The sequence below is a fragment of the Phyllostomus hastatus genome, unplaced genomic scaffold (assembly GCF_019186645.2).
Source record: "Phyllostomus hastatus isolate PE091 unplaced genomic scaffold, TTU_PhHast_1.1 phas_contig_40, whole genome shotgun sequence".
Taxonomy (NCBI): Eukaryota; Metazoa; Chordata; class Mammalia; order Chiroptera; family Phyllostomidae; genus Phyllostomus; species Phyllostomus hastatus.
Window position 1 is genome coordinate 16,650,216 of NW_025333872.1, and position 144,179 is coordinate 16,794,394.

The 144,179-nt window shown below is 36.0% G+C and overlaps 2 pseudogenes; one reads left to right on the forward strand and one right to left on the reverse strand.

Annotated features, from left to right (window-relative positions):
- Positions 1–22,928: 22,928 nt before the first annotated feature.
- LOC123821467 lies at positions 22,929–23,390 on the reverse strand (annotated as a pseudogene).
- Positions 23,391–33,637: 10,247 nt separating this feature from the next.
- On the forward strand, positions 33,638–77,575 carry LOC123821468 (annotated as a pseudogene).
- The last annotated feature ends 66,604 nt before the right edge of the window (positions 77,576–144,179 follow it).

Sequence of the window (144,179 nt, forward strand, 5' to 3'; positions counted from 1 at the left end):
AAGATCAGCTCTGCACACCAATAGCTTTCTCAAAGAGGCCTGCTCATTTCAGGATGTAAAAGTTTGCACTGCGCATTTTTTAGTGTTATTAATAACAGGGATTTTTTTATTTATCTAGAAATTTGATACATGACTAATGTCTATATTTAATGAAGCAGATGACTGTTGCACTAAAATATGGTTTCAAGAAAGGGAATGGTAGTGTCACGAGATTTATTAGACCTTCCAAAATACCAGCTATCCTCCACCCTAAAGTTATGAGCATTTGTGGCTAAATTACGTGAAAGTTAAGTGTATCATAGCAATGTGGGGTATGCAAACAGAACCCTTGTCTAAATACCACCTTATAGGAAATTTCACTTGCAACCTGGCTTTGAGAGGTACAGAAAATGGGGCTTCCTGCTGACAAAATGATATATCAAGGCAGCTTTTTAAGCTAAAGTTAAAATATACAAATATTTTTCTGATTATTTGTCTCAGTCAAACTATCTCTTCTCCCTATAAGTATTCAGCCAGAGGCTTGAGGGTTACTTACAATGGCTGCTGGAGACAAGGTTTCCACATTGGCTAAGAGACTAGAATTCATGACCATTAATGTTCCCCTGATATGTAGAGTGTATGACCAGTATGGTATATTTCAGGGTAGGTAGTCTTTGCCCTCTAGTTCAATCACCAATGCATAATTTTAAGATATTTTTGCCAAAAATTAAAAAGAAATAAAAAATGTTAACAAATGTATATTTGTATCTTTACACAATGTAGGCAGATGCAATATAACAATCACATTGCTAAAAATTTTTGTGATTGGCTATTGGTAATTCTTTTTCATAAAGAAAAAAAGAATAAAACTTAATATTTTTCTTCTCTTAGTAAGACCCATCCGTCTTCTTCTTTTTCTCTTTTTTTATGCCTGTGTGTGTGTGTGTGTGTGTGTGTGTGTGTGTGTGTATAATTTGTAAGTGTTTGAGGACATTTGCTGTAATAGCCAGAGACTTTTATGTCATCTTCTCTTTTGTGGTCAGTATGTGCTGCTCAGAAAATAGTTATGGTCAGCTTGTCAGAGGGAACAGTTTGATGACTCCAGCTGAGAGGAGGCTGGGCTAAGGCAGAGAGAGGGTCATAAACTTGAGTGTAAATCAGAATTGCCTGGGATGCTTGTTAAACTACCGCCTGCTGAGCCCACTCCCAGGAGTTTCTGATCCAGTAGTTCATCCTAAGCAGTTTCCAAGTGATGCTGATGCTGCTTGTCCAGGAGGTGCTCTGATGATTATTAGGGTAAGAACTTTTATTTCACAGTATTTATTGTCTTAATCTAGCCTTGACCCATAGCTGTGGGGCAAGTGGACTCTCCAGGTTCTCTTAATATAGCAATACATTTAAAGTACTTACCTCTTTCCTTAATCTCACATACATTTACGTTAAGTGCAGGTCATGTCTTTATTTTTTATTGTGAAGCATCAATGCCAAACACATTCTATGTTAGAGGGGACTGTGTAGGTGGGTGAGAAGCAGAGAAATATAACTGGCGTCCTGTACTTTCCTTCACTGATTCAGTTGCAGGTCGTAGAGAGTTACCATTTCATCAATAGCGAGTGTTTTTCTACATGAAGATATTTTTTCCTTCAAAGTAATGTTGCCTTGGGGATTTGAAGGTCTACTGAGTTCCGAATATATTACTTGACCTGGATACATAACTGAATATTTTATTTTGTCATGTGTCTATTCAGTGCCTCCGGTAATTCGAGTTCCACCTGTGCTGACTACAAAGGTGGCCTATAAAAAGCACTGCAGCTAATCCCCAGGTCGTCAGTCATCCCTTTAATTCTGGCCTTTGTCATACCAGTTTTAAATCTTCTTCACTGGCATGAGGGCCCCTGTGTTCTTTTGCTTCTCGCTTGTATTCTGACTTAGCAACTCACCTCTGTGATTTGAGGCTTCTGTTGTACTGTCTACGTGGCTTTGGCATTCATGGTCCCCTTGAAGGGTCCTTGCCCTGAATCCTGTATCAATCCCATTTCACCTCTGTGTCTGCTCAGGTCTCAGCACTCCACCCTAAGTGTCTCATAGGTCTCCAAACAACTATTTCTCTGTATGTTTGGATAGAGCTTGCTAATTTGATTTTATATATGTAAATATACAAATTTCCATTCATGAGGAGAGATGTGTTACCTACTATTTAGGAGAACAATATTATAATATCTAACGTTATATTATTGAATTTAGTATTCATATTCATTTCAAGATTATTTAAACTATATATATATATATATAGTTTATATATAGTTACCACATTTTTAGTTTTAAATGACAAAACACGCAGCCCAAACTAGCTTAAAGAAAATTAGTTTTATGGCTCGCATAGAGGAATAAATGGAAAGGAAGACTGGCTTTTGGTGTAGGTTAAGGCAAAGTTTCAAGTTGTGATGCCTAAGTCTAGTTGCTCACTTTCAGTTGCATTTCTTCTGAGTTGGTTCCTTTCTTGAAAAGACTCTGCCTTATTGCAGCAAGTCTAATCATACAAACTCACACTTCCATGTCTAATGGAAAGAGAGAGCATCCTTTTTCTCAGTTTGCCATAATCCCTGAGATCTGCTCTGTCATGTACCCCCACTGGAACCAATCACTATCTCCATTATGGGCCACAGAATGAGTCCATGCCAGGAGCTGAGCCAGGAAGAGTCCCATTCGGTGGAATACTTGATGAGCTGGTTGCTGAATAATGAATCTCACACAAAACATACAGGTGCCCCTCTTGTGTATACTAATCAGAAGATGACTGATGGCTTGACAATAACCTCCCTCCCTCCCTCCTTCTCTTGATCCTTAATTTTTACCCTTTCAGACCACAAGTCACCAATATTTCTGATGCCTTTTTTTCAGTTGAATCCAAAAAAAAGTTCTTTGTTGCCATCAAGATTTATGAAGTATATAATGTTGAGAGATCAAGTTTTCACAGAACAGAAATTTTTGGTTATTTATTTTCTGTGATAGTTACTTAAAATCTGATAGGGACTAGAGTTTAAATGCAAGAATTTTGGGAGTATATAAAATAATTATAATTACATCAATGGCAGTTTAAAGAAACACTTTATTATTGGCTTCAGTAGAATATTATATGAGCTATAGTCCCTCACGCTAAAAATGTATATAAGGGAAGATCAATGAAATTAAATAATCAGAAGTGATAACAGATTCATTTGCAAAAATGACATTGTTCTATGGGCAGTCTTTCATCTTTTTATTGAGATATAATTGACATATTACATTGTGTTAATCTCAGGTTTTTCAGTGTATTGATGTGATACACTTATATGTTTCAATATGATTACTACCATAGCATTATGTAACACTTCCATCACATCATATAATTCTCTTTTTTATGAGAATATTTAAGATGTCATCTCTTAGCAACTTTGAAGCATATTATACAGTAGTGTGGTACATAATCACCATGCTGTGCACCAGGTCTAGAGAACTTCCTCATCTTCAAACTTCCAGTTGTGCTCTTCAATGTAAATCTTCCCAATGACGCCCCCCGCCTGGCACAGCCACCACCAGCCCCTGGTAACCACATTCTACTCTGTTTCTATGAATTTGGCTTTTTTAGATTCCAAATATAAGTGATTATCATATAATATTTGTTACATTCTTACGTCTTAAGAGATCTTTCACATGCCTGCACAGAGGCATCAGTGTGGTTCACCTAAAAATAAAATCAGATTGTTGATTCAACAGAAACTCCCCCAACTCATTTCCCATCTCACTCAGAATAAATCCCAATTTTTACTGGCCCTGCTACTTCTCCAGCTGAAGCTTCTACCTCCTTCCTGTTTACTCTCTCACTCTTCAAAAACTGCACCAGGTGGCTTGCAGCACCTACCAGCATCATTCCCACCTGGCACATGGGTCGTGCTATGCCATGCGGCTTGCACATGCCCTACCACTTGCCCCCCTTAAATAACTGCTTGGCTTGTTCGCTGATGTTCTCCCTCACTGCACGAGTCTCTGCTGTAGTTTCATTTCCTCTGAGTCACCTTCCATGTCCACTCTACTTAGTGTGCCTTGCCAAACTCATGACTCTTCATCCTTGAAGTCTACTTCCTCCCACACCTCCACTGACATTACAATCTATTATTTTTCCTTTACTAATTGCTCTCTCATTAGACTGTCAGCTCCAGAGAAGCAAAGGCTTAGACAGGTGTTTTGGTGCTATACACTAAGCTAGCAGAATAGTGCCTTACCTATAGTTGCATAAATTGGTGAATCAGCTTTGTTTTTTTATCTTAATTTTCAGGGTTTTCAAAGTAATATTTTACCACAAGGTGACAATTTGTGAACATCTTAAACAGTGAAAGAGTTCCACAATTTCTGGTCATGTAGGTTTCCTAGGAGACTGATATTTTCTTTAGCAACCTGGTTGAATCACAGTTTGAGCCTCTGCTGTCATTTTGACATCTAGACCTGGGAAATACTTATTTTCTCTTTAAGTGTTTGGTAGTCAAGTTCTTCTTTACAGCAAGGAACAGAGAAATGCTAATACTAATAAACCCTGATGCATTATGGCTATGATTTAATTTTCACTTGACCCCATTTATCATGTTGCTTCGGTGAGATATTTTGTTGCTAATTATGGATTTCAGTACAAAGCTCTTCAACTCCCCCTGTGTGGGCTGTAGGAGACTGGGATTGAAACTCTTGCATAAAACGTTTTAGGTGTTTATCCCTCATAATCTATGTAAAGAACACTGGGTGTTCTAAATCAATTAATATACCAACTGCATTTTTTTCCCAATGGGGAGTTTGAGTGAGAGATGGCTACAGGTGGGAATTTCTTCAATGAAAGTTCTAGATTTGAACCCATACAGGTAAGTATTCATTGTTTGTATAATATTTGAGGATTTGCCAGTATTATAAAATTAGAATAAAAAATTATCATGGATCCGAGAAGAGTAACTCTGACTGATACAAATTTTTATTGTGTCATACGAGTGAGACAGAAGCATGGGACTGGGGCAGACATGGAGCAGGGGTGTCCAACCCACAGCCTGTGGGCCCCATGTGGCCCAGGCTGGCTATGAATGTGGCCCAACACCAAGTCATAAATTTACTTAAAACCTTTCCTTTGCTCATCAGTTTTTGTTAGTGTTTGTGTATTCATGTGTGGCCCAAGACAACTCTTCCTCTTCCAGGGTGGGCCAGAGTTGCCAAAATATTGGACACCCCTGGATAGGGAGTAGAGGGGGCTAAGCTTGTTGAAAGTGCAGATTTGAGAAATTAAATGGAGGTTTAGCTGCCTTTCAGACTTGAAAAACTTTTAGATAGTTTTTCTAACCCTGTAGATGACCTAAATTCTTAAGGAAACATACATTTCATAAAATCAGGCAACCATTTGTCTTAAGTCTGCATCTTTGCAAAACTAATTCATAACAGATTGGAAAAAAAGCTTCAGGCAAAGTCCTGTAAGACACATTCTGGAGCTCTTACACAACAAGTCTCTGAGGGCAAGGGTTTTGCTGCTTTGTTCAGCATTGTACCCAGTCCCTAAAATGGCACACAGTATATACTCAATAAATACAGGCTGGAAGAAAGAAAACTTGCAGTTAGTTGTTCTTATGAAAAAGTATATAATAATAAATAAATCACAAGAATATATTCTGCTTCACATACAACTGTTAGCCGACTTTTGCCCACCCTGTGTTTGTTGAATAAGGTGGTAGGAGGCAATGACTTCCCCTCCCTAGGGAAGCCACAGAGTGGGGTGATAGTCTGTCTACACCTGACATCGAGGACATGAGCAGGTGACCTAGGTACAGCCAGAGAACACTCTTGTCAGGGAGTTTGTAACTGGAGCAAAAGATGTAAGTTTAGATGTTACTTACAGTAGTGGCATCGAATATCTGAAGTGGCGGTTTCAAGTCTCTGCTGTTGCAAAGCTCTGCAGCATCATGGGGCAGGACCAGAAGGTGAGTCTTCACTAACCCTGCCCTTGGCCCTGGGCTGTGGTTCTCCTGCATAACCTGTCTTTGGGGTCTGACACTTGCCTAAATCCTTTATATATTTTTTAACTTTTCTATTGGGTCTTTGTACTAGTATTATTACTTTAGTGAATAAGTAAGCCAGAGTTGGTTTCTGTTGCCTGCATCCAAGAATCTTCACTGATATCAAATAGGAGATAAGAGATGAGTAGAAAAGAGAGTTAGGATTAGGGGATTAATAGGTAGCATGTACTTTTTAATGGATTTTGGGGATCAGAGGGGGCATCTCAAATAAAATTAATATAATTATGACTTGCCATTCTTTTGCACAATAAAAATTGCTGAGACACATGGCATTTATTTCCCTGTTTGGGTGTCCTTTTGAATTTAGGGCTTTTCACAGATTCCACTCATTTTATTTAGTTTTAATTATTTTTTATCATTGAAGGTCAATATCTGAAAGAGTGATGTGGCTCCTTTTCTCTTTCAGCTGTACCTTTGAGACCTTTGAAAATATTTTTGCTTTTTTCTCAAGATAATCCTGGCCCATCTTGAGTTTTCCCTTCTGTGCAACATGGAATCAGCCTCTCTCTTTGTTCTCTCTTATTTAGCGGTGTTAGGGGTGCAAATAAGATTGTCAGTCATACTGCTCATGGGCAATGCGACACTGCATCCCCTGCTCTCTGAAAGTTTGCCTTTCTCCACTTTGCTTACATGAAAGACCTTCATTAGGAGTGCTGCAGCTTTTTTCCTAAAAGTGAAAATCCTCTTTGGGTTTCTTCGGTTAGCAAACACAGGCACTAATGTAGGTCTTTTGTAAAAGTGAAGAGGCTTACCTGAAACTTTCAGAAAGTGGGGGACACACCTTGCTTTACACTTTCAGTTATTGAAAGGTTTCAGAGAAACACTGTACTTTGGGATAGCGGGGGAAACTTGCACTTTCATGAGCGAGCTGCAAAAGGATGTCTTTTAAAAATCATAAGCTCACAATATTTCCAATTTTATAGTGACCTTCCTACATCCCTCTTTCTTTGTTGTAAGAAAACAGTTTTCTATTTGCTTTCTTCCCAAGATACCTATTAAAGTATTTCCTTACCCAAACTGTAATTATATTTCCTTCTTATAATCCTTATATATGTACACTTCACTCTCATTTTTTAAATATACTTTATGGTATTACTACAGCAAGCCCATCTTTTATAATTTTGAGTTTTTTTTACTATGTTCCACTTTTAGATACCTTTATTAAATAATCAAGATATTTCAATGTTATAACATATGAAAGTATAATAATTGTTAATTTTCCCCAAAATTCCATGTGTACTGATGCATTTGTTCTACAAATTTGTTTTCCAAATGGAATGATATATCTTGTATACAACATATATTTTAAAGAGCAAAGTGCTTTCATTATCTGTATATTATTTTTGACTGAATAGCTGTGCATTTTGTTAAACTAGATTTCGTGTAGTATTAGCAGTACATTTTACTCCATGAGTGAATGAAGAAAACTGGTACACTCTACACTCTAATTTACCAGAAACTTGGAACAATTTGGGATTGAAATTGTATCATTAGTTTGGCTTCATCACAAACACGTTTTAGACATGAAAGAACACAGCTCCCTGAGAGTAATAACAAGTCCGTGACATCCCTATCAGCTGTGCAGACAAGCACAATTCTGGCTAAGTGTACTCTCCAGACTACTTGGAAGCACAGAGGGTATAATATTAAAAACTGGGAAGAAACACAACAGCTCAGAATTATATGGATGTTGAAAATAATGAATAGAATAAGAAAGTAGCATGATGCTGAGTTTAATTTATAAATAAATCTTAAAGCATTATTTTGGAGGACAAATGACTGGTTTGCAAATTCATCAACAGTGGTTATATCTGATTACTGGTATTTCCTAGAGTTGTATTATTGTCCCTATTTTACTTTTAGTTTAAATGTCTTTTTGGAACTAAAAACCTAGATGAAGAAAGTCTTGAGGTTGGTCTTTATTTTCTTCACTGAAAAGTATATTTAATTTGAATTTTATTTTGCTTTCAGGTAAATTTTATTACACCCTGTACCTGAGAAAAACAACTTTATATTCCCTCTTTTTTTTTAAATAGTAAGATATATTGCTGGGGAGAATACCATACCATCCAAACTTCACTTATGATATAGAAAATGAATGCTAGCACCACTGACCTGAAAGTGTTGTAAAGAGAATTTCTGCAACTGAAGAGAGAAACCAGCAGCTTCATACCTCTTCCTGTCCTAACAGTCTGAGACATGGAGAAGCCTTTTTAGAGTAAGTACAATATATATTCCATAAAACAAATATTGAATATTAGAGTTTGCTGTGTCAACATTTTAATGAGTTTTCTGGTATAGTCACTTGTGCCTATAAAAATTACATTCTTGTTTACTTTTTTCTTCTCCATAGCTATTCTCTAAGAACTAATACACTATGAGAATGAGCTGTTTGTTTTTTGATCAATTTACATCACATAAAAAGCCATCCTGTTTCTTAGGAACAGAAAGAATCTAGCTTTCCTCTTGGTTAAGGGTTTAAAAAAACCTTTTTGCCTGACCAGAGTGCTGAGACGGGGTGGGGTTACTCCCCAGTCCTTCATGGCTCCTCTTGCCTCATGGTGACCGGGTCCTTTGCAGAGCTATTTGTAAAAGGAAGTCAGGGCTCTTCCCTATACGTTCAGAAGGGGCTATGCTTTCTTAGACTATCTAAGCCAATGTGCAGCATCCATGACTTTCTAAGAAGTTTTAGGCAAGGAGGGAGAGAAGGGTACATATTCGAATTGTTAGTAATTTTTAGTTAGCTGAGAAAATTGGTTCCAATGTTCAGACTCAGCTGAGTAGGAAGTAAGGCAGTGTCCCAAATGTTAGCATGTCTCAGATCACCTGGAAGGCTGTTAAAATGAAGATGTCTGGCCAACCCTAAAATTTCTGACTCACTATGTCTAAGGAATTCTGTTTCTTACAAATACTTTATGCTTCTGGTCTGGGGACCACATTTTGGGAACCACTGCATTAAAAAATAGGAACTCTATAAATTCACTAAATTGTGGGTTCCAAAAAGCAGTGATTTTTTCTCTTATCATTTCTCATCTCACTGAATGCAATATATTGAACAGAAATTATCAATAAATATTTATTAAATATTTAATTGGGGTGTTATGTGGATAGATCCCAGATTCATATCAAATTTCAATTTCTCTCATTTTCCTCTATTATGTTAACCTGTTTTATTTTTTCCATAGTATTTATCAATATCTAAAATTATCTTGATTAGGTGCCTACCTTTTGTTATCTGTCCCTCCCTCAAACATTTGTATTAGTATTTAAAATCTGCATCCATCTTGTTCAGTGTCGTCTTCCAGTGCTGAGCAGTAGATTGTAAATACATAATTGGAAGAATAGATGAATGGAATAAGGAATTGTTGTAAAATCTACCTCTAATGTCAAAAGTATCAGTCTGAAAATTTGCAGCTCATGGTTTTTTTTTTTCCTTACTCAAAGTTAAGTCAGTCTTAAGAACTAATACACTATGAGAATGAGCTACATGAGCTAGAATACACTATGAGAAAATTGAAAAGTAAGTAAATGGCTTAACTATGTTTAAAAGTATGTAAAGGAAAGTACCTCTGGGAAATACTTATTATAGGTACTTCCATATTGCCACCGCCACCCTTGCTTTAAAGAAACTTTCTGTGCATTAATGCCCTTTCTTTCCTTGCTTTCCCACCCCACCCTTAATAATCCCATGCTGTTTCTTTATTCGCACTGAAATATAAAGCACCTGAGTGCCCCTGATGTGTTAACATCTCTAAGAAATACATGAATTTTAAAATCAAAGTTTATTAATTCCCATTATAAAGTTAATACATGTTCATTTTGAAAAAAATTGTAAGAAATTAGAATAAAAGGAAAACAAAAGCACTTCTTTTTTACAGCCAAAGATGACTACCATTAACACTGTGGTTTGTTTTCTCTCAGTCTCTTGCTGTGTATTTTTCTACCTAATTATGATCCAATTTTATATACGTATAAAATTATGTCATATATAAGGACTGCCAGCTGACTGGACACTATTAGTCACAGAATATAAAAATTCAGAAACATGTAAAGAGGAAAACCATGCCTAATCTTGTTATTCAGTAGTAACACTAACATTTTGGTTAATTTCTTTATAGCCTTTTTGTCTTTGCATGTATTTAACATAGCTGATATCATTTTCCATTCAGTATTGTTAATGAAGGAACATTCATATTCAGATACTTACCAGGTCACATAAAGAAAGGCTGGCTGATGACAGATAACATCTGGCACAGAATCCTTTATTAGTCTCCCAAAATTGAAATAAAAAAAAACAAACAACCCAGTGTTTGAGGTCACTCAATGATAATAAAAATTATTACTTAGGATTTTAGGTAATGAAAATTGCCATCCTAGAGCTCTAGGAACTCTGCTCCTGTGGAGGGGGAGGGAGATGGATTTGACTCCATTGCTCACCCAGCACAGTCCCACTGGCAGCATACTTCCGCATTCAAAACTGAATGAAGCCAATTACTGTTTTAATTGGTTATTATGATAGGCAAGATATTTCATTTGAAATCTAACTCATGTGGAATGAGATACATAATTCCTGGTATGCAAAAGGGTTTGTAGGAAAAGATAAGATGTAATATAAGTGCTCTGAACCATGCATATTTTATTTTGTTAAGTCCATAAAATGCAGCTAACAACATGTAGTTCAACTGAGCTTACGAAGTTAAAAAAAAAACTATTTATTTTTGGTTCCTGATTTTTTATTTACTCCTTATTTTTATAGTATTATTTTATTTTAATCCAAAGAGAGCTGATGATAACCTTCTTAAGCTGTACCATATCTGAGAATGTCTTTTAGCAGTATTCTATATGAAAGAAAATGAAGCTGGTTACAAACTTGAAATAACAGCCACCCCTTTCCATAATTCTGCTGCCCTTGGATTTCCTCCTATTTATTCTTGCAGGCAAAAATCTGAGGAAAGCATGTCTTTTTTCTTTATTGGCAACATTTTCAAAAATTTGTTCTGAATGTATCAAAAATTTTTCTTACATACTTGTATACTTTAAATCAGAACATTCAGATCATTTTTTCAGCCCTGAAAAGTTTTTAAATTATATATTGATGTTCTAATTGTCCTGGCTTCTTACTGAGTACTACCCATTCTGTAGAAGATGATGCTGTAGGTGTTGGAGATGTCACAGTGTGGGAGAGAGAAAGATCCCTCGTGGGTCTTACATTCATTCTATCAAAAAGAGATGGGCAATAAACAAGGAGATAAAACCCAGGGTAAGTTGATAGAAAATACTGATGAGAGATGAGGGAGAAGGTGGCCACTTTTAGAGTCATGAGAAAAATTCTCTTTAAAAAGGTAACATTTGGATAGAAGCATGAGGAAGCATGAGGAAGAATGAGGTGGACTGTTTGAAAGAATGAAAGACATCCAGAAGGTCTCAGGCACAGTGAGGGTGGTGTAATGTGGTTGGAGTTTATGTCTGAGAGGTGGGATGGCCCAGATCATAAAGAATATAATGGGACCTAGAGAGTTTGACATGGAAAGCCACTGAAGGGTTTTACAAAGTAGAAAGATGTGAAGTGATTCAGTCTACATTTTCTAAATATCTAACTTTGTTACTATGTCATAAATGAGTACAAAGAGGCAAGAATAAGAACAGGAAATCTAGTTAGGAGTCCTATGCAGTAGGTCAGGGATTAGTGGTGGTGGATTGAATCAGAGTAACAGTAAGAAAGAGGATAGTATATTCATTTGGGATATATTTTGGAGGTAGAGCTAACATGACTTGCTGATGTATTGACTGTGGGGGTTGAGTAAAAAAAAGTTAAGAATTGCTACTTGTTTGTTCATTTTTCCAAAGGATGAATAATGGAAACCAGAGGAGGAGAAAGGAGTATTTATTGTGATTTTGAATTTGGGGTAGTTGTCACTGTTAGAAAATCAAGGGTATGACCCATGTGGAATTTTAAGAAATCAATGATCATTGGAGCTTGGAAGGTCAATGAAATTGAAGGTCAAAAGAAATTATCTAAATACTTAAAAATTTTTTAAAATTATATTTTGTTGATTATGCTATTACACTTATTCCCATTTTTCCCCCATTGGCCCCCTCCATGCATCAGCCCCCACTCCCTCAGGTAATCCCCACACCATTGTTCATGTTCATGGGTCATACATATAGGTTCTTTGGCGACTTCAGTTTCTATAACTATACTTTACATTCCCATGGCTATTCTGTAACTACCTACCTATTTGTGCATCTTAATCCACTTACCTCTTCACCCATTTCCCCACACCCACCCTCCCATCTGGCAACCTTTATCATAAATAAGTCCCTTTACCATTTCATATAATAATTGTTTGGTGATGATGAACTCCTTTAATTTTTTCTTGTCTGAGAAGCTCTTTATTGTCCTTCAAATCTAAATGAGAGCTTTGTTGGGCAGAGCAATCTTGGCTGTAGAGCCCTGCTTTTCATCACTTTGAATATTTCTTGCCAGTCCTTTTTGGCCTACAAAGTTTCTTTTGAGAAATCAGCTGACAGTCTTATGGAAATTCCCCTGTAAGTAGATAACTGCTTTTCTCTTGCTGCTTTTAAGATTCTTTCTTTAACCTTTGGCACTTGTAATTATGATGTGTCTTGGGTTGGGCCTCTTTGCATCCATCTTATTTGGGACTCTCTGTCCTTCCTGGACTTGCATGTCCATTTCCTTTTCCAAATTAGGGAAGTTTTATTTCATTACTTTTTTTTTCAAATAGATTTCCAATTTCTTGCTCTTTCTCTTCTCCTTCTGGCACCTGTATGATGTGAATTTTGGACTTCTTAAAGTTGTCCTAGGGGCAGCTTAAACTATCCTCATTTTTTAAAAATTATTTTTTCTTCTTGTTTTTCTGATTGGTTGTTTTTGCTTCCTTATGTTCCAAAACATTAATTTTATTCTTGACTTTATTTGCTCTACTGTTATTTCCTTTTAAATTGTTCTTTATTTCAATTAGTGTATCCTTTGTTTCTGACTGGATATTTTTATGCTGCTGAGGTCCTCACTAAGTTCCTTGAGCATCCTTATAACCAGTGTTTGGAACTCTACATCTGATAGATTGCTTATTCACATTTTGTTTAGTTCTTTTTCTGGTGTTTTGATCTCTCCTTTGGGCATGTTTCTTTGCCTCCTCATTTTGGCATTCTCTCTGTATTTGTTTCTATGTGTTAGGTAGAGCTGCTATGACTCCCAGAATGGTCTAATGTAGTAGGTGTCCTGTAGAGTCTAGTGAGAGAGCCTCCCCATCACCCAAGCAGGGTAGTTGAGATGAGCACGTTATGTGGGCTGAGTATATTCTCCTCTTGTATTTGATCCTTGATTGCTGTTTGTAGATTAATGGGAGGGATTTACCCAGGCCAGTCAGCTTCAAGGAATGGCTGGGACCATTGACCATGAACCTCTGCACTCTGTGGAAGATCAGTTGTGTGGGAGCAGGATGGTGGTACTCCAACATGGTCTGTAACTGTCCAGTGGGTGTGCTGGATCTGGGGTTTCCCGGGTGGTGCAAGCCAAGGTCAGTCCCCACCTGTGTTTTGCCCAGGGCCAACTTGCCTGAGCTATAAAGCAGTCTGAGATGACTGCTACTTGTGCTGCCTTGGAGATTCCCAGGTGAAGCCAAGCTGTGAATCTAGGCTGGCTGCTGCTAGTGCTGGGCCCAGGGCCACTTAGCAAGAGGTTTGGGGGCTGGGGACTCACTGAGGCTGGTTATTGCTTGTTTAAAATGATTTAGGAATTTGTGAAGTATGAGCCAAGACCAGCCATTCATATAGAAACACAGCTTTGGTGGTCCTGTAAGTTGGATGGGTCAGAGTCTCTGGGGATCTCCAAGGTGGAGCAAACAGTGTTAACCAGGTTGATGGAGTCTCAGATATGGCAGCAACCTATAGGCTCTGTGGTGGGAGAGTTCAGAAATGGGACAGAGACCTCTACCCATCTTTCTGTCTGAGAGAAAGCTGTCCCCCAGCTCTCACCCTGATGCCAGATACTTCAGTTTCTCCCTGTATGCTACTGATGCCTTCAAGCTACTCCCTGACTGCTGAAGCTCAGAGGAAGTGAATCTGAGTAAGTCTGTATGTGGGTTCCTTAAGAGGAGCTACTTGGAACTCCAGAAGTTCCTTCCACCAACCCAATCCCTGCTGGTTTTTGCAGTAAGAAGTTATGGGTACTTATCTCTCTGTCACTGGAACCCTGGGCTGGAGTTGTCGTGTGGGGCTGGGATTCCTCAGTCCCAAGATATCCCTCTCAAATTGTTATCCACCACACATGCACATGAAACTAGACTGTTCTGCATCACCTTCCCACCTACCAATCTGGATGGATATGGTTTCTTTCTTTAATTCCATAGTTGTCAGACTTCCACTCAGCTCAATTTCTGATAGTTCTAAGTTATGGTTGTTCTATATTTTAGGTGAAATTTTGATCTTGTGCAAGGAGTTGAGCTGTGTTTACCTATGCTGACATCTTGACTGGAAGTCAGGCACATGCCCCAAATGACTTTCGATACCTTCAAGAATAATTGCATAAAGTAAGCATAGGAAAGATAGTCAATAATACTATAATAACTATGTATGATGCCAGTTGGTACTGAAAATATCAGGGGGATCACTTTATAAAGTATATGATTGTCTACACATTGCAATATACCTGTAACTAATACAAAATAATATTGAATGTAAATTGTAATTTAAAAAATTATAAAAGAAGATGAAATGAAGTATTTCCCATGATAGATGAAAAAAGATTAATTTCAGAAATACCAGTAGAGAAGGAGACACTGCCTTGTATAAAAATACATAGATGGCACATAAGGAAGGGTAGTAAGTGGCAGAGTTGCAGAACACAGTTTACAGTGTGGATAAGGTTTGTGAAAGAAAAAGGCCTAAAAGTGATTTAGAAATGGTGATGTGGAACAATGAGAAACTTGGTTTATCTCCATGAATTGGGATACTTGGTATAGGGAATATAAAGCAAGCTCAAAGGGGGCTTGACTTTGGGTGGTGAACTCAATGCAATATACAGATGATGTATTACAGAATTGTACAGTTAAAGCCTATACAATAATTTTATTAACCAATGTCACTCTGATAAACGTAATCAATTTTTTAAAAGTGGGCTTGATATGAGGGAATTGTAAGTTAGATGTCCTCTTTGGGAAAATTTCAGTAAGGACTACATATAGGGAAGATTCTGGTAACTGTCAGCAAATCCCAGAGGGCAGAGGGGAAGATTCGAGAGCACTTGGCCTTGAACCAGTGTTTTCTACCTTACATAAATATCATCTTTTTCTGTGTTCATCATTTTGTGCTTTTGACTCCCACATTAAATATTAAAATTCTTTTATCACCAATTCTGCTTTTTATTCCTTGTAATGTATATTTGAATTATCTTGTTGCAGTTTTTCATTCCTTGACACCTTCTCTCTTTAACTCATCCTGCTTTTTCCTTGTTCTGACATTTTCACTTCTTAAGGATTTTTCTTTTGCCAATAAATAATGTCTTCTGGAATCTACTGAAATTGCCCAGTGTTTTTCTATACTTGGATTCTTTCAGAAGGTCATTTTCAGAGGTGTACTTCTCTGTAGTTTCAGAATGATGCTTCCCTGCCCCCCTTAATTTTGTGATTTTATTCCACAACTATGGAATTATTAATCAGGTTTTTCTTCTTGCTCAGTATTATTTTCCAATAACCCCTAGGTCAGGAAAACATAATAAGCTAAGTTGCACTCTAATGGGGCATTGGATGGGCCCTTGTGCCAAAGGTGACCCCACCCAGGGAACAGAGAGCTGGCAAGGCCCCAAGAGCTCTGCCCAATTTGTATAAATTTATCAAGTTATACATACTGTCTTGATTTTGGACCAGGGAATAGAGGGTGCTGACAAGTCTGCTGGGTAAGACTTGGCTAGTTAGTGAGAAGAAAGTGGATTACAAAAAGAGACACTGCAGGAGATGAAAAGAAGTCATATATTCCCAGTCTGCCTCGTTTACCAAGGCTTGCTTGTTTCATTCAACTCATAATTGCATTAAATACTTATTTTTAGGTAATCTGACTTGTATGAGTTCTCATACTTACAGATTAAGGCTGGGCTGACATATATATAGTTTCTAATAATTGCATCCTCTTTGCAGAATTCTAGTCCCACAAAATGTGGGACGGGGTGCCATTCGTGGTACCTTTGTGTGTAAAAGCTGCAAGCTAGGCAGCTTGCTGCCTCCATGGCCATTATTACAATGGATATAAGGGTAATAAAAATTGAGAAATCTTGAGTTTAAAAACTGCTTTTTAAACTTATCCTATTTTTTTTTGCCCTGGCTGTTGTAGCTCAGTAGATTGATTGCTGGCTTGCGAACTGAAGGGCCGCCGGTTCAATTCCATTTCAGGGCACATGCCTGTGTTACTGGCCATTTCCCCAGTGGGGGCACATGAGAGGCAACTACACATTAATGTTTCTCTCCTTCTCTCCTTCATCTTCTCCTCCCTCTAAAAATAAATAAATAAAATCTTTTAAAAAATTAACCTGTTTTTTTTAGTCCCTCAAGCACAGTATCTTGTATTTTATTTCATTACTTCTTTTGAGCAATGTTTAATATGTATGGTAGTTACTTATAACCTATATACTTAGTAAATTGCTGACTCAGTTAATTTCCTATGTCAAAAAAACATTTGGCATCTGGATTAACATGGGTTCTTCACTTATTCTCATTTCCTGGAAACATGCTACACTAGGATAAAGGGAATAAGTATATGAATGACTTCAAGTTTCAGAATGCCCTGCATTTAGGAACTTTTTCTACCAAGTCTACCTTGTGTTTTAGGAACTGTGATTCCCATTAAGCAATGTTCCAATTCCAATCTACTTCCCACCAAGTTCAGCCTCCTTGTTTCGTGGGTTTGCTTCCCCCACCCCCAAGCATTTCTGTCTCAGTGTTTCCGGATGGGAAGATTGTTGGTAGTATGAGTATAAAGAAGGGACAAGCCCACTGTTGCCTTAAACACGTAGCCATGAGGTGAAACAATGGCTGCCTTTTCTTTTGTTTAGCTATATGAGAGTCCAAAAAAGAGAAGCAGACAGGATTGTTCAAAATATTTAAAGCAATAGATTTACTGACATCATAAAATGGGTTATTCCACTCATTGGCATTTCCAGTCAGGTCCATTAACTTTAAAATTAGTGTAAATTTTGCCATGATTCTGTGAATGAATGGATGATCAGCCCTATTTTATGTGGGGGTCTGCTTTCAGACTGCATGTGTGTGATTTTCTAAGTATTTTAGGGAGACATTAGCAGGCCTGAGACATAACTGCTTGTCAATATCAAATTGGAATTTTCATCAAGGACCTACTTTTCAATGGCATCAGCATTTTAATTAAAAAAATTGAGACTTACTATGAAATTTTACACATAAGAAAATGGATGGAAAATTGTAAATATGGGGTAGGGTGGTCTCAAGAGACCTGAAAATGTAGCCTATGTGTTGTTACATACATACATTCATTATGTCCCCTCCTATAAATATGTGAGGGGATCCCCAAAATGGAATTCTCTTCTGGAGGGCTGGTCCCTTGTTATACAGGTTTTACCCATTAGGTCTGTGTTCTAGGAACCCATCTGTATCAGTGTACTAGTTGGTGTTGTTGTGAGAGGCTGAGTTTGATTTCAGTGAATTTTTCTTTAGAGACTCTTATAACATGTTTGCCCATTTCACGATGATGATTTATAAGTGCACCTGCCTACACTCTGCTGAGTGTATAGCAGTTTTTGACCAAAAGCAGCATGATCCCCATGGCCCACCCTTCCTCTTCACCTGATCTTACCCCAAATGATGTTTTATTTTTGTTTCCCTGGATAAAAAAAGTCTTCAAAAGGAAATGTATTGCCAATGTAAAAGAGGGGAAAAGAGAAAATGATAGAAACACTAAAGTCATCAAACTCAGTGAGTTCAGAAACTGTTTTGAGCAGTGGAAAAAAGTCTCAATAGGCATATTGCATTGAATGGAGAGTACTTTGAAGATGACTGAAGTTTAAACATGTAAGAATAATGCACAATTTTTTATAAATAAATTTTGGGTTTTTGTCTCCCCTTGAAAATATTATATGGTTATGTATATATAAGATATATGAGGGTATGCATGTTTGCATAAATTAAGTATTTAAAAAAGTATTTTTCTACAGTCAGAAACAAATAAAAATTATTATTAAAACTAGATGATCAAGAAATAAAACCCAAATTGGTAGTGGATATTAAGTGATGAAAAAACTGAATGATTAAAAAAGCTGAGATAAGAAATAGCACAAAATTCAGTGAAAAAGGAGAAGGAGAAAAATAACAATCAACAAAATAGTTTCTCTATGTCATATTAAGCAACATATTTTCCTGTTTTGTAATTTAAAACTAAACTTACTAATAATATTTTGATTGGTATATAAAACTAATCAATTGTTTGGGCAATATATACAAACAAGTTATTCCTCAAGTAATCTTAGGAAAAGAAGCCTTGTGGGGAATTGAAAGGGAGTAACAAGTTACTTATATACCAGCAAAGAACATAATGAGTTTTTTAGTTTTGCATATTTAAGTGAGAATATTCTTGAAGTTTCCATTTTGTAAATCTAGTTAAAATGTCAATGACTTATCAAAACAAGCCAACCAACAAACCAAATATGTATTTTTTATCTAATTAAATTTTGGAATCATTGCACTTTGCAATTTGTTTTTAAGACTTTTATCCACTAGGATTTTTTGAGAATTAGTGAGAGAAAGCTGTGACAACCTTTTAGTGGCTATTATTAACAATAATGGAAACCATGTTGGGGTGTGCCCCTGGTTTCCTCTGAGTTCTCTAGGGATTAAAAGGAGAGCTGGGTAGAGTGGAGGGAAATGGTGATAAATTTGCTTTCAAATTGCACATGCTCAGGAAAATAAAACTTTTATTTACCCTAAACTCATGTGGCAGGGTGCCATCTTCCCTTCTCCTTCTCTCTCTACCTCACTCCAGTCTGAGGTTGAATTCAAGTGGAGGAAATGAGCTTTTCCTCTTTTCCAAAGCAAAAAATTAATACTACCATAGGTTGCCTAGTCGATTCCAATTAAATGAGGCATTTCTATGGATGATTAGAAGGTATTTCTGTGGAATGTAGAGGGTATAGGAAAGGGCAAGATTTTCAGAACTATTTTAAAAATATATACTTTCTTTGCCCAATGATGTACTGTTTACCATTTATATGAGAAGCCATTTCCTTAGACAGAATATCTGGATCCCACTTAAAAGTAATGAAGAGATCATAAATGTAAAGATTATGGAATAATTCATATAATAACCTACTTACCTCTTATTAACTTTTACTTAGTGTTTCAATATTCAGTATGGAAATTATTTAATGTTTAAAATATGATAGACCATGGGACATCATAGGACATGGTAATGGTTTTGTGGAAATTGGACAATTAGTTCCATTAGTTCTGCATGTGAGCTATTAGAACACACTTATCATCAAGATATACATGGAGTGCAATGAATACCATGCAGTTCTCTTACAACTCACATGTCAGCTGAAGAATTTTCCCAGTAATGCCAACATTTTTGTTACTCAAAGCTTCTACAGAAATAAATATTAAACTAAAAAAAATCAATAATACCTATTGTGTGTCATGCACTATTCTAAGTAATATATACAAATAAAATCTTTTAAAAAATCAATCCAAAGATGCATGTACTCTTATATTCTAATGTGGAAGGCAGAATTATAAGATGTTGCTATAATTCCCTTCACCTGGTATCCATGTCTTTGGGTATCCCCCTCTCATTGAGTATAGGTGGAAACCTGTGGCTTGCTTCTAACCAATGAATATGGCAAAGGTGAAGGGATTTTGTAGGTAACATTAAGGTACCTAATCAGCTGACAAATAATTAATCACAAGGGGGAATATCCTACATAGGCCTGACATTATCAGCTGAACCCTTTGAAAAAGGGCCCATGCCCTTCCAGAGAGAAGAGACTGGAAGCAGAGACACTCTCCTGTTTGCGTTGAAGCTGCAGGCCATTTGTGACCCCTGAGGAGAGAGGCAGTCCTCAGGGCTGAGAGTTTCCATTCCACGTCTGTGAGAAACTGAATCTGCCAACAACTTGAAAGAACTTTGGAGAGGACTCCCAACTCTGGAAGAGGGTGGAACCTGATCAACATCACTAGGTCCATGGTAACTGGATACATAGCAATCAATATCGATACATCCCATTTTGCAGGTAAGGAAACTAAAGAAATAACTTGCACTCTATTGTAGCTAGTTCTATGAGAAACCACGAGTCAATCCCAGGCAGACAGAATTCAGAGCTCCATGGATAACCACTTTGGTACAATTTTTAAAGCTTGGTTGAAGACTCTCAGGTGACTTGAGCATAATATATCAAACACAGTATTGAATATATGATGACCATTAAAAACTGTCTAGTAAAACCTTCCCAGCAAAACCAAATTATTCTGAGAAGGAGTGGATTCATTTTCTAAATATTGATTGGAGCAATAAAGATTTTTTTATTGCAAACTATTGTGATTTAAAACAGAATATTCTACACATTATAGATTGCTAATTAAATTATATTAACACTTCAAAATGTTTTTCATTTCTACATGCCAAATCTATTTTGATAAAATTAAAACTATTGCCTAATTTATGTAATGAAAAGAAAATCTAATTTTTCTTTTTTTTTAAGATTTTATTTACTTATTTTTAGAGAGGGAAGGGAAAGAGAGAGAGAGAGAGAGAGAGAGAGAGAGGAAGAGAGAGGGAGAGAGAGAGAGACATCAATGTGCAGTTGCTGGGGGTTATGGCCTGCAACCCAGGAATGTACCCTGGCTGGGAATCGAACCTGGGACACTTTGGTTCCCAGTCCACGCTCAATCCACTGAGCTACGCCAGCCAGGGCTGAAAATCTAATTTTTCAAAGAAGATATTTATGGTAGAATCTATGGTATTAAGTGGATAAAGTGATTTATTTGGATATGTAAAAGTTAACTACCACAGAAATATTTTTAAATAGTATCATTTTCAAAAGTAACTTGAGTTTCACATGGCTTATCCCTGACACTTCGGAATCCTTCATATTTAAATATTGAAAGACCTATTTTTAAATCCTTTGGCATGTAACTGAAATTCTTAGATAACTAAATTAAATGGTCTATTATAAACTGATAGGCTGTGAACAATTTTACTTCAACTATAAATTGCTTTCTTGTGAGTTAATGTCTAAATAATGTTTTTATGTTAAGCCATTAATTAAAACAAGCTGTTTTGATTTATATGTGACAATTATGGTTAGTGAATCTTATTGGGAAAAAAATTATGTTTCAAGGACTGGACTTTAGCATTAGGATGGTTACAGTGATAAGCCATTAGCATGGCAAAATAACATCAACTCTGCTACAGATGGTTTAATGTAATGCACATTTGTTTAAAGTTATGCTCCATTTATGGTTAACTGCTGGTTTAATACACTTTTGATAGCCCCTGACCTCAGTCCCTGTTGCAGTACAATACTAATTAAGCACTTGTGGAGTTTCTCCTTACCTATACAAATGAAGTGGCCACTGTAAAGTCACAAAGTAAACTGTGCTAATAAACTGACCCAAGCACAGAGGCAACCCTGTACAATACTGTAGGGACACAATTAGATGCTCCTCAGATGCCAGTGGAGGAGGTAATTTGGTGATTAAGAGTCTTAATATCCTACTTATCACATCAATAGCAAGTCCTTCTTGAATATTCCTCCTCTGCATAGCATTATATTGGCTTTTCTTTGAATAGTCTCATTGGATAGGTAGAAACTGCAAAAATTAGTATTTTAATTAGTTGATAGCCTGAAGATTCTACCACAAGTAAACAAAATTAAAGTTATTCTAGTGAATTCTAAAATATTAAGGATGGTTAGCATTAAAGGTTTTCACTCACCATCACTTCTCCTCAACTTTCCCTTTCCCCCTTACCCTCTCACTGATCTGTCTCCAACCTCTAGTGTTCTTTTGTTGCCATGGCCCAAGGTTAGAAACATGTACCAAATAAAGAAATAAATCTTGAGGTTAAATAAATGGTGAAGAGTTTTCTCCAGGAAACCATTTGAGGGCACCACAGAGGCCTGTTGACATGCTGACCATGAGGGGATTTTCCAATGAATAGTTGTGTGCAGGCACATAGCACGTACAATGGGCTATTTCTTTTTGACTTGCATGTTCAATTGTGGCAAATCACAGGCTGCTGAAATCTTTGACCCATGTTGTCTCCTTATCTGTGAAACAGAGTAATTACCTTGACTTCTTTTTCTGAATTATTTTTAATGTCTTGGAGATGCTGCTGTGGACACTAGCCAGGTCTTTCTCATACAATACTTCCAAGTCAATCAGTATTTTACTCCAATGAAAAAGTGACATAATATCATTATAAAATAAAGTGAAGCTCCTTTGTAAAGCCAAATACAGAGTTAAAGTAAGATTATGCAAAAGTGGTTTCTAGTCCTCAATGAAGTTTTTAGTACAATTGTGTTGTTAAATGAGGCTGCTCTTAGCCTAGAACAGAAACAGTTTGCATAAATTCTAGATCAGCATAGTTCCTCATATGACATTTCCTCTTTTTTTTTTGGAAAAGAAATATCCTAGAGATTTCAGGGGGAGTCACCATAATTCTCACTATTACCTCTAAAGTAGAATTAACTTAATAAGACCTTTATGCTAAATAAACACACCTTATTGTATTTGCCTATAGATTTCCATGTTTCTCCTATTATTCATTATTGTCATAAAATTAACACAAGGCTCAATGTTCCATGCCAAGTTGTCATCAAAGATTGCCTCTCTATGAAGTCTGCCTCCTTGACAAATTTGCCTTACTTTTGCCACAATAATATCTTTCAAAGTGGCTGGCCATAAAACCTCCAGCACCACATTCATCTGAAGGATGCTTCCAACGAAGGCAAACAATTTTGCCATTCTCATCTGCTTCGTAGTGTTTCAAGACATCCAACTTAACCTTTGTTCTCTTATCAACAATCTTCTTGGTCATGCTGTAAGACTCTTGCCTTTTCTTAGCACCACTGCAAAGTCTCAGCACAAGATGAGGAGAGGACACCTTTCAAATGTTGCAGTCAGACAAAGGATGTCCAACTTCCAGTTGCTTGGCAGTAAAGATCAATCTTTGCTGATCAGGAGGAACTCCTTCCTTATCCTGGACCTTGGCTGTTACATTTTCTATTGTACCCGAGGGCTCAGCCTTGAGAATGAGGGTCTTTCCTGCAAGGGTTTTCATGAAAATCTGCATCTTGGTGGTGATTGTACTGCAGATGGCAGATTGGAAAGGTCTTACAGTGATTTTTAAAACACTGATTAGTGACAAGTAAGTGTCATTGAGTATAGCATGGTGACTATAGTTTACAATATTCTATATTTGCTAAGTTGCTAAGATAGTAAACATTAAAAGTTTTCATCACAAGAAAAATTTATAACTATGTGAAGATGGATTGTGGTAATCATTTAGTAATATATGCATGTATCAGTATCAATATATGAATATGTTATACACCTAAAACTAATACAATTTTATATGTCAATTAAGTTTTGATAAAAAATGTAATTTGTTATGCACTATTCTGAATATCATATATACATTCATTTAAATGTCACAATATTTCTATTAGGTGAGTACTGTTATCTGATTTACATATGAGAAAAGTATATCAGACAGAGTTTAAGATCATATGGGAGGTGGTGGATCAGAGATTTGAACTTGATTACTAACTTCAGAGTTCTCACTTTTAGCTACTAGATTATGGCTATGAATTGAATTATGTCCCCCTACAATTCATGTTGAAACCCTAATCACCAAAGGACTGTATTTAGAGATAGGACTTTTAGGAGGTAATTAAGGGTTAAATGAGGTCATAATCTAATAGTATTGGTGGCTTTATGAGAAGAGGGGGAGGGATCTCTTACTCTCCACAAGCACAGGACCATAAGGCAGAGAACTGAACCATGTTGGAACCCTGATCCCAAATTCCAGGCTCCAGACCTGTGAGAAAATTGATTTGTACTGTCTGTGGGATTTGGTTATAGTTAGCCTAATCAGACTAAAACAATTATTTTTTTCCTAAAATGTGGACTGTAATTTAATATATGTTTCAACATTGTATTTTTTTGTAACCTTCTTAAATGGTATTAGTTTCTTTCTAGTTTATATATGTGGCTTCAATTAAGTAAAGCAAAAGGCATGTGACACTCTTATTTCTGAAACAAGTGTGCCAACGTCGCTGGTTTCCTCAGCTTCTCAGGGTGCAGGAGCACCTGAGAAATGAAGATATTAGAAATCATGTTAACCTGGTACTTCCAAAAAAAGTGATACTAATATTATTAGATTCATTTTCTTTCTGTCACATTGCTTTACTATCAATTTTGTTTCCATTTCTGCTGTAATTTAAATCACTGTCTTTTACACAGAAATATTTGGTCATTCAAATGGATTTTTGAAATTCAAAGTGATGCCTTGGTTTAGGCGAGTTTATTCAGATTATTCAAAACTCTAAGTGCTCTTTAGGTTATTCAAATGGGGAGAAATTTCAAGAAAAAACAGAACCTGCTAATGAAATAGAATGTCAAGTAATTAATAAATAGATGTCCTACATTAACTGGGTTGAAAGATGAGGATCTGGCAGATCCTCTGGCAGATGAGGATCTTGCATTTAAATTCACTTTGTAATAATTAAAAATTTTAATTTTGAGGTCAGGCAGACATCTCAGAACTGCATACTGTCAGTCTATCAATAGTTTTTGATATTTTACATTTGACAGTGTTACATCAACCTTTCCATTATACTTCCTGAAGAATAATGTATGCATTTGTGTCCTTATAGAAGTACTATGATTTTTCAATTTTGTATATTTTTTGAATTTCTAGGTTTGCTATATTACCAATTCTTATAACGCCCCCAAAACTGTAAGATTAAGGGGTCCTTTTTATTTTTTTGTCAATTTCCCATATGAGGAAAGGCCATTCCTGGGTTCATTATATTGCTGACAGTGACACACTATTGCTCCAGACTGCACTCAGATATCAGGGAGGGGTGGTGAGATAGAAGAAGTGAGCTAAGGAAACCCTTAATTTTGAGCTCCATTTGGAATTAGTTTACCAGGCAGATTGTGGAGACAAAGTACTCATCAGTTTAATGCCTACTTTTACTGAGAGTGTGTTCTGTTCCATGTCGAGTAATTAATCATGGCTCAAAAAGTCAATTTAGAAATTTGAGATTAGTTAGAGTTTTCTTCCCATTTTTTCACGTACTGTGCTCGTGAACCATTAAAAAGTAATGGCTCAGGAGGCATTGAAAATAATAATCCTGAAATGCTGTACCACACGTTTAACCAAAGTACATTCATTCTTGCCCATTTATCCATGTGTTAATTCAGTACATAGTTGGTGAGTGCTTCTTAGGTGTGGGATACTATTCTTGGAACTTCCCTCATGCTCTTTGTAATGTGTGGGGAGGCAGAAATTTTGCAAGGTTAAAAATAAACAACTAAGAATCTGAAGTATGTAAATGCTGAGAAGGATAAGTAGTATTTTAGAGCAAATCAAGTGGGGACCTACTTCAGGTTGTTTATTAGAAAAAATTTTTTATGAGGTGGCAATTAATACTCCATTATTAATATTCATTAATAAAATAGGCAAAAGGTTGAAATATGGCCCTTAGACTCTCTATGTATATGGAGAAAGAATTTGTTAGTGGAAATGAAAAAAAAAATGGAGTTTGTGACCTAATAGTGAAACAGTGACATGATTCATAGTGGAGTCCTAAGGCAGCCATAACTGCGTTGAGAGAAAGACATGTGGGGCAAGAAATCAAATGAAAAAAAATACACTTGTGAATCATGTTTTTAAAAAAATATTTTCACGGTACCTACTGGTACCAGAAACTGGGATAAAATTGAGCAAACCTATAATTTTTTTAGAGAATTGGTTTGCTGAAAGAAAAAAATTATAAACCCAAGGAAAAGAAAAACTTTAACTATTCTGAAATCAAAAAGCACTTCAAGCCCACCAGTTTTGCATGAGCAAGAGTCATGCTGTGAAAGTTTTAGAAGTCCCAAAATACTACATCTCCAACAATCACTGCAGTTGTGGTCAAGGAGGAAAATAAAAAAGAAACTTCTAGAAGGTGGAGCCCAGAGTCACAGAGAACAGAGAGAATAGATTTCTAATTCAGATCATTTGCACAGTTGATTTATAATTGTTATGTTTCTTTCTATTTTAGTGTGGACTTTCACTGAAAATATTTTGTCCCTGTTATTCTATAGCATATGAGGGTTGATATCCTCATATAAGGAAAGAACAGAGAAAACTTGATTATTCATTCATTCATTCATTCAAAAACAGCTATAAACAAATATTGAACTCCAGTTGGTAGAATGGAGTAGGATTGATAATTCTGGAACTATTTTGTATATATTTTAGGATTGAGGAATTAATTAGGTATATTGTGGTCAGTGTTGGCAAAAAGATCTTTAGAGGTGAGAGAGAGAGGGAGAGAGAATAAACCCTATGATAGCAGATTAAAACTGGAAATATCAAAATCTACTCACTTTTTAAATAGACAAATAAATGTAACAGTAGGTAAGGGTGGGTGTTTGTATCCTGTATATGTGTGTACATATGCATGTGTTTTCTAGTTGCTTTGCTGAGAGGATCAGAAACAATGAGCACATATCACCTAGACCTCAGACCTTGGCTTCTAAACATCTTTTCCATTAAGAAAGAAGTAGGTCTCTTCAGAGAAATGTCTGATTCCAGTGCTGGATAATAGAACATTCATGATGAGTCTGGAATATTTAATTTGCAGAATATAATGAAATGATTAAAGAATAAGACATGTCAAAATAATTCTGGATCTGGTTTCAAGGCATTCCCACATCTGGGATATGAGCATCAAAATAAATAATGATACAACATATAACACAAAAAATAAAACAAGGATCCATGAACTCACACCCACAGGAAGGGAAGAAGGGAGGAAAGAATAGTGAGTGGAAAAGGGGGAAAGGAAGGGAAAATCCCTTTCTTACAGCAGAGTACCAAATAATAACTATGAAAGAAATGATGGAATTTAAAATTACCATTTAGCGAACATCATAGCAATAATCTATTCAGGCAAAAATCATCAAGGAATGGCAAAACTAAGTTGAAACTTTGTGGAAAAAACAGGTATTTACATGATCACAAAGTATCTTCCCACAAGACATGTACTGGTTACAAAAGGAAAATTGGCACCATTGCAGTGGAAACACCCAGCACACAGCACCTTAACCGAGTAATCAAAAGCATAATCACCAGATACAGAAGCATTCAGCATCACGTGTTTCTTGAAAGAATTCACTGGGAACATAAGATCACTTCAGTAGGGCACCTGCCAAATACGTGACTCTCTCCTCATGAGGAGACATCAGGCAGACTCAAGTTGAAGTACATTCTTCAAAATTATTGGCACACATCTTGAAACACACTAACTGTCTGAGGAACTGTTTGAGATGAATACAGGAGACTAAAGAAACATGACAACTGAATGCAAGATGTGACATGGGATTTTCTTTAGCTCTAAAGAATATTATTGGGACAACTAGCAAAATCTGAAATAAAGCTTGCAGGGTGGAGCATAGTGTTGTATCAGTAATATTATTCTGATTTTGAAAATCATAAATTGTGTAAGAGGACATCCTGTTGTTAGGAACTATATGGGGAGGCATTAAAGAATAAAGAGGCAAGATGACTGAAATATCTTCAAATAGTTCAGGAAAAATATGTATGGATAGAGAAAGGAGAATAAAACACATGGTAAAATGTTTATTTTACCATTTTAAAAACCTGAATAAAGGGCATGAAGGAACTTTCCATATTATTCTTGCAATGTTTCTGTAAATCTGATATACATATAAAAAAAAGAGAGAGAGAAAAAGGAGAGGGAGCAGAGTCCACTAAACAGCTCTCCCCTGAAGGTCAACAGCCTGCCTACTAGAGGGTTGGAAATTGGAATGTTTTTTAACATATTAGTCTTGACAATATAATTTCTGAGTCAATGTTTACAACTTAAAATGACCATAAGATTTTCTATTACCTCGGAGTCACCAGAAAAGTCATAGATACTGTCAAAGTATATTTTTTTTCCTACAGCAGAGAAAACTGTCTCCACTGATTAAATTTTAAATAGATGGTCAAAGACAAAAATTAAACTGCATTTTTATCACCGAAAATCAGTAAAAGAGAATATTAATACCATGTATATGTCATTTCCAAGTTAAGTTACTAGATTCATATCAGATTTGAAACACTCTCTAAATCTATGTACAAGTTGTTCAAAAAATAGCTACTACTTTAAATTAACAGTTATCCATGTAGTTTATATTTATACCAATAAATATCAATTCATTACTTTTTTACATGGAAAAACCAAATCCATACTGTGGAAATTTGGTACCTTATTAAAATCAAGGCATACAACCATGAAGGCTGGATCTTTTAAGGAAGGTGCTCATTCAAATATATATAACCATGTATTTTACTACTTTAAGCTGTACCTAATAGTTCTCACTTCCATAGGAGGTTCAACAAACAAACAATAACTACAACAACAACAACAAAAAACAAATCCTCCATCTTAAAGAATTACTAAACTCTCCCTGAAAAAAAGCAATTTCAAAAGTAACACAGGCAAAATTTTGTTTTTTTTTCAAGAATGAGTGGGTGAAGCTTCATGTTCAATCAAATCTCTTTTGTTCTTGTTCTGGGAGTTGGTTTTGTTCCATTTCTGTGTTCTATTTTGAATATGATAATCCACATCCCAGTTGAAGTGGTGCACTTTTAATCTGTTTACACTCTGGTTTATTTAAATACAATTCTGAAGCTGGGAAAGAAGTTTGAGACGTGCAGGTTTCTTTAAGTAAAAAGGGATTATTTTGGACATTGTTTATCTAAATGTAAAAACCTGGCCTGGCTGTTGTGGCTTAGTGGATTGAGTGCTGGCATGTGAACCTAAAGGTTGCCGGTTTGATTCCCCATCCAGGCACATGCCTGTCCCTCCTTTTTTCTCTTCCTCTCCCTCTCTCTAAAAATAAATAAATAAAATATTTAAAAAAACAGACCCATGTTTCATTTAATTACAGCATTAGCCATCTGTCCATGTCTTGGATCAAAGCATTCATTTTCATGTTAGATAAAAAATCTCAATCAGTCAGTTTGCATTCTAATTTGCTTGATTCTTTTAAAGACAGACAATTGGCACATCTGAAACATTTAAAATTTGTACAGAAAAATTAAAGCTAGCCCACAGATCATTTTACATATATTGTGCTCTTATTTATACTACTTTGAGGAATGTCCTTTTTAAAGAAATCATCTGAAAAACAGGATAAGGAGTAAAAAAATCTGGTTCAATATTTATAATAAAATCTGTTTAAAATTAAAAATACATTCTACAACTCAAATCTTTTTAGTTTGACTAGGCTTTTCTTGACAAGGTTAAATCATATCCTAATAATGAGGTCAAACCCTGTTACCTATTAATGCATGATATATTTGCAACAGGAAAAGCAAAAAAAATAATACTATTTAAAAATATATTTGGAATGACTTAATTTCAACAGAAAAAAGAAAAACATTTTTATTGTGTTAACATTAGTCTCTAATATTACATGAGTTTCAGATGTGCAGCACTGTAAGTCAGTATGTGTATATATTGCATTGTGCTCACCTCCAGAAGTCTGGTTTCTGTCTGTGAACACACAGTGGAGTCCCCTTACTCGTTTCGCCCTCCTTCATCCCTCTTTCCCCTCTGGTAAGTTTCCATCTGTAGTCTGTGTCTATGAGTTTTTTTGTTTTGTTTTGTTTTGTTTTTAATATTCCATGAGTGAAATCATATGCTATTTCCTTTTTCTGTCTGATGATTTCACTTAGCATAAGATCCTCAAAGTTTATCCTTGTTGTCACAAATGGTGGGATTTCATTCAGTTTTATGGTGGAGGAATATTCCATTGTATTTACGCACCACATCTTCTTTATCCATTTATCCACTGATAAACACTTAGGTTGTTTTCATTTCTTATTTTAAATAATGCTGTGGTTGACATAGGAGTGCATATATCTTTTTGAATTAGAGTTTTCATATATTTCAGGTAAATACCCAGAAGTGGAATAGCTGGGTCATACATATAGCAGTTCTTTTCTTAATTTCTTGAAGACTGTCCATACTGTTTTCCATAGTAGCTGCACTCATACACATTCCCACCAGCAGTGCATGAGGGTTCCTTTTAATCCCACAACCTCTTTAACACTTGCCATTTTTTGTCTTTTTGATGATTGCTGCCATTCTAACAGGTAATGGGTATGATATAACATCTTACTGTAATTTGTATTTGCATTTCCCTAATAATTAATGATGTCAAACATCTGTGCCTGTCTTCTTTGAAAATATGTCCATTCAAATACTCTGCCCATTTTTAATTATATTGTTTGTTTTTATTGTTACAATGTATGAGTTCTTTATGTATTTTATGTATTAACCTCTTATTGGATGTATAATTGCAAATATCTTTTCCCACTTAGTAGGTTGCCTTTCTCTTTTGTTGGTAGGTACCTTTGCTATTCAGAAGCTTTTCAGTTTGATGTAGTCTCATTTGTTTATTTTTGCTTTTGTTTCCCTCACTATTAATGTCAAATTCACAAAAACATCCCTAAGACCCTTACCAAGGAACAGATGCCCCTATTTTTTCTGTGTATTTTATGGTTTTAGGTCTCACATTCTAGTATTTAATCCATTTTGAGTTAATTTTTCTGTATGGTGTAAGATAGAGGTCTAGTTTCATTACTTTGCAGATGGCTGCCCAGTATCTACCAACACCATATTTTAAATTTTTTAATTAAAATATTTAATAGTTTATTTTTATTCTATTTTCCATTCCCACTTATACCCCTTATATCCTCTTCACTTCCCCAACCTCCTTCCCCCCTGTAATCACCATATTGTTGTCCATATTTATGAGTCCTTTTTCATTTTGCTCAATTCCACCACTCCCAAACCTCCCCTTCAGATCTGTCAGCCTGCTCTCTATCAATGAGCCTGTCTCTATTTTGCTTGTTTGTTCAGTTTGTTCATTAGATTCCATGTAAGTGAAATCATATAGTATTTTTCTTTCTCTGACTGATTCACACTAATTCGAAATATAAGCACCCCTATGTTCATTGCAGTGTTATTATAATAACCAAGATTTGGAAGCAGCCTGAGTGTCCACCAGCAGATGAGTGGATAAAACAGCTATGGAACATTTACACAATGGAATACTACTCAGCCATTAAAGTAATAAAAAAATAAATAAATAAAAATAAAGAAGAAAAATTTACTGTTTGTGACAGCATGGAAAGACCTGGGAAACATGCTAACAAATAAGCCAACATTATTTGTAGGAGAGACTTTCCATTGTCTGTTCTTGGCAGGAGCCAAGTTGTAAATTAGTTTAGTTGTCCATATATGTGTGGGTTTACTTCCTGACTCTTCATTCTGTTTCATTGATCTGTGTGCCTGCTTTTCTCCTAATACCAAACTGTAGTTGTTATTATAGCTTTGTATTATAGTTGAAATCAGGGATTTTTAATCCCTCTATTTTATTCTTTTTTTCTCAAAATTACTTTGGCCATTGAAGGCTTTTTAAGACTTCTATACAAATTTTAGGATTTTTTGGTTCTATTTTTATGAAGAATATCATTAGGATTTTGATGGGAATTACATTGAATCTATAGATTGCTTTAGGTGACATGAACATTCTAACAATGCTAATTCTTTCAGTCTATAAGCATGGAATAGTTTTTCACTTTTGTGTGTCTTTAATTTCTTTTTAACAATGCTTTAGTTTTCAGTATGCAGGTCTTTCACCTTCTTGTTTAAATTTATTCCTAGTTTTTTATTTTGCTTTATTTGAAAGTGTAAAAAGGATTGTTTTCTTAATTTAGCTTTCTGATTTTGTTGTTAGTGCATAGAAACACAACAAACTACTATATAATGACTTTGTACCCTGCAACTTTATTGTATTTGTTTATTACTTTTAATATTTTTTTGTGGAATATTAAGGGGGTAAGCATTCTTAAGGAATAAACATGTCACTTTTCCCCAAAATGGTTTGTGTATTTAGCAATGGAATTCTTTTTCTAATCAAAATACTCCATGGAATTTATGAATAATAGAGACCATATAGCTAGTATAGTTTCACTTTATGCAGTCAAATTTCAAATAGTTATTTCTAAAGCCAGTCAGTGAAAATGATAATAAAGGCCTTTGGATATGCTGAAAACTTTGTAAGTAGGATTTTGGATGAGTATGCATTCATTGTTATACCATCTTGAACTTCTAATTTGTTTTGTGATTATTGTTATTCTGCTTGTAAAACATAATTTGTCTTATAATTCAGTTAAGATGAGGTGGTAATAGGTAATTATGAATAAACATATAGTGATTTGGGCAAGGCAGTGAACACCTGAATCCTACTGGGGAATAGCACAATCTATCTAAATATTGCCAAGAAAAATATATCCTCAGCTGTCAGTAATTAAGTATTAAATACATACATACATAAATAAGACAAAGGAATATTTATTACTAGGTGGTGTTTTATTCTTTATCCTCAGAGGAGATCTCTAATGAGCTTGGCTGGATGCTAATGAATGCCTTTGTTTAGTTTGACTTTCACTCCCACTCCACACCTAAACTGAAATTGCTTTCCATGCAATAACTGTTATGCCTTTCTGCTTTTGGAACACTACACTCTGACTCTTTCATCTCTACCCACTCCTGCAGTACCTTGCTTGTTCTCACTTTTTCCGATTCCTCCTTCTCTACCCAATTTCTGAATGTTTGTGTTTTCCACTTTTGGAAGGGCAATGTCCTGATATTTTTTAATTTAAAGTCATGCTTTTATATAAGATGACACCCTTATCCAGTTATCTGATATTAAGCACCACCTCCGTGCCCACAACTTTTACACTTTTATCTCCCTATCCTACAACCTCCTAATCTAGTTCTGTGCCAAAGAGGCCACTTCAGTCCCAAATGTCAAAAAGGAACTTGACATTTTTCCTCCTCCATACTGTTCTCCACCATCCTGGTTTTTCTGTCTCTTTACATGACTCAACAGTCCAGCTCACAACAAGCACAAACATAGGAGTTCCTATGTATTTTTTTTTGCAGATCCCCTAGTGACAGTATGACTATAAAGTCCTCCAATTCTATACCAAAGTATATCTCATGTCTATCTTTATCTCTCCTGACACTATGCTAGTCTAAACTTCCTCCCTTCTGAACTACCATAGTTGCTTCCTGACTCATTCTTGACTTACCTGCTATAAAGGGATGGTCAAACATACCTGGGCCAGCTCAAGGTCATAAAGAGCAGGGCAGAGGAGGGGCTACTGGAACCTGGTGTGAGCAATGACTGTAGGACACTCCTGCCCCCCTTAGTAGCTGAGGCCTTTGGTAGAGGAACATGGAGGTTTCTAAACCTCAGGTCAGCAGGTATGTATCGGGAGGACAAATTTCCCCCAGTTTCTCTCCTTCCATCCTTTGAATTCTGCCATTGGCCAAATCTAATGGAAGTCAGAAGCCTAGAGTGTCTGATTATACTGCTTATAAAGATCAGCTTCCCAGAATAGACAAAGGAAGAAAGTGAATAGGGAGTGCCAGAAAATGTTCCACACATTCCACCATGATCTTTTTTCCACACAGTAAAGTGATCTTTCAATATTACCATTTTATACCTTGTAAATCAGATATGTAAAACACCCACTGCAGCTACAATGAAATTCAAACTTCTCACCATGCCGCCTTCTGCTTATCTTTTCATTTAACCCCCACATCAGTCTCTCTGTCTTCTCCCTCCCTCTTCATCTCTACCTTCCTATCTCTCCCTGTCTCCATTCCAGCTTCACTGTGCCCTGTGCTGATTAAACAGGCTGTACCTCCTCTATTCAGCATTCTCTTTATCTTTTGGCAAACCACAAAAAAGGGAAAAATTAGTCAATATCTAGTGCAACCAAATGGCTATTAACTTCTATGAAGAACAACAAACAAAGAAAAGTGGAAAGGGACAGAGGTATATTATTATTTTGTATATTTTATATATTTTGAGAGCAGTTCTTGAGAAAGTCTCTAATAAGATAATGTGTAAGCAGAGACCTGGAAGGAAGTTTTAGAGGGAAACATTCAGGTACTGTCATTGAATAGCCATGAAGGCACAGGAAACAAGCATAAAATCTTTGAGGTGAGAATAGGTTGGTTATGTTTAGAAAATAAAGGGTCAGTAGGGGAGAGCCAAAGACAAGTCAGAGAGGTAACCAGGGCCATACCAAATAGGGCTTTGTAGGACATTGCCAAAGTGATGGTTCTTATTGTAAATAAAAACTTGCCCAAATCTCCTATTTTATCAGGGGAGTTATATGACCTGATTTAAATTTCAAGCAGATTACTCTCACAGCTATTCTCACAGCCTAGGAATAGGCTACAGGAAGACGAAGATGGAAGCTGTGTAGGTACGCAGGTGCTTACTGAGCAGGTGCTTACTGCTATGCCCAGGTTAGGATGATGGTGGATCAGACAAGAGACGGCATGAAAAGTATTTGGATTTTTGATATTTTGAAGGAAAAGCAGGCAGGATTTTCTGATGGATTGTATATGGAATAGAAGAAAAACAAAGATGTCAAGAATTGTTTCAATGCTTTAGTACTGGATTACAAACTATATTTTGTTATATACACTCTTTTATAATTTTCAATTTGTTTCACGTGAACAGATTTTTATCTACAATGCCATAGCCAGCATCATGAAATAGAGGAGTTAGTGGGGTTGCCCTCGGTTGTCTATCAAAGCATCTAGTACCTGGTAGGTGCTCTGTAATTATTTTCTAAATGGGTGAATGTGTTTCATTCTTTCTTTCTAATGTCAGTCTTGTTGATGTACTAGTCATGAGCTATCTCTCAGATTATGAACCAACAAAGAAACAAACATAATTTCCATTTGTAATATAAGTAAGATATTGCAATTATCAGCTTTCTCAGGATTTGGGAATTGTCTGGTAGAGGAAACTGAAAGCTCTCCAAGTCTGACTTTTTCTTTCTCCTATAGCATCCAGCCAAGTACCAGGCTCAGAAAAAAGACTCAGTTATTGTTTAGTTTCACTTTGAATGAAATAGTTAATATTTAGAAGTTTTAAAATGCTTTTTACATATTTTCCAGTGAGTTCCTTTGAAATACATTTTTGGCTTCTTTCTAGGTCTCTACCTGTGCCTCATACCTGATATTTAAGTGTGAAAGGTACAACTGATAATTTATGTCACCTTGTTCTGGTTATATAAAATTGGCAATGTCAGTGGATGCAGTTGTAATAGATGAAGAAAAGTGTACTTATAAAAAATCACATAGGTACACTATATAATTTTTGAAGAGCAAAATATTCTAGCAGTTTTGATCTTAGAAAATCCTTATAGCCTTTAGTGAAATACATGTAGGTATGGAAGCATATTTTGATGCTTTCCCATAGCTATATAAGGTTGTTTAAAAATGTACTTTCTACCAGGTGTTATTGTGTATAAAAAACGTTTTAACAATTTAAAAATTCTGATCCATCTTTTCTAAAACTTTAAAAGTCATTTTATAGTTTTATAAAAAAATGACTTTCAGTTTTATAAAACTACTTATAGTTTAAAAATGACTTATAGTTTAATAACAGTCATTTTAAAATGACATATAAAACTATATGTCGTTTTAAAAACTGTTGGGTTATCCAAAACGTTTGTTTAGTTTTTCCCGTGAGTAACACTTAGTTGTCTTTAACTTCATTCAAAACAATTTTGTTACATTGTATTGTGATAGATATCATATCACTGTGCATTAAAAATAAAACATCAAAATTGGCAAATTTATGTATAGCTACTTTAATATTGAAGATGAAAGAAAATACAAGACATGTTCAGCATATTATGCCTTATTACTTCAAGAAAGGTAAACACGCAACTGAAATGTAAAAAAAAATTTGTGCAGTGTTTAGAGAAGGTGCTATGACTGATTGAACATGTCAAAAATGGTTTGTGACGTTTCATGCTGGAGGTTTCTGGCTGGACGATGCTCTATAGTGGGGTAGACCAGTTGAAGGTGATAGTGATCAAATCAAAATATTAACTGAGAACAATGATCATACCACAGGGGCAAGTCAGCATACTCAAAATACCCAAATCAATGAAGTTATTGGTAAAAATGAAAAATGGGCCTTATTTCACAGAAAAAAACTAAACAGGCTTTTTGACCAACCCAATATATGAAGTTATATATAGATTATTATATATACATGTAAACCACACTATACATATGTACATCTGGTGGGGCAAAAGTAGCTTTACAGTGGTTCATATGGAAAATAATAATTCATAAATGATATACAGGAATAAACTCTGTGTTTTGTATAATCACAGCTATAAACCTATTTTTGCCTCACCTTGTATAATAAAATAAAGGAATATTGTGGACATGATAGTTTATGTATATAGTTATTTTAATAAATTATGTAGATGACACCTCAATTTTTTTATAATATAAAACTATTCAAAAAATGAGTTTGAATTTATTACTGAAAAATAGAAACTAATAATTGATAGTACACTTTTCTTACTCAAAATAATCTACAATCACATAAGACCCTTGTTATTAAACTTTCATAGTGGAATCTTTAATTATATTTAAGAGGAATATTAATTGTTTTTAATCATATCTCTTCACTATTTTATGAGCTATTTTTTTGATATAATTAAAAACTAACTTTTGAAATTGTCAATATATAATATGTATAATATTTTTCCTTTTTTAAAATGTATTTTTCTTTATGCCACTTATTGTTTCAATGTCATATGGATCTGAGGGGAATGTATTTAGTTGAATTCACTGTTTACTATTGATGAAAGGCCTGAGACTTAGTGAAGTTACAAGTTGACTTCAAAATTTTTATCTTGTAGAGATGCTGATGATTTTTGCATGGTAGAATAAAAATACCTCAAAAGTTATAGTTATAGCCCTTTTAAATTTAACTAGTTTTGTATCTAAATCAGCAATCCTATCGTAATATTACAGATTAATATTAAGCTTCTCAAATGATCTTTGAATCAGTTGTGTGTGTGTGTGTGTGTGTGTCTGTGTGTGTGTTACAATAAAACTTTATTTACAAAGGCAAGCAGTGGGCTGGATTGGCTTCTGGCCTGTGGTTTGCCAACCCTTGCTGCACAGCATTTCACTGTAGCACAAAATTTTCAGCAACCTTGTAAAAATATTTAACTCCCTCTTGTCTAGATTTTCTCCCTAGTTAGCAGGCAGCTAGAGTGCTTTTTCTTCCTCCCAGACTTAGGAGCTCAGAGCTGGCTTTTGTTCAGAGGGAAGAACTAGGTAGCTCTGGATCATCCCTGAGGTTTAGACATCCAATCTCCAGAGCTCCTTGATCTTGACATCTGTGTGTGTCTGCTCTTCTCTCCCCACTTCAGAAATATTGAAAGCAGTGAGACTTGTCCTAAAGCTTGGAAAGATCTTTAAATCAATTTAACATCTTACTGTGTCTTCATTAAATGAGTTAAATAAATATTTGACATGTTTATTGTGTGTACACATAAAACTCATGATCTTACTGATTTAAAATTATTCTGTGACAGTATAAAGAGAATTGCAAACTGAATAATATAAAGAAGCTGTGTTAGTATATTATGTATAATCTCAGAACATAAAGATAACCATGTTATTTTTTAATTATGATTTCTTTTCCTTTTTTCCTTGTGCTTTCTGTAAGGGGTTAAAAAGTATCCTACCAATTCATGTCTACCTCTACCTCAAATCTTGGAATGTGACCTTATTTGAAAATATGGTCTTTGAAAATGTGATTAGGTAAGAATCTTTTTTTTAAGTTCATCTTTAGAATTTATTAAGAATTTATCTAGGTTACTTTCATCTTATACTGTTCTTTTTAATTTTTAAATTACAGTTGACATTCAATAGTTAAGGAACTTGAGATGAGATTGTCTTGGATTTAGTCTGGACCCTAACTCCGGTGACTGGTTCTTTATAAGAAGAGATGAAGACACAAAGATAGGGAAGGAAGTCATGGGAACATGGAGCCAGAGAGTGGAGCTCTGATGCTACAAGCCAACAAAGCCAGAAGCCACAGGTTGCTGAAGAGGCAAAGAAACCTCCTGAACCTTCAGATGGAGTTTGGCTTTGCCAACACCTTGATTTTGAATTTCTGGCCTCCAGAACTGTGAGAAAATGCATTTGTTTTTTCCAAACAAACCAGTTGTGGTAATTTGTTATGGCAGCTTTAGGAAACTGTTACTTTTCATTTTGATTATTTTCCCTCTTATGTGTATTTCACATAAAAGAAGGGAAAATAGTAAACAATCCTATATATCTCAGAATAGTCACTTTTCACATTGAAAAATCACTGCCTATTTTACTCAAATAACATTTGACATAGCAAAGTTGTAAATCATAGCATAGTTGTAAATCACATGTAATTATGAGTTTTCTTTTGTAAAAAAATAAATAATGAGTTTTTCCCAGTAGTATTAAAAACTGTTGTGCTTACTATTGTCCATACATATAAACTAATCCCTCCTGTATGGGTACTTTATTTAAATCTTTCCCTATTTTTCTTGGAAATTAAGGTATTTTAGTTACTTGCTCTCCCAATGTAATGTTGTGTACATTGACCTTTGACTGCCTGTTTCTTCAAAGAGATGTTTAGAGAAATGAAAAATACCCAGTGAAAAATTAAGAACATTTTTTGAAGCTTCTTGACTCATGATGAAAAATTGTTTCTCCATGTATATCCAAGAACATTCAATATTAGCATTTTAATTGCCAATTTATTTTATGAAAGAAAAAATTGTGTTTTTAATATGCATTTTAAAATTATGTGCAAATTTTAATCATTTAAAACCATTTATTAACCATTTGTATAAGCTATTTTAAAAATTGATCTGCGTGTCCTCTGCCCAGTTATGATTTGGGGTTTGTATTTGTTTGCCCGGGCTGCCCTAACACAATATCATGAACTGGGAGGCTTAAACAAGAAGACAGAAACAAGGCTGAAATTATTGACTCAGTTCTAGAGGCTAGAATCCCAATATCAAGTTGTTTGCAGGTTGGTGCCTTCTGAGAATCCTGAGGGAAAATCTGTTCCATGCCCCTTGCTAGCTTCTGCTGGTTGGCTGGCAACCTTTGCTCTCCCTTGGCTGGGAGACACATACCCCATCTGTGCCTGCATGTTCAGAGGGCATGTTGCTTGTAGGCATGTGTATCTCTGTGTCCAAATTTCCCCTTTTTATAAAGATTCTGGTGTATTGGATTAGGCCACACTGCAATAAACTTGTTTAACTTAACTACCTCTGTAAAGGCCACAAATAAGGTCACATTTTGAGTTAATAGTGGTTAGGGCTTCAACATACCTTTTTTTCAGGGGGACATAATTCAGCTCAGAACAGTCTTAATGTTTTTCAGTTCAACAAACTAACTTCTTCCTAAGACCCTTCTCATTCAACTGAGAGCATTCTAAACAAAGAAGGTTTCACAGTAATTTACATGTTCTTTCTTAGGCCTGATCACCCTGGGGAATCCGCACTTCTCAGTACAGAGCTGCACCACCCTGTCATTGTTTCAGGCTTAGGTGGAGCAAGGGAACTAAGGCAACTGGGAAACAAGGAGGTTTTTTCCTAGACGATGAAATCTCAGGCTATGTCAAAGCCAAGGAGCGAGGGTCCATCACCCCCTTTTGCTGCAGCCCCCCAAGTCCTTCTTTTGGGGGGCCTCCCCAAGTGATTGTGCCTGTCTTAGGTCGTTCCCCCCATGGGGAATCTTACCCGTCTTTGGCTAACCGACCAAGCTTTTTGGGGTTCAGTCATGAATAAAGCAGCAGAAGCAGCATTCCTGCCAGGAAGATAAGCTTTTGTCTCCTTGCTGGCTTACAGTTCCAAGGGTGTTCCCTTAGCCTTAGCCTAGGTGGGGGTTTCAGCTTCTGATACCAGTCAGGGCGGTTCCCAACAAAATATAAACAAGAATAATGAATTTAGTGGTCAGATTATGCCACATCTGTCAGAAAAGCCATTAGCAAACATAAAATAAAATATAAAATATAAAATAAATTCATATAGCATAGATTTCTTCCAGTTACTAAAGGGAAAAGATACAAATGCAAATAAGATGTCAGAATGGATATTCATTCTATTTTTTGCTTAGTCACCGTTAAAAACAGAATCCCAACCTTGAAGAGAACCTTCTGTTCTTGCAGCAGGAGTGCTGCACCAGCCTGAAGTCACTTCCTGTGGTGGATCCAGCTCTCTGCCCTTCCTCCTGTCTTTCCCTCATGAAAGGGTGACTCAGTAGAAAGCCCTTAAGGAGGAGTAAAGGTGACCAAATGGAAGACAGTTTGGTACTTATAACTTGTTAGAATTTTTTCTTTCCCATTTTCATATCCAATTAGCTTTGAAAGAGGCTTTCTGAAATTATTTTTCTTCTCTTTCATCTACTCCTGTGAAGTGAGGGGGACGAAAAGACTGGGAAAATCTAGTAATATCTGTTTTGTTTTTTTTGTTTCTCTGTGTCTATGACCTTTTTCTTAATCTACATGAGATCCATTATTTTTCATGACTGGTGGATTGGGGGTAGATTAGGATTTATCACAGCAAAAATGAAAAGAAGAAAGACATTGTTTATATTTGGCTTCAGACATCCAAAGTAGGATTTTCAAAATTTTAGTGAGAAAGTAGGCTTGAATTCCATGCTGTAAGTATATGACTTTATTTTCTATGGAAGCAAGAAATAGACCTAGAATATAGGAGTTTATGTAAGGAAGGTGTTATGGTCAGAGACAAAATATAATCATGGTCTAACTGGATCAAGAAAATGGAAATTAGGTTAAATGTTTGGATTATCATAATTTTGTTAAGTTACGAGGGAGGACTCCCCCCTAAAAAAAAAACAACAACCCAGAATTATCTTCTGGAGGGAGGACTCCTTGTATTATAGGCTTCTTCTGATTAGCTGAATGTTCTAGGAACTCATCTGTGTCAGTGTACCAGCTGGCGTTGTGAGAGGCTGCATTCAGCTTCAGTAATTTTTTTTTTAAGATTCTTTCAGTGCATTTGCCTATTTCATGGTGGGTGATTTACGAGCGCACCTGCCCACACTGCACTGAATGTTCAGCAGTTTGACCAAAAAAATGACCAAAAAATGGCATGACCGCCATCTCCCACCCTCCCTATTCATCCAATCTCACCCTGAGCGATTTTTTTTGGTTCCCGCGGATGAAAGAAAAATTCCTCAAAAGGAAATGTTTTGTGGATGTGGAAGAGGTGAAACAAAAAATGGCAGAAGCATTAAAAGGCATCAAAATCAACAAATTCAAAAACTGTTTTTTGAGCAGTGGAAAAGAGTCTTGATAGGTGTATTGCATCAATACTCACTTATGTAGAGTACTTTGAAGGTAACTGAAGTTTAAACATGTAAAAATAAATACACAATTCTTTATAAATTCTGGGTTTTTGGGGGTCCTCGCTGATATGAGATCATGTTCTTTAGAATTGTATAGATTGTTAGTGATGATTTGAAAAGAAACTTTTGGTGCTTTCTATGGGAGTCACAACCTCCAAGAAAGTTCCCATCTTGGAGTCCCCTGCAACTTGGTGCAGGAACTTAGTGATGTTGGTGAAAGACAGCTATTCGCAAGAACCTAAAGCACTGCCCCTGCTCCCCTGTGGCTGGTGTGCCCTGTGAGAAGGGAACTGCAGAACATCTATATACACCTCCTTGTTGGACTGGGGTGTATTTAGAGAAGGCTGGTGGAGCAGCAGAGGACTGGGGTTGCAGCAAAGAGAGCAAAGCAGCCAGTGTTTGAGAACAAGGGCCCCTGCCATGGAGCCAGCATATTGCCCCCACATGCCAGATGGGACCGTCCATACTAATCCACTCCATGATCTCTGCAGTGAAGGCAGACACCATGGACATTTGTCATCTCTGCCCCAAATGGAGCTGCAAATTTGCTTAAGCCACAACCAGAGGATGATTCAGGTTTTTTGGTACCTAAAGCTCACAAGATTTTTGGAGTTTTTCTGAGAAAGAAAAAATAGAAAATTACAAGTAAAAAATTAAGAATGGAAATAAACATGTATATTTATAACAGGAAAAAATTACAGAAGAAAGTATGTTATCAAAAGCTGTAAAATGCTCTAAAAATACCAGAGGAAAAGGATATAACTAATGTCTATTTGTTAGCTACCTGGCATATCTATGATACTTTTACCCCTACATTATTGACTGCTTTCACTTTAATTGCTTCTTCATATGATAAATTTGTTGCACACCTATGCAAAGAGATTAGACAAGTAACTTTCTTTCATGTAGCATGTTCAATAGAAATTGGAATTAAAAATCATCAATTGAAAATTAATTTCTTAAAAAATAGTAACAGTTTAAGCAAAGCTCCTTTGGCTTCATGACTTATAGTTGGCAATGTCATGTAGACCTGCACACAGATTGCTGACAAATCTGGAAAGCCCTCTGCCAAGCTTCTGTCATACATAAGTTTTAAAAAAATCGAGGGCATAGCAAGTCTCCTTCAATACCAAACTATTCTTTCAATTGACTACGTTTCTCCTAGGGGCCTTTCAAGACTGTGAGCAATAATTTAACTTACACAGAAACGACTGTGAAATACAAAAATACATTAAGTATAAACTCTCTGCATTTTCATCTAAATATCCCCAAAGATTAATTCCAGAATTTCCCATGGCCATGACAGAGTTACCACACAAGAGGGGAACTGTGACAGAAAGACAATCTGAGTTAAAATAGCCAGTGGTCTGCATCAGATGTGGTTAGCAGGTAATTTTGCAAATTTTGTTAAACATTGTATCACCTTGTGCATAGATGCCAGAGCTCTGGAAGGGACCTGTGCAAGTGAGACACCCTGAAATGTAAGCAACGTGGCTTTCACATTCTCTCCGGGTTGGAGAGGAGTCCTCAGATTCACAGGGAAAAAGGTAGGTTTTGAGGACTGAATGATCTAAAAGAGAATACATAAGTTTGAAATACTTTCCACTTGTTATAACAGACCCGTGTTACTATAGTGGAATAAATGTAATATTCTCTCCTTTGCTTTCATCACCCCCCACACTGAGCTCCCCAAGAGGAGGAGCCTTAGGGGAACATCACATGTGTTCATCAAAAGTGAAGAGGCTGTGTTTCCCTTGTGCTTCTGAATATGATATGAATAAATGCGAGGCATTATTACATATGTTTTTCAAGTAATATTTCATTACTTTTAATGTAGTCATAACATTTATACTGTCCAATTTTTTTAAATTTTATTATTGTGTTTGTTTCTTATTATTAAACCTATAGGATAACGGCTTTACATTGCTCAATCAGAATTGCTTAATATTATTCTAAGGTCAGTGTTAGGGGCTGATACCCAATAAGACATCAGGATGGAACTGACATATAAGGTTCCAGGTGCAAAAATTCTAATAGTTCACTGCTCTTACAGCTATTCATTTAATCATCTTATTTTAATTTTATTTTTTTTATCTGAGCTCAAGATCAGGCCTAGGTAAATTCATAACACCAAGATGTTTTCCTAATTTCCCTTTTTTCCCACTCTGAAATATTTGTGCCTATGGACTTGACAGGTAAATTAGATCCAAGGTACAAATATTAGCTACTAAAATCACATCAATTAATTCTCAGAAGTCTCAAATTGGGTTCCTGACTGAGCATATTACCATAGCTGAATATGGACAGTAGGATAGGAAAAGAAGTCAATAGAGCAATGGAAATGGGTTAAATTAACAAACATTAGAACCCCATATGTGCTCCTCTTTAGTAAGCATCTGCTCTCCCCATTGACAGAGGAAAGGATAGAATTATAAGTAATTATATTTTGTTTGGGGAGTATGATGTTTATGGAAGACCTTCTAGGGCAGGTATTATCTAGGCTGAGATGTAAGGTAAAGGACTTGATCAAGTAATAGGAGAACAGGTGATCCAGGGCCAAGTGGGGGTAGCATTGTAGAAGTGTGGGGGTAAAAACAGGGCACATTTTTAGTTTAAAACGCAAGCTTGGATCATGAGGTAAACATCGGATTGGAGGCAGCATTGGGAAATAATCAGGAATATTTTATAGGGGAGGGTGTCCCAAATGACTGCCAAAAACATAGTCCTTCTGCCTCTTAGAGACTTACATATTTGATTAACTAATTGAGGAGAAAGAAAAGTAATAGTTATGTTTTGCCTTGTCACTGGTTACCAGAATCATCCTTCACCTCAAAATTCAATATTTTTACATGTAGGAAGTGAAAAGAAAATGTGTTGGATATAGTACGTATATATATTTTACGAACTCTAATTTTCCTTGATTTTGGTAATTTATGTAGCTTGTGTAACATTTAGATAGGTTAACAGTTTGCAGAAATAAAACATAGAAACATTTACCAAAAGCCTACCTTGGACTAGGCACTTTCACATATTATCTCATAATCCTTATAAAAAATACCCTAAATTATTAAGGGATTTTCTGGGGTAGAGAATAGGCTTAGAGACCTTGAGCTTGATGTTAAACAATTTTATAGCAGGAGAGGCAGAACTTGAATGTATATTTGCTTGTCAAACAAAGAAAAGTAAAAAGTAGTGTGTTTTGAATGAAGTTTAATTTAGGCTGATACCATAAAGCAAGTCTCTAAAACGTGAACTTTTCTGGTGTTTTAAATGAGCAAAAACAAAAAGAAACTAAGCAAACACCTAGAACTGGAACAGAACAACAGAACTACAGAAATGGAGATCACATGGAGGGTTATCAACAGGAGGGTGAGAGGAGGAGAGAGGGGGAAAATGTACAGAGAATAAGTAGCATAGATGGTAGGTAGAAAATAGAGAGGGGGAGGGCAAGAATAGTATGGGAAATGTAGAAGCTAAAGAACTTATGACACATGGACATGAACTAAAGTGGGGGATGTGGGTGGGAGAGGGTGTGCGGGTGGAGGGGAATGAAGGGGGTAATGGGACAACTATAATGGCATAATCAATAAAATATATTTTAAAAAATAAAAATAAATGCACATATTGATGGACTGCAGAATATCCATAATAATAAGTTGCTAGTTTAAAAATTTTCAAAATGTTTGCATTTTTTACTACACAACCTCAGATTCAAAACAAATCTTAACTAGGAAAAAATGTATTATGCATACAAGGCTGAGTCCCAAATTTCCAATTACTTGGATGTGGTATTGCACTCTGTCTTTAGAACACCCAAACTCTTGCCTCCTGATGTGAATATCTGCGTGCAAATTAAAAGTGAGGGGCATGTACACAACATCAGAATGTAGATCAAAATCATTACCTAAGTTAGTTGGTACCATTCCATTTAGAGTATGGTTATAATCACAAGGAAAATTACAGGTATTCATCATGGTAACAATGACAAATACCTGTAATCATTTTTGAGAAACCATAACTTATAAATTTGGAGATATTTCAGAGATGATAAAGTTCTCAGGTAAATGATATAATATTTAAATGCATATATTAAGGAAGTCTCACAAGATATTACTGTAATTTACTTCTTCAATCAAAGGGAAAGTACACATTGCAAGTAAGAGAAATACAAGATTATTAAATTCAGTGACCCGGTATGCATAAAGCACCTGACTTCATGCCTTGCATACAGTAGTCACAGTAGAGTTAGTTTCCTTCTAGTTTAACAGGTGAGAAAAGCAACATTTAAAAAAAAACTAAAACAGAAGCGAGTACAGAACATGTTTAAGAAACCGAGGGTCTAAGTAAAATTCTATTAGGATGAAGATTATTACTTAAAGTCCACACATATCTTTCCTTCACATTAGTTAACTTAATAATTAAAGACTGCTTAAAATATTAGCTTTTGAATTTTTAAGATGGTTAATTTTTTGTATCCTTGTGTTTATTGCTCTTTACATGCCTCATTTTTGAAAGGTGATCAATTTAAATGGCTTTTTAAAAAACTTTATCTATTTTTAGGCTATTCAAAGTCAAATAATTCAAGGAATGTAGATAGGCTTCCCTGCTGTATGATATTGGGACAGTCACCTTCTCTGGTTATGTTTCTTCATCTGTGTAATAGAGATATTACTACCTCTATGCTGATTAAATATGCGACACACTTAGTATATTGAGTGGTATGAAAAAGGTGTTTTCTAAAAGGCTCCAGATAAGCCTTAGATTCATTTTTTTTAAAACAATAAACTTCTATGTATTATTCACAGTGTTGAATGCCAGTAACTCAGCTGGCTTAGACACAAATGATGGAATCTAAGGTTGTGGTACCTGATTCAGAGTCCACTGGCATCTGTTCTTGAATAAAACCTATTCCTCTTGAGATAGCCAAGATTAAACTATGCTCAGTAAATATGCAATATGCAATATGCTTCCCCATATTGCGTGGTGACAAAATGGTCATTCTTAGGATATACATGGTCTGTCCAGAAGGTACCCAGCTATGTAATATGAAAAATAGAGATTTACTGAAGAAGATGCCAGATACAAGAAATATTGTACATAGGACAATGATACCTCAGTCTTCTTCAAAGTAGGCACCTTGGGAACTCACACAGTTCTCCCAATTGTCATCAGCTGCCCCATCATATTTTCCTGAATCTTATCTGTGGTCTGAAATCTCTTCCCTTTCAAAGGTGATTTTAGTTTTGGGAAAAGCCAGGAGTCCCAGGGTGCCAAATATGGGCTATAATGGGGCTGAGTTACCTGGGTGATTTGATGTTTCATTAAAAATCTCTGCATAAGATGTAATGCATGAGTAGGTACATTGTCATGATAAAGCTGCCAGTCACCACTTGCCCATAGCTGTGGCCTTCTGAATCATCCAAATAGTTTCCATGGAGGAATATTCAAGCTTAAAGCAAAATCTGATGCATATTTGTCACTCTACTTGCTGGGTCATTTTGAATGTGATGGCCACACAGTACACATGCTCACTCAAGGGCATGCACTGCCCCCACTGACTAGCATGGTAAAGTTGTCAGTGTTGTCATTCTTCACTCATGTGCATTCCAGTCCACTCTCTTTGGCTGCCAGATTACATCAATGTTGTGTACACCATTCTTTTATGTTAACAATGGCTGGACTTTTTCTGGACAGACCTTGTATAACTACTAAATAAATGAGAAGGCAGGCTACTTGATCTCACTCAGAAAAGTCTGGTGCACATCTTTTATAAAAACTGACACCCAAACCTAGAATAACAGTGTGGATAAAGAGACATAACATTTTTGAGCACTCTTGTAATAAATGTCCCAAAGCAAAGGTACCTGGGTTTTGGCTCTTCTGTTTTTTATAGACTTTTTGCTACATATTGGTACCTGGAAGTGAGGTTTTAAGAACTAGACCTCAGACACTGGAATGGAGCTAGGTGAAACTCATAGCATGAGGTACTCCCATTTAGTACTGTGGAGCTAACTGTGGGTTTGGGTAAATCAGAAAGTAAGGTATCAGCCCCATTATGTTCTTATTTCAGGATAGCAACCCAACAAAATCAAGGCTTCAAGCCAGGTAGTATAGACATGATATTAAAGTAATTTGGAGGGATTATGATGTGGAAAAATAACCAGATAAACAGGCAATTCTGGTGGCCCTGTGTTATATTACATGGAGAAAGCAATAAATTCAGATATTCTGACTATAGACAACTAAGCAGATTAAATTCCAGTGTTGTGTCAAATATGCTGGATTGCTTATCCAAACAACATCCTCTCCCTCTATTCTCTTTAAAGGACATTTTTGTCCAAAGAATAAAATGCCACATATTCATTTTGCCTGCTTTATCTGTGGCTAGGTCATGCCAAGTACCTAAGCTCATAATAGCTGGAGCCTGGTATGGGAATTGAAGGGTTATAGGAAATAGGGTTAGGGTATAGGAAGGGTTATAGGAATTTTTGGCTTATAGGAAAGGTTTCATCTATAACAGTAGAAATTTTGGATAAATACTCCTTTCCTTTGGATGCTATATTGGTTATGGTGATGCTATGAACTATAGATCTGACCATGAGGAGCAAGACTAAAGCTGAGTCAACCTGCTGAGCGTGGTTGAAAAAGAACATGAAAAGAGCCTCCATCGTTGATGATGTTATTGAACTCTTGGAGAAACACTGGGAATCCCTTACTACAGAATTTTGTTGTACTATAAGCAAACAAAGCCTCAAAATTGAAGTTCATTAAGTTAGGTCCATTAGTTCCACTGGTTTTTGTACTCAAAGTGCACTAACTTCTAGAGTCTCAACCAAGTGACTCTAGAAGAAAATGCTTCCAGCTCAAATGCAGTGCTTGCACTGTTGTGTCGCAGGGAGTGTAATGGTGTGGAGCACAGAAGACCCTGGAAGGGAAGGCTGAATTGCCAGCTTTATTACTTCTTCATGGTTAATTCTTGATGATAAAAAAATCAGATTTCTGTTTTCATTTAAGTGTGGGCTTCTGGGAGGATTAAGTGAGGTTTTTGTCACACCAGAGCATTTAGAATCATGTTCCTACCATTTGAACCCTTCCTTCCATTTTCCTTTTTTGCTGTTAGGATGATCTTTCCAATTATGAGACACATCTGGTAACGAGAGTTGAAATTGGTCACTGGCTTCAGCCTCATTACGCAAAACCATATCCACGAGTAGAACTGTGCCCAGGAGGAGCTGTACAAGTTGTCAGAGGACTGAAAGAAGGTAGAAGAGATGAGGTGGTCTTTGATTTTAAAGATATTTTGTCCAGGAGACCAGAGCATGTACTTGGAGTATGCTGCTTTTTGACCCACCAGAAAGCACATTAAAGTTCAGTCATGGACAGTGCTCAAGAGCTTTAACAGTTTGCTGTTGAAACTGATGTACAATTACACTAGGCCCTGCCTCATGATGACTGCTTTGAAGAGCCAGAGCTTGACATAGTTTAGGAAAATACATTCAATAGTTTGAGGAGAAAGGACTTATATAGTAGATCTGGCTATTAGAGGTCAGAAGGAGAAGCTGGTAAAGCAAATCTCCAGGAGGGTTAAAACAACCTCTTGTCCTTCCCCCACTTGTGGGAGAAGCTGTAACTATAAGAGCATTATTATTGTAATGGAAATGAGGACAATCAGAGTTGGAAGGCACAGGTAGTGAGTTTCAACAAGAACAAGAAGTGGTACTCCAGCTTTAGGGAATGGAAACACCAGAGATATTTGGTTATACTTACAAAGTATAGGATGAAATTTAAAAGTATTTACTAAGATGCTATTTGATCAGTACAACCAAGGAAACCACCCTGGCCTGAAAACAGAGGGAGCTGTGCTGCTTTCGTGCCAACAAGGTGTTATATTGACAGCGGAGTGCGAACAGCCTGGGTTCAAATGCTGAAACCCCTTATACTTGCTCTGTGACTTCGGGCCTTGCTCTCTTCAAAAGCAGTGTAAAAGGGGGATAAGAATAGTTCTCAAAAGTTTCATTGTAAGAATAAAGATAATGTATATAAATACATTACATTATTAAACATAATACATTATAAAATACTCAAGAAAGTTCTGGAAATAGTAAATATTATATTTTGTTATTAAGATAAGATACGTGGTTTCCTTAGTTGTAACAGGACTGGAGACAATTAGAAAACCAGAAAACAAAGAACCTCTGGTAAAGGCTGCTATAATTACCTTTATATATACTTTTGTCACTCTTCTCTGTCTTCTTCAAGAACTCAGAAAATTATAAGGACATGTGATTATTATTTAGAGAAGGAATAGCTTAAAAGTTTTAGACACTGACCCACCTTTTCACTGGGGGCTTACAGCATCAACTGGTAAATGATTGTGACTGAGTTTATTTCACAGTAGTTGGGACAGGTAGTCTATATTTTTTCCAACAGTTGTCTTCCAAATTCAGGAGTACGTATTTGGCAAGTGTATTTAGTAATTGAAACAAAATCAAATTCATGGCTCCCTATCCCATCAAGAAAAATACTTCACTTTGTATACTTTATAGAACCACTGAAGAATTTTAAGCAGATCAAGTTAGTCCCTATGTTTCTGCTGAATACGGGAGGTCTGCAGTTGCCGGCAAAGCAGAATATCAAGTATTAAAAGCTCAAGGGAGGACATTTAAATGTGACCCTGAAGGTTAGACATAAAATTATATGTCCTGTAGTAGAATACTAGTTGTCTTTTGAGAAAGAATACTTGATATTCCACAAGTATCTTGAGTACAAAAGCCTGATCATGAAATACAGGTGACCTTGAGTCATGAACTGACCATTGTGATCTATTATCTGTTATATGATCCACTAAACCATAAGTTTGGGTATGCCCAGATGAAGTCTGCCATTAAAGGGGAAGTGGTCTTTTTAGGATCAAGGGCTTGGGTACACTAAGTGAACAAATTCTCCCAATATTCATTGACTCTGTGTAGGTCACGTTGATGTTCTCTCTCACTCAACCTATGCCTGTGAGTTTATAGAAAATTTGTGTTGTTCAACTTAACAAGGATGCAAGTATTTAGATATGCTTATAGGGAATCCTGCAGCATATGACAGCACTACCCAAAAGTGGTTTGCTACAGTTTCAGAACACTCCTAAGAGATAGCTTAAAAGATAATGGACTGAGGAAGTCCTCCCACTCAGAGAAACTTCAACGGAGACATTGTGCAGTTTGTTATGCCTGGAAGGAAGTCTAGATTGAAATTTGGATTTACCTTTATTTGGGAAGAGGGGCAGGCATTTGACTGAATGATCATGGACTTTAAAGAACTAAAATTGGAGGATTTGTGCCCTAAGGTTTTAGACAAACATTGTGTGGGTAAATCTTTTTTAAAAGGCCAGAGCCTTGTTATCTCACCACAGAAGAACAGAGACTATATTTGGAACCAGTGGCTTCTTTTCTTATTGCTAAGGTAATTCTGACTGCAGCCATAACTGACGGCCAAATTTGCCACCAACAGCAAGCTCTGAATTTTTAATAGAGCACTATAGTCTGTTAGAAAACATCTAGCTGATGATATGATGTTGATTACATCAGGTTTTTTTGCAGCATAAATATGGCAATTATTTACCTTCACTGGACAAGACTATTAGGAATCTAACCTTATTTCCTGTGGCCATTTTGCTTTTGTCTATGACAATAGGCTTAATGGAATGTCTCATGTACTATCAAGTTCTTTCATCAGTGTTGCTTATGTCAGTGTCACTTACTTCCCAGAAATAAAAGCAATATGCTGAAAGGAACTACTGTTATCTTCACACTATGTATAAGTGGTTGGCCTTATATAATGATAACTCGCTGTATTGACAGCTCATTCACGGTGTCCCTCCATTCACCATAATGGGAAGATCTGCCCTATGTTGTGTGATACGTGGTCTGACAGGACAACTAATACAATTTAATGCCTCATTTGTAACTAAATACATAGGTCTAGGGATTGAGAAGTGTTAGGAGTAGTGCCTTTTAAAATCTTACCTGATGTCTCTCTTTCAAGATATTCTCCGAATCTCTGCATTATGAGCTCATAGGAATGAAAGTAAAAATATCCAAAAGAGGCACATATATTTATATTTCATGTAAACTATAGAAATGGTTCTACTAAATTGTAAACTGTGCCTGGTACCTGACGATCTTGGCATCTCATGACATGCTAAAAGTAGTAAGGTAGATCATCATAACAACTGTAATTACATAAATAATTATATATATATTAAAAAAAGATTATCACTGTGTTGACAGGGAAAATGCCTTCTGCTCCCAAACAGAGCTTGAACAAGCTATCAATGAATAGGAGAACTAGGGGATTTGGGGGGTACCTTTTTTATTTCCTGATCACTGTCATTGAGGAAATATATCTCTAGACATCTTAGGAATCATAGGCTACACTATGCTATAAGGTCAACTAAGGAACTAGCTAAAGGCAAAGGAAAGAGAATAAAAGTCTAAAATTAAAAATGGTTTTGTGGTAAGTTGTATAAATAAGGTATTATCTACAAATTTTGAAAGTATATAAATGTCACTCAAGACTAGATTGTTATATTAGAAACTAGTTTCAAAATGATTGGAAGGTATTTTTGGCTGCAAAAGTAAGTCATAGTTTTGGCTACACCTCAGTTGGAAAGGAGATGGATGTATTTTTGGTTCGATGTGAACTAGCTATATTATTAAAAAATTCTTTGCAAGTGTGGAGCTAGGAAGAAATGCTGAGTCTAGCAAGTATTTTCTTTAATGTAGAAGAAAAATGAAATATCTGTCAATTACACTGCTCCATTTTTGGGCAAAATTTCAAAATGGACCTCTTCTTTTCAAGTAACTCTGATTCTTGTCATATATGTGTTAAATGAATCCAAATCCATTGTCCTAGGAAAAAGTGATTTAGAGGAGACCAGAGTGAGAATGAAAGGCAGACAAATTTAATTCAACATAGTTTCTCTGCATTGCTTAGCTTCAATGTCATGCAGGTTCTTTTCATGCAATAATAAAGTGCTAGAAGTTGATTATACCTCCTTCCATGACACCTCACTTTCCTGATTTGCCTCTTATCTTTCTTTCATAATATCGTCAGTCTTGTAGCTACAGCACTTTACACTCAGATACCTGCACCACTAACCCCTTCACCTCTTCCAAGTTATTCTCAAAGGTCATTTTCTTTGAGAGTTACCTAGCCACCTTACTCACTGTTGCATTCCATCGGCCCCAGCACTCCTAATTCCACTCATCTTGCTCTGTTTCCCCCTTTTCCCATGACTCTTATTCCTTTCCAACATGCTAAATGTTACAAAAGCATTTTGATTATTGCATATTATCCATTTTCCTCCCCAATTAGAATGTAAACCCCTTAGAGCAGGAATGTTTGTCCTGTCAGGTTTCACTGATTTAACAGTCCAGAGCAGAGACTGGCACATAAAGATACTCATTAATCTTTGTTTAGTGTGAAAAAAAAAAACTAATGAAGTCCCTTATATTCAAAAGAAAAGAGTATGTCTTTCTGATAATAAAATCCCTGTCAAGAATTTCAATTCCTGTAATATGGCCACATGGTCATGTCTGAACTACTTAAAGGCTGGGGATATTGGCCAGGCCTGGGTCACGTGACTACCTCTGGCATTGGGTCGACAAAGTCCGTTCTAACGAAACCAAGTACCTGGAATGGTGCTGCTATGGAAGAGGTAGGAATAATGCCCCAAACAAGAAATGGTGGGCAACCACACATCTGTGCAGTGTGTGAAGGTTAACTATCTCTAAGGTGGCTTGAATGAAACTTCAGTCCATTATTGCCACTCCATTTTGGCTGGTGAAAACTGATCCAATTAGATTATATATTCTGAAAGTAAAAGCAGTAGATGAAAAAAGAAAATGAAGGTCCCTGTTGGTAATCTAAATATCTCTAAGTTACTCTTCTAGTTATCATGGAACTTGTTATGCAGCCCAGCCTCAGAAACTGAGTCATAATAATGTTACCAGAAACAAACAAAAGTATGCCTTTTACTGTATTACCTATTTTCTTGATAATAAATAGCAAACACTGATGATAAATCATGGGTCATCTCTTCAAAACCTGAAGGAAGATATTCTTAAGGTTTTTTTTTTTCCAGATTATGGTAAATACAGTTTAGAAATGGCTGATGCTTTTTATGTATTCATCCTTATCACACCCCAATCTACCACCATTTTTGAAAGTTAATTTCTGTTGTAGATAATCTTGCCTTGGGACATAAAGCAATGCACACATTACATTTGTTCACACATTGCAAACACTGGGACAAAAAAACTGATGTCATCAGTAACCGCCAACAATAACCGGGGCCTCTAAGCTTTGTCTCCTTAATTAGGATGAGTCAGTGAGACACTAAGAAGTAGTTCCCCGCTTCCAAGAAGTAGGCCTGAAAAAAGAATAGACCAATTAGAAAGGATGAATTTTTTTTAAAAACCTGATATTTCAATGATTATCTTACCGTGGGATAAAGAGATCATGAGAAAGTGAATGATGCTTATAGCTGCAATATACTCTTTTTTTTTAAAGGTTATCAAGCATTTAATGAGCATTTTCATAAAGGAAAGGCTGGATAAATGCTTGACACCGTACTGAAATGCCTGTCAGAAGGCCCATTAGCAGGTCCCACAGGACTGAGCACCTGGGCCCTTTGCCATTGTCAGTTCAGTCACATCCTCATATGGGTTTTCCTTTCTTTCATCTTTCACTCTCCGTGTTCTTCTATCTTGTTCTCTGGGATTCTCACATAAATTACTGTGTATAAACTTCCATCTTAGGCTCTGCTTGTGAGGAACCCGGGCTAGGATAGCATTCTAGTTCAAATTCTTTTCTCTCTTTTTTTTTTTATTGTTGTTCAAGTACAGTTGTCTCCATTTTCTCCCCACTTTTCCCGCCACCCAGAATGTACTCTTGAATAATGCACTCTTAAATGCTGTATTCTTTAGCAGCTGCCTCCCTATTTATTTTAGTTCTGCTGAATTTTGCTTATTATTCAAGATACAGCAGCTGAACAAATTTAAAAATAGGCTTCCAATCTAATAAATTAGTCTTAGGTTAAATGAGCCAACTAGGATTAAACTTCTGTTCTAAAATATCAGCCTTAGAGTAGATAGGCCAGGGAGGTCCAGCCCCTGATGTTGGTATCAGAAGTGGGATAAACAGATTAAACCAGGAGCCAGCAAACTTTTTCTGTAAACCGGCAAGACAAAGTATTTTAGACTTTATGCCATCCAATTTCTGTGTCTAGTACTTAACTCCGCATAGTGGGAAACCAGCCACAAATTAATATAAATGAATGGGTTCAGCTGTTTCAATCAAATTTTACTTATGATACTGAAATTTGTGTTTCATAGAAGTTCCACATTATAAAGTATTCTTCTTTTGACTTCTTTCCAATATGTAGCAATTTAAAAACCATTTTTAGCTCACAGGCCATAAGAAATTAAGCAGCAGACTGAGTGTGTCCCCTAGGCCAGGGACTTCCAACTGCTGGATTAAGCCATGGATGGTCTCAGGCTGACAATGATTGCACATCCTATGTGCTGGACAATTTCCTAACTGGAAAAGATGGTTAGGAGTTTCAGATAGACACAGGTCTCTGTCCAAGATGAGTCACTATGTTCCCATTCATTCCCAGTTGTATCCTTTCCAAAGAAAAACGTTGTGCAAGCAAGACAGGAGACTGAAAGGAACAGGTAGTAGATTAATAACGAGAGCCACCGCTTGCTGCTCACCCCTGCATACACAGTCCGGTCTTTGTGTAGAACCTGGGTTTCTGAGGGCCTGTTTTGATCAGTGTGTGGGAGGCTCCGGCAGGCCTTTAATCCTCAGGCTTACTCTGAACTCTGAGAAAAATAGAGCTCATTTCCGATGATTAGTATGATCAAATCATGCAATTCCTTGCTTTTAAATATAATAAACATGCTATGCAAAAACAAAACAAAACAAAACAAAACAAAAAAACCCCTGAAAACCTAGACCAAAATGTGAACAGTGGCTACCTTTGACTATTAGGATTATGGTTCTAAATTTATTTTTCTATCTTTGTTTCTTGTTTTCTGTTTATCTCTATTTTTGTTTTTACTACAACAAATTTATATTGTTTAGTAATAAGTAAATCATTATATTAAAAAAATTTAATTTACCAAAGTTGTTTTACTCCAAATACACCATTTTTTTTAACATTTTCAAAAACAGTATGATGACAGCCAGAGGGAAAGGGGGTTGGGGGGAACAGAAAGGGCCAAAGGGGGAATGAATGGGGATGGAAGGAGACTGTTTTTTGGATGCAATGTTCAGATAATGTTTTATTAAGTTGTGCACTTGAAACCTGTATGGTTTAATAACCAACATCACCTCAATAAATTCAATAAAAAACTTAAATTCCTTATTAGAAGTAATTCTGGGCCCCTACATTCATACTATAGTAGGATTAATATATTTCATTGCTATACAATATAACTAAGAAATTTCATATGATAACATTGATTGTGAAAAATATATCTTATATTTTCTACTTCTGAATTATCACTTGTTTGTGCTTGGATTTTCTTCAGAAATAGTCTGTAGAGATGGATTTTGAAGACCTGAAGAAGTTTAAAAAAGTTACAAACCATCTAAAACCTGATGAAAAAGAAAAAAGCTAGTCATATTTGGAACTTGTTTTACAAATTATTTTTTGCATAAAAGAGAAGCACCCTTATGTAGAGTGAAGGTTAGCAAGCTGCATGTTACTTTGACTTGCAAATGTCATCTGCACAATAAGTTAGCTTTTCTCAGGTGTTCGTCTAAGTATACATTGATCTCAGCAAAGGGAAAAAAAACCCGCTTGTAAAAAAAATATAGACAGAGGTATTTTTTCAGGTATTTAATATCCTTTTCTTAAGAGCCAAATATGTGCAAAATGGTTATCTAGGCACAATGAGAGATAGAGATAAGTAAGACTTGGCCTTTGGTTTGTGAAGGGATTTTTTAATGTTGTGAATCATGATTTTACTGAGAAAGCTTCACATTTATAGTTCCTGAGCTGTGGTAAGTGAAATTACCGGTAATTTTAATGACTAACCATTTTTATTTTCTCCACTGTATGGGAGTTTTTGTTTTTCACTTTAGTTATTTTTTGTATAGACAACAAGTATCGATTTTTGGAGTGCAAGTCTGTATGCAGTGCTTCCTAATGTTTGTAAATACCTGCCAGAAAAATACCTACCAGAAAATCAATAAATATAGAGGTATACTTAATACTAACAGGAAGCTTCATTCCATTAAATGGCAAACTGGTTCTGGAAGGTGTATTTTACCTTTCAATTTATTTGGTGTAACCTCTTTATTTGGCTAGATAACATCTTGAGGCCCTGCGTGGTTTAACAATTAACTTTAGGGCAGTGAGACAGAATGAGAACAAATATGTCAATTGAGAATATATACTTTGAGTGATTATCAGAGTGATAGGATTCTAGATATTTTATTTTTATTTTTTAAAATCTAGATGTTCTAGCAATATATATATGTGTATATATACTTATATATGTATGCATATACTCTGTGTATATGTGTATATATGTACATATGTACATATGTATATATGGGTGTATGTGTGTATAAACTCACACACACATTTTATAAAAATGTGCCTTATAGATACACCAGACTTATAATTTCAAGACAGTAGAATCAACATACCTTTCCCCTTCTCCTTTAAAAAATTGTCCAAAAATGTCAAAGAACAGAAAAATGAATTCTGAATTTAATTGAAACTAAGAGTTCTATAACCCTCTTATCCCAATGTTTAATGATATAAGGCAGGTGGGGAGAAATACATGACTTACTAATGTTTCAGCAGTTGCTGGGGTGGTTTGGCATTGCAAGGCAGTTCACTCCATGGGACCTTGGAAAACTTCAGGAATTAGAGCTAACACGCAATGTAGAATGTGAGAATGTGTAAGGAACTGGCTATAAGGGAATTGCTGTACCTTCAGGCTTCCAGCCTAAACAAACATAGATAACTGTCCCTCTTGAATTCCCCCCACCCTGTAAGTCTAGATATATAGAGGCAAGCACTCAGGAGGCCAAAGAGCAAAGTTATACCTCGAGAGATTAGATAAAGGCTGCATATGGAATGATGAGAACTCCCACTATATCTTTCTTAAACTAGTTTTAAAGCTTCCCGTGATGGTACTAGAGGATAGTTCTCTGGAAAATTAATCAAAGGTGGCAAGATTTATCGATATTTACACGGGAAGCTCTAGAAAAACTAGCTGGCCATCCAGTCACCCTCCAGGGAGCCTTTCAGATCATGAACCTCAGCTACTGACACTGAGCTACTGATTAACTTTGGTGTTTCACTCTTCAGTACAACCAACACCATATAACCAGGTAATTGAGGAAATTCCCCAACATCAAAAATAGCTACAAAAAAATACTTGGAGAAAATGTAGGACAAAGTAACTATAACCAATGTCTTTGAGAGGTAAAAGAAAATATTGCATTGATGAGAAAAATGGTGTAAAAGTGGAGCAATTGGAAAAACTTCTGAAAATTATAAGTATTATATCCAAAATAAGGATTGGAGTACAGGGAATGAAAGACAAAATCTAGTAAACAAAAAAGGAGAACCAAAAATGTTGAACAAGAACAAAGAAAAATGAATGAAGGAGAGCCTGCATCATGGATCCCCATGGCCATCTCATTGGACAAAAACAATCTTCATGTATCTGTTGATCTGAGGGACAAGGAGCTATTTACCTTTGTATGTCTGAGCTCGCCTCCTTTTCTCACTAGATATACTGATATTGAGAACCCTCATTTTCTTTACTCTGGCATGCACGAATCATGTAAGACAATCATAATACCTGGCAGTAAATTTCCCCATAATCTACCACATCTGGGGCATCAAAATCATAGGTTTAGAACTCCTCCAAGAATTATTATGATACCTGTTTAACATATGCATGTTTATAGAGGCCTATCAAATTATAACCATTTTCCTAGTTCAGAGGCATCTGCCTTGAATCCCAAAATGAGAATTTTCCAACTTCAATAATCTTAATATTCCATTTCAATCAAGCAACTTGCTATATTACATATAAGCAAGGAATATTTTATAACATTGAAGAATATTTCTAAACCAAAAGTAATTTTTTTAAACCTAATTCAATAAAAGCAGGGTAACATTTTAACTTACATTAGAATTAAGATGTTGAGAAAATGCAGTATTTTTAATTTTATGCATTACTAAATGATTTTTTCTTTCAAGACCCATACATTAAGTAGCAAAATGATAATAATAATTAGTCCAATCTGGTTTAAACCTTAGTTGATACTAATAATTTTCAAGATACCTTTTTATAATGCTCAGCTTTTTTAATTACTCAGGTTTCTTGAGTCTTCTACTCCACCTCACCACCCCTGGTAATTCTACAAGAAATCTTCTGGGAAGAAGAGTGTGGATTTCACAGCTTTATGGAGGAGCAGAGAACAGTTCTAGGGCACTGTATATTCCAGCTCTGTATCTCATTGTATTTGTCAAAGATGACCTCACAAGATATATTGCATTCCATGTGGTGTCTTACAATGTGACATTGACTGCACCTCTATCAAGAGGTGGTTTCCTCTTCTTGAACACAATGGGCCTTTGAGATAGTCTCGACCAATAGAATGTGGTGGAGATGATGCCATGTGACTCCCACAACTGGTTGCTAGGTCATAAAGGCAAGGTGGTTTCTTCCTGGTTCTCACTGTCAGAATCTAACCACTATGTTAACCATTCAGCAGTTGTAAGAAAAATCAGGGCACTTACAAAATGTTACATATAGATGTTGGAAGTGACAGTCCAACCATACCTTCTACTCACAATCAACACCAACTGCCAGGTATGCATGTGAAGGTGCCAGCCTCTGGGCTTCAAGTGTTCCAACGTAGCTTCCAGACCATCCGAATGCTTTTGCTTCCTGTGCCTGGTCTGAATGCCTAACCCCTCAGAACTTGTGAAAGATAGATGGTTGTTGTTATTTAAATTAAAGAGTTACATTTGTGACATAGCAATAAAAGAAAAATCTACGTTCTCCATTACTTTAAATAGTAGCTGTTTCACAAAATGACAAATGTGTTGAAGTGTGTGGTTGGTCAAGAACATTGTTCAGATCTCTGACCCCCTCAGCCACACACGGGCTGCTCTGTATAAAGTAGATGCCCTCTGAATTCTGGCTGTGACTTCAATTTAGCATTGACCTTAGTAAAAACCTCTTTTATTTTTCTGAGTGTTCTGTGTTCTTTGTTCCATATTGATCCTTAAAACAAGCATGCAAGGCTGCTATGACAGGTATTATTAATCCAACTTTGAAAATGATGAAATAGGTTGATAGGGATGAATGTGTTACTTGAAAGACTGCAGTAGTAGGTGACATTGCGGGAATTTAATCCAGAACTTCTGACCTTATAACATATCTGTTGTCAACTTGATACACCTAATACATTAAAATATTGTATTGTGAAGAAGTAAAATTATTGCCACTTGTCTTTTTTCCCACATATACAATTTCTTACATTAATACATTTCTACCAATGAGGCTTTTATAGCGTAAGTGTTGAGAGAAAAGCATTAAAAATGTGCATAGCTTTACACCTAGAATTTGTAGTTCTAGGGGTTTATATGAAGGAAATTAGTAGTATATATAAATCTTATAGCTATAAGAACATTTTGGGGTAAAACATTAAAATTTTAACATCAGTTTGGCAGTGAAATCATGATCTAATTTTCTATGCAAAAATGAAAAAAATTGCTGACAAATGTTTTTGATGAGCACTAATATATAAAGGGCATTTAATATACTTTTAAAAAGGTATAAAGTATATACTGTTTCATACCAATATTTTAATGTGTCTGACATCTGTATCTACATACACACAGTGTAAAATATTAGCAAATGTTTTATTTGGTGTTGAGATTTGGGTGTCCAAACTCAGTGTACATCTATGCTGTCTTTTTTTTTAAGATTTTTTATTTATTTATTTTTAGAGAGGGAAGGGAGGGAGAAAGAGAGAGAGAAGCATCAATGTGTGGTTGCTGCGGGTCATGGCCTGCAACCCAGGCATGTACCCTGACTGGGAATCGAACCTGTGACACTTTGGTTCACAGCCTGCGCTCAATCCACTGAGCTATGCCAGCCAGGGCTCTATGCTGTCTTTATTACTGATTTCAACACAACCATAAAGTAAAACCAGAAATAAATTATAATGGAGAGTCTAAGGCTCATTTTACCAAAAATATGACAGTTCTAGCCTAGACTATGTCCTGTATCACAGTTGCATCAGAACTTGTAGATTGACTTTGGTTCCACTAGTGAATAACCAGCTTGAGCTCAACTGCTGTGGTTTTTTTCTATGTAGCCTCCTGGCTTTCTCACCTCAAACAAGACATGTCCTAGGGCCTCAAATAGTAGATCATAAATGTATGTAGTGAATATTATGTTTAAAGTTTATCTTTTATCTTAAATATGGGACTTTGAGGATAAATAAAAAGATTTTTGAAGATTTTCACATTTACCCGCACACACCCAGGAATAGATGTAACTCTTCTGTCCAGTTTTTCGAGGTAAGTTTCTTTTTTCCTTCATACTATACATGTAATTTAAGAGGCATTTTTGCCTAAATTTAGTTTTAAACTAATTTTATTTTTATTTGGGGGGACAACATGAAGCTTATTCTGGATTTTAGCTTTTCTTTCTAGACTCTCACATCATTTCACTCTATCACATTCACTCCTGGTTATCTTTTGTACGTGCCCTTTAAAGTCCAGGCTTGTCAGTCACAAATATTCCTATTTGCCTGTTAGGTCTTTACCTTGGTGTTTTCTCCTCTTAGATCATTCCCCTCTTTTTTTAATGGTTTCTTATCTTTTATAGTTTTTTCTCTTGGAAATTCATTTTATGGACTCAAATATATATTTTTTGGAATTTTTAAAATTTGTATCTTAATTCAGGCATAGGTTAAAATTTGTATAGAGTAATGTTAAGCTATTTCTGTGTAAAATAAGTAGAAACAGGTTATTTCTAGGAGGAGACAAAGATGAAGCTGAAGCAAATGTCATAACTGCCTAATTGCTATAGGTATTATTTTACAAATTGGCTTAGCACATATATTAATGCATGGTAACAGCAACAGAATGACCCCTAAGAAGGAGAACAAGCAGCGACTTTGGATTACTGGGAGCAGTATGATGCTGAAACAGTTGAAGGTTTTCAGGAGACAATGCATCTTAGAATTTTTTGACAGCTGATTCTAGCAGAGGTATGAATCTAGAATGTTCTGGAATATCAAAGCTTATAGCATTGCTAGAGCTTATCCAAGAACAAAATCATCTGTAGATGGAGAAAAACAAGAGAACATTTGCAAAAATGCTCAATTAAGTCATGTCATCGGTCTGTACCTAAGTGATTTATGCTTTTCAACCAAACTCTATTTTATTTTTATTAAATTTAGTGATTATTTTTAAAAACATCACTTAATTTAAATATCAAAAAAAAGTTAACTGTGACTTTCAACCCACTAAAACTATCTGTTGATCAAGCAAAGCTAAGTTCATTAGATATAATGCCATCAGGGAAAAAACTACCTTGAGAATGTCTTAGAAGTTTCTCAGAAGAGTGGGATCAAATTGAACATTTATAATGTACTGGCGACTGGGCTAGGAAATTTAAAGGTCACTTTACAAGGCAAGAACTACTTGGAATTTAGCAGATTTTATCAGTTAATAGCTTTGGACTTACAGGCACAGTGAGACAAGGGTTTTGAAGTCAGTTTTTGATGATTAACTGTTGCACTTCATAAGTAAGCATTTTTAGTTGCTTCACATGCTTATCTTCCAAAAGCAACTATTCACTGGAGCAAGTAGCTAAATTGTGTTTGCTTAATCCCTGCATTCTTTAACATCGGGAGAAGAAAGCATGCCTTGTCCCAATATAATTTAACACATGGGGAGAAAATTTTGTTGGTTTTAGTTTTCACTTGCGTTCTTGAGTAGGAGAATTGATCAATACCAGTAGTTACAAAACTGGGCTACACATGAAACTCACGTGTGCTGCTCTAAATAAAATGCTGGTGTAAAGTCCCCTTCTCTGAAGATTATGATTCAGAAAGTCTTGATAAGGCTTTTGTATGCCTAAAACTCTTCATACTTAATTCTGATGAATAACCAGAATTGAGAACATCCACACTGCAGATACCTTATGCATGGCCTGCTGTCTTCCTCCCTTTGGGCTGCCACAGCAGAATACCGTAGACTGGGTGTCTTACCAACAATATAATTTATTGCTCACAGCTACGGAGGCCAGGTAGTCCAAGATCAAGGTACCAGTAGATTTGGTGTCTGGTGAGAGTACATTTCTTTATTCACAGATGACCACTTTTTGCTGTGCCCTCACATGGCAGAAGGGACAAAGGAGTTTTCCTGGGGTCTCTTTCATAAAGGCACTGATGCCATTCATACGGGCTTCACTTTCATGACCTCTTCATTACACAAAGGCCCCACCTCCAAATACCATCACATAGGGCATTAGGATTTTACATATGAATTTTGGGGGACACAAACATTCAATCTATAGCACCTGGTGTCAGCGAAGTCACTTGCAGACATGTAAACAAAACCACCTCTGTGGGGCATCCTACCATGGTCAAATGCATTAAGTGATGACATATGTAAAGTCGAAGAAAGATACATTTGCAAGTAACAATATATGTACTCAACACTTAACACAAGAGACATTTTAGTTCCAGTAATGTGCGCCATTACAGGCACTTCTTTTTCTAAAAATCATTTTCAGTGAGAGCGAAGATAATGATGGGTGAGTAATTTCCATAACTTCCTTTTTCATTAAGCATTACAGAATTGTTATTAATGCAAAGATTCCTAATCAACTACCATTTTGCTCTTTGATAACATTCAATCACTCCTAACATTTTAACAACTTCTGAAATAATTCAGTTTTTCTTCTTTTAGAATCTAATTTTATTTCCCACTTTTCATTACTTAATTTTTTTTATTCAGTTACAGTTGTCCTCATATCCCCCCATTACTTTCAATTTTTAAGATCACCTACATAAAAATAAGTAATCATTAAATACTATAGATTTTTAAACAAGATGCATGTACTGTGGTCAAATGTACTTTTCATTGTGACTACATATAATAGATAATTAAAAATTTATTAAAGTGACTTAGTTTAAAATCTAAAATTTCTCATCAGTGAATGCTTTCTATTCTTTTCTTTGCAATATGTTCTACAAATAGCTAAGCTTAATGTACTGCTTATAGAAATTATTTTATATCTGCTCATAAACCTTTTTCAGGTTGTAAAGTGATGCACTCTTGGAAGGCACCATCCTTTCAAATCTGCAGAGCACTGAGATTTAATTCTGTGAATCAGAGTTGCTCAGGGCCAATTCAGTTCAAATTAATTAGTTAGCATCCAGCGTATCTACTGGGAGGGAAGCTTAAGGCAATTTAGAAGCTGTCTGCCAGAGAAAGTGGTGGTTGAAAAAAGACAATCACAGAGTTTTCATTCAGACCAGAGACTTCATGCTGCTGCATAATTCTTGTCTCTTTTTGTTTTGCCAAGAAGAGAGGGGAAGAAACAAGGACCTCAGAAGGAGCACAGCAGGGATGCTTGGTATTCAGCAATCTAATTGGGAATGCTAAAAAGACAATTCTTGCCTGCTCTCTGGTTAAGATGGAGCTGATCAGTTTTCTCCCTAGAGTGAAGAGCAAAAGAGGAAAACATGCTATCTTTAGAAAGTTGAAAAGAGTTTCTGAACACCTGGAAAATTCAGGCACAGAAAAGATTATGAAGTAAGAATGCATTTTAAAAGGCAAAGCGCTTAAACATAAAAAAAAACAAGAATGTGGTTAAAATATAAGTAAAACATACAGAATAGTTCTGAAGTATGTATGTATGTGTGTATATATACACAATATCACACACATTACTGAAAATAAATATATATTATATATCTATAAAATAGTTTAGTTATGTTATCTACTTAAAAATAAGTGGTCGCTCTAGTTTATAAATGTCTAACTGTGTAAAACTATGTAAAACTATGTTTTAACAAATAGTATCATATCCTTATGATATGCTTATCATATCCTTATGAAATTCTTATGTTGCTTTGAGTTCCCTACACTGCCTGTTACAGTGCTTTACACTTAGCAGAGTTTAAACACACATTCTTTGTTATATGGGTATGTAAACTTTATGTGCAATGACAAATACAGATCTTCAATGTGCAATTCATTGACTTCTAACAAATGTATGCACCCATGTATCCAACAGCCCAGTTGAAATATGGAGCAATCCCATCCAAGTAAGTTCCTTTCTGTTCTCTTCTAGTCAGTCCTCACTAGGCAACAGCCGCTATTCTCATTTCTATGGCCACAGATTAGTTTTCCTTGCTTTTGAACATAAGCTAAGTGGAGTTATTAGTATCCTTGTCCTTTTTCTCAATAGGTTTGTTTTTAAGCTATTTAAACTATATCCATGTTATTACTTGTATTGTTATTGTATTCTATTTCTGAGTAGTATTGTATGAGTATACCACAACCTGACTTCTCACTCTCTGTTGGTGAACATTAGTTCTTCAGTCTTTACATTTTGGGATTATTTTAAAGCCTCTATAAATATTCTTCTGTTATCTTTTTTTGTGTGCACATACTTTCACTTCCCTTTGTAAATACTTATGATTAGAATTGGTAGGTGGCAGGGTAGGCTTGTGTTTAACTTTATAAGAAACTTCCATAGGACTTCCCAAATGGGTAGTGGTGATTTACATCCCCACTAGCAATGCAAGAGAGTCCCAGGTTTTCACATCCTTGGCAACATTTTATATTATTTTTTTTATTTTGATCATTCTGGAAGGTATGAAATAATACTTCATTGTGGTTTTATTTGGCATATCCATGATGACAAAGATATTGTGCAACTTTTTGTGTGCTTAGACATCATTTGGAAAATATTATTTGTTAAATGTGTTTTTAAATCCTTTGCTTGTTTTTAATTAGGTTGTTTGCCTTCCTGTACTGAGTTATAAAACTTCTTTATATATTAAGAAAACCAGTCTTTTGTCAAAAGTCTATATCTATTGTTTTGCCAATACCACACTGTCTTTATTAGTATAGGTTCATGGTAAGCCTTGAAATCAGAGAATGTGTGTTTTCTAACTGATTCTCTTTTATTAAAATTATTTTAGTTAGTTTATTTACAGGTTTCTTTTCTTATCCCTTCATTCACTATGTCCATTTTTTAAAGTCCTGGAACATATTTATAACAGTTTCTTTAAAAAAAAAACAAAAACAAACTCCTCCACTAATTCTAATACCTGAATCATCTCAGAGTCTTTCTTTATTGACAACTAATTTCTCTAATAACTGGTCAATTTTCCCTGCTTCTTTGCATGGCTAGTAATTTGTATTGTAGATTAAACATTTTGGCTAATTTTTTGAAGAGAGTCAAGATATGTTGCCTTTTAAAAATACCTTTAAATTTTGCTCTTATAGGCAATTAAATTACTAGAAGATGCTTTTGATTTTTTCAGTTTTGGTTTTACTCTATTAGAAGTTAAGACTGTTTCAGTTCCTCTTAGTTTTAGGTTGTAGCTCCTATTTCAGGGCATGATTCTCCCTTTTAAGGCATACTTTTTCCAGGCTTTTCAGCTAAATGCCCAAGGTGATCAGTAAGGTCTCAATAATGGCTGGGGCGGAAATCTGATGTCACTTCATCCTGTAAGTTTTCCGGTATCCTCTTCAGCTCTCAGATCCTCTTCAGGCGCTCTATGCTAGGCATTGCAGAGTCTTGCCCTTGGTATATTTAGTCTGGTCCTCAGCTAAGAACCTACAAGTAATCCATGTGTGAACTAGTAAGGCTGCTCCTCTTTGGTTTCTATCCCACCAAGCCCAGTGGATTCTTTAGCTCTGACTTCTGATCTGTGCCTTTTTCCTGCCATGAAGACCTCCACTCATTGTTTGCGGCTACCTTTCTTTGTGTACTTTGAGGAATTGCCCTTTCATAGAAAACTTAAGGGAATGTGAGCTCATCTCTTTTATTTTTATTATCTTAGAAAGTCTCAAACTGCCCATTTCAAAGCCTGAAAGCAAAGTGTCATACACATTGTTCAGTTTTATTATTTTTGAGCAATGGAAGAATAAGTCATTTACAATTACATCATCCTGGTAAAAAAATCAAAATTGATAAACAATTTTAGCATTTTATGTGAATCAATGCTGTAATTGCAAATGTAGACTTTAGCAGAAAAGCAACCAGACTTCCAGGAGGATCCATTGCAAACACATTTATAAAGTAGCTCAGTGTCCATTGGACTTGTCTAATTGACTCCAGCCACAGTTCTCTGGAATATAATATTTATTCACCAAGAAATTAAATTCATAATTGAAATTCACCTTTGCCTTAAAGACTTAAAGCTGAAGCTTTCTCTTCCCTACAAAGCTTCTCAATAACAACTTACTTTGTTACATCACTTTTATGTTTTCCCTTCCCAAAAGTCAAAGGATTGCTTTCTGGTGCATGTTTCAGATATAAATTGTTCTAATTTTCAACTGCTTGAAAATTCCTTAAAATAAATATATTTTTTGTAGCCTGCACTTATTTATTCAAGAAGAGCCACCAGAGAAAATATCTGTTAACAGGGTTGTTGCAATACTGCTTCATTCTTATGACCACCAATGCAATAATTTTGGATGCTTTATTTAGCTAAAGACAAATAGAACCAACTCCTCATTTTAACTAATACTGGTAATTGGGTAACTCATAAGTCTTTATCTCTAAATACCACATTTCTGTAGAACTGAAAACTAGATGTCTAAATATCTGCTGACAAACTCTAACTAGATGTTCTACAGGATGTTTTAACTCAAAAGTCCAGAACCAATATTTCTTCTTTCTACTCTCCAAAATTTTCTTTCTTCTTAAGATTTTTAGTACCTCTTCCTCAAAACTCAAATTATAAATCACAGTGTCTTTTGTGTTAAATTTTCTCTCTTACTCTCTACTTGCGGTATAGTTGATTCATTGCATTTTGGAATCATTTTTCTTATCCATTCTCCTTTCATTCCTCTTGGCATAATCCTATTTGAAGCCTTATCACTGCCTCAGCAGGACTGCAGAAATCACTTCCTAAATAAATTCGTGCCTCTATCATTCACAAGCTGTTTGAGTTATGCTTCTAAAATAAATATATAATATCACCTCCTTACACAAAAATCTCCGCTAGCTTTCTGTTACTGATGGGAAGAGAGCGAGTTTGTGAGCACACATTTAAAGCCCTCTGTCTTCTAACTATACCCCATTAGTCGTCAGGCTTATCTGCCTCCAGTGTGTTGTGCCCCCTGTTTGGGATGGTGCATTCTTTGCACACCTGTCACTACTTCTAATTTCCCCTGCCAAGAACAGGTGTGACTCATCACAGCACACTTCCCTACATTCTGAGAGTCTGCTTTCAATGATTAATTTGCCACTTCTCATTTCTATAAACTTCTTTCATCCATTTCTCCACCCTGGTTAAATTGATCAACTTACTGATACAAATGTCCTAAATTTTTGCCATGTACTTCTGCTTCTGATATTTGCTCATGCCAGAAATGTTGTTTTTTTTCCAGGTGTTCCTCATCTACAAAACTGCAAAGTATTTTTTAATGTTACTTGATTTTGGCTTTTACTACATTTTAAAAAAAAGAATAATCACCACATTTATTGGGTTTTATTTGTGTGCCAGGTAATATGCTAAGTGCTGCACATACTTTTATTGTTTCATTTAATTCTCAAAAAAATACAAGGTCCTCTCATTGCTTTTTATATTATATTTTAGTTATTTAAGTCATTGTCCTACATTTGTTCCAAGATTATAGATTCCACAAGAGAAGTCTTCAGGTCCAGTTCATTTTTTCTCACTCATCATCACTGTACATTGCAATGTACAACTCCCTGAACTGAGTTTAATGTCCCTCCTGCTTTTTCCTTGCTTCCTTTTTGATTTTCCTCTATCCCTAATGTATGAACTATTTGTGAATTTTTGATAGTTTTAACAAAAGTTTCCTGTGGTTTCACTTGCCTATGGATACAACCTGAGAAACTCGAAGGTAATGATCAATTTTCCCTGGCTTTTATCACTACCTGATTGAACTCACTAATTTCTGGGAGTATCAGAGATGACTCAAGTTTTTAAATCGTACTCTCATTTTCTCCTTTATTACTCTCTATGAAGCTCTTTGTGGATACCCTTCTACTATAAATGCTTCTAGAATACTTCATTATCTGACCCTTCTCAAGCCACACATTCTCATTTAGCCAACATCTGTATTTCTGTATTCCTCAATATACTGAAGCTCAATGGAATTCTGAGATGTGTAAAGAATATACTCTGTTCTACCTGTTATGACCCACCTTGACACTTGGCACCAAAGTAGCAATTTTTATTGCTGAGAAAGTGTTCTATTAGACTACTTCACCTTCTGTCTGTTACTTCTTATCCATTAGGTATTGTTTATAGATACTTGTTATTGGCTTTTCTAGCTTCCATTTTACTATTTTCTAGAAATAACCCGTTTTTAGGTGAAGATCAATGCATCAAAAAACTTTCCATGTTTATTTGTAGGGGGCTTCAGACCTTTGCATCATCACTGAGCACCTGATTCGAGCCCACTTCAATTTAAACTTCCACATTATCTCAACCATACTGTTTATTTCACATGTTGGAATGTGACTTCAGTGAATCTAATCGGAAGGAACATTTAAATTTTCATGGGGGCTACTAGAAAAGAAGCTCACTATTTCCAGGGACTTTTCCCTGAAAAGATGAAGCTTATGCAGCTATTTTGGCATCAGGACAGAAGATATTATCCAAGAAAGAAGAGGTCAGAAAAAGAAGTGTAGCCAAGAGGTGGAGAGGAAGAAACTGGGTACTGATGATATATGTTAAACACTTTATACTGCTGAGACTACACCCTGGCGATGGCTGGACTTCTGTTATGTCAGGCAGTAAATACTTTTTTTGCTTAAGTCAGTTTGAATTTGGAATTTTCTCACTTGCAAGAAATGCAGCTAACTGAAATGGGTTTAGGCATGAATCCATGGGACTATTTTTCTAATACTGAAGTCACTGTAATCAAGAGATGCAAATTAAAAATGCATATTTTAACTATATAGTTACAATTTATTTTGATGAGAACTTTTTAAATATTTAGTCTCCTAGCAACTTTTAAATATACAATACAGTATTTTTTTAACTATAGTCACAAGGCTGTGCATCACATCTCAAGGTCTTATTTATTTTATAATTAGAAGTTTGTACCTTTTGACCACATTCACCCATATCACCTGCTTCCCACTCCCTACCTCTGGCAAGCACCAGTCTGTTCTCTGTATCTGTGAACTTAGCTGTTATTGTTTTTTCGTTAGATTGCATATACACTGAAATCGTACTGCAATTGTCTTTCTCTGTCTGTTTTATTTCACTCAACACAATATCCTTGAGGCCCATCCATGTTATTGCAGATGGCAAGATTTCATTCTTTTTTATGACTGAGTCATATTCCATTATATTCATTCATCTGTTGATGGATACTTCGGTTGCTTCTGTATGTGGGTTATTATTGTAAGTAATGCTGCAAAAACATGGAGGTACATATATCTTCTCAAGTTAGTTTTTTTTTATTTTCTTCAAATAAATACTCAGAAGTGGAATTTCTGGAGCATAAGACAGTTCTTTCTTAAAGTATTTGTGGAGCATCCCCATTGTTTTTCATTCTGGCTTTACCAATTTACATTTCCAACAGCACAAATATTTATCTTTCTCTACATCCTCATGAATACATTTTTAAAATAATAACCATTCTAATAGGTGTGAAATAAAATGATATCTCATTGTAGTTTTGGTTCACATTTCCCTGATGATTAGTGATGTTGTACACCTTTTCATGTATTTGTGGGCCATCTGTATTCCTCTTTGGAAAACTACCTATTCAAACTACCTTTGCCTATTATTAAATCAAAGTGTTTTTTTTTTTGCTATTGAGTTGTATTAGTTATTTATTTATTTTTAATATTAACTCCCTATCAGATATCTTAATTGCACATATTGTGTATCATTCCATAGATAGCCTTTTAATTTTTTTGATATTTTTCTTTGCTCTGAAAAAGTTTTTTAGTTTAATGTAATTACACTTGTTTATTTTAGCCTTTTTTTTTGCTTTTGCTTTTGGTATGAAATCATATGTGTGTATGTATGTATATGTACATGTATATGTATATGTATAAATATATGGTCATCCCAGAAATTACCCAGCCACGTACTATGAAAAATAGAGACATTTATTAAAGAAGATACAAGATACAAGAAACATTGTACATAGGACAATGACACCTTAGTCTCCTTCAAAGTAGGCACCTTGGGACCTCACACAGTTCCAATCACCATCAGATGCCTGTTGTATTTTTCTGAAACTCACCAATGGTCTGATATCTCTTCCTTTCAAAGGTGATTTTAGTTTTGAGAATAAGTAGAAATAACAGGGCACCAAATCTGGGCTGTAGGGTAGCTGAGTTTCCTCAGTGATTTGATGTTTCACCAAACAACTCTGCATGAAACATAATTCATGAGTGGGTGGGTTGTGATGAAGCAGCCAATCAGCAGTTGTCCACAGATTCGGACTTTGAGTCATCGGAATAGTTTCTGTGGAAGAATGTTCAAGCTTAACACAAAACTTGATTCAGATTTGTTGCTCTACTCGCTCACTCAATGCAACAGCCACACAGTACACATGCTCACTCAGTGGCATCTACCACCCCCACTGACTAGTACAGTGAGGTCATCATTTTTCAGGTGTGCACATTCCAGCCCACTCTCCTTGGCTACCAGCTTACATCTATGTTGTGTAAACCATCGTTGTTATATTAACAATGACTGGACTTTTCCCACACAGACCTCGTGTGTGTGTGTGTGTGTGTGTGTGTGTGTGTGTGTGTGTGTGTGTGTATACACACACGTCATTGCTGAGCTGATGTCTAGCTTACCACCTATCTTCTTTTCTAGGAGGTTTATGGTTTCAGCTCTTTACATTCAAGTCTTTAATCCTTTTTAAGTTAATTTTTGTGTTTGTTGAAAATGGTGGTCCAATTTTATTCTTTTGCATATTGCTGTCCAGTTTTCCCAACACCATTTATTGAAGAAACTGCCCTTTCCCCATTGTATGTTCTTGGCTCCTTTTTCATAAATCTATTGTATGTACATGGATTTATTTCCTGGTTCTCTGCTCCACTGATCTATGCTTCTGTTCTTATGCCAACACTATACTGTTTTAATTACCATAGCTTTGTGATATAGTGAAACCAGTAATCATAATACCTCCAGCTTTATTCTTTTCAAGATTGCTTTTGCTATTTGGGGTCTTTTGTGATAAGTACAATCCTTACCTTACTATACCACTTTTCACTCCCAGACATGAACTTTTGTCTGTTAGATCGATACTTAAAATCAAGTTATGACAAATGCTTTTCCAGGATTTAAGTTGGAGACAAGAGATAACAAAGTAACATTACCTCAAGTAGTAATGTTTTTAACCATGTGGCACAAGCCAGTCTAACTGAACAAAACAGAAATCAATGAACAGCTCTAGAGAAGTATGTAGACTTTTCAATAAATTTCTCCTTCCAAAATTAGCTTGAGTACAGATTAAGACAAAAAATAAAAAAACCATCAATGCAAGACTTAAATCCAGGTCTGTGGACTCCAAATCACATTCACATTACCACTGTGGTATGGTATGATGTCCTCTCGGTGCCTGAGATGGTACTTGACAGAGGGGATGTATTTTTGTTGGTTAGCCTCATATACTAAATTCATGTTTGATAAATAACTTTTTAAAAAGATTTATTTAAAATTGTATAGAAATCCCTTGAGCCAATGCCACTTTAGTTGTTTCTTATGACGTGGCTTATTCAAGAAACAGCCTGGCTATAGGGAGGGCATTCATGTCTGCATTTTACTGGGAATGCACTGTTTTGGCCAGTCTGTTCCTGATCACGTGTAAATTTTATGTATTAAATAACACCAAGTACATCTGTACTGACATACAAATGCACGATAGTGAAAAAATGTCAGTCTGCAACCCAGGTATGTGCCCTGACTGGGAATCGAACCCACAACCCTTGGTTTGCAGGCCAGTGCTCCATCTACTGAGCCACACCAGCAAGGGCACAAACAGGCATTTTTATAAGGAGAATCTGAAATACATTTTCAGACCCTCCTCCTGTCTCAGCTTCACCATTCAAAGTGGGTTAAGCAATGTAGTTTTCTAAGAGATTTAGACCTAGTCCCTCTTCATTTGTTGTAGCAAATTGTAAAAGCTTTCAAGGTTAGCAGAGCTAAGTATAAATTCTGTATCTCCCACCACTCTGATGAATAATCCTCAGCCATTCTAACCTAGAGGTGGGACTGACTCTCAGGAAATCCTTTTCTTCTTTTCCTCTGTAAAATGATTAACAATCAGAGTGCAGAGTCTCTGGGGAAAGGAGGTTAGAGAGAAAATGCCACTGGGGATTCTCAGGACGCAGGACGGAGTCTCGCTCCCAGTGAGCTTATCAAGCAATCAGTCTGCTTTGGTTGATAACTTCAAAACAGTGTTTGGTGGAGGGAAATTTATCAGGGGAAACATTTTCTAATGAGTTTCAAAAGATAAGATCCATATTTCTATCATATATTTTCCTGCCAAAGTAACATTCAGTAGGCATGATGGAAGAGAGAAAACATGAACAAAAAGAACTGCTGCCTTGTTCAGTCTAAGGGAATGGTCCCCTTTTCATTTCTGACTAATATGTGCTAGCTACTTATTTAACATCCCCTTCATTTAACTCTTGAAATATCTTGGTTAGTATAACTGAAATAAAATTATAAAGGAGGAAATATTAGAAGGGTCATTGGATATGTTGTAGAAACCATCATCATTTCTGTCATATTTTCAAACAGGAACTAAAAATTAAAGATAAGAGGAGGACTTCTTTCTGAATTTTTTTATAAAGACTTTATTTATTTGCTTATAGAGCAAGGGGAAGGGAGGGAGAAAAAAAGAGAGAGAAACATCGATGTGTGAGAGAAACATCAACTGATTGCCTCTCACCTACCACCAATGGGGGACATATAAGAAAGTGTGTGCTCTGACTAGGAATTGAACCAGCAACCTTTTGGTTTGCAGGCTAGTACTCAACCCACTGAACCACACCAGTCTGAACATTTGCATCTTAAAGAAATTAATTTTCAACAAATGACAGTTAATTCAGGTCTGATAGAGTTTGTGAAAAGAATTACTGTTAACCTTTAAACCAAGGTTTCATATGACTGCCTTAAAATACTCTATGCTGCAGTACACTGGCTTAATCCTAAATCCTGCTACTCCAATTTAAAGTCAAAATACAGCCTTGGCAGGAAAGTTAAGATGACATCTGAAAATAGGCATTGGACTCCTCTTTCACAATTCCCACTCCAGCCGCTCCACACAAAATGAGAGGATTAAGGCTCTGATTCTCTCTGGAGATGAAAAGTTAAGAAGATCTAAGGGCACATGCATATTCAGTCCCTTCTCTTTGACAACCCTCTCTAAGGAAACTCAGGTGTTCTTTATCTCAACATTATAAAACATGGAAGAACCAAGGGCTCCCTAGAAGCGGAGCTGGTGAGGAGTAGACAACACATCTGTCTCCTCACTTCTTGCCCCTACTCACCTTGTCTGGGAACTCATCATGAGCCTCCCACTGCCACTAGAAAGTGGGGACATATGGGTTTCACCTGTTCACTTGCTGACAATCACTTCCAGAGCCCCATGACCCTTTAGGAATTTACAAAAGCTTAAAGATGTGCCAAAGGAATTCATGAGTTCATGGTTAATGCATACATATTTTGGCCTAGAAAGATATATTTTATGAATAGTGATAATAACAACTGACAATAATGTAGTTACTACTATCAGTGAGACAGTATTCCAGCACAAAAATAAAATTATAGATTTTTAAACAATGGGCATGATATAGTCAGCATCCAGCCCACTCCCTATATGTGTTTTATGAGCTGCAGAGCCCAGAAATCTAAGAACTACATTTCCCATATAATTATACCCAGAGTTGAGGAAGAGAACTAGATTCCACCAATTAGATGCATTTCTATGAGATTTAAAAGACATAATGAGGCTAAAACCCTGTTTCTGCTGCTGCTTCTACAAGCAAACCAGGTTCTAGGGATTGGGATATTGATGACAGTTGATTCTTTAATAACTGGATCATTGTTACAATAACATACCCTTGAATTTAATAATTTCAGTGGAAGCTTCTTAATTCCTGTTCCTCAAGTCAGGCATATAAATGTACCTTTTTATTTGTATTAAATTGCTTTCTTAGAATATTTTAAAGTGGTCTGCTTGATGCATTCAACTGGAGAGTGTGAAGTCAAATTTTCAATGGTACTAAGTGAATCCTGCTGTGTTTCTTGTGGGCACTCAATCCTTACAGCTGAGACCAGGTTTTTGATAAGAAATCCTTGCTAGACTCCAGGATTTCAGAAGAGAGGTGAAAGTATATTGCAACTTTGATTGGACTGACAAATAAAACCACAGGACAAAAGGAGAGGATGATAAAGAAAGAATATTGTGCTGAAGTGAGGAGCCTCGGTTCTAGATCTAATTCTGCCTTTACATAATTGTGTGATAATGGGTGAGCACAATATCGTAAGTTAAAGCCTTTTACTCCTATGGTGTTCCCATGGACTATCATCTTTGAATGATGAGGAAGATACCCAAAACATAGATTTTTCAGGAAAAAACACCTTTGGAAAAGGCAAATTCTCAGCAAACTATTGTCACACCTTTAAGACCAGTTGACCATACTTATTACAAAGAGTCAGAAAAAAAACTGGTGAAAGAGTGCATTCCCTCAAATACTTGTTCTTCTCTGGATGTCCAGGGAACCACCTCAAGAAATACTATATCCAAGCTGCAGAGAAGATCTATTAGACCCTCTGCTTGGAAGGACTTGGCACAGAAAGAAACTACCATGTGAAAATGAAAGCCAAGAGATATTTCTGTTCCTGTAATCGTTAGTGAAATTCCACCCTCCAAAAGAATGCAAGTTTTGAACAATAAAAAGAAGCCAGAAGAAGAGGAAGATGATAGTACTTATCAAGACTCTTCTGGCAAGATTGAGTCTTCCCCAGAGAAAACCAAGGACATACTATGCCTTGTATATCACCTTTAAGGTAGAAGATTCTAAAAAGTACTGAGGAGCAAGAGTTGGAGAAGAGCATGAAAACACAGCATGGGGGAGATGGAGATCTGGATAAAGAATGAAGAACTCAAGAAACTTGCTCTTGCAGTTGCAGGGCAACCTGTGAAGAAATTGGTGAGCCAGGTACCAAATCGGTCAACTTCCACTTCCACACAGAGGAGTGAATCAAACAACATTCTAAGAACCAGGAGTAGTATAAGGAAGTGAACTTTATATTTGAGTCATGCAAGTATCCTCCCTCTCCTACCTAAGTCACTAAGGGACACACCATTATAAAGCCTTTCAACCTGTCCCAAGGAAAGAAAAGAACATTTGATGAAAGAACTTTTTCATATGTGTCTCTTGCATAGCTGTTTGAAGTGTTCTATAAATGAAGTGCTAACAGATATCACTTGAGAAGCAACAAGGATGACATTACTCTGTTACCCCCAAATATGCTATGGACAAGATTTCCAGATACCTACAGATTCCTGTGTTGCCAACTAAAAAATGCATAAAGCCCGTTGACCTGCAAAAATGCAGCAGATCATGAGGCTGAGGAGCTCAAGAAACTGCCACAATATAAATTCAAAGCACAGGAAGTTGACCCCGGAATGCTTGAAGGTTGCCCAAGAAACCACCTGTGAAGCCACCCACATAGCACACCGGCTTTGATCTGGAAATTAAGAAAAGAATCCAGGAGCATGAGTTAAAGAAGAAATGAGAGGATGAGCAATTGGAATTTCATTCCAGATTTTGCCCAACAAATATCTTGGAAGATATTGTGGGTGTTCCTGAAAAGAAAATACTTCCAATCACTCTCCCAAAATCACTCCCTTTGCATTAAAAAACAGAATCTGAATGCCCACTAATGATATGGAAGAGGAGGCAGTAGTGATAAGAGTTGAACCTGTGCCACATTCTGGGGTGCCTTTTAAGCCCCATAACCCAGAGATAAAAACTGTGGGAATATGTTCTTTCTTTTTTGATTCTAAAGATGGAGAATGTCAGTTACAAAAGGAGACAAAAATAAAAGAATTGCGGAAAGGTGAGGTGCTCAAGTTCAAGGTATTTCTTTTGCCTCCTTTTGACACCATTAACCTTTAAGAGAGGAAGGTGAAGAATATGACCCAGACCAAGCCTTTCTGCATGAAGACTGACAAAGAGGCTTTGTCAGTCTGTAAAGGTAGACTTGGAAGCACCACCTGAAAGAAGAACTGAGTCAGCAGAAAGAAGCAACTTGCTTCAAGGCTCTTCCAAACACTATCATCTGCCAGGAGTCCTTTGTTCCCAAGAAAGAGAAAAAAAAATCTGTAGATGTTCAGGAAACTTTTCAGCTGGCTGTGGAGAAGAGAGCCAAGGTGAGGCAAGAGCTGGAAAAGAACATGGTAGAGGGAGAAGCCCAGAGTCCAGCAGGTACAGGAGGCTGCATAGCTGGGAAGGAGAAGCAGAGGAAGTTGCTGGCCAGGCTCCAGAAAGAACTGGTGGTGCACAAGCAAATCTAACATGCAAGTGACCATCCTCTGACTGTGCCCTTATCTCTCAAGTTCTCGGCTCAATTCCACTGCTAAACTTGGCTGTGAGCTGCAGACACTGCCTTGGGATAGGGCCACTTTTTCTATCAAATCAGATTTCTTTCTTTGTCACAGGAACATGGAGAGAACCCATTTTTGTTCTGACTTTTTCCTAACAGTGGCTGACATAGCCTACCTACAAATACGAATGTGGACTATACTTTTGTTGAGAATTGTTATCTTGTGTTATTGAGGCTAATGCTGAGACTCAACTGATACATGTGCTGATTGAACTCAATATAGTCATTTCCTTGGAATCATGAATTGACCTTTAAAATAGGTTTTAACTTTGACTAGGATTTAAAGTCTCTATATCAGCACAGTGTAATTTCTATTGCCCCTTTCCTCACTCCCCTCCTTTTTTTCTATTTTATAGCAGAAAATGAAGATAGTTAAATATTGAGATAGGATTTAAGTTATGGCTTAAATTATGAGGAACAATCAGTATATCACATTCTTTCCTATTCTCTGAACAAAACAAATTTAGAATTAAGGAGCCCTTTGCTATTAGAAAAGCCTCATTAACTGCACAGGAGGAAGAAGACTGCCTGAATTCATGGGGAGCCTCACAGTAGCCATTGGCAAGCTTTGGGTAGAGCTGCTGGTGTTAACGCACAGTCTTCCCTTACCAGTGCTGATAATAACAAGGAATGACGTGCAGCACAATTGTTTTAAGTCCTCCAGTACCCTGAACTGGAATAAATATGTTTGCCTTCTTAAAAGAAAAACAATTTTCAACTGGCTTATGTTTCTTAAACTGAAACCCGACTGATACCATAAATGCCTGCATAGAATAGAGCTATAAAGAGGAAAATCTGTGATGTCCATCTTCCCTGGCAGGATCTAAAGACAGTGATGACCTGCTTATTGTTGGAAAATGAAACATTAGCATGCTATAGACTGAAGGCAAAAGAGTTACTTAAGTTAATATTAGTGATTACTAGCCTGCAACAACACATTCCTGGAAGGCGGCTCTTGCTGGACCAAGGTGGTGAAAGTAGGACGGGGTGTGAATGAGGCTCGCAGGCACTGTGGACTGGGCAGGCTAACAGGCTAATTCCAACAGTGCTGGTGGCATTAAAATGTATTTAAAAGTAAATTCCTTCAAGAGAATAAGAAAACAAGCCAAACATTGGGAGGAAATGTTTGCAAAAGATGTATTTAAATAAAAGAATATTATCCAAAATGTATAATGTTACAATAAGAAAATTTAAAAATCCACTCAAAAAATGGTCAAAAGATCTGAACAGATACTTCACCAAAAATGATACAAAGATTAGAAAGAAGCACCCAAAAAGATGTTTTATATTATGTATCACCAGGAAAATGCAAATTAAACCCACAATGACATACCCCTACATATCTACTTGAATGGCCATAAATCAAAATACTGTTGACACCAGATGCTGGTGAGCATGTGGAACAACAGGAACCCTGATTTATTGCTGATAGGACTGCAAAATGGTACAGCCATTTTGAAAGCCATATGAGTCAGCAGTTATGCCCTTTGGTAGTTACCAAATAAATAAAAAAACTTATGACTACATAAAAATCTGCATGTTGATGTTTATAGCAGCTTTATGCATAATTGCCAAAACTCAGTAGGTGAATGAAAAAATTATGGTACATCCAAGCAATTGAATATTATTAATTTATAAAAATAAATAAAGCTGTATAGGAATCTTAAATGAATATTATCAAGTGAAAGTGGACAATCTGAAAAGGCTACATAACTCCAACTATATGGTATTCTAGAAAAGGCAAAACTGTGAAGACAATAAAACAGTCAGTATTTGGCCCTGGCTGGTGTGGCTCAGTGGATTGAGCACAGGCCTGTGAACCAAAGGGTCACCGGTTCAATTCCCAATCAGGGCACATGCCTGGGTTGCAGGCCAGGCCCCCAGAAGGGGGCACGTGATAGGCAACCACACATCCATGCTTTTCTCCTACTCTTTCTCCCTCCCTTCCTCTCTGTCTAAAAATAAATAAAATATTTTTTAAAAATCAGTATTTGCCGAGGGGGAAGAGGGGATGAATAGGTGGAGCATGGGGCATTTTTAGGCAGTGAATCTATTTCTCCACTAACATTGACAAACTGGTTATTATGATGTAGAATACAAAATTTAAAGAAAACAGCCCTGGCTGGTGTGGCTCAGTGGATTGAGGTTGGGCCTGTGAACCAAAGGGTCACTGGTTTGATTCCCAGTCAGGGTACATGCTTGGGTTGCAGGCCAGGTCCCCAGTAGGGGGCATGTGAGAGGCAACCACACATTGATGTTTCTCTTCCTCTCTTTCTCTTTCCCTTCCCCTCTCTAAAAATAAATAAATATTTAAAAAAAAAAAGAATAGAGAGTTTAAAGAAAACAAATTTCAACATGGACACCCAATAATTATTAGGACTGGTTTTGTGCCTTCTGGGTAATGCATCCTATAAAAATGTTACATAATTATATTTACAAAAAAAGTAGGCAATCAGACTAATTTAGTGCATACAATGAATAGTGTAGTCATTTCAACAAGACTGTTATTAAATAGTAATGTAATATCAAACCTTTTTATTTACATATATTTGTAAAGAAAAAAACAATTAGGTAGCTTATATAATTTGAAGTTCTACCTGAAAGAACTCAGTGCCTAGTCATGATCAAATGAAATTTGGGTTGAATGAGTGTTTAAAGAATTTAAATTTCCAAAGGTTTTCTTCCAAGGAAAGTTAAACTATTTGATGTGATCAGCATAAATACATGAGTTTAGAAAACTTGAGGGATATTGGGAGGCTGAGAATGTAAAGTTGTAGAGTTAATATATAAATAATTTACAGATAAAAAATGTAAACTACAGCTGGATGTGACAGTGAAGATATAGAATTGGTTTAGGAGAAAAAAGTGCAGTGCATCCAAGGGAAGGGAAAAAATTGATTCAGGAAATTTCTAAGCAGAGCAGAGGCTAGTTTGAGTTGAAGAGCATTGGGAGTAGTTTCCATCTCAGACTAAGAAGTGAATCCAAACCTCAGTATAAAAGAACTAAAAGAGAGCGTTCTCTCTATAAGAACAAAAGTTGAAAAACAGCCCATTCTCTCTCTGTCACTCTCTCTTCACATGAACAATGCTTTCAACCTATTCCCAATAAATTGAGCAATAGGTGACTTTGTTTTTGTAGGTTGTCTGATCTGTATTCTATAAATCATTTTGAAATCTGGTAATAATAGACTAAGTGTGCACTCTCTTTTGCTGTGGGCAAGTAGGTGGAGAGGTTATCCTAGAAAACTAAATGGAAAATACATTATGAACAATTATTATTTGTAGCATTACATATGTTTGCATAGATATTTATAGTTTTAAAGTACCTTTACATCTGATTGTAAACTGGTGTCACCACTATAGAAAACAGTGTGGAAGTTCAAAAAAATCAGCCCCACCACTCTGAAACTGTGTTAGCATAAAGTTTCCCCAGAGAAACCATGATGAGAAATTTCTTGGGAACTCCTGAAGGAGACAAATAGGAATGCGTGTAGTTAAGTGAAATTGGAGATAGGTCTTTCAAAAGAACACTTTCCTTGTTCAGCAGTGATTTATCCAACATTTGGAAGACAGGGCTCTCTTTTCTCACTGTTTTTACTCTCTTTGCTTCACCCTGATTATATGTTTTTCACTCCTTCTCTTATACACACAGAAGAATAAAATGGATGGCAAGTACTGATGAGAGTTCATGATAAAGAGGGCCCTTAAACATATGTAGTGGGAGTGTAAATTGATACTTCTTTTTTGAAGGTCAATTTTTCTGTAGATATTGAAAATCATTAAAATATTGTTATACACTGATCCAGAAATTACTGCTCTTGGATGTTATCCTCAAAATAGTCAAGAATATAGGCAAAGTTTAGCTATAATGATGTTTGTCACAAAATTCTTCATAAAGAAAAAAATTGGAAACAACCAGAAGTAGAATAGGTAGATCATATGGTAGTTCTATTTTTTAATTTTTTTTGGAAACTCCATACTGTTTTCTATAGAGGCTGCACTGATTTACAATCCCACTGACTCCTGAGGGTTCCCTTTTCTCCACAGCTTTGCCAACATCTGTTTGTTGACTTTTTAATAATGGCCAGTCTGACAGATCATTTGTGACAACATGGGTGGACCTAAAGGGTATTATGTTAAGTAAAATAAGTCAGACAGAGAAAGATAAATACCATAAGATTTTTCTTATGTGAAATCTAAGTAAAAATGAAACAAAACAAACGAACAAAAAACCACAAACAGAGACAGACTTATAGATACAGAGAATAAACTGATGATTAACAGAGTAAGGGAGGATAGAGAAGAATGGGCAAAAATGGTGGAGCGAATAAGAGGTATAAATCTCCAGTTATAGAATTAATAATTTATAGTGATATAATGTACAGTATAAGGCATATAGTAAATAATATTATAATAACTTTGTATGGTGACAGATGGTTATTAGACTTAGAAACCATGATAAGACATATAAATGTTGAATCACTATACTATATACACCTGAATCTAATATAATCTTGTGTATCAACTATACTTAAATAAAAATAATCAGGAAGAACCTAAATGTCTAGTAGAGGACAAATTAGAAAATAAGGTACATCCATACATCCAAACAATTAATACTATGTAGCTATTAAGATTGTGTTGTAGTAGAATAATAAAAAGTATTCAAGACATTAGAGTGAAAAAGCTTACAAAATAATACGATAAATAATTCCTTAAAAAGGATACCACATATATGTAATATGTAAATATAGAAAGGAAAATGCTTAAAGGAAATGTGGTAAAGTGAATAGAGTTCTTTCAGGCTGATGATTTTTTTCATTTTCTCTATTTTAATTTGAGCATTTTCTAACTTTCTTTTGAGTAACAAATAAATTTTTTTAAAGAAGCATACAAAAAGTGAATTCTGTAACATGTTATGATAGAAAACCACTTTAAAAATGACAACTTTGACAATACCAACCAACATTTCAATGAACAAGTCTGTGGGAGCTGTCCACGGTAGCTGCAGAGAGAATGCTTCCCACCGAAGTGTTGTGGCCGTTGTTCAGCAGTTCCCTGAAGCAGGCTGCCAATAAAGTGCTATCAAGGTAGCAAAGCCGTGATTGAGTGTCTGTATGTGTGCACTCACACCCCTGCCAGTGGTGGAGACCTCGAAGAGTATGGGGGTGGGCGTTCTGGTGTGAATAAAATATGAAGTAGTACTTTTTTTAAGTAAATGATATGCATGATAATCAATAAAGAAGAAATAGGTGAGCACCACATTTATCATCTCTGACATAAAATTTAGTTAAACAAAAAAAATGTTCTTATTATTTCCATTAGAATGAATTGCAACACAAATTTTGGCATACACTAAGGCTAAATTGGCATTGTAATCTTTTTTTAAAAAATGAACTTTCTTATGACCAAGTGTCTGTTGTGATTTATATGTTTTTTAGACTAAATAAAAAATCACTTTTGATTATATTTCTATTCTTCTCTCATTATTGAAAACATTGCTGTTAATTGAAACTAAATTAGTAATGAGACACAGTTAAGATTTATTCTCCAGAATAATATTGTTAAAGTAAATATTGATAGATTATACAACTGCTAAGAGGTTGATAAATGAAATAGAAGTATAAGCATAGAAGTAATACACTATTAGAAGCCAGACCTTGATACAAATATTTTTATCACTAACATTAAAGACATTAATATTTCTAAATATTAAATAATCGTGATGAGAAAATGTGATTATATTACTTTATCCTACTACAATATCTAAATTTATTGAACCATAGTACCCAAGGTGTTCTATACATGACATTTACTGCAAACAATTCTGTCTGCTCAGAATAATCAGGAACAGATAATTCATCAGTGATGCTACAGATGTCGAGAACATCCTCTATCATGCCCATTTTTTAATAAAAATAAACTCCAAAGCTGCTTGGCTTGCTTCCAGTTCTTCCAAAGAAGAGCCCAGGGAGGCAGAGCCATTGATATTTTTCAGAGCTAATTGTGGAAACAAATCAATGTAGGGGGCTAGAGGGGATTGATCTCACCTTGATTAGTACAGAAAAATGTTCATTCTAAAATTAATGTATTTTATAAGCATTCCTGAAGCTCACGGACATCTTTCTTTCTAATATGACACTAAATGTAGAAAGCCAACTTAGAAATAGGAATGGGAATGCTTTGTTTGCCAGCCAAGACTTGAGTGTTAAGATCCTTGTTACTCTTTTTGAAAGTCTTACAGTGTCTTTATCTCAGTTGGTTTGGTCCATTCTTTCTGCTATTGATTCCCTTTTTCTCTCAGTATTAAAATATGTAATAAATTTTTGTCTTTTCTTTTAGGCCAGACACTCCAGCATAAAACACTGGTATAGGACACTTATGAAGTAGGTGTTAGCCCATCTCTACTTATTTCTGAAGACTTTCAGATTTGGAAAGGTTAAGCCACCTGCCAGACCAGGTTCTCAATGCTGTTAAGTGATGGATCCATATTCATCTGCCTTTAAAGCCGTATTTAATATATTTCATTTTTATACTGTTTGCGGCATCAATGGATATTATGAATTTACTTAATGTTTGCTTAGTAAATACCTCTTTTGTGGGTGTTATCTCTCCCGATATGTCTGCCAAGTAGGAGGACTGTGGGTTGACTCAGAAGAGCACAGCCTGGGTAACTAGGCACCTGGCAGGGTTTATTCAGACAGGTGTTCATCATGATGCCAGTATTTCCCTACTCCTTTCCTCCTAGCATCCAGATGGAGCTACATGCCTAGTCTATGCCAATGGAATGTAAGCAGAAGTAATGTGTGTTATCACCAGGCTGAGAGGGTTAAAGGAAGGTTTGCTTTCTCCACCCTTTTTTTAAGCTATGCTTTCTTGGCTTATTATCAGTGAACTTTGAGAACTGTAATTTGCATAGTTATAAACGACAAGGAAACCGCCCCCCCCCCAAAAAAAATCATTTGAAGGGGATCTAGGCAACAACTAGGAACATCTGTTTGGAATTTTACACTAGTAAGAGGTAAACTTCTATCATGTTTAAGTCATTATACATCCTGGAGTTTATTTGTTAAAGCAGCTGTTCTTATCCTGATTTGGTTCTTAGAATGTTTTCATACTCCAAATGCTTTTTTGTGTGTTGCTGGTTGCTCATCACTAAGCACATTCTATCCACTCCCTTTCATAGTGCTTGATACAGGGCCACTAACTGAATCTATTATTTGCTTTAAAGTAATAGCTGTGCAGAGTATTTGGTGGGGTAGGGTATCTTATTTGTATCTAAGCTAAATGGAAGCAAAGTCTTCCTGATTTAAATGGAAAACAATAGGCTTTATGACAATGATGCCAGAGGCTTCACCTGACATGGACAAAAGTAGCCTTGATTCCTCCATTCATTCATGCCTGCTTTGTCCCATAAAGAGAACTGAATACTTGCTGCATTCCAGCTATGGTACTGTGCTCTAACCTCAAATAATAAATAAGACTTAGTACCTCCCTCAAAAAGTCGACAACCTAGTGTTTAAAGTAGACTTAGATAATGGGGCATTCTGGTGAGTCAGCACTGTGAGTTTTACAGACAGAATGAATAAGTTTTAATCTTGGTTTCTTGACATATTCACAGAGTAATTTGAGTAAAATTATGTAGTTCTTTGTGACTTTGTTTCCTCATACATAAAATGGAACAATAATACAAATGTCATATTGGTATTTTGAAGATTAATGGACATTTTTGTAGAGTTCTTAGAATAGTTCTTAGTCATTTTCTAGAGATCAGTAAGCCTTAGATCATTGTTAAATGCTGACACCAAGGTATATATAGGAACAGATCATATAGGGCAGTGAAACTCAAACAGTAAGCTTTATGTAAATCACCTGGGATCCATAAAAACTCAGATTTTAATTTGGAGATCTGTAATAAGACTGGAAACTCTGCATTTCCAACTAGCCCAGCTAATGTAGACGTTTCCAGTCCAAGGACTACTTTTTGTGCACTGAAGACAATTGCTGCCCAACAGAACACTTTCTGTAATGATGAAAGGTTCTGTATCTGCTCTTTCTAGTGTGGTACCTGCTAGCCACCTGTGGCTATTGAAATGTGGTTAGTGTAACTGTGGAATTGAATTTTTATTTAATATTAAAATGTAAATTTAATTGGATATATGAAGCTAATGGCTACTGTACTCATTACCACAGATCTAGACCAGCAGCTCTTGACTGGCTACATGTTCAAGCAAGAATAAGTAATTAAGAATAAATGGCGAAGATTGGGTTATGTGATCATCAGCATAATACAAATATCTCTAGAAGTTTGAAATTAGCTTCATTACTACTAAGACAACTGTTATTTAGAGGTTCCATTTACCCTATATTTTTGTCAAGTTACTACTTGACAGGCCAGGTTAGGACTGGCTATATTCTTTGTCACACTGTACCAGTCAGGAATATTTTCAGCTCTGTGTAATTGAAAATCCATATTAAACAAGTTCCTCAGCTCCTCAAAAAACAAGCATTGCAGGGGCAGGCAGGTGCTGATATTTAGTCCAAATGATAAATGACAACCCCAGAGGCACAGATGATAGGTTTCTTCTCCAACACTTTTGGCCTCTTAGATTTTGTCTTTAAGCCTGTGGTCTGTCTCATGACCCACAGACACTGAATCAATTTCTGGTGTCCATATTCAACCATTATAATTTTATTTTTTTCTTTCACTTCAGTTTTCTCAAAAAATTGAATTTCAACAGGTGAAAGATTTCCCCTTAATTTTTATTCTTTTGATATAATGTTTATAAGATTGTGGTGAAATTGGACTCTTTCTAGTTGTACATAGTCCAAGAAAATGTTGAGAGTGTCAGTCAATTACAGTTGTGCCTTTTATCATAGTGTTTACATCCTGTCATCTAGGGAGACTGGAATTTTTATTTGTGTGCATTGCTGTCCCAAGAGCCCTGACATTTTGTTAGCAAGTAAGAAGGAATTAGTAATAGGTGACCAACAGTGTCTGTCATATACACCAAGTTGTCATTTATATGTAAAGATGAATAATTATATTTTTTCATGTAAGAACTTAACAAGATACACTATAACAATTGTTCATATTCAATGTGAATCAAAAAAGAGGAACTCACAAATGATAAAACCGTGTCATGAAAAAGTGTCAGTGAACCCTGAACCATTCAAATAATAAACAAATATAAATAATCACAGTTACTATATTGAATACAAATATTAAAATTTTTTATGAAAGGCCTCATAATGTCAAATGATAATCCTTATTAATAGAATAAAAAAACAATTAGAGATCCAACAAATGAATAACAGGAGACAGGCAACATGGAAGGGAGGAAAGATGTAACTCACTGTTAAGGAGAGAAACATAGTTTATGTAGTTCTGTAATTACTTTATTAGAAGACAAGTAAATGCCCATACAATAGAAAAACAGAATATGTGCCTTCTAAATTACTGCAGAAGTTGATCAGGGTTTAAGGAATTGGACCAGATTTCTTTAAATAAAAAGCAAAAATATAAAAATAAAAACAAGGCTGCACTGAGCAAAAAGCTAAAAATAAAATTATAATACACCAAGCTTATCTGTTACAACAAAAATTGGTGACATAACAGATATGTATCTGAAAACAAAGACAGATACATCTTGGGATAGCTGGAACACAAATTTAAATTAGTCATATTTTTGGACTATGTAAAACTAGAAATAGTCCATTTTCACTACAATCTTATAAAAATACTCAATATAATAAAAATTTAAGGGAAAATCTTTCAACTATTGAAAATTCAATTTTTTTAGAAAACTTGAATAAAAGGAAAAACAAAATTATAATTGTCAAATATATGTAAAACCATAACATTAAGAATATATCATTTATAAGATGCAAAATTTATTCAGAAGAAAAAATATATTCACATATATATTTATTACCTGACAAGAAAAGAAGTAAATATAATTGCATTCATCAATCAAGTAAGAAGGTAAAAATAAGTAAGAAAACATTTTTAAATAGTAGAATAAAGAAAAGAAAGGGGGTTGTGGAGGAGTTCCATCCAGCAAAGCTCTCCTGGCTGCTGTGGATGAGAATAAATCTACCAAGACATGATCTATTTGGGGAGAAAAGGCTGGTGAATGTCTTAGAGAAGGGCCTGGAGCCTCTTTCTCAATGAACTTCTATTGAGTTTAGTTTGCATAGATATACATACCTTGCATATAAGGTTTACAGATAACATTTCTGGGATCTCAGGGGTCCTTTTGAGTCAGGGTCTGATAGATAGGGTGACGCCAATTGGCTATAAAACCTTGGGAAACAAACTCATTTTGTCTTTGAACCCTTAACATTTAAATTGAGGGCATTCTTAGCAAAGCAGGTTTCAGAGGATTTTATGCATTCTTTCTCAGGCCTGATCACCAAGCCCCAAACCACCCATTCTGGCACAGGGCTGCACCCTCTTTTGGCACATAGGGAAAGCAAGGTAGGCAAGAGATTAGGAGATTTGTTACAGATAGAATGAGGACTCAGGCTATGGCAAAGCTGAGGGATGAGGGTCTTTTGCCCCTTGTCCATAATCCCATAAATCCTTCCCTGATGGCCCCTTTATGACTGTGTCTGTCTTAGCTTGCTCCTTCCTTGAGGAATCTTACCAATCATTGACTATCCAGCCATCCTCCAGTGGCCAAGCAGGGTGAAGTAATGGGGACAGAAGCAGCAACCCTACTGGGAGAATAAGTTTTGTCTCCACAGTGGCTTATGGTCCCCAGGTTCCCTAGCCATGGGGCCTTTTCACCTGTCTGTGACGTTATGGCTCCTGAAACCAGGCAGGATGGTTCCCAACAAAGGAGAATAAAAAAGCTAATAAATTAGATTATTAAAAATATCAACTATAAATATATTACATACAAAGCATTGAATATTCCATGTAAGAGAGAGGAATTTAATAAAATAAATGACTATTTAAACTAACCAAGAATAAGAAAGATAACAAAATACACAAACTTAAAAAAAGTACAAATAATAAATATTTAATTATCACACATCCAGATGCACTTAAAATATATAAGAAAATTTGTATTTTGTATATACTATATGACAAGAAATATTTAGTGTAACTTTGTGTTAATAACCTTAACATCATGGAAAATGTTAATATCCTTTTTTTACAAATTTACATAAGCCAAAGGGAAGGAGTAAATTAACAATATTTTAAAAGCCCACTTGATTTACATTTCTTACTCTCCACTCTCCTATCAAATGCTGAAATCACCAAATTCTGTCAAGAATATTTTTTAACCTTTCAAGCATTTCAACAGGCAAGCATATTTACAATGCTACATAAACTTTTCCAAAGCCTAAACAAAGCAGGAATATATTTTTTCCTTTTTTTGATGAGAGAGCTAAATGACACTAAGAAAATACCTAGCAAAGGGCTGGAACCATAACAAAACTACAGGACCACATTTTTCTAATTATAAAGTTTCATATTTGATTGGATGTTAACAGTAATTGCTATGGTCAAAAATGTGTGGGGAATGCTAGATTAAACAGATTTCCTTACTGTGGAACCACTCAGATCTGAAATGCGTTGGCAGGCATGGGGAATCCACACCTGATGGATTTCATTGCTTGTCAAATTTATCACAAAATAAAATGAAAGCACAAACATTGCCCCCTCAGAGTCTGTGTGTCCTGACCTAGTGACTATGTATTGCAAAGCCATTTATGAGGGGTAACAAACCTGAGATATCAGAGAATTCCCCCTCAGGTAATTTGATGTCACCAGAAGAGAACACAGACAAATAAAAATACCTTATGGCTTCACTTATATGTATAATCTAGTGAACAAAATCAGGTAACAAACAGAAACAGAATCATAGATACAGAGAATGGAGGGAAGAGGGGTTGGAGGGCTGGGTGAAAAAGGTGAAGGGATTAAGAAGAAAAAAAACACATAGATAATAGACAACAGTATGGCCATAGCCTGAGGGAAAGGGGGATCGGGGCAGTTGGGAGAGGGCAAAGGGGGGATAGATGGTGGTGGAAAGAGACTCTGCTTTGGGTGGTAAGCACATGGTGCTGTATGCAGATGCTGTGTTGCAGAACTGTACACTTGAAAACTGATCGGTTTTATTAACCAATGTTACCCCAATAAATTCAATTAAAATATTAATAAAAAGAGTGTCATTGGGCAAGAAAATTTCTCTCCAGTTCCATTTAGCATTGGCCACCCTATTTACAAAATACTCAGCCTTTTCACAATTTGTATTATAAAATTTGCCCTGAAATATCTGAATTTGTAATTCTAGCTAAAGATAAAATTTATATTTTACAATAAACTAAATATCTGAAACATCCTATTATCAAAAGAGAACAGAATATCATGACCTAGTGGGGTTCATTCCATAAATTTTATTAAGAATTTATTAATATAATTTGGCCCTGGCTGGCGTAGCTCAGTGTATTGAGAGCAGGCTGGGAACCAAAGTGTCCCAGGTTCGATTCCCAGCTGGGGTACATTCCTGAGTTGCAGGCCATAACCCCCAGTAACCGCACATTGATGTTTCTCTCTCTCTCTCTCTCTCTCTCTCTTCCCCGCTTCCCTTCCCTCCCTAAAAATAAATAAATAAAATCTTTTTTTAAAAAATAAAAGAATTTATTAATATAATTCAGTCTGTTAATAAAAAGTCAAAATTATCATTTAAATAGTCCTTTAAAAAAGCTTCTGATAAAATGTAGTACCTGCAAAAATAGCCACTGATTAAAATACAAGTCAAATGATATATGCTTAGAAATAAAGCTTATGCATAAAAAAAATCATGAAACTTCCAACAATTTCAAAGCAACTACCAGCCTCATTCTTTTTTCTTTTTTATTGTATTTTTTTCTCATTACCATGTAGTCCCCTTATACCTCCTACTCCACAATCACCACACTGTTGTCTATATCCATGAGTCTTTTGTCCTTTTTGTTTAATCAATCCCTTCACCCCCAAGACTCCCCAACCCCTTGGCTGTCATTGTGTTTTGTATCTATGAGTCAGTCTCTGTTTTGCTTGTTAGTTCAGTTTGTTCATTCCTTCCCACATGAGTGAGATCATATGATATTTGTCTTTCTCTGACTGGCTTATTTAATTTAGCATAATGTTCTCCAGGTCCATCCATACTGTTGCAAAGCATAACATTTTCTCCTTTTTTATGGCCATGTAAAATTCCACTGTGTAAATGTTCCATAGTTGTTCTATCCACTCATCTACTGATGGACACTTGGGCTACTTTCATATTTTAGCTATTGTAAATAATGCTGTGATGAACATGGGGTGCCTATGTTCTTTAGAATTTTGGGTTCCTTTGGGTATATTCCCAGAAGTGGGATTGCTGAGTCCAAAGGCAGATCCATTTTTAATTTTTTGAGGTATCTCTATACTGCTCTCCACAATGACTGCACCAGCTTGCATTCCCACCAACAGTGCAAAAGGGTTCTCCTTTTCCCACATCCTTGCCAGCACTTGTTTATTGCTGTATTGGTATGAGATGATATCTCCTTGTGGTTTTTATTGGCATTTCTCTGATTAGTGACATTGAACATCTTTTCATAAGTCCATTGACCATTTGTGTGTCCTCTTGTGGACACATTAAAATCAAGAACTGGACAAGATGGCTTCTTCTCATGGCCTTATTTAACATTATTCTGAAAATGATTACACTTTAAAGTAAATAATACAAATTCTAAATTCTGAAAGGAAAGAGGGACCATTAATATTTTTTCAGATTATAAGATAAAGTATTTAGAAATACTAAGAGAAGTAATTAAAGAACAATTATAATGGAAAGTTTATAGAGGTAACTGATATATAATAAGAGTTATAAGTCCTTTCTTAAAATATAATTTAAAAAATGTCCCATTAACACTATTGTCTGTTTCTCCCCCAACAACAAGAAAAAAGACCTAGAGATCAATTTGGCAAAAAAATATGCAGGATTAATGATAAGAAAACTATAAACATTTACTGAACAAATTAAAAAGAGTCATAAATCAATAGAGTCAAAATTTATTCTTAAATAATATCCTATTAAAATAATTTTAAAAACTAATCTTTACATTTTTGTGATAAAATCAATTAAAGTATTAGTAAAGGGATGTGAATAAAATTGAGATTTTTTGAAAAAATACATTTCAATAACCCTTATTATTATAAATAATGATTATTAAAATACTGCAATAACAATAAGAATATATATGTGTGTGTATGCACAAACACAAACATACACAGAGTTCTATCATATTTCAAAAATAGAAATACAAATCTATGGTGATTCAATATATGATAACTGTGTCATATTAATTATTTGAGATATATGGTACAGCAAACTGTATTATGTAATATTGACAGCCATTTAAAAAACTAGATTTTTCATCAATCCTTATGTGAAAATATACATAATTGATTTAAATAAGAATGTCTTCATTTAGCAAATTGGAAATATGAACCACATTTGTCCTAGGAAAAGAATACAAGCCAGAACTGTGTTCTTTCTTATTCTGTATGAGATACATCCAGCATTTTTATCATAGTTACAATCACCAGTGATTTGTTTTGCCATTAGCAATCTCAGCAGAAAAATCAATGATTAAGGGTGATGTAATGGTGGAGGGGTCAAAGATGGTCTGGGCACTCTTTCCCTGTCTTAAATACTATAAAGCTCTTTCTAAGTGTAGTAAAAATTCGCTCTTGCAAAGTCTCTCCTCAAGGAGCTCTAATGAGTTCCTTGAGGACAAGAATAGTGTGTTTCATTCACCTTTGCAGTCTTCAAAGAAATAGCATTGCAAGCCTATTATGCACCAGTGCTTTGCTGGTATTGGGATAAAAAAAAAATGAATAAGATAGCCTGAGGTGTTCCATTGCTTCAGCTTTGTGAAATTCCAAAACTACATTCAGATGTGCCAACACAAATCTCCATAATGGGAGTAAAGCTAAAAGTTTATAAAGCAATCAGTATATATTTAACTGTATAAATTTATGATTTAGCCAGAATAAAGACCTGAGATGATAAAACCATTTTGCTCCTTATCCTTATTGAAAGGATAAGTGAGGTTTGTCCAGAAGGTATCCAGCCATGTGACATGAAAAATAAAGGCATTTATTGAAGAAGATGCAAGATACAAGAAACATTGTACTTAGGACAATGATTATTCAGTCCCCTTTAAAGTAAACACCTTGGGACCCCAAACACAGTTCTCCCAAATGTCATCAGCAGCTCCATCGTATTTTCCTGAATCTCATCATTGGTCTGAAATCTGTTCCTTTCAAAGGTGATTGTGTGTGGGGGCTCCGCCCACAGAGCCCTCCATCCTCCACAAATGAGAATAAGTCTACCAAGACATGATCTGCTAGGGGAGGAAAGGTGGCCAATCTCTCAAAGGAGAAGGACCAAGAGTCTCTTCCTCAATGGGCTTTTACTGGGTTCACTGGCACAAGAATACAGGTAAAGCTCATTAATCATGGTCAGGCAATAAGGATTAAACAATAAATAACAAAGAACTCTGAGGGCCTAATTTGAGTCAGGGTCAGATAGCCAAAGAGCAATAGAACTTTTGAGGAACAAACTCACTTTTTGCTTGGACCCTTGTTTAATTGAGAGCATTCTAAGCAGAGCAAGTTTCACAGGATTTTACATATTCTTTCTTAGGCCCACTCACCTAGAGAACCTGCCCTTTCCAGCACAGGGCTGCACCACCCTCTATCATTGTTTCAGGCTTAAATTGAGCAGGGAGTAAGGCAGCCAAGAGATTAGGAGACATCTTGCAGATGGAATGAGGACTCAGGCTTTATCAAAGCTGAGGGGTGAGGCTCCATCACCCCCTTTTGCTGTACCCCCCAAAGTCCTTCCTTGGGGGCCTCCCACGTGATTGTGCCTAGCTTAGGTCATTATCCCCTTTGGGGAATCTTACCCATCATTGGCTAAATGACCAAGCATTGGGGGCCAGTTATAAATGAAGTAAAAGGAGCAGAAGTGGTGTTCCTGCCTGGGAGATACACTTTGTCTCCTTAGTGGGTTAGGTCCAAGGTCGCCCATTCAGCCTTAGCCATGGGGGTGTTACAGCTTCTGAAATCAGGCAAGGTGGTTCCCAACATGACTGTAGTTTTGGGAAAAGCCAGAAGTCACAGGATGACAATCGGGGTTGTAGCAGGACTGAGTCACCTGGGTGATTTGATGTTTCGCCAAAAAACTCTTCATGAGGCATAATTCATGAGCGGGCATGTTGTGATGAAGCTGCCAATCAGCAGTTATCCATAGCTGCAGACCTCTTTTTATAGAATTGTGAGCATCCTGTAAGACTTTATAAAACAATGCTCTATCATATTGGTTGGGTGGCTTTGTTGCTTGAAGCATCATCCCATACACCAAAAGGTTGTACGCTTGATCCCTGGTCAGAGCACATACAGGAGGCAACCTATTGATGTATCTCTCTCACATCAGTCTTTCTCTTTCTCTCCCTCTCCATCTTCTCCCTCTCTCTTTAAAATCAATAAACATGTCCTTGGGTGAGGATTATGGGAAAAAAACAATTTTCAATTATCACATGCTTCGAAACAAAGCATGTATTGAACTCACCTCAAATTTAAGGAAACACCAAATCATTCTTTTAGGGAAGATTTAGTACTTCAGCTTACTTTAGCCATCATTGTGCCCTGTGACACACAGCAGAGGAGTCTGTGCCTGGTCCCCAGGAGACCCTAACTGCTGCGTGTGTTCCCACATGGGACACTGATACTGAGAAATAGCTCTGTCCCAAACAACACCTGCCATCACCTATTGATAAACAGGCCAAAGTAAAATTTTCCTTTATCAGTCTGGCTTTATGAATTTTTACTTTTAAATTGATAAAAATCTCTCTTCACTGATTTTGAACAAAGCATTTTTTTTATTCAATTATTGGGAATGTCTTAATATCTTGCAAATGAATCATAGCAAACAACATAAATGGCTAATTGGTAATGCTGAGAAAATGGTACTCAATCAAAATGCTTATGTAAATAACATGGAAACCTTTGCATGCTTTTGTTGTTAATGTTAACCATATGTAGGATAAGATATCTGATACATGTTAACTAAACAATCATTAGAGACTCCTCTTTGCAAACTAAAGCCACGAAGTACATCAGGCTGTTGTAATTCTGACAGTGTGTTCAGTGTGATTTCTCAATGTAAAACACTCTATAAAGCACTTGCCATTCAAATCACTGTAGCCTCATGTTCTGTAACTAGAGGTCAATGTGATGAAATGAAGAAATCCAGTCTCCAGTCCTAAGCTTCCATTTACCTTTCTGGCAAAGTTTCTTGATCTAAGACATACAGCTAAACTTCTTTCCAAACTCTTTCCATATCACATAATCTGTTGATTTCTTATTTATCCTTGGGAAAGCCACATTATCCATTGGTGTGATATTGTCTGCTAGTAATCTGGGTTCATAATTATTGTCAATACATGTACACAATTCAGGCAACTTGTTTCTTGTTATGTGCAGGCAAGTTCAGCTCTTTGAAACAAGTATGCTGCAAAGGTGTATTCTATGGACAAGTACTTTCATTAATATACACATTTACAATAGTCTAATATGAAAGAACTAAGACTACTTATACTGTTATGTTTCCAAACAGACTTGAATTTTTTAAGTGATGTGGAGTTTTTCACAATGTAGAAGTTTAACATCAGAAATCAGAATTCAGCCTTAATTTTATCAATTAGTTTTGGACCTTCCAGGAATCATTAAGCTATGCGGGCTTCATTTTCTTATGTATAGTATCAAGATAGTGCTCTTAACTTTCCTGTATTATTTTTATATATTAGATTTTATAGACTCGAATATGATGTTTGAAATTTAGATATTATTGCCATTGTTGCTTTTGTTGGTTTTAGTAGTAAAATGGTTGGTGGTAGAATAACGGTATTAAATGTCTTGTTTTTGTTTGAATAAGATTATGTCATTGAAAGATTCAGCCTAGTCCTGGCCAAACTGTAACACTGAGGCCGATTTGATTTTCAATATTAATACTTAAAAACTTTTTAGGTCCTATCAATAGAATTAAATGACTGTGACTAACCTGAAATGAAGCTTTCCAGGCCCGGATAAATGAATATTACTAAAACCAAGGGCTTTTGATCAGGGATCGGTACACTCCCTAATTTGGCTCCTTTCTCCTCTGGGCTGGTAAATGCTGGCAGTGGTGTGTGGAGCAGGAAGGCGAAGTGAAATGTCTGTGGTTTTACTCTGAGTCAAATGTTTGTTGAATACTTGCAAAGAGTACAGTGGAGCCAGGTTGCAGGTAAGGTTCTCTGGAGAGCAAACTGAATTGGATTTTAATTAAAAGCTGTTTATAAAAAAGTATCCTTAATACCAATCTCTCTAGAAAGAAAATGCAGTAGCAATGGGCAGAGAGAGAGAGAAGTTGAGCTGTATTCAAGCTTAATGAGAATCTCTGAGACCGCTGAGAAACTCTGGAGCTAGATGACCCTTTAGAGTGGTTAGGGTGTGGACCAAGATAGCCTGGCCTCTCCCTGCAAGGACTGGTCCACGACTGGATGTGAACTGCCCTAGAAAGGGATGTGACTTTTCCGAAAGTGGCTGGCAGGTGCTGGGCAAACACTGGAGTGGTGGCAGCTGAAGACCATCTGTCCACACACTCCCCACAGCTGGGCCAGCAAGCCCCTCCTTGATGGGAATCTCATACATCACACGGTCCACAGCAAGCCCACTAGCTGCAGAGAAGAGGTAAAGGGCTGGGGGGAAATGGAAATTGATGATTATTTTATATTTATTGTGTTTCAGGTACTAGGCTAGACATTTTCTTGGTTATTTCATTTAAGTATTACATATCTCTATGTATTTAAGTGGCTACTTTACAGACAAGAAAGCCAAAGTTCAGAGCAGCACAGTAGTTTGCTCCACATTACCTGGCCAGGAAGTGGCCAAAGAGAGCTTGCTTGAGCAGAGGGTTTACATCATTAACTAGTACCTGATCCTGCACCAGAGGAGAGACAGCAAAACAGAATCAGGATTCAAACCTAACAGGGTTAGCTCCCAAACACATTCTTTCCCTTTTATTGCTACCTATCTGAATGTCCTATCTGATACTTTTTACTTGAAGATGATCATTGAATAGTGAAAAAAGGTTTAATTGCTATTCAGTCAAACACACATTCTAGATTAGCTTTAGTGAGTCCTTTACAGTACAAAGAATTTCTAAAAATGCTAAAATAGTAATCAGGAAAATGTTACAGTATTTCAAAGCAGGATAACTACTTTTTTTTTTTTTGAGCATTTCAAGCCAAGTCTACTGGAAAAAATAAGAGGAAGAGAGCTGATTCAAATACTCACAGTCCAAAAGGTAATTTACATTGCTGTACTGTTGTTCATTGCTTAATGCAGCAGAACAAGTTTATATTTCTGAGTGAAGTTATGTTTTGTGAAATGGAAAAATTCTTATCAGTTAAATCAGATGAGTTCCAAATTGCAAGTTTTCAATATTATGGCTTTTATAATACATCTTCAATAGCACAAGGAAATGGGAGATGAAATATCTCCATGTGAAAATTGCAGTAAACTTCAGCAACCCATAATAATTATCTATCTCAAAACCTGGTATAATGCAATGCCAGGTGATACATTATTTCAAAACTACACTTCACTTTTCCATATATTTGGTTTAAACTAATAATTCATATTGCTAATTAGGTATTTCCATTGATCCCTTTCTTTGAAGTCCCCAAACAATGGTGCTTTATTAACTAACACAGAGCTTCAAAATGATAGATTTAGAAAGATGTTCTTAAAACAAACAAAAATAAAAAATAGATATGCTTCTTTAATGTTTTAATAATGAAAAAGAAAAATGTTTTTAATATTTTTTGTGTTGGGAACCACCCTGACTGGTATCAGAAGCTGAAACCCCCACCTAGGCTAAGGCTAAGGGAATGCCCTAGTAACCGTAAGCCAGCAAGGAGACAAAAGCTTATCTCTCTGGCAGGAATGCTGCTTCTGCTGCTTTATTCATAACTGAACCCCAAAAAGCTTGGTCAGTTAGCCAAAGACAGGTAAGATTCCCCAAGGGGGGAACGACCTAAGACAGGCACGATCACTTTGGGAGGCCCCCCAAAAGAAGGACTTTGGGGACTGCAGCAAAAGAGGGTGATGGACCCTCGTTCCTCGGCTTTGACATGGCCTGAGTTCTCAGCGTCTGGGAAAAAACCTCCTTGTTTCCCAGTTGCCTTAGTTCCCTTGCTCCACCTAAGCCTGAAACAATGACAGGGTGGTGCAGCTCTGTGCTGAAAAGGGCAGATTCCCCGGGTGATCAGGCCTAAGAAAGAATATGTAAATTACTGTGAAACCTTCTTTGTTTAGAATGCTCTCAGTTGAATGAGAGAGGTCCAAGGAGGAAGTTAGTTTGTTCCTCAAAGTCTTGCAGCTCTTTTACCCCGACTCAAAATAGACCGGCAGAGTTCCTTGTTTTCTATGGTTCCTTACTTCCCCCTAATGAGTACTGTACTTTACCTGAATTATTATGCAAAATGAGCCCAATAAAAGCAGGTGTGGATGGTAAATCAGCGTGCTCCCCACTAGGGGGGGTGGCCATTTCATCCCTACTTCCCCACAGAAACTAGTCTGTCTCTGTGCATGTTTTTTCTCACGTGTTTATCGTCGAGCCATCCACAGCGTTCCATGGTCACTGCTGGCTGGGGACCCACACAACATTTTTGGCTATTGATACTTCTTTTTATTTTTTTCTTTAGTAATTCTACCAACTTGGAGATAGGAATCACACTAGTACATCACCTGTCTTCATGTTATAATAGGCAGCATCTTTCCTGTCCATGGTATGAAGCAGTGACACACTTTGCTGCACAGAACACTGGGTGTTCAGGCAAGTCAACTCTGGTTAATAGGACTACAACTTAAAATTTGAGGGGTGGCCTCTAAACCTGGTTATGCCACTGCCTAGTTGCATCACATAACTTGATATGGCAGCTCTTTGAGCTTCAATTTTCTTACTTTTAACATGAATATATAGAAACTACTAACCCTCATTAGTGTTAGGAGGATAAATTTAGTTAATCCTTGTGAAACAAACTTCGTAAACCTTAAATCCCAATGACTCCACATAATCTAGATCATGCTTTTGTGGGAGAATATCAAGGCATGTGACCATTTCCAGTGCAGAAGAGACTGTTTCCCCAAACTCTTGTCAGCACCACACAGAGCCCAAACGTTTCTGTTTGCCTCTGTGGTGGATGAAAGACAACATACTTTGTTTTCGTGTACATTTCATTGACTTTTCTTGAGGCTGGGTAACTTCACACAGGTTTACACTGTCTTTCCACTGTGAACTGCCTGCTCTTGAGCCTTGTTGGGTTGTTGTCTCATATACATCAGTTTATAAGAGCTCTTTAAGGACATCGACATTTAATATGTGAAGTATTTTTGGCCAGTTTTTCTCTCTTTACTCTGAGTGTATCATTTTTGTCGGGAAGATGTTTCAGTTTCATGGAGTCAAACTTTCACCATCGCTTATAAATGGTTTCTCCTGTTTGTTTGTTTTTTTTTTTAATGAATTCTCCTATATTTTCCTCTAGGGCCTTGTTTTCACTTCTATTTTTTTACACAGTTTCCTTTTTTAAACTTGTATCATTGACCTGAGGCTTTTGTTGACAGCCAAGATGAAGTGAGTTCACCATAGCCTACCTCTCCCAGGGACTGTTAGTGAAAACTATGTAGAGAATATAAAGAATGGTACTGGCATAAAGGCATACATATAGACCAATGAAACAGAATAGAGAGCCCAGAATTAAATCCATGCATCTATAGTTAACTGATATTCCAAAAGGGAGCCATGATGGGAATACATGATGGGAAAGGATCATCTCTTCAACAAATGATGTTGGGAAACTGGACATACACATGCAAAAGAATAAAACTGGAACCTTGGCTCTGGCTGGTGTAGCTCAGTGGATTGAGCGCGGGCTGTGAACCAAAGTGTCGCAGGTTCGATTCCCAGTCAGGGTACATGCCTGGGTTGCAGGCCATGACCCCCAGCAACTGCACATTAATGTTTCTTTCTCTCTTTTTCTCTTTCCCTTCCCTCTCTAAAAATAAATAAAAAATTAAAAAAAAAATTGGAACCTTGTTTATACACACACACACAGAGAGACAAATGGATTAAAGACTTAAATGTGAGACCTGAAACTCCTAGAGGAAAACATAGGAGACAAACTTCACAACATTGATCTCCACAGTAATTTTACAGATATAACTTTAAAAGCACAGGCAACAAGAGTGAAAATGAAGCAGTGGCACTATATCAAGCCACAAAGCCTCTGCCCAGCCAAGGAAATGATCAACAGACTGAAAAATGGAATGGGAGAAATATGTGCACATCATGTGTCTGATCAGAGTTTAATTTCCAAAATATATAAGGAATTCCTCATATATTGAGATAAGATATTCCTCATATGTTGTTCTTATATTATATAAGAACAACTCAATAACTAAATCATCAAATTACCTGACTAAAAAGTAGGTAAGGAACTTGAAAAGAGATTTCTCCAAAAGAAAACAGCAATGTTAATATGACTAATATGTATATGAAAAGATGCTCATTGTTACTAATTAGCAGGAAAATCAAAACAATGAGATATCACATCTGTTAGGAAGGCTATAATTAAAAATAGACAAGTATGGACAAGGATGTAGAGAAACTGGAACCCTTCCACATTGTTTGTAAGAATGAAATTGATGCATTCTTTCTGGAAAAGGGTATGGAGGCTTCTTACAAATAAAACTACTATATGATCCAACAATTCCACTTGTAAGTACTTATCCAAAAGAACTGAAATTAGGGTCTTGAAGTGATATTAGCACTTCCATGCTCACTCAGCACTACTGATAAAAGCCAAAAAGTGGAAACAACTTAAATATTCATAAACAGATGAATGGATCAAGGATATGTACTATGTCAGCAACTTTCAGCTGGTGCCGCAAGAGGCATACTGGTGTGCTACAGACTTTCTAAAGCCTGACTATTTTTAATACTGACTGTTTAGTCAGAGACACTGACCTCTTTTCCCTTAGGTTGTCAAATTAAAAAAATGATAACAGCCAACACAACAATAACCATCCAGTGTGAATGAATAAAAATTATACCTATTGTTTTTTATACAATTGGCAAAAAGACATTTTTGGTTTGCCACAGAATTTTAGTAATTAGTTTATGCATGCCATAAGATGAAAAAGGTTGATAATTATTGTACTATACAAATACAGTAGAAAACAATTCAGTATTTTATAAAAAAGAGTTAATTCTGCCATATGTAACAATGTGGTTAAAGCTTGAAGATACTATGCTGAATGAAATAAGCCAATCACAGAAAGACAAATACTATATGTTTCCACTTATGTATGATTTCTAAATTAGTCAAATTCATAGAATCAAAGAACAGAATTGTGGTTGCTGGGAGCTAGTGGGGAGGCAGAATTAGGGAGTTACTAATCAATAGGTATAAAGTTTCAATTCAGCAAGGTGAATAATGATGGAAAAAGAGAAGAGCTTATTAGTTTGAGCATCCACTGACCCAAATACAGTGGAAAACAATTCAGTATTTTGTTTTGAATACTGACTGAGAGATGGCAACCAGCTTGACCAGCATATTTAGGCATGATACGTATTGTGGTAGCGTCTGTGATACCAACAAAGTCCAAAATGAGGGACTCGTGTGGCTATATCTCAAATATTTGGAACTAATTATCAAACAGAAAAAGTTTGAAAGAGTGGAGAAAGGCATACTAGAAAAGTAAGAAAAGAATGAAATAACAGTATTTTTAATGATAAAAACAAAAACCTGTAAGCCATCAAGATATTCTTCAGCTCCTGAATTTACAAACAGACTGTGGTACAATCATATAATAAAATACTACTTAGCAATATAAAAGAATGAATTACTAATGAAACAACACAAGTCAATCTCCAATAAATTATGTTTAATCAAATAATCCAGACACACAAAGCTACATACAGTATGATTCTATTTATAGGACATTCTGGAAAAGGCACAACTACAGAGATAGAGAACAGATTTCTGTTTTCCAGGGGTTAACAGTGGGGAGAGTAACTGACTACAAGGGGCTGCACAAGGGAGTTTTTTGAGGTGACAGGACTCTTGTTGATTGTGGTGGTGGGTTGACATAGAATTACATGGTTCTCTGCATTTATCAAAACCATTGAAATGAACAGCACAAAGTAATTTTTCTTGTATATAAATTAGAAAAAAAGATTAAAAAGCAAAACACATCAGTGACCTTTTAGAATTTATTTTGTTAAGCTAGTTTTCCTAGTTTATTTATGTCTTTGACTATTGAATTTTTCCAACATCTTTATAAAATATACAATATTTCCCATTCATTGATGAAAATGTGGATTTTCGCTTGTAATATACGTATTTGGGCTGTTTGTTTTGTGCTTCTAAGCATTTAAAACAATATTTAGAGCTAGACTTCCTCATTTTACTTCACTTTTTCAGATTCCTTTATTTGATACTATTTTTTATTTTTATTTTTTATTAGATATCATACCAAGAAGATTTTGCTTTTCTATATGAAACATAGAATATTTTTTGGTTTCATATATATATTCTTTATTGTGCCATCATATGAAGTTTCCAATAACCTGTACTCCTGACCACTACATAAACATAGGTGTCACCATTATTTGGTAAACAGAAATCAGTCCATTTAAGGGAGGCTCTTGAGTGGTCTGGAGACCAGAATGTTCTTGTTTATGTAATTCCAAACTTACCATAGTCACATATTATAACAAAGTTACTAAATGATGATGAAGAAACTTATGAGGAAAATAAAATAAATATGTCTGAATCAGACAATACATTTTTTTAGTAATGAATTTAAAAAGAAGGTAATGATCCTACAAAGTAAAACTCTATCAAAGTAGTTTATTCATTCATTCATTCATTTATCCATTTATTTATTAACTTTTTCAGAAAATGTCCTTCAAACATTGTCAGGGCTCAAGGTAAGTAAATTATTGCCAAATATAGGATTGATGAAAGGATGTGAAATTATACACACATATATATACTGTGTGTTACCAGAAAAGCTGTTGTTAAACTTTTTCATTGGTGTATTGAGAGAACAGGCACATAAAGTTGTAACAACATGAGTATTAAGGCTTTGTTTCACTTTCAGGAAATGAAATATGATTGAGTTGTTCCTTTAAATAGAAATTTATGATTAGAAAAATGTTTTCTCCACTTTCACTGCCTTTGCAGTAGTCAATATATGCATTGCACATCTTGACTGAGGAAGTATTGTGTTGCAGTAGGTGGATAGGTGGGGCCAGGCTGGTCATGGATCCGCAGGGTAAGGGGCAGAACTCCAGGTGAAATCCCCCAGGCAGGCATCATTCTAACTTAGAAACAGAGGTCCAAGAATAAAATCTGTCCTGAACAAGCTAATTATGCATGTGTATAAGATGTCTAGAAATGAAAAGACATGGTTTTAAAAATACAGCCTCTGAAGGCTGAAGGAAGACTTCCACCTCACCAGCGCAGGGGCCCTGTGTTTGTCTGCAGGCACTGTGGAGTGGACTAAGTCATGAGGGCAGGTGGGGCCTGTTGGTGCTTGTGGGAGCGGAGAGGAGTGCAGATGAAGGCCATTCCAATGAGGAAAAAGTTAGACCAAAGTAGAGCTTTTTTGCTTGCTTGCTTGTTTGTTTGTTTTTTTTAACTGGGCACTCTGTAAGGATCAGGCATATCTTAATTTTACTCACTTTCAAAGGGTATTTTCTTTTTTCCCCATAGACCTGGAAGCTGACAGGTAGGGGCATGGAGTATCTGCCCAGGAGATACTTCATTACAGGCTCCTATGGGTTTGAGGCCTTACTATAGTAAAATTATGAACTTATAAATTGTACATTTATAATATCTAATATATATGCATATAGATATATACACTAAAACTTTAATATTTTTATGAAAATATGCTTGTGTATTTTACAGACTCTGTATTAAGTGCTTTTATTTGCATTATATTATTCTTGTTTTGTCACCCTGACCTATTTGAAGTGTTTTCTCTTGACATTTCTATAATATTTCATTCATCCAGGAATATTAAGTTTCCTTAATTGATGATCATGAAATATTTGTCACACATTGACTATGATTTTGTTCTGATGGATGCTGATATCTTTTGTCATATTATATATGGGACTATGTCACATAAACTTGTTTTATTTTTCTGTGGCCGAACTAATGCATTCAAGTGTCTTCTAATCATGGAGTCATAATAATTTTTAAACTATTTTAATTAATACCCATGTGATCTCATATATTGGATTTATAATCAGTGATTATTTCTGAATTAGCTTTATGACACATAGACACTTTAATACTTATTCAATACTTAATCAATCCATAACTACTTCCAAATGACTCTCATTTTTATAGTGGTGTTTATTCTTTCTAAATTTGTATAATTGTATACATGGTATACATGGTATGGGCCTGGCTGCCCAGACAGCTGGGGATGCCTATCAGGTGTGCGAAAGGGCAGGTATCCAATTTGAAAACAATAGATCCAGCAATTGTGGAGTGAATGAGGCCAAGTGAACTCCCAAGATAGCATGTTAAGATCTCTAGGTGGCAATACTTGGAGTTAGAAACATCTTGGTTAGAAAGACCTTATGTGATGGGGACATTTGGAAAGAAAGTCTAACCTGCGTACAGGGTGTTACTGTTTCTTGGTCATTTTATGCCATCAGAAACAAGAAACTTGCCTAATTTTTATGTTTTGACTATTCCCTGGCACATTACCACATTATATAAATATAAAAATTAATATTCTGTTTTGTAATACTCTACTCTTCATTCTAAGTAAATGTGTTAAATTGCTTTGTTTTTAAAAGGATCTTAAAACTGGATTTGTTTACAAACATTTGTGGGAAAATAAAGCCCGGTCTCTTGTGTTGGAGAAAACTACAGAGTGTCACTGAAAAGTGACCTTACTGAACACATTACTGCATTTGACGCAAACGGGCTCTACAGAAAGGTAAGTTTATTTGGGGGGGGTCATAATAAAAACAAAATGCCATATAATTTCTTGTTTAAAATACCTGTTAACATGTCTTTATCCTTTGTTCTGGGTAGGGCTTAATATTTAGAATTTCATGATATAATGATAATCATGCCATATTATATATGTACAACACCTAAATTACAAGGCTAAAGATTAGTTTTTCAAGACTAAATCCTATTAAAATATGGTTGTTAAATTGAACCTTCAAGGAATGAATTATTGGGTACTAAAATCATCAGTTGCTGTCTTTCTATGCACTTTCTCCCCACCTAATTTGTTATTTCTAATACGTCATGAACAGAGAAGTTAGAAAGCTACGATTGATGAAAATTTTGGTAAAATAAAAGTAAATACAATCTGAATGCTGATCTAAGGACATATACTATGAGTATTTGATTGAAACTGTTCTTCAGCATTTTGTCCCCCTTAAAGCCATTTTTTTCTAGGCATGTAAGAAACCAGCTCTGTGGTATAGCTATACTTGGTTTTGCTCTTTTTTTGTACTCTTCAGTGAGTACTATGTATAATCCTGTTCTAATACTCCCAGTGATTCTGCAAAATAAAAATTTCTCTCTTTTTATAAAGAAGGAAATCCAGCTTCAGAGAAATTAAGTAATTTCCCCAACAGATTACAGTTAGGGAGAGACAGTGTTGAGATCCGTGCCCTGCTCTGCCCAGCCCTAAGCTCACATTCTCTTCTGCATCCAGCCCCACTCTCTGACCAGCTCCTCTAAGTTGAGAGGGTACGCTGGAGCTTTCTGTCAGTTTCTACTAACAAGTCAGCATTTCTAGGGAAATCTTTAGGGAGATGTTTAGAGGGGTGAGTCTCAATTTTCCCTTTAAGGAGAAGGAAGGGAGGATAGAATGTCCCAAATGCTGGCCAGGTGATGCATTCCATAGTAACATACCTGGAGATGCGAATTCCTGCTGGAAACAACCCAGGTAACTCAGGGTAAGAGCAGGAGACATGTTGGTCAGATAACAAGGACCAAACTCTGCAGGTCCAAAGTACAAATACTAGGTGCTGGGACAAAAAGCAGGGATCTAGCTGGTGGCTCAGGAAATTGGTTTCAGGAAAATGGAACTACTAAAGAAGTTGGATTAGGGCAGAGTGGGTCAGCAACGAGTAGAAGTGGGATCCAAGGCAAGTCATGTACATGTGCTTCTGGCAGTTAAATCCTTGAAGAAAGAGACATGGCTCATTCTTCATTGATTCACAGCAGCCAAATTATATCTTGTATGTTAATTACTGTGCTTAAGGGAACTTAATGCGTTGTGCTGGACTACAAACAAGTAGCAAAATTCTCCTTGGCTTAAAGCATCAGGGAGAGAAGAGGAAACAGAGAATGTGCCTGGATAAGAGAGGGATTGTCTGGGCAGGGGTGTGGTGGGGTGAGAGCACGAGGCTAAGACCATTTATTTGTAATGTCCACAGAAGGTGAGAACTCTGGTCAGAGTGGCACTGATACTGTCACACAACTCTTGGTAACATTGACCAGACATTTGAGAGCTATCTCATTCTATCATAGCTGGTTTCTAGATAAATATTTGCTTCTCTGCTTTTGTTTTGTTTTGTTTGTTCTCAATGGGCAAAGATAGCAGTTTGATGAGCAGAGGCACTGCGAAACATCACCTGTGCTTACAGTAGGAAGAACAAGCAGTTGGGTTTTTCCTCACATCAGTGCTGTGCTCTGGGCTATGATTTTTATTTCTGCTAAGACCATCACAGTCATTTTTCTTTTCTCAGCTTCATCTTGGACTCACAGGCCTATTATGGCATATGTAAGTCTGTGGGGAGTAAGAAACAAATGCTTCTGCATGGGGCAGTCATTCTGTTATGGTTCTAATACCCTACTTTTTCTGAAGTAATTGACTGAGATTCAGAATTATTAACAAACTTTTGAGAGCTAACAAGTGATCAAATGGCCTAAGATATATTCCTGTTGCTTTATCTGGTCAAACTTTGGTTGGCTGGCTGGAATGTGGCTTCTACTCAGAACGAAGAAGCTCTTTACCATAAACTAATTTGGCACATCCCTCTGAAAAAGCACAATGAGTAAGGAATAGGTCTTGGGGCAGTGCACTTTTGCAAGATTTTCAGAGTATAAGACCTTGTTTTTGATGACATAATTTGATAATTCATAATGGTCAAAAGCAATTCTCTATGTCAAAGTACAACTGTTGCAACTGACATGCACATTTTCTTGTCAAGTGTGAGCTTGAAAACAAAATACACCATTTTGCAAAATTTGAGCCTTTCTGCATTGCATTTTAAGTAATGAAGAGACTAGGTGCTTCTTATTGTAAATGAGTCATGAGGGTGTTCCTTTGACACCCATTGTACTTCCTAAGATGTAGTGACAATATAAACCAGCATATTATAATTTTATCTTAATTGGTTTTATAGGCTCTAAAAATTAATTTCTCTTAATTTTAAAAGTATTCTCCTCTCAAAATATAATTATTATTTTCTATGTAATATCTGTTCCACAATGTAAAGATATACAGATATTTTCTAGATAATATCTGTTTCATATTCTATGATTGTCTTATAAATAAAGCAAAGTAATCTTACTCTAAGATGTTGTGTTAATTCAAAGACAGTCTAAATTTACAAATGAGAATACTGTTTTCCCCCAATGTCAACACAATTCTTCTATTAAACAATAGGACCTGGAAAGGTTTTGTTGTACAATTTTGTTTTTCATGCCAGGGAATAATTGTGAGTCCTTCCTTTCCAGAAAGTAGAAAATGGGGTATGAGGCATAGGAGGACAAAGGAAAAAGCCGTGGGTGTTGACATGCTTTAGGTGCAATTGCTTCTGTATTAGGCCTCAAGCTGCATGACAAATCTCCACACGCTTAGCAGCACATAACAAAGCAATGTATTATTTCACTGTTTTTATGGATCAGAAATCAACTGTTTCAGCTGGTTCTCTGCTCAGTGCCTCCCAAGACTAAGTCAAGGTGCTGGCCAGTGTTATCTTTACATTGGAGACTTGACTAGGGAAGGATGCTCTTCTAAGTTTCTTTAGATTTTGGCAGAATTCATTTCCAGTGCTTATACAACAATGGTCCTCTTGTCTTGCTCACTGGCTGCCAGCAATTACTCTCAGCACCCACAGGCTTCTCTCAGGCCCTTGCCACATGCCTTTCTCCACATCATGGCAGTTTGCTCCTTCAGAACAAGCAGAATAGTGTCTCTCATGCTTTGAGTGGCTTCTCCCAGGAGGGGCCCACTCTCTTTTAAGGGCTCACTTGATTAGGTCAGGCCTACCCAAACTAATCTTTCTTTTATAGCTCAAAGTCAACTGATTTGGGGCCTTACTTATATATGAAGAATCTCTTCACCTTTGACATAGAGTGTGACTCAAGTGTGGGAGTAAAATCCATCATATTTACCATCCTGCCCTCACTTAAAGAAAGAGGATAATAAAGAGCACAGATCCTGAGGGGCAGGAGTCACAGAGGCCAGCTCTGAATCCTGCCTACCACAGCTTCCTTTTTTTACTCCTTATTCTGAAAAGAGCAGCAAATTCTGCTAATAGACATTCTTGAAGTTGATAAAAATTTCTCCTAGAGATCAAGACTACTATTTTAAAGTTGAAGTAAATGTGTGAGATAAAGGACAAATGCGAAGAGCACTGAGAAAAATATTTATTTTCTGCTTCTGGTTGTATGACTACCCCACCACCCTGGTCAATGCCCCCTCCCCAAAAGAAAAACACCTGAAGATGCTGGATACAATATTTTACAATATCTCTACCCCATCAGTAGAGTGGAAACTTAGTAAGAAATAATTAAAGGCCTAAAGCTAAAGAAAAACTGATGCCCAGGATGGGAAGCTGAGCACTGATATTGTTGTTTGTTTGAAGGTAGCACTGAACCCAGGGGCTTTTGGGAGAAGAGACAATGCCCAAGGCCTCCTAAGATGGAAGGTCTAATAAGAAACCTTCACGGACATCTGGGATCTCTCTGCATAACAAGGCTATTTCCTCCAGGTTAGAGGGGAATTAAACAGCCAATTCTGGGGGACAATAAGAAAAATTATGTCTCAGACTCTATCCCTAAGTGGAAGGAGCACAAAAAAATCAGAATATTTACTAGAAGGTCCTTGGGCAGGTTTGTAGTTCAGGTTTACCTTAGCTTGGTGTATTGTAAATATTTATCTCAAAGTAAAAATTTAAAGTAACCCCAGGTGCCTGGTAGAAATAAGTACACACAATCTTCTCCCCAAAGTAATTCACCTTCGCATAGGCTTCAAAGCATTTTATGTAATGAGGTTCCTAAAAGTAAGAGTTCATTATCACAAATCTCTTCCTCCCTCTCTCTCTCCTTCCCTCTCACTAAGAAATAAAGCATCATAAGGCATCATAAAGCATAAACAGAAAAAATAAAAAATAAAGTTAGAGGTTCTGGCATTCAGTGTAAAGGCAGTAATTAAAAAAAACAGATACACTTTAGAAGGAAAGAATAATAATTTTAATTATCTTCAGGGATATGTTTTCTATATAAAATACCCCAAAGAATCTACAGATAATTTTTAGCACCTATGGGAGGCTATAACAAGTTTGCTGAATACATTATCATTTTATAAAGCTCAACTAAATATTTCTACAACAAACATTAAAAATATACTCATAAATATATAATTTACATTACCATACAAATATAAAATAAGAATGAATATAAAAACATTTTAAGACCTTTATTAGAAAGAAACATTACTAGAGATTTTCAAGAAGGCCCAAGTGATAGAGAGATGTAATAAGCTCACACATTCAAATGCAATGCTGAAATATCTAATTTCTTCCTATAGATTCAAAGCAATTGCAATCCAAATCCTAATAGTCACAGAATTCATTGAGTATTATAGTAATTAAGATTGTAGAGTGTATGTACTGAGATACAAAAGTTATAAATTAAACAGACTAGAGAGTCTCAAAACAGTGCTCTAAGTATATGGAATCATCATATACAGAGAACTATTCTGAAATCAGTGAAGAAAAATTTTATAGCCATTAAAAAGTAAATTAATTCCCATTCACCTATCTAAAATGAATGCATGATGGGTTAAAACCTAAAATCGAAAGGCAAAGCCATAAGACTTTCAGAAAGCATATAGGAAAATAACAATTTTGGTACAGGGAAAATACCTTATGCAACATATAATCATTTAAGCAAAAGATAAGGAATAAAAGCAGCCAAAGTCAAATTTATGAGTGGATACTTAACAGAGGAATCAATTGTGGTTGGCAAATACATCAGATATTAAACTCATTGGTAACTAGGGAACTACAAATTAAAAACCCCACCTCCAAGATTTCCAAAATTATGAACCATGACAACGTCAAGTATTAACAGGATTTGGAACAAGAACATTTATGCTTTTCTTCTTGGAGTGAAAATTAGAAAATGATAAAGAATTATCTGATAAAAATTATGCTCATGCCATATAACACGGAATTTTTGTTCCTAAATACACACTCAGAGCAGTACTTCCCAACATGAAAAATATTGGGTATGGCACAGATAAGTAATGAAAAATATATATATGTGATATAAACTAATATAAATTTTAGAAATTGTGAGAGCATATAAAACGAGGCTTAAATTTCTAAAACTTCATTAGATTCTCCATATTACATAATTGCTATTTAAAAAGTAAAATAAAAATATTTAGGAATAAATTTGATACTAAATTTATCTACAACTTCCAAATAATATGTTTTCAAAATACTTATGGAAATGTTGAATTTGCTTCTATAAATATAACTTCTCCTTGTACTTGCAGTTGCTATGTGCGATTCTTGATCATAACACTTGCATAATGAGTTCCTCACAATCTCAAATTTAGCATAAAAAACAAAATATGTTCACTCAAATATGTAATAAAAGTTTAAAATTAATTTCTCAAAACTGAAAAATATGTAAAACAGTTGAAACCAAATTTTGAGTAGAAAACATTTTTTTATATCAATGGTATGTCAACATATTCTCAATTCAGTTGGTGTTTTTCATATCAGTTGTGATGGTTAATTTTGTGTTCACTTGACTGGGCCAAAGATGTCCAATTATTTGGTCCAATACTATTTAGGTGTGTCTTTGTAGATGCTTTTGGATGAGATTAACATTTGAATTGGTACACTGACTAAAGTGGATTGCCCTCCTAATGTGGGTGGGCCCCCACCCAAGCAGCTGAAAACCTGAATAAAATAAAAAGTCTGACCTTTCCCCAAGTAAGAGAGAATTCTGCCAGGCTGACTGCTTTTAGCTGGGAAATCCGTCTTTTTCTGCCCTTTAAAATTGAGCTAAAACATCAGGTCTTCTTGGGTCTTAAGTGTGCCTGCTCTTGGACTGGAACTTTCACCATTATTCTCCTGATTCTCAGGACACCAGACGTGGACCAGAACTACACTACTAGCTGTCCTGGGTCTCCAGTTTGCCCACTGCAGATCTTGGAACTTCTCAACCTCCATGATTGCATGAGCTAATGCCTTATCATTTATATCTATGTCTATGTCTATATCTTTATATCTATATCTATCTAATCTATATCTATATTTATACCTATCTATATGGTGTGGATTCTTTTTTTCTACAAAACTCTTACTAATACATCAACTATTTTAAAATAATTCAGAACCCACAAATTTCAGAAACCCAATTGAATAAGTCTTTTTGCTAGTAAAAATGTGTATTAGATATAAATAAACAGAACTATCTGATATACTTAAAAAACAGTGATTTGAGGATACTACCCAAAGTCCCCATAAACCCCACTCTTAACCAATCTCAACTAAGCTGTAGACTGCACCTTGGCTGCCTCGAATCAGAACTCCAAGTGACTCCTAGGACTCTTTTCTATGATGAACAATTGCTTACTTTGTAGTCAGCTTTTAAAGTGGGCATACAGGTGTTAGAGTTCTTTGTGATGAGGCACAGAGGATCTGAGGACACATAGTGTGCTCCCAACTGGAGGAGAGCATGGAATGCTGTATCAGACCCCATTTTGCTCTAAGAAGAATGAGATGAGGCAGTCAGTGTTTCAGGCAACATGTGCAGAGGCGCCAGCCAACCCATGACTCCCTAGGTAAGCTCGGGATGGAAGGGGGCAACATTTTGTAGCACGATCTATAATTCGGTGTGGTATATTTCTTGAAAAGCTCTACTGTAGAGGAACTCTTTCACATGTGCTCCAGCAATATGTACCAAAACAAACAAACAAAAAATTTTTCCTTATTGAGGCACTGTTTGTGAAAGCAAAAAATACAAGAAACAAACAAAATGTTCAACATAGCTTTAAAAAACTCAGATAATGGAATAAATTACCCATTGTAAATGAAAACATTATAACTGCATGCAACAGATAGGTGAAGAGCAGAATGCAGAGCAAAAGCAAGCTGCAGAAAAAATATATACAAACTAAACATTATAGACATTTATTTGTATTTGTATAATACAGTACACATTACACATTATAAAGTACAAATAGGCAACTAGGAATAAGTGCAAATAAATAAAGCATAAAGGACAAAGGAAATAACATAAATTTCATGGTTATTATTCCTTTTGAGAGAGAATGGAAAAGGATGGAACCGGGATGTGACACAAGGGACTCTAACGTTAGTGATGATTTTCTTTTGTTTTCTTAAAATGGATGGTGGATATCCAAGTTTTCATTGTATCATTATTCTTTATTCTTCATGCATTTTGTATTACTATTAACTTATTCATGTCTCTATAAAAACAAAATAAAGATAAATGTACCTTTGATTGTTAAATCAAACTGGTATTCAGAGTAAAAACAGTTATACGCTAAACCCATTCATTATATTTAAAATATCTACTGTCATAACTACCTTCTAAAAAATAAATCCTGATATATTCTAAAAAAATGAAATATCTGTATGTACTTGAATAGGCAATGTGATATTGCAGCTTAAGTACAAGACTGACAGTATGAACTGGCACAGGAAAAGAAGCATCTTTGAAAAACTAGCAGTTAAGATGTTGTTTGTGAAACCAGAAAGGAGTTCTAGAATAAAATATTCTTAAGGTGGAAAGAATTCAATGAAATGGGAACAAGCTGCCAGTGTCAGTCTGCCAGGGCCATACTTTGTCTCCTCTTATGCTCACCTGAATATAGGGAAATGGTAAGTTCTTCCTGTTGTACACTAAATAACTGGTCTCTCTAAGAGTAAAATGTCCTGCTATTATGAATAAATTAATATTTCCATTTCTTATTCACAAGGAAACAGCAATTTTATTTTTCTGTATAATACTTACTTCCTTACCAGTGTACCATAATGCTTGGAATGTGAATTTTGACATTGCTTATTAAAGCTGGGATTGCTACTCTAGGGTAAATGTGCCCCCTAAATATAAAAGCAGCTCTGGCTGGTGTGGCTCGGTGGATTGACTGCCGGCCTGTGAATCAAAGGGTCACTGGTTCAATTCCCAGATAAGGTAAAGTTGAAGGAGTTCATCATCACCAAGCCCTTATTATATGAAATGTTAAAGGGACTTATCTAAGAAAAAGATAAAAATCTATGAACAGTAAAACAACAACAAACTCACAACTATCAATAACTGAACCCCAAAACACAAAAACAAACTAAGCAAACAACTAGAACAGGAACAGATTCACAGAAATAGAGATGAAATGGAGGGTTATGAGCAGGGAGGGGTGAGAGGGGAGAATGGGGGAAAAGGTACAGGGAATAAGAAGCATAAATGGTAGGTACAAAATAAACAGGGGGAGGTTAACAATAGTATAGAAATGGAGAAGCCAAAAAATTTATATGTATGACCAATGGACATGAACTAAGGTGGGGGAATGATGGTGGGATGAGGGTACAGGGTAGAGGGGAATAAAGGGAAGAAAAAAATGGCATAATCAATAAAACATATTAAAAATAAAAGCAGCAGGTCACAGAGCACTCATGTGTACAGAATTAACATTTATTCATTTCTTAATTTTATAATGGAGTATTATTGGCCTATGTCTAGACCCTAAGAGTTGAGTGAGACTACCAAGATCAGCCTCAAGGGAGCTCACATTCCACAGGAGGGAGAAAGCATAAACAAACAAATACTACATAGGAGAGACCTTTCATCTGCCCAGTGGACACAGCAGATTAGGAAAAGTTTCTGCTCTTCAGGTCCTAGAAATCTGCATAGGGGTTACTGGGTAGTCTGCAGATAAGAAACCAAAGAATCTACAAGGAATTTGCAGACACCTGGGATTCTCACTGCAGAAAGTACAGCTCACAAGTCATTGGGTTCTCAGTCCTGTACTGGATGTGGAGATCCAATTTCATAGGACTCACGTGATGTGAGCATCCCTAGGTCAAGAGGTTAACACGAGAATGTCTAGGAGCCTGCCTGAAAGGGCTGAGAGGGGACACTGTTTCCACAGCACAGAGCATGTGACATTCCATGAAAAGCAAGATGAACTCACAAAGATCATAAAAGATTAAATGCATAATAAAGCTTTATAAAGGGGAGCTATACAATGTGAAAAACAGGAGAATTCAAACACTGTTAAAGAAGGCACATAAGCTCAATAAATACTTAAAATGCTCATTAAATAAAGGGAGAAAAGTAAAAAGTAAGAATATAATATAAGAAAAGAGGTCAGATTTTATGAAGAGTTGTATTGACACCTGTAGGTCATGAAGATTTGTTTGGGACTTTAAGAAAATATAAATGCTGATAGTAAAGTAAATAATGGAATCAGTTAACTTTCTTCACTATCATGCTTTTAGACAAGAATTTTGCTAAACTGTTCAGTGAAATTCAGATAATTGTTCAGATTTCCCAGGGAATCAAATAATCCCATTCCTTAGCAAGGAAATGCATTTACTAACATTTCTACCAATACCAGCTTTAAATATCGCATGGTGTCACATCTTTGGGTGTTTGGGTAAATATGTCCCTCTTTAGTGGGTCGTATATGATGAAATAATGAGCTGCCACTGGTACTCACGAATTGGTAGGAGTCTAGGTTCTTATAATATTGTGACAACGATTCACCTTCCAGAATACTAAATTTCATATGCAATGTCAGCTCTTTTCAACTCTTTATGATTCTTTAATACTGTTAATAATTACTTCTACTATATTAGACTATGATTTAACTATCGGGAAATGAGATGGGTACTTTATATATATCACTTCATTTAATTGTCCTATAATACATTGGGCAGGTATCATTTTCATTTTACAGATAAGGAAACAGACAATGAGAGCTAAGTAACTTCCCAAGAGAGTGGAAATAGATGGAGACAAATATGACTCTGTGAGTCTCATGCTCTGCACCCCCATAAAGTGCATCGAGAGTTTATTCTCATTATCTCACAGTGCTTTATTTCAATAGGATCATTTCCATTGTCTGATCAGGCATTTAAAGACATTTTGTTTTTATTTTTTTCTAGCTGTAAGAAACCTAAAATATGTTTCTATTGAAAGAAGCAGATATGGTATGAAGCTGAATGCAAGTTTGCAAATATGTAAAATAATCCATTAGGCTTCTAAGAAATGTTGGGTCTATTGCAGGCTGCTATTTATTATGTCCCTAGGCAGCTGGGAGTGGCATTCATTCTCTACTCTTAGGTGTCTTCTGGGAAAGCCTGAGGAGTACCATTCTAAGGACCATTCTAAGGTTTCTCCTAGAGCCCCATGCATATAACAGTGTGGGTGTCACAGGCCATGTCAGGTAAAACAGTGGCACAAGTGACTTATCTCTTTATGTTGCCATTCACCATCAACTCTGAATAAACATGAGAGAAGGCAGGTAGGTGTTGTAGGTGATAAAATAAAACACCCTCACCCCATGGCCTCTGAATAAACAGAAAATAACAGAATGTGGGTGTTATGGGTTAAATTGTGTTCACTAATAAGATATATTAAAGTCTTAACCCCAAGTACCTGTGAATGTGACCTGATTTGGAAACAGAATCTTTGCACTTATAATCAAGTGAAGATGAAGTTATTAGGATGGCCTGTCGTCTGATATGACTGGTGTCCTTTTATAAATAGGAGAAGACACACAGAGATGGTGACACAGAGGGAAGATGGACATGCGAACCCAGAATCAGACATTGGAGTTATGTTGCCACATACCATGGAACACCTGGGGCTCCAAAAGCTGGGTGAAGCAAGGTAGGATTCTCCCCTAGAGACTTCAGAGAAGGCATGGCCTTACCAACATCTCAATTTTGCACTTCTAACTCCCAGAAATGTGAAAGAATAATGAATTTCTGTTGTTTCAAGACATCCAGTGTGTAGTACATTTTTAGGGCAGCCGTAGGAAACTAATACAGTAGGATGAATAATATATTTTGGTCGGTTCTAGGAGAAGGAATTTAAATGTCATTAGCACAATGGATCCTTGTGAGTTAGAATAGACCTAGGACTGAGGAATCCCAAAGTGGGAATGTGCACAGTTACTGGAGAAAAACATTTCTCTACTTCTCAATCTTGATTAGCACTCATTGTTGAAAAACAGGTCTTATATTTGTTTTTTTTTTTTTAAAACAGCAGGTCTCTTATGCTAAAAGTGAGAATTGGAAACTATTTTAAATTCCCACTGAATAAATTAAGCTTTTCTACTTCCCTCGCAATTAACTTCTAAGCTTTTAAATTCCCCTTTTATAATTTAAATTTGAGTGTGTCCAGTTGAAACAGAATGATTAAAGTGTTTTTCTTGTGGATATGTTTCTAGGATAAAATTAATATTTAATACAAGAGTGAATTTATGCTTAAGAAATATTGATCAGTTCATAAGAAGCTTCTCAACAGCCTGACATTGGAACGTCCTTCCATTTGCATCTTGTATGCAATGAAAGAAGTTTGCTTCAAAAAAGGTCTATGCAAAATATTGGAACAGTGAAGTTCTGGCCTTCAGCACTCTGGTCCTTTCCCAGGGCTCTTGCTATTCACTCAGTACAATGACCTGAGTGAGCCCTTCGCCCTCTCTTCAGAGGTCCAGGCTACTCCAGCAACCCAAGGGATGTGTGGCTATGTCGATAAACAAATTTATGATAGTGCACTGAGTGAAGAGTTTTAGGTGCTGTAGCTGATTTTTAAAGTAAGGTAGGTTTTGATGGGTTTCTGATAAATATGCTATTATGAAAAATTAAATGACAGACTCCAAAGAAGAAGCTTTTCATCCAAGCAGGAAGGGAGGGCTTTTCCGTGGCTCACCATGGTTTTGAAAGAAACAGATTCAGCCCACTTCTGTCATGCTGTATAGAAACCACTCTATTACCCGAGGTTCCTTGGAGATATGTATGTTCCTGCCTTCTTCTGAACAAAAACCAATTTTTTTACTGAGTTTTATTTGATTATATCCACAAAACTTTAGTATGTTTTAATCATTTCCTTCGATTCCCTTTGTCTGATAGTGAACACAATCACTAACAGATAAAAGGTTGTGTTAGACACCAAGAGTTTTCTGTTATTATCCACTCTGCCTGCCCTTCCTGTTGTAAAATTAAGAGAACTCTGAGGTACGGGCCCAGCCTAAAAATGGTATTTCTAAGCCATCCTTGCAGTTAATCTTGGGTGTATTACTTAACTCCAGCCAATGAGATGTAAGCAGAGATCTGTGAGGATTTCTGGTAAATCTTTATCACTACCTTCTTCTTCCTGAAGGTTAGGGAGTTATTTTGGAAGCTTGAACTCTAGAGCTGTGAAAGGAGGAATGAGATTCCGGGTCTCTGATGGCACATCAGACAAAGCCACAATTTTTGTTGCTTGGAAAACACATGCAGAGGCACATAGATGCACACATGCTTGGTTAACTCTTCAGAGTTTTTTTCTGCTTATTAAAGCTAAATGCAATTCTGTTACATAGACACCTAGTCAAGGCGAATGGCAAATGTGATTCCCCAGACTCTGCACACATAGGTAAAATAAGATAAAATTTAATATTTGCTTAATCAAGGAAATTTAAATAACTATCTTCCCAAAATAAACACATGCATTCCAAAGTACAACAAAAGTTAACTTTTTAAGACTTTTTATTCCAACCTTAATATTGTTCAGTAAAAAAGATATCACTTAGCTAACTATGATCACTTTGAAATTTCAAATATATAATTTGTATAACATTTTAAAATTGAGGTTACATTTGATGCTACATGAGGAAGCATTAAATTATGGGCCAATCAGGATTTGAAGTAGTTTGTGATTCTCTTAGAATATTTGATTAAAAAACAGATGCAGGTATAATCAATAATGCATGTATATTCAGTCAGGAATTTTTATTATTGCTCATTTATTTAACTGATATCTCAGACATTAACATACTTTTAAAGTTCTGCTATGTTACACTAAGGAACTAGTTATTTCTCCATAGAGACATGTTTTGTTAATGTCCACAGTAATATTCTTTAAGAAGAGATGGGGAAATATTTATGCTTATGAAATAATTCATCTCTGTATTGCAGCAAAAAAAAATAATAGCAAAACTGAAAGTTCTGTTTGTTCTCTGCCTCTAGAATTAGTCATCTATTCAGGTAAAAAGTATAAATAAAATGTTTTTCAATTTCAAAAGAGGAAAACTCTTAGGCTACAGAAGCAATAAGAATATATAAAGCTAATTAATGTTGGTAGAAGGGCTAATATTCACTTTTGGACCAGTTACTGTGTACTTGACATTTATACATAATGAAGTGTAATGAATGAAGGATTTCTACTGTGTATTTTGTTTTCTACTAGAAATCCTACTAGGAACTGTTCCTTTCACATTCTATCCATGCACCTCTGTTGGGAGAGGCCAATTACAGGCCCCTACCCTCTGGTCTCTGGCTTACATACTTTTAAAACTGGGTCACTTGGACTTTTCCACTTGTATTTTCTCCCTAGAGCTCAAGGAAAACAGCTCCATTTTCTTTCTGACAGGAGGTTGTGATTGTGGCCCATAGGAATATCCAACTTGAAAAAATGATCACACACACAGAAAAACACATAGGGAAGAAGGAACAAGACTCTTCACTTTTCACAAATTGGTTATACCCGTAAATATTTTTATTTTGATTAAATTAATGTTTATTTTTTCTGTTTCCATAATAAAAAAGTCCCAATAAGCAAAATAGTGTGGTTCATAATTAATTTAACAAAACATGTATTTAATAGTTGTTATGTTAGTGATAAAAATGAAATCTAGCTTTTCTAGATGTGATTTATTCAAAGAGAATAATACATTAAAATTACTCTTGTATACTATCTCAAAGTGCTTTGAGATTCTAGGAGAAGGGGTAATTTCAGCCAAATCAGAGGAGATTTCAAAGAAGCTGTAATGTTGGAGTTCATGCTTAAAGAATTTGGAGGATGAGTAGAAAAGGGCAGGAGAGCATCATGGGTAAGTAAATGCAGATGCTTGAGCTACAGGAACGAGGGCAAAAATATACATTGTCTATTTGGGAGAAGGGTGATATCATGATATCACAGCTGGAGCAGAAGGAGTCCCTGTGTTTGAAGTTTGACTAGAAATAAAGCTTCACACGGAGACAAGGGATGGATTACTAGGACCCAGTGCTTTATGCTAGGGAAATGCAGCCATTGAAAGGTTTAGGTTTAATAATAAGAATGCCATTTTATTTTTGAAGGAAAAATTTGGGATGATGATAATTTTAAAATGATCAGATTTATGGGTGGATTATAAAAGAGAGAAGTTGGGGAGAAAGATTCCTTGTAGGAAGATCTTACAATAGTGCCTGATAAAGACACAGGGAGTCCATAATGGATGACAGTCATGGAAATGGGAACGTTGTCCAACTCAGGATATTCTAAATGTAAAATTAACACTGGAGTGTTCATATACTGCTGGAGTTAGAAAGAGAGGAGCCTAGAACTATTCTTAACTTCCAGTTTTGTCAAAAGCTAGAGAAGTGTTGGCATGATATGATTTGATTAACCCCTTATGGAAAATGAAACAGAGAGCAAACAAAGGGAAAGGATGCTGAATTTAATATTTAACACTGAATTGCTGTATTACTGAAACCTCCAGGAGAATATACCCAAAGGCAATTAGAAATATGAGACTATAGTTTAGAAGGGAGATTGGAGCTAGAGATAATAGACTCAGGATTTATTAAAGTGTAAATGATTATAGAATGGAAAAAATGTGTTTGTTCAGTGTTAATATATAAGATGTGAAGACTGAAGGACTCTAGAGAGTGTTCAACTATATGGGACCAGAACGAAATCAGTGAACAGGATTCAAGAAGAATGGCCGGCTTTCCAGGAAGGATGATGAATTAAATTCACATTTCTGACTCCTTTCTTTGCTAGCTGTGTTGGGCATCACAGCAAATAAAATAACCATATTAAATTATGGAGGAAATTGCTTTGCTACCAAAATATGAGCTCTTCAGAAGTAAAAAGAAAAAGGCTTTTATTAGTGTGGTGAGAGCAGAGCCTGGAGTGAATACCTGGAATTTATACTGCCTGCCTGACATCAGATAGGTGAGGAGGGGGCTGTGCTTTCTCATTGTAAAGTCAAGTACTGGAAGAGGTTATACAGACTTCTTGGAGCTAATGGCCCAGGAAAGGGTCTCTCCTGGTTGTCTACACAAATAGTCCATGTGTTTGAAAGAATGTACTGCTCCCCAAGAATATCTGAAAAAGATTAAAACACTAAGCAGCCTTCATCACGTGCTTCAGTATTGTCAGCTGACTTCATACCCTGCCTCATAGGGAAAGGACTTTGGTATCTCACAGTTACTGCAGATTTTCCCATTCCTGAGAGACCCCAGAACCCTAATATATGGAGATGTTGAGGTATAGAGGTCCTTTTTAAAAAGACTCAGCAAAAACATAGAAAAAGACTAAGTTGAGTAGTAAGCACAGGTAGTTCCTATTGAGGCAAAATAAATGAAAAAGACAGAGAAAAGCTTGAATGAAAAAAGAAATGTAGCTTCTCAAGAAGAGGTACTTAGGGCATAAAAAGCTCTTTTGGAAATCAAAAAAGCAGAATACTTGAATTACAAAATTTAGTTCGAGAACAGAAAAAGAAGATGGGTTGCTTTAGTGGTCAGAACAAACAATTGAAAAATAAGGCAACAAAAATACAAAAGAAAGTGAAAATCACAAGAGAAAAGATAGAGCAGTGAAGAAAACTCAAATGCCTACAGGATCTTGGCGGATAATGTAATTGTGGGATTAGGTCAATAAAAAGACAATAAGGAATGGTATAGACTGTGGCTTACATGGAAATTCCATGCCCTGCTTTAGAGAAATTTAGATTGTAGTTTTAAAATACTCAACAAGTCAAAAATAAAGTGGTCTACTAATAGGAATCTGTACAGTATATCACATTTTGAAGACAACTGATATAAAGAATTTGGTTAATTATAGTCCATACACACACTCATAGAGACACACTACTGTATTCCCTCCATAGAAAGAAAACACATTTGTTAATTGTTTACAAAAAAGTTTTTATATATTTGTCTATGATTAAAATGTTATTATAGCCCTAAGAGCATACTTTTGTAAGCTCTGTTTTCTAATGAAATCTAATAAACTAGAATTAACAAAAAAAAACACTAAAAAAATTGAACAGCTTAGAAAATATCCAATCTAAGTTGAATTATACAAAATTGCTGGTATTTTACCATTCTGACCTACAAAAACGGTAATCCATATGAGTCAACTTAATGAAATCCTTCATCAAAAAGGCAATAAAAACTTAAATTCTAAATTATGTAGAAATTGATGAAAATGGGAACATTTCATGTGAAAACAAATGTCCTAATCAGAATAACATTTTGTCTTTTATGAAAAAGAGGAAAACAATTCAGTTAAGTATGCATTTTAAGAGGTCCAAAAAAATAGTTTTTAGCAAAATGTGTCAGGGCTTCTGGTCTAATGTCTTATCAAATAGTCACATTAAAATAATCTACCTCTAAGACTCCCAGAAAGATACTGACATTTGGTGAAAAATTAATAAGTTATAAAACAAGAAGACGTTAATATTGTGGGCAACTATCAGCGATGAGAAATTTCTAAAGTGTTTTGGAGAAAGAACACGGATGAAGGAATAGTTTCTGATGGAGAGGAGTGGAAAAATCCTCCGTCTGGAATTTGAGTAGAGGGGCCCACCTGGCCGAGTGAATGGAGCAGAGGCCCCATGGTCTGAGCCCTGTCGGCACTGTGGAGAGAGGGATGAGAAATAGGGCTGTAGGTTACTTGAAGATGCCACATCCTAATGCCTAATAGTTAAGCACTTTCTTCTTTTAAATTATTGGGGAATTTCAAATGGAAAGGAACCAAACAAGGTGGGAGAAAAATAAGGCAGCAACATATGCCAGGCAGAGTTTTTATCTCATTTTTAAACATAAATGAAAAATAGAAGATCAACACACAACTAATGAAATCCTATAGTATTAAGCAGAAATGCTTACTAGATATTCAGACAAAAAAATAATGCAAATAACCATAGTACAATTAGCAGGTAATTCACAGAAAGTATCTGAATTGCCAAATCTTTCATAAAAATGCTCAGCTACACAAGTAATCAAAGAAATTAACACTATAACAATGAGATGGCATATTTTATTCATCATATTAGAAAATGTTTCAAAAGATTTATAAGTTCTGGTGAAGGTGTGAGGAATGGGAGAAACTCATGTAGTTAGTGAGAGAAAGTGGGCTACATGTCTTTGGTAAGTTACCTGGCAATATCTAAATGATACAATTAGATACACGTGTGCTTCAACAATCCCACTTTTGGAATCAATCCTCCACAAGAATATATATGAATATTTTTGCAGCATTATTTGTTGGAGAGGGGGTGATAATCAGTATACTCAGCAAAACTAATGTGTGTTGATCAGTGGGATGATGGAGACAAGTCCTGTCACAATTTTATTGAAAGACAAAAAAATATCTGTGCATCTCTATGTTTTTTTCCTTTTATCTTAACATAAAGAATGATCCTAAAGCCTGCATACCACATTGCAAACCTTGATTACTTTGAAAAATAAGATTTGTTAGAGGAAAGGAGAGATAGTGAGTCTTCTTTTGTGCTAACTTTACACCTCTCTACTGCTTGTTGGCTACGGCTAGCACATTTGTGTTAGTAGTTTGAACAGAAGGTAAAATAAAATATTGAAAATGAAAAGGAATGAATAAAAACTAAATAATAAATTTTAGAGAAAATGAGGAAGAGTTTCAAGGAAGGAGAGAAAACAATATAATGCCAAAGGAAAAGAAATCTGAAAAGAAAAACAAAAAGCTAATGTTATCAATCAGTACGCACAGCAGAGAGTGGGTGCATGTCTGAGACTGCAGGAATCCCGACATTAGAGATAGTGTTAGAATGGCCATGTGTGAGGAGAAATGTGTGTAGTACAGTGAGAGTATGGGCATCAGAATCAAATAGATCTTGTTGCATCTGGGGTCATACCGCTTACTAACTTGCATCAAGCATTTCACTTACTCCCAGGCATCATTTTACTGAATGTTTTATTGATGTTTTTTATTTACCAAATACTGAAAATTGGACAAATCAGTTACGTACACAAATTGAACATGGCCATATGAACATCACCTAGTATACCTTAAACTTATGTGATGTTATATGTTAATGATACCTCAATTAAAAAATATTACCCAGGTCAAGGGATGGATCATGACCTACAACTCCAAAGCCTCTGTATGTAGCCTCTTCTTACTCACTACCTTCTTCTTCCTGCCTTCTGCCACTAAATCTTAGGTTGGCCTGGGTTTGAACTTTATATACATTTAATCACTCTGTCTGTATTATTTTGTTCCTAGCTTCTTTTGTTTGATATTATGTTTAAAAGATTCATAGATATTTTGCATATAGAAACACTGGGTTTATTTCCATTTTTGTGTAATACTCTTGATTATGCCAAAATTTACTTCACTGTCTCAATATTTATAGATATTTGAGTATTTACAGTTTGGAGCTATTATGAGTATTGCTAATATGAACATTATTTACAGACTTTTTAGTATAAATAGTTATGCATTGATGTACACCCAAGAATGGCATCACTATGTTAGAGACTATGTATATATTCAGAGTCATATTATATTATCAGTTTTCCAAAATGGTTACTGGTAGTTACAGACAGGGGATAGTAAATCCCTAGTTGAAAGAAAAGAACACACTACTTTTTGTCTTTTTTTCCCTATACTTTTCCTCTGGCTGGGCCTTTGGGCATTTATAACTGAAGTTATAACCCCTACTCTCCTAATTGGGAGTTTCAGCATATTTGGCATTCCATCCTTTAATTCACTTGGTTATGATAGAGGTATTTAAGAAGACTCTGCCTTCCTTTTTGCATAACTTATAAAAACAATTTGACAGGACAAATACCCATTTTATCACATCCAACAGATTCTGATAATTGAATAGGTTAAACCAAACTGTATCTTTAGAGGCAACATTAATCCAATCCTCATAGCAAAATTCTTGAGATCACAAAAACTTGCAAGTTAGGCTAACGATTAGTTTTATAGAGTCGTGATACTTTTTTAGCTTGTCAATCTACTTTAAAATTTTAAAATTATTACTTAATACTAGGACAATTTGAATTATTCATTAAATATAGTGCAGGAAACCAAGATAAATAAGGTTCATAGGATCTTTCTTCAAATATCATAACCTCTAGAAGAAAAAAATATATAACTACACTTATAATAAAAGATAGAAAAAGTAAATACCTAGAGGGAAGTTTCCACAAAGACTATGTTGAAGCAACAATTATTTCTGAATAGTTACACTGTGAAAAGCTTCAATGAAGGGAAGTGTTTGAGAATGAAAACATAAAACATTTTAATAAAGAATATTTTAAAGTAAGTGAATATAATAAAGAAACCTAATAATAGCAAAAATATTTTTGGAGATGAGAACATCATCTAGAAGGAAGAAAGGTATTCCACTACAGAGGGAGAGCATAAGTAAACCCATCAAGGCTGAAAACTTGGTCCATGTACGAGGAATAGCAGGAAGTTATTTGGATTGTACCTTTTTAAAAAAAGGATCTCTAAATAAATTAGGAAAATTATGTTGGCATATAGTATAGCATATTAAGAGCCAAATTTGGGTTTTATAATTCAAGGATGGCATGTTCTTTATGATCAAAGGATGGGAAAGACTGGTGGCAACGTGACCAAATAAGAGAATATCCTGATTTACAAGGCAAGAGAATTTGATGTAGGGCTTTAGCATCAATAAAAATGGAAAATAAAAAACACAGAGGTAAAATCAATGAGTCGTAGAGACTGGCAGCATGTGAAGGCTGAGTCAAAAGGAAGGATTCAGAGATGCCTGGGTGTTGAAGAGCTGGGAGTGAAGTATTAGCAGGAACACTCAAGGAGAAGCTGTTTGGAAAAAAGAGTGAAGAGTTGTTTTTGACTTGCTGGTTTGATGCCTCAGGAATCCCTCTAGAGCAGCAGTTTTTAGCCTTTTTCATTTGTGGCACAAATAAACTAATTACTAAAATTCTGGGGCACACCAAAAATATATATATTTTTCCAATCTGACAAAAAAATAGGTATAATTTTGATTCATTCCACTAGCTGGCTATTGTTGTGTTGGCGATTGTCACTGTTTTATTTGACAATCTAAGGGAAAAGAGGTCAGTGACCCTAACTAAATAGTCAGGTATTGCGCATTTCAAAAATTCTCACAGCACATTGGTAGAAAATCAGTGATCCAATGTACAAGTCCTGGAACATAAGCACAAATTATAACTGAAGATGCGTTGTAAAGTATTCTTCAGGCAAAAAGAGTTCAACTATTAAGGATGAAAGCAACTACATGAATGAAGCAATGGGGGAAGAGAAGCCAATGAAGTCATTAGGTCTTTTAAAATAGAATAAGACTAGTACGGAGTCCTGTTGCCAAGAAGAGAGAGTTTCAGGACTAAGGAGCTGATTAACAATATAATATCTCAAACAGTTGTTCAGGAAGAGTAAAACTGAGAATGTAGCCATTGACTTTATAAGTTAGTAATGATCACATGATTTCCTTCTGTAAAGGGGAAGCCTGGACAGCGAGGCAGTGTATAAAGCCAGAATGAGCAATTCAGGACAAATTTTGACTGACAACCTATTGTGTTTTCCATCCAAACTGATAAAGTGAACATTCAGATATAATGTCAGAGAGAACTGAACCTGAAGATGTCAGATGAGTACAGGAGGATTCAAACAGAGTCAAGAGATTAGCCTGGAAGCAGAGGGCAGTTTTAAAGGGCATCTGTAACCATGAGCTTGGGCAAGGAGAGAGTCCTTAAGACCATAATCCTGATATGGATGGAGGTCCACAGCTACATACATGCCAGGAAATTGGGAGAAGTGACAGATGGGTCCAACAGAAGGCTGTTCAAATGATTGCTTAAATGCCTAGAAAACATCACAAACTGGGCAGAATATATTGTAGATGTTTAGACAATTGAAGGTACTTGGAAAACTATTGGTCTGACAGAAAACTGCAAAGCTGAGCTTTCTTCTGAGAGAGAGTTTATGCCAAGTAAGAAGAAGCCATTTATCCCAAACAGATCCTATAAAACTTTAGTTGTAAGAGGAAATAGTGATTCAGGTCACAAAATTATAACTATAACAACCCTTTCACTAAAACATCTTAAAATACCCAAGCTCAATAAGTATGTTAACAGTGTGCTCCCAATGTGAAGGGAGGAATTCCCTCTCTCTGCCTAGATGTATAACAGGGACAGGATGACCATTCCAGTGCATGTGTGTCAGAGGAAATGACCCAGGCAGGTGTTACCAGGCGGCAGGAGAAACTGTAGCTCCTTTTGGGCCAGTGGCAGTAACCACAGCTTCTATAGTAGCAGCAGGAGCTTTGTGGAAAGAGAACCCATTATTGAATACATGTGAAATATCTACTAAAAACTGCCCTTCTTTCCTGCCCGCAAACCTAATGTGTGTTTGGGTATATATGCACACACACATGTGATCACATGTGTTTATATGAGAAACTCATATAAGAGCTCCTGCTTCATGTAAAATGTGTCAGTGAAATTTGAGTTATTTCCATTAGTGTGCCATGCTTTGCCCCACAGGCTACTAATGCCCAGAGAAATTTAGGTTACTTGTGTAATTGAATACATGTTCTCAGATTTCCCAGCAATTTCTGCTACATAAAAAACCTAGGTTATTAGTAATGACAACTTCCTTTTAAAATTAATGGGCTATCACTGCAGCTGCTGTAAGGCTCACAGGCAACATTAATGTCAAACAACACTGACTGGGTAATCTTGAAAATGAGCGTCAAGGCCAAAAATGTTTAAGAGATTCTGGATTAAATAAAATGAACTCTATCTGCTTCTTAAAGGCTTTCTTAGAGGCTTTCAGCTGCTAATTACTATGACTGTGAGAGAGGGTACATTACGAAGAGTTCCAAAACTTTGACAGTGAATCCTATCTTCATGGAGCCTTTTATGGTATTAGTTTTCTACAGAATCAGCTGAGAAGTGCTCCTCCAGTTAGCTGTGAATTACTCTGTAGAAAAGACTATCTGTTATTCTCTAATTCCACCTCCGAGAATCTTTAATCAAGATAGAAGAAATAGAAAATGGCAGGAGGATAGAAAATTTCAGAAAGATTGCTAAACATTGGTATCTAACAAAAAAGACAATTAAATTTCAAGAATGCCAAAGGATAAAGAGATTTCCTGTAAGTAGTTACCGTGAACAAAGTAGGTATGCAAATGTATTTGTTAATTGTATGATATTTTTATAGCAACATCCAAATATCATTTATGGAGACCTTATTAGTTAAAACATCAATATTCTTTCTGTTGCTTCCTCTTAAGAAAGGAGAATTAAAAGATATTAAAAAACCAAGACTGATGAAAAGCTGTGTAGATCTTAGATGAAAATGAACTGTTAATGGAGCACAGTATAGCAATGTGCGGCAAGAGTCATAAATAACATACTTTTAGAGCCAATAAGTCCATCTCCAGGAATTTATCCTAAAAATCAATTTATTAAAAGCAAAAGAGATAAAAAACTTTATGAAATCATCTTATAGAGAAATATTTAAAGTAAAATTAGAAACAATTTGAATGCAAGCTGCTTGGATTGCAGCTTTGTCACTTTCTATCTGTGTGATCTTAGAAAGGTTATGTAAGTTTTTGTAGTCTCAATTCTGTAATTCATACAATGAATATAATAATAGTAATGATCTCAAAAGGCTTTTGCAAGGATTAAAGGTAAATGGACATGCATATAAAGCATCTAGCTCAGGGTTTCACATAAGAACCAATAAAAGGAAAACCTTTATAATAGGGAGATGGTTTAATCATGCAAGACTCAAGAAAATAGAATATTTTCTGGTTATTGTGAAGGCTATATAGAAAAATGAAAAAAATACAGGTTTTAGTACTAGGTGAAATTTATAAACTCTGTAAAGTTTACAACACATCTTATATAAAATAAGTGGTTTGATACAATTATTTGTATTCATTATATTATATAATTTGTAGTGTTCTCTGTTGAGTCTATACAAACTTTTTCTAAAGTTGTATGGAGCTAAGCTAATCTCACAATAAACACAGCATGTGCCAATTTTCATGGCACTGAGGACATCAGTGATTAGTGAACCAGGACGAGAGTAAGTAGCATTTCGTTTGCTCAGTGCTCTGTGTGCATTTCACACTCTAATTCTTGGTAGAGTTCAGAACAACTTTCAGCAAAGGAGTCTGAGATTTACAAGGTTTTTTCACTTATACTGAGTTTTTAAATTCCCATGTCAACCCTGTGGCTATGACAGGACAGATATTTCAGAAGGCAGTGACCTGTGACCTGAGGCTTGCTGGGGCAATGTTTTTGCCAAAGATTCTGTGTACTCTAAGGTCAAGCTAAGACCAGAAATCACCTCATAGTTTTCTATCCCGTACTCTTACAGGCTGCCTTTCCTATGAGAGATTGAAAATGTTTCTAAAATGGCTCACTTAACCTTTCTTCTTACCTGGGGGCATGATGTGTTCCATGAAATATACAGGGTCTAGCAGAAGTAATGCTGGCGTTTGGAGGGTTAAGTAAATGTCTCGCACGGGTTGGACAGCAATTTGAACATTTCACCTAAAATGTCATATGGTGTGCTTGAGTGTGATATTGTTATGTTACAGAATTACATGCTTATGATTTTATAATAAAAATCATAAAAGCTCATAAATAGGGGTGTTACTTCTTCTGGGCTCTGTATATTGCATCCAAGTGCAAATAAGTAAATGCTAATAGCCTTTGCTTTAAAATAAGTGGAATATTCCTTCCCATTGTGGTTTAGCCCATCGTTTCTTACAATGTGACTTGCATGACAGCAGTCCCCAGAAAAGCCATGAACAGTGCTGTGCACTGTTACAACATGAGCAAAAGCATCTTAGAAGCTCTGAGAAGTCTTATTACAATTGAAGCTCCTGTTAAGTTTTGCCTAGACTTATGATTCTTAAAAAAAGTTGGCCACAGTTTTTTTGAGGAAAATATATTATTTTATGAGATGATAACTTTTTACTTGTTACTTGCAAAAATGCTGGTTTAACCAACATTTTCAAACATTTTCTGAAAGTTGCCCAGTAACCTGAGCAAGAAATCATCCAATTGCTGTTTGTTCCTAGTGATTAGAATAGTCCAGAGAGGAGAGTTACCCAGCTTGGTTGGAGGGGGCATCTTTAAAGACCAAAGGCCTCCTTAACACACTGTTATCCTTCAGAGCTCTCAGCTTCTCCATAGTGTGTGTCACCCTGACCTAATGCCGCTCCCCTGCCACTGGAAGCCTCCTTTGAAGCCTGGCCAACCCTGAGTTCCCCAACACTGCCACACTTCCCTGTTCCTTCAAAAGATGCAATCTTCTCCTTACTCCAGACTGTGTTTCTCTATCTCAGACCATCACCCTTATTAGTGGACTTTAATGGACACATTGTAGGTTACTTTTGGAGCATTTATTCAACTCACAGAGACCCCATTTCTCTGAAAACTGCTTCAAAGCCTATAAATCTGGGCTTTTGTACACATATGGAGTTTGTTCTTGCACTCCCAACCATAGTTGGTCAAGCCAAGGACACATGCCTGACCAATGCTGAGCCAACTGGACTTAATCTATGAGGAGTTCAGTTAACACAGAGCTGGTGATTTGTATGTAGGCATTGAGGCTGACATTGTGTGGTAGCCAGCTTCTCAAGAAACAGACAGCTGGCTTGCCTGGAGAGAATATGGATGCATTTCAAAGAAGCACAACAGAGAATACAGCCCAACAGAGAAATGAGAGAGAAAAGAAAAAAGATAATTTTTTTAAAAGATTTTTTTTTTCTGATAGCTTTCCTCTGTAGCATCCCCCACTCTCCAATACTTGTTTTCACATTCTTCTTAGATTGAGAGATATCTCAATTACTTTACAGTAAACTAGTTTATGGAAATTGGAAGTATGTTTTTGTAACCTTTACCAGAATATTCTAAAGTAAGACAGAGTAAAGGTCTCTTGAGGACACATTGCTTCATCTCAGATAAACGATATGGTGGCTGGGGCTCCGGGCATGGTGACAGACTGGTGGGAGAACCTGTTAAGACCTTTCAAATTTTATTGTATAGGCAGCTGCCGTTTCCATCTCTACAGAATCCTGGCTCAGAGTTACAATTATAGAGAACCAGAAATAGGCAGTCCCCTAGCTGCAGTGGGTATGTAGTGTGAACATTCCCAAATACACTCTTCCAGAACTCAGATTACATATGTGAACCTATATGGCTTCTTTTACTCTTTAAATTTTTTTATTGTTGTTCAGTTATAGTTGTCCCCATTTCCCCCTATTTGCTTTCCCCTACTCTACCCACCCTCTTTGTCCTTGTCCCCCTATTGTCTTTGTCCTTGAGTCCTTCATACATGTTCCTTGCCTTGACCCTTTCCCTTCTTTACACTGTTATCCCCTCCCCTCTCCCCTCTGGTCACTGTCAGTTTGTCCTTTATTTCCATGTATCTAGTTTTATTTTGCTCACTTGTTTGTTTTGTTGATTCGTTCCACTTATGAGATCATATGGTATTTGTTTTTCACTGCCTGGCTTATTTCACTTATCATAATGCTCTCCTGTTCCATTCATGCTGTTGTGAAAGGTAGGAGTTCCTTCTTTCTTCCTGCTGCCTAGTATTCCATCATGTAAAAGTACCACAGTTTTTTGATCCACTCATTTACTGATGGGCACTTAGGTTGCTTCCAGCACTTGGCTATCATAAATTGTGCAGCTATGAACATTGGGGTGCATAGGTTCTTTTGAATTGGTGTTTCAGGATTCTAAGTGTATAATCCCAGTAGTGAAATCTCTGGGTCAAAGGGAAGTTCTATTTTTTTTTTTTTGAGGAAATTCTGTACTGTTTTCCACAGTGGCTTCACCAGTCTGCATTCCGACCAACAGTGCACTAGGATTCCCTTTTTTCCACATCCTCTCCAACACTTGTTTATTGATTTGTTTCTGATGGCCATTTTGACCAGTGTGAAGTGGTATCTCACTGTGGTTTTAATTTGCATCTCTCTAATGGCTAGTGATGTTGAACATCCTTTCATATGTCTCTGGGCTCTCTGTATGTCCTCCTTGGAGAAGTGTCTATTCAGGTCCTTTGCCTATTTTATAATTGGGTTGTTTGTCTTCCTGGAGAGGAGTTGTATGAGTTCTTTATATATTTTGGAGATCAAACCCTTGTCCAAAGTATCATTTGCAAATATATTTTCCCATATGGTTGGTTCCCTATTCATTTTGCTGATATTTTCTTTAGCTATGCAGAATCTTTTTATTTTGATGAAGTTCCATTTGCTTATTTTTTCCTTTAAATCCCTTGTGCTAGGGGACATATTGGTGAAAATATTGCTGTATGGAATATCTGAAATTGTCCTGCCTGTGTTCTCCTCTAAGACTCTTATGGTGTCATGACTTATATTTAAGTCTTTAATCCATCTTGAGTTTATTTTTGTGTATGGTGTAAGTTGGTGGTCAAGTTCCATTTTTCTTTTTTTTGCATGTAGTTGTCCAGATCTCCCAACACCATTTGTTTAAGAGGTTATTTTCACTCTATGCTATGCTCCTGCCCCCTTTGTCAAATATTAATTTGTCATAGAGACTTGGATTTATTTCTGGGCTCTTAATTGTGTTCCGTTGATCTATGTGTCTGTTCTTATACCAGTACCAGACTGTTTTGATTACCATGGCCTTGCAATATAGTTTGATATCAGGTATTGTGATCCTTCCTATTTTGTTCTTCTTTTTCAAAATTGCTAAGGATATTTAAGGTAGTTTTTCCATTTATTTCTATCCCCTCTGCACAAGTTGGAGAGCTCTTGAAATTGATATCTCATTCCAAAAGGCTGAAGGATTTTTCTTTGCAGTTCTTGTGCTGTAGTGTATTTTAATTTCATTTAAATTTATTGATTTTGTGGGGGGAGAAGGGGAGAGAGAGAAATGTTTTGTTGTTCCACCTATTTATGCACTCATTTGTTGATTCTTATATGTGCTGTGAATGGAATCAGACCCACAGCCTTGTCACATTGGGATAATGCTCTAACAAAATGAGCTATCTGCCCAGGGCTTGAGGTGTATTTTAAAGTCTTTTAATCATTACAACTAATCCTTGAGGCAATGGTTGGGCAAGAGATGTCATAAGCAGCTCAAGAGACTCAGGATTCCAGGGAAAGTGGGTCAAAGGAAACACCAGGCTTGGGCAGGTGGGAGGAGAGTAACCTTAATGTATAAATAAAATGCTTATATTTCAGGACCTTCAGTTATTTTTCCCTGGGCATTTACATATTAGATTGAGGCCACTAGCTGGTACCTATTTGTAACAGGGTGCAGCCAAGAGGGGGACCCCAAATAGGGATTTGGAATGGGGTACAGAACTCATGCCCAGGAAACATTAGAAAGATATATAAGATGACCTCAGCCCTTCTCCCCACAGGTGTGAGTTGGGGGAAGGGACACATGGAACAGGGACATGGAGACCTGTTTTTCATAGCAACAGATTTGCAGCTATCCTCTGGCATGGTCATTTAACATATCTATAACCTTTAACTGGTTGCATAGATATGTTAAATAGCTGTGGCCATGCTTTGAGTCAGTGGGAGGGAAGTGACTTCCACCCAAGACTTAACTGGGAGGCAACTCCCCCTGGTTACTGCACCTGTGTGAGAGCTCAGAGATAATTGGCTCCATGCCACAAGGCCACCCCTGCCCTGATCCACTATGGCAGCTTAGTAAAGCTGAAAGGATATGGGAGTGCTGGCAAGTGTAGCCAATTGTGGGAGGAGTTGAAAATGGGGCTGCAGTGGAGGATTGGTGCAGGGATTTAAACAGAGATGTGGCAGCCATTAAGGGGAGAACCATGCAGTTTTGGCAGAGTGGAGACCCCCTCAAAGCTTTGGTGGAGGGGAGAACCACAAGGCTTTGGCCTGGGAGGAGACACCCACAGCTTTGCAGATCAGAACCATGCAGCTTGATCCTGGCCGACGACGATGATGTTGGGAGCCTGAATCTACTTCTTTTCCTGATATACGGTACTGCAAATTAGGGTGGAGGGAGAAGGAAGCACTGTGTGCATCTGTGGGTATCTAAAGGACTTTGATATTTTAATGAAGATATTAGGTCACTACTTCAAGTCTGTATAGCTTTAAATAAACATTTCCTTTCCACGAATCTCTGGCATTGAGGGACCATCTTTCCTCTGTCAGCAGACAATGCAAACCCAGTAGGGGGTCCTTTTTTTTTTAAGATTTTATTTATTTATATTTATTTTTTTAGAGAGGGAAGGGAAGGAGATAGAGAGAGAGAGAGAAACATCAATGTGCGGTTGCTGGGGGTTATGGCCTGCAACCCAGGAATGTACCCTGGCTGGGAATCAAACCTGGGACACTTTGGTTCCCAGCCTGCCCTCAATCCACTGAGCTATGCCAGCCAGGGCTTGGGGTCCTTTTAATAATAGCATATTGTACCCCACTTGGCCCTGTTCTGTAACATATTGACACCAAAGCCCTAGGTGTGCAGGACCCATTATGGTCTTTACTTCTTTGATGAATTCTAAAATTTAAGGCCCTAATCACATGGGTGTATTGCCCCTTGAAATCTCTGTGTTATACTATGCATTGATATTTAGCTTTCTGTGTGTAGACTTATTCTCCCAGAATCAAATTATGAGTTGTGGAGAATAAAATATGTATCACTAAATTTCTGCTTAGAAGTACAATCAGTTTGGTCACTGGTCACAACATTATTAAAATAATAATACTTTCATAATTTCATTCATTAAATTGTGTGTATTCTCTCTCAGAAATCACAACTCTACTTTTCCTCTCTACTTAGACACACTCATGGACACATGCATGCAGTCTTCCAGCTCCTCAGCCCCAGCCACTGTGGAAAGCTCACCCCATGCCAAAGGCCATTTTGAAAGGACATTTTAAAGGAGAAGCAAATACATAGGGCTGGCTGTGCCACCTCTTTCCCTCCCCTCATCTATGAATTTGAGAAGCATTTTGAGAACCCTTAGTTTTATCTTTGCTTCTATTGGTGTTACATACTGTATTAGGTACTGATGTTAATCAGGGACTCTGCCTTAGGCTTCTTATTGGGTCCTTCCCAGTACTAAGTATCAAGCTCATGAACACACAAATGAATTCTGGAGCACATTAGTATTATGTAATTATGGGCAGCCTCAACTAAGCAAGTCATAATCTTTTTTGATGGTGGAGTGTCTTGCCTTCAATTTGTAAGACATGCAACATCTGTGAAGCTCAATAAAACAAAGTATGTCTATGTGAAAGTTTATTTTTGTTGATAGGTAAACATAGGGGATGGGGAAGTGAGGAAAGACAAAGCAATTTTATGTCTTTAGACAAACAGTAGTTTTTTCTTTTAGAATCATCAGATCTCTGTCCTATTTTCTCCCCTTCAACTATGGAAATGCTTCTCACTCCTCCTTAGCCAGATGCCACGGAGTGAAATTAATTCAGTATTTATTGCAAAGGAAGGTGCTTGCACTACTTAGCTTGATAGCCAGCTGCATGTAAAAGGATCAAAGAGCTTGCAAGCTCCATCCATCACCTGACACTCCTCAGTGCTGGGAGGAAATGCACACTGCAGGGGAAGAGCTTCAGGGTGGGGATATGACCTGAGGATTTAATTCAGAACCACGTGTCAGAGAGAAATAGGAGTAAGAAAGTCTAAGAAAAGGAGAAAAGGAGCATTCATTAAAAACCAACGCTCTTCAAGGCCATCTTAACTAAATTTTTTCTCCTAACATGTCAAAAATGTGAAAGAGAAGAGAAATCAAACTTTCAAAAAGCTCTGAAATAGTAACTTCTTCAGTAGAATACTATGAATATTGAAGGGGAAAGTAGCAGACAGGGATGCTTTGAATGAATAATGGATTTGTAGCACATGTGATAAAATGTTTTATTACTTTTATGGTATTTTGGAATAAAGGGCTACTTATCAAAGCTTGTTTTCACTGATCCAGCAAGTCCATTGCATGGCAGAGGAAGAAAATGATTCAATAATCCTAGACTCAATAATTTCTTTCTTTGAATTTGCTTTGACCCATTTTGAAATTCTTTGGATATTTTCAAACTCCTGGCTATTTTTATGTTGTAATGAATGGAAGCTCTGAGAACTTAATCCTACTGGGTATAAAAAAAATAAATGAAGAAGAAAAGACAGTATGATTTCAACAGGGAAACAATGAAGGAGAAATATGCTTCAAAGGGTGATAACTTTTTGTGATGTTCAAGCATTGTGTGTGGAGTGGGAGGCAGCATTAAAGAATGTGACACGATGCACTACATAGGTATCCTGGCAATAGGAGAGCTACAGAACCTTGGCACTTGGGTAGATGGTAAAGTAGGTCAGAAACTAAAAGCTGGCTCTCCAGAGATATGCTGGGTTGAACCCTCAGGGGACTTTAAGGTTCTTTAGTGCGTGAATGTCTCTAGACAAGATGAATGTGCTCCAATCTACACACTCTCCTCAGGTCTCACTACAGGGCCAGGTCCAAGGGACTTCACTCATTTTTATAACCTGTCCTCTGAAGACATTTGAGTTTATAATTCCTGATCTAGCCCATGGCTCCTATTTTTTAATTGTAGTAACCAAGGCCTAAATGGAACAAGTGTTTTTCAAGACTACCCAATTGGAGACAAAATGAGAGTTTAGCTGTGAGTATAATTTGTACAGGTCCATAATATTTTTTTCAGTTATTATGAAAAGTAAGAGTTTTTTTTTTTAAATTCAGTTAGATACAAAACCTGTCCCAAACGACATACAGCCTATTGGTGAATTATTCATATTTTACTATAACTATATATGTATTTATAATAATATGCTTGATTATAGGCATGCTTATAATATGTAATGTACATTTTGTTTTTACCTTTCTAAAACTTAAAACACATTAAATTTTGAAATAGATCTAACACCAAGTTTTAAGTAAAGGACTGCACAAGACAGAGAGAGAGAGAGAGAGAGAGAGAGAGAGAGAGAGAGAGAGAGAGAGGAGGCTCTCAATAAAAATACCATACAGATTTTTCTCTCAGCAGTGGAGATCCATAACTACATAACCCCTGTGGGGTAAAGTCCATTTAAGATGGCCCTGTGCTAGCTCAGTATAACTCACATCTGGTCCACAGAAATCCTACAAGTATTCCCTACATTGACTAACACTGGTATTGCACACTGGTCCCAACATAGTCACCTTATTTAGCCACCTGGTAGAGAGTTCTAGCTCTCTCATCATCACTTTTATCCAGGCACATGCCAGATATCAGCCCACTGTGCCCCCAAATCCATATGTCAGCTGTTCCATATTTTGTTCAATCTCACCCCTCTCCCATTCTGTGTGAGGTTAGGAGAAGGACCCTACCCTTTCTCCAGGGAAGAAGACATAACATTCATAGCACACTGACAATTGTCTCCAAAGGACTTTTTCCCTTTCCTACAACACCAAGTCTATTGTACCCTCGAGACAAACATGTCGCCAAGAGTTGACAAGAATGATTTCGATATAATCCTCAGCAAGTGACGCATAGAAAGTTAGCATTTTGCTGTGAATATGAAGTTTATGACACCTATTGTCTTGTGACACAATCACATCTGAGACACAGAAGTGTCATATTGGCATCTAATTACATGGAAATGTTTCTCCTCTCTCTTCCTCCACATACACACATGCACATGCATGTCCACACATGTGCATAGTACACACATAATGTTATTTTTAAAATCTTCACATTTCATTTACTTCAAGTTAAAAGTAAATATCTTTATTTATATTTTGCTAATGAAAAATATACACTATGCAGTAAAAGTACATGGGAAATAAAGTTTATTGGTATTTCTAACATATCAGTATATTTCATGTTTATTTCTGTTAGCTTGCTGGACAATTAGTTCATTGGTTCATTCATTGACTCAAAAAATAGTTGTGTCTGTGTGAGCCACTTAGGGAGTGTGAAAACTAATAAGACATTGTCTGTGTTCTCACTGTTGCCATAATGTTGTTATATAAATGCATCTAATTACACTAACAAGTGATAGATACTATGAAAGCAACATGAATAATGCATTAAGGGAGGACAGAGGACAGGGGAGAGTGGGGCCTAGAGGAGTGGGAGGAACTGGGAGAGAGAACACCAGTGAGTGATATTTGAGTGAAGCTATTCCTGGCAGGGAAGCTTGAACCAGGTGAAAGATAAGTCTCTTCAGGGACGACATGGGTAGGTGTGCAGAGGCATGAGAGAGTGGTATGTCTGAAGGGAATTGGTACCTGTTACATTGGCTGCTTGCTCCTATATACCAAGCTTCAAACTAGATATATGTTAGTTTTCTTTGGTCCCCCACTTGCCATTCAGACAATGGAGAGTCAAAGTGACCAGTTCAAATTTATGTTTTTCAAAATCCAGCACCTTCTGTGTATCACACCTTCTATAGACTCTAGACTGAGTGAAGAACTCATTTATAGCTAACTGTTTTTGGCCCCAAAAGAATATAAGTCCATTATTTGAATATAAGAGTATAATAACCTGATGGAACTTATAATCTCTAGTTTTGTAAAATATAAAAATTAAATTTAGAAATTTTTCCCATCACCATTAGATTGTTTTAGTATGACAATGGATGGCATACACAAAAATAATTATTAGCTCTCAAGATCTCCCATAGACAGCTGATAGTGGTCTTATAAAATATAACCAAACATTTATGTGTCACATGATAGTTATACTTTCATTTCTTTTGTGAAGCATAATCAAAGGAAGAAGCAAGGATAAAAAAAAAAACCTCTGCTCTGGAGGAGATGTGGATATGAAGAGGTTTCCATATTTCTGGCAGTACCTTGTGGGATTGAACCAGAGTTCCAGTTGATAAATGGGATACTTTTGAGGTAGCTTGGAATAGCAGATGGGATAACAGTTGCCTAAAATAGGGCAACTGTGGTAGCAGGGTAGGGGAGCAAACGGTCACTAGAAAAATCCATTCCTCTCTTTTCCTTGGCCAGTGGAAGCAGTCCTTGATTTAATGCAGCTATGGAGATTTAAAAAAGGTATATCACTGGGACCATAAGAAGGGTGCAATTGACTTCATCATCAGTGGGCCAGGCAGGATCTGAGTTGGGGTTCAGTCCAGGGACTGGCAGCTTTTCATAAGCAGTTGAGATCTTTGAGATCTTCAGTCCTTTGATACCTCCACTGAGGAAGAAACAGAAAAGGAAGTAGAATGGATAATTCAATCATTCAGGGTGTGTGTGTGTGTGTGTGTGTGTGTGTGTGTGTGTGTATGTGTGTAGAGAGAGCCTACCATGTGCCAGGTCATCATGGAGTGCTCACTGTCACCCTGATCCCAGTGAGCTGTCGATTTTAATTTCTGCTTAGAGAGATGTGGATGTGAGAGAGATTGTAGCAGTGAATATCAAATAAATTATTAATCTTCTTTTATAATAATGCATATCTATGTGGCATATGCATTTCCCATAAGCCAAAAGAAAAGTGCTACGTGCCATTTGTTCAAAACACTTTTAAATTAAAAATTCAATAGAGCTGTTACCCTTTCTATGAAAACTTTAGTATTAAAATTGTTTTTTTAGATTCTTCTGAAGGGGCAATGGGAGCTTTCCTCAAGTATGCAAATGAGTACACTTTTCTAACTAATTTCTCAAGAAGTAGAATTTTAAGACATTCATAAAAGTCTTTAGAGACATTCTTTATAAATGAAAAATCAAAGAAAAAAACTGATGCCATTAGGAAGATGATTATTTTGTCAGCAATTCTATAAATTCTGCTGTCCTGAGGAGGATCAAAAATTCATTCCAGATTGCTCCCTGAGGAAATCAGGCCGTATGCTCCCCGTGGTGAAGGGGAAAGATGTCAGGAACCATGAAAACTCCCTAGTGTTAAAAAATGCACACTTGCATTTTTTCCTAGTGGCATGTTGCATTTAATATGTTGTGACATTTTGATCAGAGAAGCAGAATAGTTCTCTTTCTTCCCTGGCTTTTTGTTGTTTCTAGATAGGAATGAGTCTCCTTAAGGGAAACACAGAAACAAAATATGATCGATCATTCACAGAAACAACATTAACTATAAAAATAATGCAGATATTTAAAAAATAAATTTAAGTTTCTCAGAGATAAGCAATGAAAGCACCACCTTTTCCCAATTCTGCCAGTCAGAGCATGCGGGAGCTGAGGGATGAGGACAGACTCATGTCACTTTGTGTGGCTGTGTCCTCTCTGGGATCATTGTAATTATTTGCCACCAGGAAGACCAGTTATAAAAGCTGGATGGAATATGATTCCATTTCAAAAATCTTACTCCAAATTAATGACATCAATAGCAGACAAATCTTCCAGAGTTGCTAGTTGGAAGCATAGGATTGGAAAGAATTGTAACCAAGACATTTTACTGATGTAGAATTCTTTCCATCACCTCCCTATCAGATAGTGGTAGGAATCAATAGATTTATTCAATATAGCAGTGCACATTTTTTTGGTAGGGGATAGGGGGACAGTGCTGAGTGCCAGAAAGGTCTTATGGCAAACTAAAATATTGTTTGCTGTAACATGTTTCCTTTCTTTCTGGTTTTGGAAGAAAGTAGAATAAATCATTTTTCCTGAGAATACTCAAAAATAGTAACCATGTAACCCTCAAATCTTTCCTTCTTTAGCCTAATCTGCTGTGCTTGGTTAAACTTTCCTTATAATAATAATGGGTGTTAGAGCCTCCTCACCTTTCTGGTTGTTTTACTTTATTTAGTTTAGTTCTTCTGTAGTTTATCACTGTCTCATCTAAATCATTTGATTTCCCTTAATGTCCAAAAAAGTCAGATATATCATGATAAGATCTTTCTTTATGTACATGTATATGCACATGTATGTATATTTTATAGTGACTTTAAATAGATATATGTGACTAAATAGATATATAAGTACATAAGCAGATATACATATCTTTCAAAGATACATATATATATATATATATAATACACACACACCTTTTAAATATATGTATGTGGGGTATTTGTATACATATATAAAGATTAAACACATAGAACACCTCCTAACAGAAGTGGATATATGGATGCTCAGTTTTTGGCAAAAGAAGGAATAAGCAAAAAGCAAAAAGACAAGTATGTGAGAAGAGGTAGAAAATTTAGGTTTTAGATTTGATTTTTCCAACAACTGATGGTGGCATCTTGGCCAATTCATCCATTATTGCATGGCTGAGTTTTTATAGATGCAAACTGAAAAGGCTGGATGGCATATTCTTATATCAGCATTATATGTCTCTGGGGTGGGCTAATGACTCTGAGGTATTATTTCGGAAATGTATTTAGGCCAAGCCACAATGCAATAATCAAAAGCAAAGTGAGAATAAAGAATTTCCAGTTTGTAAAAAACAAACAAACTTCAAGATATTTTAAAATTATTTTTAAAAATCTAATTTTTATTAATATATTCACTTAACTACTTAGCAAGTCAAGTCTGAGTGTTTTATTTTGCAATTCTGTTTACAAGAATTAGAATGCATCATTTAAATACCCACACAGAGCTTTTCTAATAGAATCTGTTAGTGTTCAGAATATCTGACCACCAGAGATCAAAGAATGAATTAAAACACAAGATGAATTCATTTGATATAAACACTAATGTCCAGTGAATAAGTCTAAGTGTAATACTACTGAATGTAAAAGGCTCTCTGATACAAAGAAACACAATGCAAGAGCAAAATCAATAAACTAATAGCATTGCAGTTGATTAAATAAATATCTTAACACCTTCTCAGAAGCTACAGAATAAAAGTACAAAATCAGACAAGGACAGTTATTTTAAAATGCTTCTGAATCTCATATTGCCCAATCATCCATGACTGCAATATTGTCATTCTATCATAAATTAATAAATAGTGTCAAAACCTGTGTAATTAAAATTGGGTGGTAATGCCAAATTACGATAACAGCTTTGGATACCAAAAACCTGTGTATCATCAGTCAATGCTGTTAGCTATGGAAAGAAAAAGGTTGACACTGTAGTCAAGATAATTGCTTCAATTGTTAATATCATCCTAATTGGAAGAAAACAAGATCGAACAAGGTGATCAAAGATACGGAATGACTGGAGTGCTGAAGTGAAGAAGAATGGTAAAGAACCATGAGTACAAGTCACTGTACTATTTTAAAAACCTGATTAGCTAAAATATGCAAATTACAAGAAGTCACAGCAAGCAATGAATTATAGAAACAATTTGGATAGCTGGATCGAAAAAATATGAATGATCCCTACTGTGTATGCACTCATTTACCATGGGAAGCAGCTTGTTATCAGAACGAAAGTGGAAGTTACAGTCACTGATTATGAAGCTTGAGATTTCCACCTACAATCTGTGTGACCTTGGAAAAATTGTCTCACCTCCAAGAGGCACACTTTCTCAATTTTATATTGGATGGTGTTACTAGCTCTTCAAAGGGTTGTTCAAATGTGGTCACATACGTCAAAGCGGTTGTAGTCTTTAAGATGACAGTCAAATAATGGTTTGTTACTATTTCCTTGAAAGTGTTTTGTGTGATTGTTTCAAACATTACCTTTACCCAACCCAGGGGATGTGTTAGAGGTATAGGAAAGGAGGGGGCCAGGGCTGTAACCCTGCCACACAGGGCTGCAATCCCCACCTCGGTCTTAGCCACTGTGATGTGTGCAGCTCAGCTGTACTGCCCTCCTCAGGCCCAGGATGGGCTCTGAGGATTTAAAATTACTCTACAATAATTTGATCACTACCAGACTTCTGTGTAAGTATAATAGAATATTTAAGTAACTGATTCCCCCACAATGTGGAGTCAAAATCTATAGGTCAGTTAATTCAGTGCATGTAATTATTTTGCCTGTACACAAGGACTAACATACCAGGGAGGGAACTAGTTCTCTTTGGAGTGTCCTTTGTTTATACCCCACCACTAATTTCTACAGTTTGGGATTAACACATTTAGATTCCAAGAGTAAATAAATGATAGATAGACTTCAAAAATCATATTTTTGTGGTTTATATTTTTCTAAGCATGAATTCTGAAATGGCCAGATAAATCTTATAGTATTCTAAATTCTACCATCAGCTTATTTAATATTTCTCCATTTTCTTTACAAACAATAAGAATTTACTTATTCTTGTGGTAAATGACAAGTTCATTCTGTAATATTCTAGCATCTAGAATTTTTTCATTAAGTGACTCTTTTTACTATTCTAAGAATTATAATAGCCATCCACTCATGCAAATTACTATGTAAATTATTCCATATAATATGTTCCTGTATTGAATTCTACTGAAGGTAATTTAGTCAACTAGATTACTAGAAATACATGATGGATTCCTACTGATAAAATGATCTAGGAGTTAACTATGGGAGGAGGAGGTAACATAAAATATGTATGTATCTAGCCTGGCTGGTGTGGGTTGATGGACAGAGCACCAGCCTGTGAATCTAAGGCCTGATCCTGAGTCCAGGCACAGGCCTGGCTGCAGGCCGAGTCACCAGGTGGAGGTGGACGAGAGGCAACTAATCCACATATCTGCCACATTGCTGTTTCTCTCTCGCTCTCCCTTCCTTCCTCTCTCTAAAAGTAAATAAATAAGATCTTAAATATATATATATATTTATATTAATCAATCACAGCATCGTTTGGCATTAATTGTTTAGAGATATCTAGTAGACAAAAGTAAATTGCAATTTAAAACCCAAAGGGTACTTTTGCATTTAAATATAAAACTTTTTCATAAGTAAAATCTCTAGTTCTAACTCTTCAGATTAAATTATTTATTTATGCAAACCACAAATATTTATAAGTGTGTTTGGTATTACATTAGAAATTTTGGAGAGTACCCTTCTACCTTCACTTTACTAATCTACTAGTTGGAGAGGCATAACATGGATGAAAATATCTATGAAAATTAAGTATATCCATACAAATGTAATACCTTTGCACAGTGCTAGATGGTTCAAAGCTAGATATTTTTCCAAGGTATGTTCACTTCTGTGAATATAATTATTTGACCATTGTGAGCAGTAATTATCAGTGGACAGATATTAAATGTCATTAAATAAATGCCATGATAATGGCATTCAGAAGATAATTTTTTGCCAAATAAGTGATGCCGGCAAATAGTGCTCAGAGCTAAAGGAAGGGATACAAATGATGGTGCCTGTCAGAGGAATGGAGGGTTACATTGGACCAGCTGGTTGGTTGGAAAACAAATTCATGTTTAGGCATAGTGAGATGAAGTTTACAATGGTGGTCTTAAAACATATAATAGAAAACACCTGCCAGGTAATAATATGTATTCATAAGATGGAAAAATTAACAAAGGGGAAAGAACATAAAGAGGCAACTCACAAGAAGAAACTCAAATTGTCAACAACATACTGTTTTTTCCAGAAGGAAAAATATGAAAACAGGTCTAGGAGACTGATGAAAATAAGAACATAAAATAGGAAATAAAGTAGTTAGATATGTACAAATTATTTTTAAGGTATCCACATAGGTGGGGCATTTATATAAATCACCACAAATTGGTCTGTAATGAGGACAGTTGAAATAGTAAGTCACAAAAGATATTGTAACAATAGCTATTGCACTGGTACATTATAATGGCCATTGTAAATAGTCCAATAATTATGTAGCAATGGTAATTTTGCCAATATATTAATAAGCTAAATAATTAAGTGAAAGCTGGGTAAAAAGGTCCATTGCAAGAGGAATAGAGTAGAAATACAATAATTTATTCAAATCATTGCAGCTAAAGAAGGATCCATGAACTAAAAGGGCAATACCATTTTGCCACCAAATTTTCAAGCTAAAACCATGTTCATGGTGGGTAAGTCTAATCCTATTGAGCCTTGTTATGCTCTAGAGAAGCCTGCCTGAAGGT